Source organism: Eurosta solidaginis, chromosome 1 (assembly GCF_040869045.1).
Source record: "Eurosta solidaginis isolate ZX-2024a chromosome 1, ASM4086904v1, whole genome shotgun sequence".
Classification (NCBI taxonomy): domain Eukaryota; kingdom Metazoa; phylum Arthropoda; class Insecta; order Diptera; family Tephritidae; genus Eurosta; species Eurosta solidaginis.
The window spans coordinates 31,776,740-31,920,918 of record NC_090319.1 but is presented as its reverse complement, the minus strand read 5'-3'; the positions used below and the strand labels follow the sequence as shown (position 1 = coordinate 31,920,918).

The 144,179-nt window shown below is 39.0% G+C and overlaps 4 protein-coding genes across 9 annotated transcripts; 2 read left to right on the top strand and 2 right to left on the bottom strand.

The window, feature by feature from the left end:
• The first annotated feature begins 4,372 nt into the window (after positions 1–4,372).
• LOC137250939 (zinc finger protein 729) lies at positions 4,373–9,726 on the top strand. Its single transcript, XM_067784694.1, has one exon. It carries the CDS (start codon positions 4,471–4,473, stop codon positions 6,667–6,669), a length of 2,199 nt encoding a protein of 732 aa, XP_067640795.1. The 5' UTR covers positions 4,373–4,470; the 3' UTR covers positions 6,670–9,726.
• Positions 9,727–11,256: 1,530 nt separating this feature from the next.
• On the bottom strand, positions 11,257–13,002 carry LOC137250968 (thiamine pyrophosphokinase 1). Of its 4 annotated transcripts, none has more exons than XM_067784764.1 (4): positions 12,791–13,002; positions 12,121–12,308; positions 11,544–12,047; positions 11,257–11,476 (listed from the first exon to the last, which is right to left on the bottom strand). In XM_067784764.1, exons 1-4 carry the CDS (start codon positions 12,952–12,954, stop codon positions 11,367–11,369), a joined length of 966 nt encoding a protein of 321 aa, XP_067640865.1. In that variant the 5' UTR covers positions 12,955–13,002; the 3' UTR covers positions 11,257–11,366. The 4 variants fall into 4 exon arrangements, with proteins under 4 accessions (XP_067640865.1, XP_067640888.1, XP_067640871.1 ...); XM_067784787.1 differs by having other exon boundaries at positions 12,121–12,254; positions 12,791–12,998; XM_067784770.1 differs by having other exon boundaries at positions 12,121–12,269; positions 12,791–12,995.
• A 21,504-nt stretch (positions 13,003–34,506) lies between these two features.
• Positions 34,507–134,910, top strand: LOC137250954 (serine/threonine-protein phosphatase alpha-1 isoform). 3 transcript variants are annotated; one of them, XM_067784750.1, is made up of 7 exons: positions 34,507–35,309; positions 35,367–35,498; positions 65,439–65,655; positions 65,723–65,811; positions 65,871–66,067; positions 66,133–66,280; positions 134,685–134,910. In XM_067784750.1, the coding sequence occupies exons 1-7, from the start codon at positions 35,261–35,263 to the stop codon at positions 134,696–134,698; spliced, it is 846 nt and encodes a 281-aa protein (XP_067640851.1). In that variant the 5' UTR covers positions 34,507–35,260; the 3' UTR covers positions 134,699–134,910. The 3 variants fall into 3 exon arrangements, with proteins under 3 accessions (XP_067640851.1, XP_067640835.1, XP_067640842.1); XM_067784734.1 differs by lacking the exon at positions 134,685–134,910 and adding an exon at positions 81,047–84,781; XM_067784741.1 differs by lacking the exon at positions 134,685–134,910 and adding an exon at positions 71,097–71,182.
• Positions 99,427–100,739, bottom strand: LOC137236132 (uncharacterized). The gene is made up of 2 exons (XM_067759254.1): positions 100,563–100,739; positions 99,427–100,490 (listed from the first exon to the last, which is right to left on the bottom strand). The coding sequence occupies exon 2, from the start codon at positions 100,454–100,456 to the stop codon at positions 99,926–99,928; it is 531 nt and encodes a 176-aa protein (XP_067615355.1). The 5' UTR covers positions 100,457–100,490; positions 100,563–100,739; the 3' UTR covers positions 99,427–99,925.
• Positions 134,911–144,179: the final 9,269 nt, after the last annotated feature.

The following is a 144,179-nucleotide window of genomic DNA, read 5'->3' as shown; positions in this document are numbered from 1 at the left end:
TTTCACCCTCTGCACTAATTACATGTATTCTATGCCCGTCCACTATCCATCACATCTGATTCAGCTATATGTTATACATAGCTATATGTTATACACAGAAATCCGCTTTTCGGTACACCCTGTAGCTGTAGCTAGTTGTTTAACCACTGCCGCTAGATGGGTCTCCTAAGCATTATCTAAGCGAGGATAGGCGTTTTTTTCACACGCAAACGAAACGTATACGCGTGTAAAAAAAAACCCGGCTAATGACAATTTCACAAAAAACAAGCTACCAGATTGAAAAATGTTACGAATTTTTATAATTTTGATGGATTTCATAATAACGAATACGAATAAATTACCCTGTAGCTCTGCAGGTTAGCCACTTGTTAGGAGAGTGTTTTTGCCCGTTGTATCAGGGGTCACCTTGTGACGGCCCGCCTATACACATTCTGTGCCCTTTTAGCATTGACATAGATATGCGGAATTTCGAGGTACAATTTTTCTCAACATGCCTTGAAAAATATCCACTGTTGGGGCATGATAATTGTGTCATGCTAGAACGACACGATTTTTCGTATATTTTGTTTTCTGTCTAGGGGTCAAGCTGCCATAAAGATATGAGTCATTAACAAATGTTTGAGTCATTATCCACTATTTTTCAATAAAATTGCTTGTTTTACTGTATTCTTAATCGATATGTATGCACATAAATCGTGCTAAATCATATTATTATTGTCTCAGGTGAGCATTGCGTTTTCATCCTAAAGGAAATTTCCAACCCGAAAAACCACAATTTCGCCTTAAACAGTAACGGTATGGCAACGCTTCTGGCAAAGCAACAAACATTATGAAACTTCAAAAATCCCCAAATACGTCAAACAATTTTCAGTAAAACTACCTTCGTTTTTGTATCATGCGTTCAACAACTTTATAGGTCCGTCACATAAGCACTTTTTCATATAGATGAGTTTAACACAAGTTTATGCATTATGGTAGGGCTGGGACTACCCGTATATTCGAATATCCGGATATTCATACGGATATCCGTTGACACGGATATAATCCGGACGGACGGTTTGGATATCTGGTTAATATTCGTTTGTGAAACTATCCGGATTATGAAGATCCGGTTAATAACCATATTTTTGGATATCTAGTGAAAGCATCAAACTGATGTACCATATATGTTTATTTAACATTAATAACAATAAATTCGTGGGGCATTTAAATTAATTAACAGTGAATACAAAAAAGGCTCGTATTGAGAAATATGTAATATGATTTTAAACTATTTTCATCTTGTTCTGGTGTAAGAAAACAAGTGCCATTCCCGACTCAAACAATTTCGTGTGGGAGGAACTACATTTCCAGCACTTGAAAATACCCTTTCAGAAGCTGTTGCAGTGCCAGGTACCGCAATATATCTTTTGGCGATTTTCGACAGATTAGGATATATTTTTCCATGGTCTTGCCACCAATTTCAGCACTGAGATTGTGGTTTATTTGTTTTTCGAATAAGTAGCGCTGAAACTCGTCTTCCCCCCTTGTGTCATTGTCATTATCATTTATGGGTATATTCATGGCCGTGAGATCACTGTTTTCCGGAGCTTCTTTTTGGGCATTCATATCAGCAGTACCCATTTTATTGCCATTTTTCCACATGATTTCTTATTTTTTACGAAAAGCATCGATCTCAACATGCTTCAACTGTTTGCGTCCATACCATTCTCTTGAAAATGGAAAACCCGCTAGTGGCTCCATAGACTTGATGTCGATCCTTTGTTTTGTAGCGTTTTTCACAATATAAACAAATGGCACTGCTTTTATTTACATTTTTTTTCTCGGACGTTGTCGAAGCGCACTGCCCTCAAACAATAATTATCATTAGAAAAAAAAAATGATTGTTCTGGCCTTGAGCTCGATTCGAACCTTGAATAAAAAATTGGACTTTATCGAGATTTTTATGCTGATTCCAAAGGTAATTCTGCGTAGAACACCTTTCTGCATAGGCGGCCTTCGGCCGCGCTCATAAAAAATAACCCTGGGCTACGCCATGCCAAGTCCGGGTGTGTGGTATAACCGTGGCGGTGATGTCCTTCTGCGTAGTACACCCTTCTGCGCAGCACCCCAAATAATATTAGACTACAATTATTAAAAGTGTTTTACAAAAACAAAATACATTAATAGTGTATGTTTGTTTGCATTTATGTCGACATGCCACCTCCTTATAATGTTCTACCAAGATAAAAAGATATTGTTGCGGAGCTGGCAACACTATTCACCACCGTCATTTGTTTAATTGCAACAACGAAAAGAGCGACAATAGAACCGACGAGTTTTCCGCGAATAACTTTTAAATGAGATAAAAAATGTATTTTCTGCTTTCGGATTCTGAATTTTGACGCAAATACGCGTTTTTTGATACCGCTATCGACATGTGCGACCCGAATTTTAAGTGCAGGACTCAAGTTGAAATTTTACTAAATTTGGAAATTAAAAAGCTTATATTTCATAAACTAAGAGTTTCCTAGAGTTGCGGATGATAATTTTGTGGTTTTTAGGACCCCCTCTTCCCCTACAAATCAGCAAAAGTTTGAAAATCGTGGCACCTTATATAAAATCCAACCCGTCTGGTTAAATTTGTGAGCCAGATAATTTGTTAATTACTTCGTTTTAGGTTGGCAACGCGGCCTTTAATATACCTACTTTTTCAAAAATAGATGTCGCTGCTTAGCCTTTCGCCGTATGTGTTAAAGGAAAACAGCGGCGACATCTGCCTATCACATTTCACGTGTGCGAAAATTTCACGACATCTGCTTCTCAAGTCTCTCAATGATCCAGAGCATTCCCGTGAGAATTGAGCGTGAGGCGGAGCTGTAAAACTCACTTAAAGACGGCAAATGTGATAGTAGGCCGTTTCAATGGCCAGTGATCCAGATCCAGATGCAAATGCAACTATAAGGCAAGGTGCACACGAGGCTACGCGTCATAGACGCGTACAAGATATTTCATATAGCTACAACTTCTCTACGCCTCAAGATCTGCACACGAAGCTACTTCGAGCGTCGCTACAAAAAGCAAACAATTATTGAAAAAAATAAAAAATTTAATTTCTTCAGCTATATCCGTCCCCGAAACCAAAGGAATATAGGTATTAAACGTTGTTTGCATCCCCGTGCCTTTGTAAATTATGAAAGGCAATTTTAAACCACCGCGGACTAGAGAAAAGGTGATTTCTAGTTTCCAACACTTTTTAGCCTTTTAAACGATTCAGCAATGTCTAACCAAGCTGTTGTGGTGTTTAGTAGTCTTTTTCGCTTTGGTAATGTACCTTTCACGCACTTTTATTAACTAAAGTAACATTTTTTAACTAATTACACAAATTTGCATACAAAAAAATGTAAACAAATATCTTGTTCTTCCTTTTTTTCAAGCGTACGTACGCTCAGCGACCAACATTGCTGTACGCTTAGCTACACGAAAATTTCATGCTTTGTCGCTTTCATGCTGCTGACGCCTCGTATGCAGCTCTCCATTCAAATACATGTGTTCGGCATCAAAGCGTACAAATTTCGCCTGCAGCGTCTATGACGCGTAGCCTCGTGTGCACCTTGCCTAAATTGATCCATCTGTTGCATTTGCATGTTAAATCAAAGAGGATAAATATAATAAGAGCTGTCGCTCGTTATTTTTTTGGCATTTACTCGATGTAAACTGTGAGGTAGTCGCTACTTTTTTTTTGGGCGAGATGTTTATAAATGTCTTCTATACATTTTCATGGGGTATTTGTGTTTATTTTTCCGACTGTATTTAATTAATTTTTTAATTCTTTTTCCAAAAAACATGTTTGCATAACGTGACAACACCGCATAGATAAATGGGAGGCAATTCAAAAATGTTCCTCATAAAACAAAAGTAGCGACTACCTCACAGCTCACAGTTTACATCGAGTAAATGCCAAAAAAATAACGAGTGACGGCTCTTATTGTATTTATCCTCTTTGGTTAAATCACGAGATCCATAGTTATGGAACTAGATACTGCAATAATATAAGACTGCCTAGAGTAGGAACAGAGTTTGCAAAAGAAGACTTTAGAATACACAGTGTACAAAATGTACAATGAACTACCTACTGAGATGAAAGATTGTGAAAATATTAATAAGTTTAAAGTAAAATTATTTTTATATCGTAAAGCACTTAATATTTAATGAAACAAATGTTTACTCAACATCAACTAGGTCTTAAAGACCGTAATAAATAAATATTATAATAATAATAATAATATAAATTTCTGCCGGAATCTGGTTCAATGTCCATTGGAACGTGAGCAGTAAGTAATCGGTTAATCAGAAATTAAACATCGAACTAGATATATCGAACCCATCCCTGTTTACTGGATGGTTTGTTTTACATTGCCATTTTCGCAAAAGCATCTGGAAATATTAACTTAACAAAGTACAAAACATCAAATTTTTTTTTGGCGTAAAATGTCGAGTAGCGGGTACACCGATTTCGCCAACCCACGCTTGGAATCGCACATGACATTTGTATGTCCCGAATGCGGTGTCGAATTTGACTCTCAGCAAGATTGGAGGCGTCATTTAAACGAGGAGCACGATTATATACATAAAACACCAGCAGATTTCGATTTTAAGGTGATAAGCGAGAGCTTCCATGAATGTCAGGTTTGTCACAAATGGGTGGCCAATGCCAATCAAGCCATTGCACTACTCCAATATCATCGCTTTTTACATTTACCATTTAATCGTACATATCGTTGTCGACATTGTAAAGGTGGCTTTACACGTAAACGTGCACTTTGCGAACATCTATATCGATTCCATAGTAGACAAATTGTTATGGCAGAAAGAATGAGACAAACCGAAAATGATATTAGAAGCCCACAACAGCAATCACAACAACGTCATGCAACTGATCAGCGTTCTATTAAAGATCCGCGTTTAAATGCTGAATTTTATTTACGTTTTATTTGCCCATATTGCGGTCGAAATATTGATAAATACGAACAATGGCTGAAACATTTGGATTGTCATACGTCTACATCGACTGATTTGCGTATGCATCGTATCTCTGGTTCACGCAATCATTATTGTCTACAATGCCGCAAATTACTTTACACAAGTGAACAACAAAAATTACAACGCCACCGTTTTACACATTTACCATTCCGTTTATATTTTAAATGTGCATTTTGTATGGTAAAGAAACAGTTTAAATCGGAAATATTTCGACATTTCGTTTATGCTCATACGCGTCAATTTAATGATGCAAAAGCGTTTATAAAAAAACCAATTGAATGGGGAGCGAAAATTAATGAACGTCTTAACGTTGAACTCGATGCCATACTAAGGAGAAATAAAGTAACAGAAAGTAATAGTAACAATCCAATGGTAGATACTGCTGCAGGTCGTGGGCCACAAAAGAAACAAACATATGCCAGCGAAAAAGCGCGTCTTACTGCTGTAACTGCACAACGTCAAAGATGTGAGCAGCAGCACCAGCAAGAAAAGACGGACGCCAATATAAACCGTAAAAATAATATACGTATAATAAAGGACTATCACAAGATTGAACAAAAATCCAATGCTGCTACGCCCACCGAGTCTACAACGGAAGATGACTTTGAAGAGTTATGTGCTGATGTTTTTGAATCCATTGAAGAGGAATCACAGCAACAACAATCACCCATCATAGTACAAAAGCAAGTGGAGTATTCAATTGAAAACAATAAAAGTCATGTAAAAGTCGAAAATTTCAAACAAGAACAATATACAACGGACGAAGAAATGGTCATAAGCATTGAAATCGATGCAATCGATGACGACGACGTTAGTGGTACAAAAAGGAAGCCATATAATTTTATACGTACACCACCAATAAAACGTTTAAAATTAAGCGAACACAACAAATTTTTGTCAGATTCATCAAAACTACAACAACAACCTACAATCAAATGCGAGAAAGATGACAACAACTATAACCCGACAACTTCTAATACAACGCATGAGCCCAATAAAAAAGTATTACTGGAATCAAGTATTCATTATCTCTGTCCTGAATGTGGCAGCGAATTTAATGAGCAATCCAGTTGGCGTACGCATGTTTTCAGCCAACACAACATCGAAAATGCAATTCAGACCAATTTTCAAATGCTTGAAAATAAAGAATCTTATTTATGTCTCGATTGCATGGATGTACAACATACAACAAAGTATACAGAACTTCAACGTCATCGCTTCATGCATATGCCATTCCAGTCGTATTTGAAATGCAAACTTTGCAGTAAAACCAAATCAAGTAAACCGAAAATGTTGTTACATTTACAGGAAAGTCATAATTATAAATGCATTGATGGTGCAATAAAAAAAAGGCGCAGTAGCGACAATGTTGATAATGAGAATGAACAGCAAAAACAACACCAACAACAGAAACACTTCTATCCTTGCAAAAATTGTAATAAATATTTTATAACAAAAGAACGCTTGAAACTACATCGTACGCAGGCGTGTGAGGTACTACGAGTTAATGGTTTACATACCAATATAACCTGCAACAATAACAACAGCACTACTGATGCTTCAATTGCTAACAATATGAAATTAGTGGCACATTTAAAACAGGCGCATACGCGTATGAAACGTATGCTCACATCGGGCACTTTATAAATTTCACATTTTTCAACGAATATACAAACATACATGTGTAATAAGTGGTTGGCTACAAACAAATTTGAATGGGAGACAAAAATCCACTATTTCTTAATCCGCCAAATTTTTTTCAAAGCATTAAAATACTCGGCCTAACGCTAATGCATTTATGTATATGTATGTATTATCTATATTCTAAAACAAATGAGTTATTTAATTTAACTTCATTTCCACACTACGAATATATTAATTTTCTTTAAAAGTAAAACTAATATAGTATCTACTATACTGTTAATAGTACGAAAGCGCCGGTGAGGCGATTCTGCGCGTACTACTACAGTGTCTTACGGAAAAATAAACTACCGAAAGTTTCGCATTTACTGCAATGGACCTTAGGATTATGCTGCTGCGGCTTCACCCTCCACATGTCGATGACTCGCTTCCTCAAAAGCATATGTAGTACACTACTTGCCCAATTTAGCTTTAAAAACTATAAGATGGTCAAATATGGGTTTTTTCAAATTGGAATACAAGCACCCCCTCAAATGCGGTTTAAAAAAAATCATTTAACGCTATTCTATCCGCATAGTAGGGTTGACTTCTATTACATAGCTAAAACTCATTTGAATGGAAAGACGTTTCCCGTTCTTACGATAGTCGAGTTCACCTTGAGCCGGACCTTTGATCGGTAAAAACGAGTGTGGTTTCTGCCGGTCAAAGAAAAATTCCATTGTACAGAGGAAAATAACTGTATGCAACCTCACCTATCCGCGGCGAATCCTGTTTCACTAACAGAAGAGGCTCTGGCGACCCCAAGCTCCTCATGGAACTTGGGGGTGGAGAGGGAGGGAATGGCCTGAAGGTTTAATGTGGCCACATAAATCGTTCCCGAGATGGTCGAGCCGGCACCTTAATGGTGCTGTTGTACCGGAGCGTACCGGATCTGTATCCGGAAAAGGACCATCACATCGATAACACTCCCCAAAGCCTTCGGGAAGCAACATTATCGCTACAACAACAACAACCAAAACCCCCAGAGGGTTAGGGGGCTTAATATATACCCGCGGCCGGTATTCCTGTCGTAAGAGGCAACTAACATACCAAATTGAGTCAAGGGGTTGTGTAGCGCAACCCTTTCAAGGAGATGCCAGCTTAATTTATAGCTTCTCCAACCCAATTGTCAACCTCATCCTGTTTCTTTAGCAGCCAAGGCTCTGGCGACCCCATTTTCTCAAGGAATCTAGGGGGTGGAAGGGCGTTATGTTCTAGAAGGTTTCATGTGGTCATACTAATTCGTTCCCGAGATAGTCGGTCTAGTACCCTAATGGTGCTTATTACCGGAACGTACCGGATCTGCATCCGGCAGAGAACCATCAACATCGATAACACTCCCAAAAACCTTCGGGGAGCGTCCTTATCGCTACAACAACAACCAGAACTCATCCTTTTTATCCATTCAGAATTTTTATCCCTACAATAACATCAACTAGAACTACATGCTTATATAACTCCAAGTGGACTAAAGCAACCGAGTTCGGTGAAATTGAACCTCTAATAATATCCAATGATATCATGGAAACAGGTCTGGCGTAGTTAATTCTAGGGATCACACATCGTTCCAATACTTCGGAGGTTATGTTGTTACAATTCTGCTCAAGACCTATTCTTTTAGTTAACTTCCTCCGTACGTTAACTAGATATTTGTCCCTTGAACATTCTACGATTTTCGATAACGATTCGGATTCTAGCTACTAGTGCAGCTCTACTCTGCACGATCGCTAAATTAAGTATCAGATTCCACGTGCGCACATAGGTCAACCTTTATCCTTAAGGTAAACCAACAAATAATTAAAAAAAATTTAAGTTAAACAGTTTTATTGAAAACAATATTTACATGAAGTAATAATAACACTAAAAGATAGAAAATAATTAGGTAGGTCCTAAGTACTAGTCAACATTAATTATTTTATTTTCAAGTTTTTAGTCTTTATTTAATTGCCTATTATTTCTCATTCTATTTAGCTCATTTAGTGACTCATTATTAGACGTACTCTTTTCTGACAATTTGTTACAATCTAAGCCCTCAATACATAATCCCTCCAAAGACTTTACTCGACAAAAATACGATTTTATTGAATATCTCGATCCTTGTGCCACCTAGCGACGATTTTTTTCATAGCACGCTTTTTATTCATGTATGTATTATGTGTTCCAAATATGACCCGGAGGTGATCCACTATTTCAATTCTTGGAAGATGCAAGGAATGAAGAGGTGACATCCCGAAAAGTAGACAATATAATCACAAAAAGACAATACCTTGAAAGACCCAATTTAATTCAGAGTGCGAATATTTTAGATTTTTGGAAGGTATTTATTTTCTAAATATTGAGTAAATTTATACATAACATTTTCTTAAAACTTCAAAAGATGATTTTATACCTATGAAGACGGTTGCTTTGAAATATTTCTGTATTCCGGCAACTTCGACAGAATCAGAACGGCGAAACAGACTAAAGCCCAAAAATGTGGATAAAATAGTTTTTCTCAATAAAAACCATTGGCTTTCTTGAAATGCAAATCAAAATAATTGGGGTGTTCACAAGGTATTGTAAATTATTATATCATTGTATAGTTTAAATCCGCTTTTACCAGCATTGTTTTTTATTGTACATAACTTGGTTATCGCCGTACAGCTGGCTTTCACCGCTATTCAAATTTTTTTACAGCAAAGAACAATACTGATAAAAGCGTTTTTAAACTATACAACGATACAACACTTTACAACATATTGTGAACTTCCTAAATAGAAGTTGAGCGTTTATTTAAAAATACATACAGACATATGTATGCATGTAATGTACATATACGAAGTAAATGAAATGTAGATACATATGTATGTTGAAAACCTTTTTGAAAACCCCAATGTATATTTACCCTTCTCAAAATAGTTTTTAAAATAAAAACATACATACACTGTAATCCGCATTTATATTCATTCACTCATTCATATTTAGTCTGATTAATTGTAAAATTTGTAGACTAACAAATAAATAAATAAATAAAATTAACAATAAGTGTTTATTAGCAATATTATTTCAGAAATCAACTTTATAATTTTTGCTATATTCATACATGAACTTCGCATAGTCAACTTAAGAAAACTATCGATATTTTATTCGATTGTCAATATCAAACTATCGCAAACTATCGATAGGTCTAACTATCGATAGTTTTCCAACACTACTCGCCTAGCATAGCTTATAGCGAGCTCTATGCCGTGTGCCTAACACTAACTTATACAAATAAATTCTATACATTACTTCTCGTTTTGCACGTTGATATTTAAATCTTTCTAACCCAGCTCAATGAGTTCAAGGAATTCTTGTTCAAAGCAAGACAGCTTTGCCCCATTATACAGGCCAGGTAAGGCAGGTATAACTTACGGTGCGTTTGCTAAATAAATAGAAGGTCGCCTTGTCTGAAATCTGCTTTGGCTTCGAATTGCGTCATTCTCACGGAGTTCCTTGCGTCTTATAAAACTATTTCACAAGGTTTGGTTTAATAAAAAAAAACTTTGCAGCACGACTAGGACTAGAGAAAGGTTAAGAGATTCAAGGGTTGATTGCTGTTGTTGTAGCGATAAGGTTGCTCCCCGAAGGCTTTGGGGAGTGTTATCGATGTCATGGTCCTTTTCCGGATACAGATCCGGTGCGCTCCGGTACCACAGCACCATAACATGCTAGCCCGACCATCTCGGGAACGATTTATATGGCCACATTAAACCTTCAGGCCATCCCTCCCTCCCCACCCCAAGTTCCATGAGGAGCTTGGGGTTGATAAGAGCAATTCATAGCTTCCCCAACCCAATTGCCAAGCTCACCTATGCGAGGCGAGTCCTGTTCCAAATATACAAGTATCATAAATATATTTAACAAGCGAGGATCTGGCGAGCCCAAATTCCTAATGGAACTAGGTGGGATGGCCTAGAAGGTTCAATGTGATAATATTAAATCGTTTCCGAAATGGTTGGGCTAGTACTTAAGGTAAAGGACCATCAACATCGACAACACTCCCCAAAACCTTATCGCTACAACAACATTCTGTGTGAATTAGTATATCAAGAGACAATTTAAAAGATAGCTTTGCGCTAACAAAATTTTATTTCACATATTATACCTTGTGCCAGCAAATATAGTTACATATATAAGTACAAAATTGTTTAACTATTTTTTAATAAAATCAAGTTTTTTCTTCGCTATGACGCGAGTCACATAATAAAAAAAATTATATTTCCCATAGCACAGAAAACACCGAAAATATAAGTTTATGCTGAAATGGTCTTTTGTTGCTTTTAAGTATACTCATAGTACATAACATATGCACGTTTAATTCTGAAATCGGTTAATATTTTGCTGTTAAAACTTGAGGATGCCTTTCGTATAGAACTTCTCCCTTAATATAACTATCTTCGTTTTGATGCCGCTCTAATGATTAATTAGTCAAAAGTTACATGTATTTGCTTAGATGCAGTTATTAGCAATTTATCAAGCAAATGGTAAAAAATAGATGAGGTTGATAATGTCAATAGATGAGAGCGTACCATAAACATATATGTATTGCCCAATACCGCAATATTTATTCTAATTACATAAGAAAAAAGGAAATAAAATCAATACAAGTTTAGAATGAGTCTCATTTATATTAATATCTTTATTTATAAGCCCATAGACCAAACCAGGCAGGTGTCTGTTTCGACGGAAACTTCTTCGGACACATATGTGTTAGATGTACTAACCATAAAACCGAACTCCAGCGCTGATTTAGCTATGAAAATAAGGAAATTTTGTTTTATTACAAATACAGTTAAGAGTGCTAATATGTGTGTACTTACATAAATTCCATTTTAATCCTGTTGTTGTTACCGTATTTGCTTTACTGCCGACAGGAATTAAAGCGCACCAATGTTCGCATTCCACTAATTCGTTTGGTATTAAAATTTTATGTTTGCCACACAGAAGTAACCAACTTAAGCAGGTACTACTCAATAGATATATATTTAGCTTATCGCTTTGTACCTTATATAATGTATTTATATTTGCCATAATATGATCCAGACGTCCCGTATTCTCTAATAAAACAATAACATCACAAATATCTTGCCTTTCTAGCTGCGGCTTTAAGAAGTATAGAGCTTTTGTAAAGTCAGTTTCACTCTGGTCAGGTGTGTGCTTGTATTCAATGTCTGGTGTATTGAAATATTCACGCGTCTCCTTTGTAATGGAATCAAAATCACCTGTTATATACTGAGGTCGTGAGAGTTCATTCTTTGTGCAATATTTTTGGAGAAATTCATGCCAATGATTGGCACCACCATCAACTAGACAGTGAATTTGTGCTTTAGATATAAATGAAAACAAATGTTAATGCTTGTGTGAGCTTAAAATTAAATTAAATTGCTCTTTAGCTACCATTTCGCCATATTTGTTTCACTAATTGTGGATCCACCTGGACTGCTCTGTTTAACACAATGCACGCGTAGCCACTACCCGATGTGTGATGTGGGTTCAACAATTTCTTGGGCCGCCAAACGCGTTCGTTGTTGCTGTTGCAGTAATTGCTGGGTAATAGTCTAGTTGAGGGGTCGACTGCTAATACACTACCAAAAATATCGAGAGAGGTGTCAAACGACGCGTCTTGATATCAGTATTATTAATCCGAAGGCGGAAAATAAAAATTTTAACGCGTTCAAAAGATATTAACAAAAAACCGAAAAAAGACCCGCGGGTACCTCCGAAACCGGGGGTCGGATCCATAGAATTTTTGCGCAGAACACCTTTCTGCGTTGGCGGCCTTCGGCCGCGATTATAAAAAATAACCCTGGGCTACGCCATGCCAAGTCCGGGTGTGTGGTATAACCGTGGCTACCGCCACGGTGATGCACAAATTTTTTTGTGGGTACTAACACAACAACAACCACATGGAAATCGCCAACTTCAACTGCAAATATCTCCGGACAGAGATAAAATTTTTCTTTTCCGCCTTCGGATTATTGTTCTCGAGATTAATACGCGTCTTTTGACACCTCACTCGATATTTTTGGTAGCGTATTAGCAGTCGACCCCTCAACTAGACTATTACCAATTGCTGCTACGACTTTTGTCATTTTCTTGCATTGCAACTGGTTGCAACAATAATTTTGTATTCTGCTTACATAAAAAACCAAAACACCTTCTAAACGTATTAACAGCTGAGTTTGATTCATAGATTAGGTTTGATTTATTTAATATGAAACGTTTAACCATTGTTTACTATATAGTTTGGCAGCTTCAATAGAGGTTATGTTGCGAATAGAGTGGAAGGCAGTGGACTAGGCAGTCGAATGACATATAATGAAAGAATAGTGTTCGGAGTTTTTTCAAAGTTAAAAAAAAAATGATAAAAGCTTTAATGTAAATAAAACTATTGTTTTAATAACAACAAAAACGCCTTATATATTGTATATACATAAATTCGTAATGATTATCTCACTTTAAAATTTGAGTTAAATAATCTAAAGTTTTTTTTTGAAACTGAGTCGAGAACTGTGCGTGTGAATGTGCGAATTTTCACCGATCAGCTGTTACTTGCGCTACTTGGTAAACTTTACAATGCGTTTAACTTTGCCCATTTAATTATTGAATGAATTACTAATATCATTTTCATTGTAAACTTTACCAAGTAGCGCAACTAACAGCTGATCGCTCAAAATTAGCACACACACAAATCACTAATGGCCATATTACAGAAATCTTTAGGCAAATTCAAGTTAACTTTTTAAACAGACATAAAATGTTATAATTTTGGAATATATAGCATCTAGGACACCTTAATGGCAGCGATTTAGGGAAAATTTTAGAATAGCACCCCCCGAGTTCGGGGTAAAACTTGGTATCAAATAAAAGAGGGAGTTCTCCCGATCACAAATATATATATTTTAAAGTGCGCAAACTTATAATTTAAAAGTTATTTGTTGTTAAAGTTTGCAAATTTAGCAAATTTCTATCACTTTAAATTACAATTTACATATCTTTCAAAACCTTAATCCACATACATATCTTTATAAATTGGCAACGATAAACTTAAATTGCATTTTTGTATATTTCACATTTCATTTTTGCATTGTTTTTACTTATTATAAATGATTTTATTAAATCAATCGTGCTTTTGTCGCAACATGCACATATATATATATATATTATTGATGACATTACAAAGCTGTGCTGCCACATAAACAAAAAAAAAAACAAATATAAATATTACCTTACCACCTTTCAGTTAATAAAGAAAAAGGAAAATATATATTTTTACTACTCATTTTGAGAAGTTGAAACATACATATAAAATAACCCTGGGCGACGCCATGTCAAGTCCACACCCGGACTTGGCATGGCGTAGCCCAGGGTTATTTGTTATAAGCGCAGCCGAAGGCCCCCTATGCAGAAAGGTGTTCTACGTAGAATTACTGTGCATGGCGCAGCCGATGTTGGATTGGCTAACATAACAATAAACATAAAAGCCAAATTAAACTTCCTTAACCCTAACGCCATAGTCGTAACCATACCCATATCCATAACCATCTCAATGTGATCGATTAATGGTGCCTTAACCTAAAAATGGTGAAAATTTCATAAAAATGATGAAAACGCAAAAAATTACAAACATATTCCACAAAAAATAAGTATCTTAGTCATAACGTATCCAAAACAATGAAGAAAATCTAAAAAAAGTTATTAAATTCACCAACTCAAATATTTTTAGGTTATGGATATGGCGAGAAACCAAAAACCAATTGATTGGCTATGGCGTTAGCGTTATGGTATGGCACCATTAATCGATTACATTCCTTTTCATAAGGTAGGTTCGATCAGCTGATTTATCTGGTTATGGATTTATGGTTATAAGTCACCATTAATTCGCCCTTAAGAGATATAAGGTAATAATATCAGCTCGTTCACGAATGCAAAAAAGAGCTTTTTCAAATTTTTGGTAAATAAAGACTACAAAGGTTTAAGATATATATACATCAGACGAAAGGTATTTTTATAAGTTATTTTTCGATTCTGCACTTGTTCCGTTTTTTAGATGTGGCAGCACAGATTTATAATGTCATAAAATATATATACGTATACACATATAAAAGTTGTATAGAAATTTGCAAACTTTAACAACAAATAACTTTTAAATTATAAGTTTGCGCACTTTAAGATATATATATTTTAAAGTGCGCAAACTTATAATTTAAAAGTTATTTGTTGTTAAATTTTGCAAATTTCTATACAACTTTTATATGTGTATACGTATATATATTTTATGACATTACAAATCTGTGCTGCCACATCTAAAAAACGGAACAGGTGCAGAATCGAAAAATAACTCATAAAAATACCTTTCATCTGATGTATATATATCTTTAACTTTTCTAATCTTTATTTACCCAAAATTTGAAAAGCTCTTTTTTGCATTCGTGAACGAGCTGATATTACGTTATAACTCTTATGTTTCTTGTTATGTTAGCCGATCCAACACTGGTTGCGCCATGCACAGTAATGCGACAGTTACCCACCGACGTGTGCCGTACGTAAGGACGTTTGTCGTACGAAGCACGTTTGACCGAGCTCTCAAGCCCGTAGGAATCAATAGTTACGTTCCATTGAGACTTGAGCGAGATACGGATAGAAATTTAACATGCAAATGCAACAACAACGTTGTGATCCTGATATTTATCTGGTTCAATTTCTGATCCGTATAGCAGTTCTGTTCGTTTCGTTTTCTGTAGTAGATTTTTTGATAGCTAACCACTTTTGAGTTGGTAGCACTCTTGGCTCAACTATAGGGCCGTTCCATTGGTTTATCGAGCTCTGGCTCTGGCTCAAATCTCATTGGAACGATCTGGATCAACTTTACGAGAACTGGCAGCACTAATATAATACATCTGTTTTGTTGAAAATAAGAAGAAACGTACACAAAATTTTAAGATACTGATAGAATTATTAACATTTAAATAGTTTCGCACGTAAGCAAACTATTTATTTTCCTTACATCATCTTCAAGTTGTTTACTCTTTCAGTGTTTTTGCTTTTAAATATGGCGAATTCTTTTATGTATACACAAATGTACACATATTTAGTTCAGTGCTACAATGGCTCAACTATATGGTTGGCTCATCTTACCAGCTGATTTTATTTTTTTCATTTCACTGTAGTAGGGATTGTCAGAAGGAGATGGCAAACTTAAAATGAAACCAACGAATTTACAACATTTTCTTACTACATACAAATGCTGCTAAGTTTTATGTTTTCATTCCATTCCATTCGTCTAACAGCAACACTCTGAATTTGGCAATGTGAACAAATGTATGTTGTTGCTGTAGAGATGAACCAACCATATAAGTTACGTTCCATTGAGACTTGAGCGAGATACGGATAGAAATTTAACATGCAAATGCAACAACAACGTTGTTATACATTAATAGTGTATGTTTGTTTGCATTTATGTCGACGTGCCACCACCTTATAATGTTCTACCAAGATAAAAAGATATTGTTGCGGAGCTGGCAACACTATTCACCACCGTCATTTGTTTAATTGCAAACAACGAAAAAAACGACAATAGTACCGACGGGTTTTCCGCGAATAACTTTTAAACGAGATAAAAAATGTAGTTTCTGCTTTCGGATTCTGAATCTTGACGCAAATACGCGTCTTTTGATACTGCTATCGACATGTGCGACCCGAATTTTAAGTGCAGGACTTAAGTTGAAATTTTACTAAATTTGGAATTTAAAAAGCTTATATTTCATAAACTAAGAGTTTCCTAGAGTTGCGGATGATAATTTTGTGATTTTTAGGACCCCCTCTACCCCTACAAATCAGCAAAAGTTTGAAAATCGTGGCACCTTATATAAAATCCAACCCAAAATAACTTTTAAATTATAAGTTTGTGCAATTTAAAATATATATATTTGTGATCGGGACAATTCCCTTTTTCATTTGATACCAAGTTTTACCCCGAACTCGGGGGGTGCTATTCTAAAAATTTCCCCCTTAATTGCAGTAATTGAAAGAAAATGTTTGCTTATACTCAAGTATTTAATTATTTTTTCTAAATTTATCTTTAATATTGATACAATGATTGAGGGTATATTAATCCAATGCAACTCTGCTCTTCCTACTGTTCTTGATTCCACTCCATTCTAGTGCATTCTTTCACTGAATTCGAGTGCCTTCCACTCTATTGGCAACATAACCTCAATTTAAGCTGCCAAACTATATAGTAAGCAATGATCATTTTTATCAGAGATAATAGAGACCAAGGCGAATTCATACCAGGTAGTGGCAAAGGGAATTCAACGAATTCGCCGTGCAGAAGAATGTCAAGCCAAAAGGAAATTTTCATTGATTTCGATTAACTGACATATTGTTGTACAAGGTTTTGTATGGAAAATTATCAAGAAGAAGCAATTAGCTGTTGGGATAACACCACCTCTACTGAATTCGCCTTGATAGAGACGTAAAGCCAAGGCGAATTCAGTACAAGGTGATGTTATCCCAACAGCTGATTGCTTGACGGCAATATGTCAGTTAATCGAAATCTATGAAAGCTTTCTTTTGTTTTGACATTCTTCTGCACGGCGAATTGATTGAATTCGCTCATCCACCACCTGGTATAGATTCGCCTTGCGTAAAGCTATAGATCAAGGTGAATCCATACCAGGTAGTGGCAAAGCGAGTTGAAACAATTCGCCGTACAGAAGAATGTCAAGTAAAAAGAAAATTTTCATTGATTTCAATTAACTGACATGTTGCCAAGGCGAATTTAGTACCAGGTATTCCAACAGGTGACTGCTTATCCCAACAGCTGATTGCTTCTTCTTGATTATTTTCCATACAGCACCTTGTACTTTAATGTGTCAGTTAATCGAAATCAATTAAAATTTTCTTTTGAATTGACATTCTTCTGCACGGCGAATTGGTTGAATTCGCTTTGCCATCACCTGGTATGGATTCGCCTTGTTGTTGTACAAGGCGTTGTATGGAAAATAATCAAGAAGAAACAATCAGAACAACACGTACCAAGGCGAATTCAGTAGAGGTGGTGTTATCCCAACAGCTGATTGCTTCTTCTTGATAATTTTCCATACAACGCCTTGTACTACAACATGTCAGTTGATCGAAATCAATGAAAATTTTCTTTTGACTTAACATTCTTCTGCACGGCGAATTGGTTGAATTTGCTTTGCCACCGCTTGGTATGGATTCGCCTTGACACTTACCGAATTCGCCTTGGTTACAGGGAAAGCGTTAGAAGAAGAATTTGACATTTGTTTAAGCTATAGGTGCTTTCCGACTTTGCAAGTGTAATTACATTTCTCACTCACCCACCCATTTTTCATAATGAAAACCGGACCGAATCTAATATCTAATCTAATATCTAATATATATTATAAATGGGAAAGTTTGGATGTTAAGATGTTTGGATGTTTGGATGTTTAGATGTTTGGATGTTTGGATGTTTGGATGTTTGGATGTTTGGATGTTTGTCCAGACGTTTGTCTTTGTGACTCAATAACGCAAGAACGGCTGGACCGATTTGGATGAAATTTTGCACACATATAGCCAATAGTCTAGAAGGATCTACTAGCTATATATTTTTCAAAAGGGGCGTGGTCCCCGCCCCCTAGGAACAGTTATAATTTAATTATTATATTTTTTCGTCTTTGCGACTGAATCACGCCAGAATGGCTACACGGATTTTGATGAAATTTGGGACACAGACAGTAGTCTACTAGCGAAATTTTTTTCGAACATGGAAAGAGGGGTGGGGGTCCCACGACCCTTCGAGAAATTATTTTTCATAATTTTTACACATTATAACTTTACGTATACTGGCCTTCACCAATATCACAGACTCAAGGGGTCAAATAAGTCGAGGGCTTACAAAGTAAGCAGTGACGCCCTCCGCCCGCCCCCCTTTATCTCCCCCTCTGGTGTAAAATCCATAAATTGTTATAACTCAATCTAAATTTTCTCCTAAATCAATAGTTTTTGGTATCTGGTACATACAGAACGAGATCTAGACAATTTTGGAGGAACGATCAGTGGTCCTCTCCTCTACTCCCGCCATCCGCCCTCCATCAATTGTTTTTATTAGCACGCTTTTATTAGCTTTACCTGTATGTTTCTATCTAACTTTTTATTCGCTCCAATGCGCCTGCTGCCTTATTAACATGGTTTTATAATTAGCTTCACCTTATTTGTAATCCCGTAAGGGTCATATCGAGACCCTTCCGGGATCATTTCTGGATGGTTTTCGGGATCGGTCCGGGATTACGCCGGGGTAATTTCGGGACTTTTTCGGGACTATTTCGGGATCATTTTGGGACCCTTCCGGGATCATTTCTGTATAGTTTACGGGATCCGTCCGGGATCCCGTCGGGGTTATTTTGGAACATTTTCGGGACTATTCCGGAATCATTTCGGGACTATTACGCGATCATTTGGGGACCCTTCCGGCATCATTTCTGGATGGTTTTCGGGATCCGTGCGGGATCTCGTCGGGGTCATATGGGGACTTTTTCGGGATCATTTGAGGGCTCTTCCGGCATCATTTCTGGATGGTTTTCGGGATCCGTCCGGGATATCGTCGGGGTCATTTGGGGACTTTTTCGGGATCATTTGGGGGCTCTTCCGGCATCATTTCTGGATGGTTTTCGGGATCCGTCCGGGATCCTGTCGGGGTCATTTCGGGACTTTTTCGCGACTAATACGGGATCATTTGGGAACCCTTTCGGCATCATTTCTGGATGGTTTTCGGGATCCGTCCGGGATCCCATTAGGGTAATTTCGGGACTATTAGGGGATCATTTGGGAACCTTTCCGGCATCATTTCTGGATAATTTTCGGGATCCGTCCGGGATGCCGACGAGGTCATTTCGGGACTATTTCGGGATCATTTGGGATACCTACCGGCATCATTTCTGGATGGTTTTTGGGATTCGTCCGGGATCCCGTCGTGGTCCTTTCGGGACTTTTTTCGACTAATACGGGATCATTTGCGGACCCTTTCGGCATCATTTCTGGATAGTTGTCGGGATCCCGTCACGGTCATTTCGGGACTATTAGGGGATCATTTGAGGACCTTTCCGGCATCATTTCTGTATTGTTTTCGGAATCCTTTCGGGATCCCGTCAGGGCCATTTTGGGACTTTTTTGGGGCTAATACGGGATCATTTGGGGATCCTCTAGGGGTCGTTTCGTGACTTTTTCTGTTTTATTTCGGGATCATTTGGGGACCCTTCCGGCATAATTTCTTGATGGTTTGCCGGATCCATCAGGGTCATTTCGGGACCATTTTGGGATCATTTGGGGACCCTTCCGAGATCATTTCTGGATCCGTCCGGGATGCCGTAGGAGCCATTTCGGGATTTTTTGTTACTTTTCCGGGATAGTTTTTGGACCCTTCCGGGATCATTTCTGGATCTGTGCGGGATCCCATCTGGGTCATTTCCGGACTATTTCGGGATCATTTTGGGATCCTTCCGGAATCATTTCTGTATGGTTTTCGCGATCCGCCGTTGATTCCCTCGGAGCCATTTCGGAACCTTTTCTGGAGTATGTCGGGGTCATTTGGGGACTTTTTCGGGATCATTTGGGGCTCTTCCGGCATCATTTCTGGATGGTTTTCGGAATCCGTGCGGGATCTCGTCGGGGTCATTTGGGGACTTTTTCGGGATCATTTGGGGGCTCTTCCGGCATCATTTCTGGATGGTTTTCGGGATCCGTCCGGGATATCGTCGGGGTCATTTGGGGACTTTTTCGGGATCATTTGGGGGCTCTTCCGGCATCATTTCTGGATGGTTTTTGGGATCCGTCCGGAATCCCATCAGGGTAATTTCGGGACTATTAGGGGATCATTTGTAGATCTTTCCGGCATCATTTCTGGATAATTTTCGGTATCCGTCCGGGATGCCGACGAGGTCATTTCGGGATTATTTCGGGATCATTTGGGATACCTACCGGCATCATTTCTGGATGGTTTTTGGGATTCGTCCGGAATCCCGTCGGGGTCATTTCGGGACTTTTTCTCGACTAATACGGGATCATTTGCGGACCCTTTCGGCATAATTTCTGGATAGTTGTCGGGATCCGTTCGGGATTCCGTCACGGTCATTTCGGAACTATTAGGGGATCATTTGAGGACCTTTCCGGCATCATTTCTGGATAGTTTTTGGAATCCTTTCGGGATCCCGTCAGGGTCATTTCGGGGCTTTTTCGGGATCATTTAAGGTTGGCTTTCAGGATTCGTCCGGGAACCCGTCAGGGTAATTTCTGGACTTTTCCGAGACTATTTCGGGATCATTTTGGGACCTTCCCAAGATCATTTCTGGATGGATTTCGGGATTTGTCCGGGATGCCCTCAGGGTCATTTTGGGACTATTAGGTGAGCATTTGAGGACCGTTCCGGCATCACTTCTGGATGGTTTTCGGTATCCGTTCAGATTCCCGTCGGAATAATTGCGGGACTTTTTCGGGATCATTGGGGTCCCTTCCAAAATCATTTCTGGATGGTTTTTGGGATTCGTCCGGCATCCCGTCGGGGTCATTTCGGGACTTTTTCTCGACTAATACGGGATCATTTGCGGGCCCTTTCGGTATCATTTCTGGATAGTTGTCGGGATCTGTTCGGGATCCCGTCAGGGTCTTTTCGGAACTATTGGGAGATCATTTGAGGACCTTTCCGGCATCATTTCTGGTTAGTTTTCGGGATCCTTTCCGGGTCCCTTCAGGGTCATTTCGGGACTTTTTCGGCATCATTTAAGATTGGTTTTCAGGATTCGTCCGGTATCCGTCAGGGTAATTTCTGGACTTTTCCCAGACTATTTCGGGATAATTTTGGGACCCTCCCAAGATCATTTCTGGATGGATTTCGGGATCTGTCCGGGATGCCGTCAGGGTCATTTTGGGACTATTAGGTGATCATTTGAGGACCTTTTCGGCATCACTTCTGGATGGTTTTCGGTATCCGCTCAGGATCCCGTCGGAATTATTGCGGGACTTTTTCGGGATCATTTGGTGTCCCTTCCGGCATCATTTCTGGCTGGTTTTTGGGATTCGTCCGGCATCCCGTCGGGTTCATTTCGGGACTTTTTCTCGACTAATACGGGATCATTTGCGGGCCCTTTCGGCATCATTTCTAGATAGTTGTCGGGATCCGTTCGGGATCCCGTCAGGGTCTTTTCGGAACTATTAGGTGATCATTTGAGGACATTTCCGGCATCATTTCTGGATAGTTTTCGGGATTCTTTCGGGGTCCAGTCAGGGTCATTTCGGGACTTTTTCGGGATCATTTAGAGATGGCTTTCAGGATTCGTCCGGGAACCCGTCAGGGTAATTTCTGAACTTTTCCGAGACTATTTCGGGATAATTTTGGGACCTTCCCAAGATCATTTCTGGATGGATTTCGGGATCTGTCCGGGATCCCGTTAGGGTCATTTAGGGGTGCGTTCGAGATCCCGTCAGGGTCATTTCGGGACTTCTTCGGGAATATATCGGGATCATTTGTGGATGGTTTATGGGATCCGTCCATGACCCCTTAAGGGTCATTTCGGGACTATTAGGTGATCATTTGAGGACCTTTCCGGCGTCACTTCTGGATGATTTTCGGTATCCGTTCGGGATCCCGTCGGAATCAATGCGGGACTTTTACGGAATCATTTGGGATTCCTTCCGGCATCATTTCTGGATGGTTTTCGGGATTTGTCCGGGATCCCGTCGGGGTTATTTCGGGACCTTTTCGGGGCTAATACGGGATCATTTGGGGATCCTCTAGGGGTCGTTTCGTGACTTTTTCTGTATTATTTCTGGATCATTTTGGGACCCTTTCGGCATAATTTCTTGATGGTTTGCCGGATCCATCAGGGTCATTTCGGGACCATTTTGGGATCATTTGGGGACCCTTCCGAGATCATTTCTGGATCCGTCCGGGATGCCGTAGGAGCCATTTCGGGATTTTTTGTTACTTTTCCGGGATAGTTTTTGCACCCTTCCGGGATCATTTCTGGATCTGTGCGGGATCCCATCTGGGTCAATTCCGGACTATTTCGGGATCATTTTGTAATCCTTCCGGAATCATTTCTGTATGGTTTTCGCGATAAATCGTGGATCCCCTCGGAGCCATTTCGGAACTTTTTCTGGAGTTAGTCGGGATAATTTAGGGACCCTTCCTGGATATTTTCTGGATGGTTTCTGAGATCCGTCCGGGAGCCCGTCAGGGTAATTTCGGAACTTTTTCGGGACTATTTCGGGAACTTTTGGAAACACTTCCGGGGCGTGTTTGGTACCCTTCAGGCATCATTTCTGTGTGGTTATCTGGATAAGTCTAGAATCGTGTCGTTGTCATTTCGGGTTTTTTTGGGACTACTTCGGGAACTTTTGGAAACACTTCCGGGGCGTTTCTGGATGGTTTTCGGGATCCGTCCGCAATAGCGTCGGGGTCATTTCGTGGCTTTTTCTGGATAATTTCGTTATCATTTTGGGATCCTATCAGGTTATCAGCTCATAAAGTTCTTTTTTTTACTCAATTACAAAAATAAAATGCATTAGACAGAAAAAAAATTTTAAACAGATAAATTTATAAGCAGGCTAACGTGAATAGCCCACATATTTCATTTTCTCCTTGCGGACGGGGCCGCGGGTAAAGGCTAGTTATATTATAAATGGCAAAGTTTGGATGTTTGGATGTTTAGATGTTTGGATGTTTGGATGTTTGGATGTTTGTCCAGACGTTTGTCTTTGTGACTCAATCACGCAAGAACGGCTGGACGGTTTTGTATGAAATTTGGCATGCATATACCCAATAGTCTAGAAGGATCTACTAGCTATTTATTTTTCAAAAGGGGCGTGGTCTCCGCCCCCTAGGAACAGTTATAATTTAATTATTATATTATTTTGTCTTTGCGACTGAATCACGCCAGAACGGCTTCACGGATTTTGATGAAATTTGGGACAGAGATAATAGGCTACTGGCGAAATTTTTTTCGAACATGGAAAGGGGGAAGGGGGTCCCACGACCCCTTCGAATAATTACTTTTTAACAATTTTTACACATTATAACTTTACGTATACTGACCTTCACCAATATTACAAACTCAATGGGTGAAATAAGTCGAGGGCTTACAAAGTGAGCAGTGATACACCCCCCCCCCCCCCCCCCCCCTTTCCCCTCTCGTGCAAAATCTATAAATTGTTATAACTCAATGTAAATTTTGTCCTAAAATCAATAATTTTTGGTATCTGGCTCATACAGATCGAGATCTAAACAATTTTGGAAAAACGATCAGTGGTACTCTCCTCCTCCCGCCATCCGCCCTCCATCAATTGCTTTTATTAGCACGCTTTTATTAGCTTTACCTGTATGTTTCTTTGTAACTCTTCATTCGCTCCAACGCGCCTGTTGCCTTATTAACATGGTTTTATAATTATCTTCACCCTATTTGTAATCCCGTTTGGGTCATCTCGAGACCCTTCAGGGATCATTTCTGGATGGTTTTCGGGATCCGTCCGCGATCCCGCCGGGGTCATTTCTGGACTTTTTCGGGACTATTCCGGGATTATTTTGGGACCCTTCCGGGATCATTTGTGTATAGTTTTCGGGATCCGTCCGGGATTCCGTCGGGATTATTTTGGGACATTTTCGGGACTATTCCAGGATCATTTCGGGACTATTTCGCGATCATTTGGGGACCCTTCCGGCATCATTTCTGGACGGTTTTCGGGATCCGTCCGGGATCCCGTCGGGGTCATTTCGGAACTTTTTCTCGCCTAAGACGGGATCATTTGGGGAGCCTTTCGGCATCATTTCTGGATGGTTTTCCGTCCGGGTCCCGTCGGGGTCATTTCTGGACTTTTTCTCGACTGATACGGGATCATTTGAGGACCCTTTCGGCATCATTTCTGGATGGTTTTCGGGTTCCGTCCGGATCCCGTCAGGATCATTTCGGGGCCCTTTCTCGACTAATACGGGATCATTTGGGGACCCTTTCGGCATCATTTCTAAATGGTTTTCGGGATCCGTCCGGGATCCCGTCGGGGTCATTTCGGGACTTTTTCTCGACTAATACGGGATCATTTGGGGACCTTTTCGGCATCATTTCTGTGTGGTTTTCGGGATCCGTTCGGGATCCCTTCAGGGTCATTTTGGGACTTTCTCGACTAATACGGGTTCCTTTGAGGTACCTTGCGGCATCATTTCTAGATGGTTTTCGGGATCCATCAGGGATCCCGTCGGGGTCGTTTCTGGACTTTTTCTCGACTAATACGGGATCATTTGGGGTAGCTTCCGGCATCATTGCTAGATGGTTTTAGGGATCCGTCCGGGATCTCGTCTTGGTCATTTCGGGACTTTTTATCGACTTATTCGGGATCATTTGGGGACCCTTTCGGCATCATTTCTCGATGGTTTTCGGGATCCGTCCGGAACCCGTCGGGGTCATTTCGGGACTTTTTCTCGACTAATACGGGATCATTTGGGGACGCTTTCGGCATCATTTCTGGATGGTTTTCGGGATCCGTCCGGGATCCCGTCGGGGTCATTTCGGGACTATTTCGGGATCATTTGGGGTACCTTCCGGCATCATTTCTAGATGGTTTTCGGGATTCGTCCGGGATCCCGTCGGGGTCATTTCGGGACTTTCTCTCGACTAATACGGGATCATTTGGGGACGCCTTCGGCATCATTTCTGGATGGTTTTCTGGATCCGTCCGGGATCCCGTCTTGGTCATTTCGGGACTTTTTCTCGACTTATACGGGATCATTTGGGGACCTTTTCGGCATCATTTCTGTATGGTTTTCGGGATCCGTTCGGGGTCCCTTCAGGGTAATTTTGGGACTTTTTCTCGACTAATACGGGTTCATTTGAGGTACCTTCCGGCATCATTGCTAGATGGTTTTGGGGATCCGTCCAGGATCCAATCAGGGTCATTTCGGGACTATTTTGGGATCATTTGGGTTACCTTCCGGCACCATTTCTATATGATTTTGAGGATCCGTCCGGGATCCCGTAGGGGTTATTTCGGGACTTTTTCTCGACTAATACGGGATCATTTGGCGACCCTTTCGGCATCATATCTGGATGCTTTTCGAGATCCGTCCGGGAACCCGTTGGGGTCATTTCGGGACTTTTTCTCGACTAATACGGGATCATTTGGGGACGCTTTCGGCATCATTTCTGGATGGTTTTCGGGATCCGTCCGGGATCCCGTCTTGGTCATTTCGGGACTTTTTCTCGACTTATACGGGATCATTTGGGGACCCTTTCGGCATCATATCTGGATGCTTTTCGGGATCCGTCCGGGAACCAGTCGGGTTCATTTCGGGACTTTTTCTCGACTAATACGGGATCATTTGGGGACGCTTTCGGCATCATTTCTGTATGGTTTTCGGGATCCGTCCGGGATCCCGTCGGGGTCATTTCGGGACTATTTTGGGATCATTTGGGGTACCTTCCGGCATCATTTCTAGATGGTTTTCGGGATCCGTCCGGGATCCCGTCAGGTTCATTACGGAACTATTTCGGGATCCTTTGGGGTACCTTCCGGCATCATTTCTATATGGTTTTGAGGATCCGTCCGGGATTCCATCGGGGTCATTTCGGGAATTTTTCTCGACGAATACGGGATCATTTGGGACGCTTTCGGCATCATTTCTGGATGATTTTCGGGATCCGTCCGGTATCCCGTCGTAGTCATTTCGGGACTATTTCGGGATCATTTGGGGTCCTTCCGGCATCATTTATAGATGGTTTTCGGGATCCGTCCGGGATCCCGTCGGGGTCATTTCGGTACTATTTCGGGATCATTTGAGGTACCTTCCCGCACCATTTCTAGATGGTTTTAGGGATCTGTCCGGGATCCCGTCAGGGTCATTTCGGGACTATTAGGGGATCATTTGAGGACCTTTCCGGCATCATTTCTGGATAGTTTTCGGAATCCGTCTGGGATCCCGTTGGGGTCATTTCAGGACTTTTTCGGGACTAATACGGGATCATTTTGGGACCCTTCCGGAATCATTTCTGTATGGTTTTCGCGATCCGTCGTGGATCCCCTAAGGACCCTTCCTGGATATTTTCTGGATGGTTTTTGGGAACCGTCCGGGAGCCCGTCAGGGTCATTTCGGAACTTTTTCGGGACTATTTCGGGATCATTTTGGTACCCTTCAGGCATCATTTCTTTGTGGTTCTCTGGATAAGTCTAGAATCGTTTCGTTGTCATTTCGGGTTTTTTGGGACTATTCCGGGAACTTTTGGAGACCCTTCCGTGGCATTTCTAAATGGTTTTCGGGATCTGTCCGCGATAGCGTCGGGGTCATTTCGTGGATTTTTCTGGATAATTTGGGGATCCTGTCAGGTTATCAGCTCATTTAGTTCTTTTTTTACTCAATTACAAAAATAAAATGTATTGGACAGAAAGATCTTTTTAAACAGATAACTTGATAAGCAGGCTAACGTGAATATCCCATATATTTAATTTTCTCCTTGCGGACGGGGCCGCGGGTAAAGGCTAGTCTAATATATATTACAAATGGCAAAGTTTGGATGTTTAGATGTTTGGATGTTTGTCCAGACGTTTGTCTTTGTGACTCAATCACGCAAGAACGGCTGGACGGATTTGTATGAAATTTGGCATGCATATAGCCAATAGTCTAGAAGGATCTACTAGCTATATATTTTTCAAAAGGGGCGTGATCTCCGCCCCTAGGAACAGTTATAATTTAATTATTATATTTTTTTGTCTTTGCGACTGAATCGCGCTAGAACGGCTTCACGGATTTTGATGAAATTTGGGACAGAGGTAATAGGCTACTGGCGAAATTTTTTTCGAACATGGAAAGGGGGTCCCACGACCCCTTCGAATAATTACTTTTTAACAATTTTTACACATTATAACTTTACGTATACTGACCTTCACCAATATTACAAACTTAATGGGTGAAATAAGTCGAGGGCTTACAAAGTGAGCAGTGATACACCCCCCCCCCCCTCCTTTCCCCTCTCGTGCAAAATCTATAAATTGTTATAAATCAATGTAAATTTTGTCCTAAAATCAATAATTTTTGGTATCTGGCTCATACAGATCGAGATCTAAACAATTTTGGAAAAACGATCAGTGGTACTCTCCTCCTCCCGCCATCCGCCCTCTTTCAATTGTTTTTATTAGCACGCTTTTATTAGCTTTACCTGTATGTTTCTTTGTAACTCTTCATTCGCTCCAACACGCCTGTTGCCTTAATAACATGGGTTTATAATTATCTTCACTCTATTTGTAATCCCGTTTGGGTCATATCGAGACCCTTCCGGGATCATTTCTGGATGGTTTTCGGGATCCGTCCGCGATCCCGCCGGGGTCATTTCTGGCCTTTTTCGGAACTATTCCGGGATTATTTTGGGACCCTTCCGGGATCATTTGTGTATAGTTTTCGGGATCCGTCCGGTATTCCGTCGGGATTATTTTGGGACATTTTCGGGACTATTCCGGGATCATTTCGGGACTATTTCGCGATCATTTGGGGACCCTTCCGGCATCATTTCTGGACGGTTTTCGGGATCCGTCCGGGATCCCGTCGGGGTCATTTCGGAACTTTTTCTCGACTAAGACGGGATCATTTGGGGACCCTTTCGGCATCATTTCTGGATGGTTTTCGGGATCCGTCCGGGTCCCGTCGGGGTCATTACTGCACTTTTTCTCGACTGATACGGGATCATTTGAGGACCCTTTCGGCATCATTTCTGGATGGTTCTCTGGTTCCGTCCGGATCCCGTCAGGGTCATTTCGGGGCCCTTTCTCGACTAATACGGGATCATTTGGGGTACCTTCCGGCATAATTTCTAGATGGTTTTCGGGATCCGTCCGGGATCCCGTCGGGGTCATTTCGTGACTTTTTCTCGACTAATACGGGATCATTTGAGGACGCTTTCGGCATCATTTCTGGATGGTTTTCGGGATCCGTCCGGGATCCCGTCTTGGTCATTTCGGAACTTTTTCTCGACTTATACGGGATCATTTGGGGACCCTTTCGGCATCATATCTGGATGCTTTTCGGGATCCGTCCGGGAACCCGTCGGGGTCATTTCGGGACTTTTTCTCGACTAATACAGGATCATTTGGTGACGCTTTCGGCATCATTTCTGGATGGTTTTCGGGATCCGTCCGGGATCCCGTCGGGGTCATTTCGGGACTATTTCGGGATCATTTGGGGTAACATCCGGCATCATTTCTAGATGGTTTTCGGGATCCGTCCGGGATCCCGTCGTGGTAATTTCGGGACTTTTTCTCGACTAATACAGGATCATTTAGGGTAGCTTCCGTCATCATTGCTAGATGGTTTTCGGGATCCGTCCGGGATCCCGTCTTGGTCATTTATCGACTTTTTCTCGACTTATACGGGATCATTTGGGGACCCTTTCGGCATCATATCTGGATGCTTTTCGGGATCCGTCCGGGAACCCGTCGGGGTCATTTCGGTACTTTTCTCGACTAATACAGGATCATTTGGGGACGCTTTCGGCATCATTTCTGGATGGTTTTCGGGATCCGTCCGGGATCCCGTCGGGGTTATTTCGGGACTATTTCGCGATCATTTCTAGATGGTTTTCGGGATCCGTCCGGGATCCTGTCAGGGTCATTTCGGTACTATTTCGGGATCATTTGAGATACCTTCCGGCACCATTTCTAGATGGTTTACGGGATCCGTTCGGGATCCCGTCAGGTTCATTAGGGAACTATTTCGGGATGATTTGGGGTACCTTCCGGCATCATTTCTAGATGGTTTTCGGGATCCGTCCGGTATCCCGTCGGGGTCATTTCGGTACTATTTCGGGATCATTTGAGGTACCTTCCGGCACCATTTGTAGATGGTTTTAGGGATCCGTCCGGGATCCCGTCAGGGTCATTTCGGGACTTTTTCGGGATACCTTCCGGCATCATTTCTGGATAGTTTTCGGGATCCATCCGGGATCCCGACGGGGTCAATTCAGGACTTTTTCTCGACTAATACGGGATGATTTGGGGACCCTTTCGGCATTATTTCTGGATGCTTATCGGGATCCGTACGGGATCCTGCCAGGGTCATTTCGGGACTATTTCGGTATCATTTGGGGTACCTTCCGGCATCATATCTATATGATTTGAGGATCCGTCCGGGATCCCGTCGGGGTTATTTCGGGACTTTTTATCGACTGGTTTGGTTTTCGCGATCCGTCGTGGATCCCCTAAGGACCCTTCCTGGATATTTTCTGAATGGTTTTTGAGAACCGTCCGGGAGCCTGTCAGGGTCATTTCGGAACTTTTCGGGACTATTTCGGGATCATTTTGGTACCCTTCAGGCATCATTTCTTTGTGGTTCTCTGGATAAGTCTAGAATCGTGTCGTTGTCATTTCGGGTTTTTTGGGACTATTCCGGGAACTTTTGGAGACCCTTCCGTGGCATTTCTAGATGGTTTTCGGGATCTGCCCGCGATAGCGTCGAGGTCATTTCGTGGATTTTTCTGGATAATTTCGGGATCATTTGGGGATCCTATCAGGTTATCAGTTCATTTAGTTCTTTTTTTACTCAATTACAAAAATAAAATGTATTAGACAGAAACATCTTTTTAAACAGATAACTTGATAAGCAGGCTAACGTAAATATCCCATATATTTAATTTTCTCCTTGCGGACGGGGCCGCGGGTAAAGGCTATAGTAACATAATTAAGGAACTAATATGATACAAAATTTACGAAAACTTGGTTATCTATAGTATTTTTGCGCAGAACACCTTTCTGCGTTGACGCCTTCGGTCGCGTTTATAAATAATAGCACTGCCGGTCCACTAATGGGGTGGGATAAAAATTAAATCCGTGCAAAATTCCAGCAACATAACATTGGAGAAATAAATTTTTTTTTTTTTTTGGTAAACTATTGTTGTTGTTATATTAACGATAAAGACCCTCCCCGAAGATTTTTGGGAGTGTTATCGATGGTTATGGTTCTTTTGCCGGATATAGGTCCGGTACGTTCCGGTAAAAAAGCACCAAGTACTAGCCCGACCATTTCAGGAACGATTAATATGAGCACATTTAACCTTCTAGGCGAATTATAAGGTAACAGCCTCTGAATAATCCCGAAAAATTCCGGGATACCGCGATTGCCATTTTCAAATCCCGAAATCCCTGCATTGAAAAAGATTTTCGGGACTCGGTGTCTTAATAGCCAAATAACTATGAAACGCACTGACGCTTTTCTCGCTTTGCAACAATGGTAGCTGTTATGAAAATCCGTCTTAAAAGCAGAGTCATTGGTGCCGTTTGTCGTATCGCTGTAGTCGTATCCCTAACGTAATCAGCTGTTTATCGTTACGACGGTAAACCAAAACCCAATGGGTTGGCTACGATACGGTTACGACCTTAGCGGCACCAATAATCGATTGCATTGATTCCCATAAGGTTGGTCGAATCAGCTGATATAAGGTTACCGATACGGTTACCGATAACGCACCTACGTCTGGAGCTTAAAGCGGCAAATACACGACACGAACATTTCCGCGAACATTCCCGTTATGTCATGTTTCTGCTACCTTTTCGGTGGTGTTTGCCAGTTCGCGCAAATGTTCGCCAAAAATCAAAATATTTTAATTTTTGGCGAACATTTGCGCGAACTGTTCGTGCGTGTATGGCGAAATAGCTCTTAATCGTAGTAATTTCTGAACGGAACAGACGTGCGCGGAAAAGTAAAATGGACAATAAAAAATTTCTGAGTGAATTTATTGAAATGTATAAATCTTTGCCATCATTGTGGCAAGTAAAAAGCAAAGATTATTGTAATAGAATTAAAAAGAATAATGATTATGCGACTTTAATCGAAAAATTAAAAGAAGTAGATCCTGATGCCACAAAGGATACAGTTATGGTCAAATGTTGGTCAAATGTTGCCTTGCTCATACGAACGTAATTTTTAAAATCATTTTGTGACGTGAATTCCAGTTCTTTAATAAGTTCACTTTGTCCAAGAACTGCTCGTTTTTTAAACCATTCTTTGCACCAAATTCTTTTTTTGCGATCTTCTCTCTTTTTTTTTACGCTTAATTGCCACAGTGAGCAATATTGCTGCAGCACAATTGTTGTCCCTATTCATCGCTGTCTGAAGGAGAACTAATGTTCGGCCAGAAGTTCGTATGGTGTATGGCCAAAGCTGCGAACAAGATTGCGGAATGTTCGCGGAAATGTTCGTGTCGTGTATTTGGCGCTTAAAGCGCTTGTACCTTTCATCATGGGCCGAACTGATGTTGTTGTTGTTGTTGTTGTAGCAATGCTCGCCCCACCTAATAGCCGCGACCGATCACAAATTGTCATCAATATCCTCTAACGGGAGTCCAAGGAAACTTGCCGTTTCAACAGGGGTGGACCATAAGGAAAGGGGTGTTAGAGGCGTTGGTTCCACATTACAATTAAAGAGATGGTTGGTGTCATGTGGGGACACATTGCAAGCAGGGCATACATTTTGTATGTCGGGGTTGATTCTGGATAGGTAAGAGTTTAACCTGTTACAGTATCCAGAACGAAGTTGAGCAAGAGTGACACGCGTTTCCCTGGGGAGTATGCGTTCCTCTTCTGCGAGTTCTGGATATTTTTCTTCAAGTACTGGATTCACCGGGCAATTCCCGACATAAAGGTCCGACGCCTGTCTATGGAGTTCACCAAGGACCTGCTTGTGTTTTTCCGCTTCATACGGCTGGGTTCTCAGGTGCCGTATTTCCTCAAAATGCTTACGGAGATGACTCCTTAGGCCCCTAGGCGGTGCTGGTTCGTCAATCAGATGTCTGTTGGGATGCCCAGGTTTCTGGGTATTCAACAGAAACTGTTTGGTCAGCATCTCATTTCTCTCCCTGATGGGGAGTATTCTCGCCTCATTATGCAGATGGTGTTCTGGGGACATAAGAAGACAGTCCGTGGCGATTCTGAGAGCAGTATTTTGGCACGCCTGTAGTTTCTTCCAGTGGGTGGTTTTTAGGCTTCGCGACCATATGGGTGACGCGTAGCACGTAATCGGCTGGTTAATTGCTTTGTATGTGGTCAAGAGCGTTTCTTTATCTTTTCCCCAGGTACTGCCAGCAAGGGATTTGAGGATTTTATTACGGCTCTGAATTCTTGGAACAATTGCGGTTGCGTGCGCACCAAAATGTAGATCCTGATCAAACGTCACACCCAAGATTTTGGGTTGTAGGACAGTCGGTAGCGTAGTGCCATCGACGTGGATGTTCAATATGGTCGACATTTGGGGCGTCCATGTTGTAAATAAGGTCGCGGAAGATTTAGTCGGTGACAATGCCAGGTTTCGCGAGGCGAAAAAACTGGAGAGATCAGGGAGATAGCCGTTTATTTTATTGCATAGCTCATCGATCTTTGGGCCTGGGCCTGTGGCCATTATTGTGCAGTCATCGGCGTAGGAAACGATTGTGACTCCTTCCGGTGGTGAAGGTAGCTTAGATATGTAGAAATTAAACAAAAGCGGGGACAGGACACCACCCTGTGGCACCCCTTGTTTAATTCTCCTTTGTTTTTATGTTTCGTTTCTGAATTGCACCGATGCCTGCCGACCACCCAGATAATTTGCGGTCCACCTTTTAAGACATGGGGGAAGGGTAGACCCTTCCAGGTCTTGCAGTAACGAGCCATGGTTGACCGTATCAAAAGCTTTTGATAGGTCTAACGCTACGAGTACTGTTCTATGGTGGGGATATTGATTCAAACCGCAATTTATCTGGGTGCTAATGACATTTAGCGCGGAGGTAGTGCTATGGAGTTTTCTGAAGCCATGCTGATGAGGGGCTAGCTGCAATGTGCTTGGAAATAAGGGAGCAAAATGGCTTCAAGCGTCTTTGCCACTGGCGATAGGAGAGATATCGGACGATATGACTCACCTACGTTAGCTGGTTTCCCAGGCTTTAGTAGCGGGACCACCTTGGCCATTTTCCATTTCTCGGGTATGACAAAGGTGGAAAGAGACAGGTTGAAGACATGCGCTAAATATTTGAAACCCTCTTTCCCTATGTTTTTAAGCATCGGCATGGCTATGCCGTCTGGGCCCACTGCTTTGGATGGTTTGGTGATGGTAATTGGTGACGCGCTGAGTTTGTGTTTATGTGCGTGTCTATTGGCTCTCCGTCTATCTTTGTCGACCGTAGGATGCATTATATATTGTCGGCAGAAAGCGCTCGCGCATTTTTTCGCATCCGACAGCACCTTATCGCCAAAGGCGATGGAAACTTTGTCTTTGTGCTTAGTCGGATTCGATAGGGACTTTACGGTGGACCAAAGTTTACCTACACCGGTAGAGAGGTTACAACCTCTTAGGTGCTCTTCCCATTTCGCCCGCTTGTGTTCGTCCACAATCTGATGCGCCGGGAAGTGGGGCCGGATTTCGGGAATTCTCCCGGCGGGAATGAAATGTGCCGAGGCGGATTCAATGACCTTACGGAAGGCACGCTCCCCTTGGCGGGCATCAGTCGGGATAGGGAGGGCAGCAAAGCTGCTGTCTGTTGCAGATTTATATTCTTCCCACTTTCCTTTTTTGAAGTTTAGGAAAGTGCGTTTTTCGGTGACGATGAAGTCGGCGGTACGCTCGAACGAAATAAGTATGGGCAGGTGGTCGGATGCCAATGTTACCATCGGCTGCCAGTTGACGCAGTTTACGAGTTCTGCGCTCACGAACTGATGCTTAACACCAATGCTTGACACATGCCATCAATCATCAGTTTTTCTTTCGGTAACCGCTGTCAATTGGTGCGCACTTGTCATCGTGGTATTTAATTAATTTCTGGTGTGTACTGCTAAAATTTCCGAAAAAGGAAAACCTTGTAAAGTTTTTACAAAGCCGCACTCCATTAAAAGTGCATAGAAAACGATTTTTCACATTAATGCGCACAAAAGGCATTTTTCATTACAAATAAAAGTTTTTGTTTTAGCTTTGATGGCGATTAATCAAAAGGTGTGTATATTTCCTTCGAAAGCGACAAAATTTGAGCTAGTGTTAGTGGTATAAAGCGTTCATGAAAACAGTGCCTGCGAACCACCCACTAGACGCCCAATAATTAAAAAAAAACGATAATCGAATGAGGGGCTGACAACGACAAACTGTTGTTTTTGCCATTTCTTGCCAATTTCTGAAACAACGCATAACCATATACTCATCCCGCCGTATAGGCTTCAATTACAAAATCTGGTTATCAACTTAGCTAATCGCCACTCGGAGAGAAGGGTGTAAGAGCAATTAGTTGGTGTAATGTATATACATTTGTGGAAACCGTCCCGAGTAATGATATAAAGCACAATAATAAAACAACATCTTAATTTTCCTAAATTGGTTGTAAATAACAAGGTTAGGAAAAACGGGAAGTTCAATTGGAAGGAAACGGTACGGTGCTTTCTGACCACAACAGGCAACTGTAAAAAAGCAATTGATCATTGATTAGCAAATTCGATTGTACCAGAAAGATTATAGGTCTGGAAATTATATTGAAAACGGTGGAGAAAGCGCGTCATGTCAGACGTCATGAATATTGACAGCATTATATCAAGACTATTAGAAGGTGCATATTAAACTTATTTTATTATATTCGTATATTTAGTATTAATCTCTTACTTAGTTCGTGGAGCACGACCTGGAAAAAATGTACAACTATCTGAGAGTGAAATTCGTGGCTTATGCTTGAAATCGCGCGAAATTTTCCTTTCGCAACCAATACTCCTAGAACTAGAAGCACCACTGAAAATATGCGGTAAGTGTTATAATTTAGAACTTATACATCACAGGCAATTCGCAACGTCTTATATTCCACATATGTATGTGCTATGAGTATATGTGAATTGCCTAACTACAGTTCTTTAAAACCAATTATCCCGTCAGTAAAATTTTTTCTTAGCATGTGATTTACAGTTCATTGCAGTTTATATAACAAGATTAAATGTATATATTATAATATGTATTAAGTCTATCGATACAATCAAAATATAACAGCAACTATCTGTGTCAACTTCATACAGCACATACAGTTTTGTCTAAATCTTAGTTGTGCTTTTGGCTCATTTCATTTAAGTAGCCCAGTTTTCTTTTATCTCAAAAATTTTTCGGTATCCACTGTGAAATCCATTAGACTAAGAAGCCAGCATCAAAACAAGCAATCTCAATGGTTTTGTAAAATTTGTATGAAATTTAAGTTGCAACGGCTTTCCAGTTAGTCAAAATCATAGTAGCGCATGAAAAGGTGTAGAAAAAATTCATATTATCGCTAGTATCTTTGTGAAATATTTAAAAGGAAAGGGGAGTTTATTTAAGTAATATTCTATGTCTAAAGGCCAAATTTTTATTACTCCTTACCCAAAATCTGGGTGCCCACAATCCAACAAAAGCACCGTTATTGACTGAAACGCATGAACAAAAGATTTTACCAATTAACATTTGGGCCAAATGGCGCAACATTTTATGGTCGTACGAGCAGGCCCGTCGAGGGGGGAGAGGGGGGTGGGGTTCCCTCGGGCCCGGGATTTCTAAGGGGGCCCGCGATTTAGAGGTACTAAGACATGTTTTTTAATTCATGAGTCTTTAGTTGTTCCATGTGCAAATTTAAGCCGAATTTCAAAATCAACGAATATTGATAATGATTTTTTGCCTGGGCCTGAGGAGACAATAAAACATTTTTTAATTCAGGAGTCTTTAGTTGTTCCATGTGCAAATTTTAAGCCGAATTTCAAAAGCAACGAATATTGATAATGATTTTTTGCCTGGGCCTGAGGAGACAATAAAAAGTCGAACAAAAATGTATGTTTACATGAATCCGAAATCGTAAAGTTTTCATGGTGATACTGATGAATGTTCATCATTCATCATTTTCTACATCGTTGTTAAACAGAATCTTCCCAAGTGGAGAGAAAGTGGAGCGTCACTGGCTAGTGTGGAGTGCCAGTAGCAATGCTTTTTATTGCCTACCATGTCGTCTATTAAACACCAATACTTTAAATCGACCTAAAATTTGTTCCGCGGATATTCCAAATTCCAGGTATGAAAGAAGCTATACGATAAACTGCAATCACTCGAAAATACTCAAGATCACATTAAATGGCGATCTTTACAAAATCTAATTCAAAACTACAATTGAACACTTATCAATGAACAGCTAATCACTGAAACTCAAAAGTGGAAAGAAATTTTATATAGAATATTGGACACTATTTTATTTTTGGGTGAAAGAGGCCTAGCTTTGAAAGGCGAAAGTATATATCCTGGTGAACGAAACGATGGACATTTTTTGGGCATCTAAGATCTCATAAGCCAATATGATCCGATACATAGAGATCATTTGGACAAAGTTAGGATTTCACAACAGCAGCCCAATCGTTTACTAGTTTACTATTTTTCCCCAGACATTCAGAACGAGTTTATAGAAATTTGTGCAAGATCAAGGCAATAAAGCCAAGTATTTTGCTATTATCGTTGATGCTACGTCTGATGCTAGTCATGTTGAACAGACTACGTTCATTTTGCGGTAACTCCATTTCAATTCGAGAGCAACAAATCTTACAATTCATGAACGGTTTTCGTGAATTGTAACCAAAAAACTGGTCAGAAAATCGCTGATCTAATTTGCCATACTCTAGGTAAACATGAAATCCCATTAAAAGATTGTCGTGCACAAAGGTAAAGTAACGGCGCCAATATGAAAGGAGCTTACAACGGAGCACTACGTCGCATTCTCGACAATAACTCGAATACTGATTACTCGCCTTGTGCAACCCACAGTCTGGATTTATGTGGTGTTGATTCTGCAGAATGTTGTACGGCTGCAACTACTTTCTTCGGAGTTGTACAAAAATGTTTTACTATTTTCAGCAGCACTCCACAACGATGGGACATCCTCAAAAAAATGTACCGAGTTCTCTTCATAGTCTTTCAGCCAAAAGCCCAATTTGAATGTGCTAGTATACGGCGATGTTACCGGCATTCTCAAGTACATCAACAAGTTCGAATGTATCTTGCTGTCCTCAATTTGGTGCAAAATACTAACTAACATTAATGAAAGAAACGTGGTCCTTCAAGCTAGAGACGCCACCATAGATGTTGAGGCCCGACATCTAGATGCTTTATTAGCTGATTTGAAGTTGATCAGGAACCAATGGAAACAATTTTAAACGAATGCAAAACAGTTGCTGTTGAACATCTCGCCAACGTTTTCGGACATTCGAAAGAGAAACCCCAAAAGACGTTAATTTAAATGAGATGATTACGGATGATTCGCAGTCTGATTTTAAAAACAATATATACCTGGTGATCGTTGATTCGGTAATCACTGGCATTACTGAACGATTTGCAGCTATGAGAAATTTGAGCGAGACATTTTCCTTTTTGTGGCAATTTGAAGACATGGATGAAACTACGGTTCGGGCGAGCGCAGCAAAATTTGTCGAAAAATACAAGTCGGACATTTCTCAAAGATTAGAATGCGAAATAATTCACTTGAAACACATTTACGAAGGAATTTTTGATTAAGAACTGTCACCATTGGAATTGCTAAATGCCATCTACATATGTTCAAAATCTGTATAGGATCCTCTCCAACATTTGTGTTGCTTTACGTATCTTTTGCACTATACCTGTCCCTGTAGCTAGTGCAGAACTTTCCTTCAGCGTCCTTTCAAGAATCAAAAACTTTCATAGATCGTGTTCATCTCAAGAGCGAGTTTTAGGACTTGCCACGCTTTGTGTTGAATCTGTTTTGGCAAGACAGTTAAATTTTGATATTATTATAAAAATTTTGCAGCGAATAAAGCAACTAAATAAAGCCACTCTTTGATATCCAAACTTTCTATATTGAGTAACTAAAATTTATAATCATTATTAAATTTATCAGAAATGTATTAAAATGTTACCAAATAACTAGAAAAGATTATTTGAAACAATATGTGACTTTTAAAAGAGAATTTTATATCTACGTTACAATAAAATAGTATACATAGTAAACATTCTGTGTTAATTTTATTGTCAGCTCTTAGTCCAAAAACCATTTAGTTGATGGGGCAAACATTTTTTTTTGATGTAATCCATTAATAACACCGCGTTACACACATTCTGTCCTATGAACACAATATACTTTTTCGGAAAGGGGAGTAAAAATAAAAATATACGTGTATTGGCGATTTTCATGTACACGTCAGAACTTTTTTTTATGTATAAAGTATAAAGCTCGTAGTGTCCGTTGTCCGCCTGTGTAAAATACATTGGATCGATTTTTAACCCCATCTTCCGCGATCCAATCGAGCTGAATTTTTGCAGGCAGACTCGTGGAAATGTCTGTATCACGTCAAATAAAAAAAAAAGAATTTTTATCAATTCTCAGATTTTTCTGAATTAAAAAAAAAAATTTGTTTTCACTTTTTTCGGCATAACTTGAAGGGACTCCAAATTCTTAAACTACTAAAGCGTTCCGAAAAAAAAAATGTTGTTGGAGTAGGATGGGTACTAGAGATATACGCCGCTGATAAACGCCGCCGCCGCCGATTTTGGTCGTTTTTCGCACGCCGCCGCCGAATGTCAAAAATATCGGCGTGGCGGCGCGGCGTCCGGCGCGTTGCTATATTTTCTACTCGTTTAAGACTGTTTAGGCCATTGGTCGGATATGGTCGAAAGTGGTATCAACGGATGCGCATCACTGCCAGTTATAAGAAACTAATTGCGAAATTTAACTCTATAACTATTCAAAAGTTATTTAAAATAACAGGCGCTTTCGATGTCAGCTTAACACGGATTTTGCATCACCCAATTCAGCAAGTTATTAAAACAAAATACTAAAAGAAAAGTTATATAATAAATTTATATGCTCACTTTGAATTTTTGAAAAAATTAATAATGAACAATTAATTCAAATAAAATGACCGAAGGCGAACATGTTTTTAAATTGTCCTCAAGAATAAGCGAAATCAGTGATGCAAAATCCTTTAGTAGGTTCTAGGGGCATAAACACTCCTTTGAAATTATTCTCACCTCATACTTAAGTTGAGGATATATGTACCTCTGAGAAGGGTTTGAAAAATCACTAAGTCTTGCATTCAAACATCTGTTGTTTGTTTTCGAAACTATACAATAGCGTCTGAAATGTTAATTTTGATTTTCACACTTCATCCTTCAACAGCCAAGCCTCCCGGTTTGACATTTCCTAAAGTTGGCGGCCCTGTCCAAAACTAGTCCCTTGGAGTGAATCACATTGATTATAGCCTATCAACCAAGTTTAAATATCACCTACACGTTACGGCTCCTTTTACAATTGTGAATACGTAGGCACATATATCTACCATGTGAGGCTTTGTCCTTCGCAAGAACACTCAAAGTGGTGAAGCAAAAGTTTTCCCAAGACAGTGGAACTAATGAGCGTGTGTGATACTACCCTAACGTAGTGGACCGTCGAACTTGTCTGAAAACTGAAGCTACGCGGTCATACATAATGAGCTCCTATATCGTAAGGCCGGAAAACAGTAGTTAACAACTTTCAACTTAAAATCCGTCGACTTTCATTCTAAATTTGATTTAACGAAGACTATTGAAATCTATGTTGTGAACACAAACGTCTGCAATCTTTGGTCTACATTTCAAAATTTTATCCAGGGTCCTTGTAAAATTTTAATTATGTAGATGTGCCGAGGATTATACGATTTTCAGCCATGACGCAATGACATCCACTTAGACTGCTTATGATTTCGAGGGCGGTATCTTTGGCCGAATAGTCACTCCCTAGCGTTTCAAGGTGTAGCTCGGCAGCATAGCGCGACAAAAGCATCCGTTGGAAAGTCTTCGGAGCTACACCTAGAGCTTCTAGGAAAGTGACGTCAACGAAGGTATGAGTTCGAAGTCGCAGTCCTATAGCTTCTGTACTGGCATATGGTGTGAGGCTCAGGAGGCGTGGTAGCGACTGGTGGTAGGGATTCCTACTGTTCGCACATCGGAATTTGTAGCTCTTAAAAACAGCCGAAAAAACTGGAGGCGCCCTGTGCCACGATAGTCATGAGTATTAATAGACCATTCATAGCAACCCTAAGTCGCCTTTATGCGTGACCGCCAGGAAGCGACAAATGATTTAAAGAAATTGTGTTCGCGACGATTATTAGGAGTTAACCCTAGGTGAAACTACGCCTTGCACGAGATAAACAGGCAAAAGTGTGACTATTTTATGTATCTCTATTTCTTTTCAGCAGACGCAGCAGTACCAATTCCAAAGACAGGGGTTAGGTTCGAAGCCTCTCTGGAGCATGCGAACGAGAGACAATCCCTTCGCAAGGAGCTACTCCTGAAAATTTTTGAACGGTCTGCGAGATTTTGATGCAAAAACCCCGGATCTTTCCGAAATGGCCAACACGTTGATTTCCTTAAATACATATAAACAAACCCTTTCCTAAATATCATTTTTTTAATAATTTTTGTTGTTATATCGGCCTACTGATTTGTAAGATCGCGGGTTCGAATCGAGCTCAAGGCCTAACAATAATTATTTTATCACTATTATTGTTATGATAAATTTTTTCTTAATTGAAAAAATTATTAAATTAGAATAGAAGAAAGAAAAAAGTGGAAAAAAGGAAAGTGTCAATAAAATATATGACACTATGGCAGCATTGCCATCAAAACAAGTCCAAGTTTCACATTCATTCTGCAACAGATGTCGCAGCGTTGTGAATATCAATTGGCAAGAACCAGAATAGAAGTAGGATTAATGAAGACAAACAAAAAACCGCTGTGATGGCTGAATGGTTATAGCAGCGGCGCCTAAACGTTGCCGATGAAGGAATTTAGCAGTTCCCGAAATGGATCTATACAACGAGATTTGGCAGTTGTCTAAATTTTTTCTTTCTTCTATTCTAATTTAATAATTTTTTCAATTAAGAAAAAATTTATCATAACAATAATAATGATAAAATAATTATTGTTAGGCCTTGAGATCGATTCGAACCCGCGATATTATTTTTTTAGATAGAAAAATCAAGCTTTTAAAGTAAGAACACCGGCGTACCCCGGCGCGCCGCCTACGCCGCCGCCGCCGTTAAAGTAATCGGCGTAAACCTCTAATGGGTACTCCATATATTTGTAATTTATCAATAGTAACTTTCTAACACTAAACTGTTTATGACGGACAGACGGACACTAGGAGCTTTATACTTTATACATAAAAAAATTCTAACGTGTACATGGTAATCGCCGAAACACATGTATTTTTATTTTTTCTCCCCTTTTCGAATAAGTATATTTGGTTCATAGCACAGAACTAAAGCTTGTTGTTGTAACGCAGTGTAATGATTCATGAATGAGACGTCATTAATTCAAGTAAATGATATGTATTAGTGGATTTTTTATAGGGGGCCCGTAAATTGTTTAGCCCCGGGCCCGGATTTTCTCTACGGCCCTGCGTACGAGTACAAAATTGTCATGTATGGTGAAAAGGGATCACGCTAATATGTAAGGTGGAATGGCCGCCACAGTCACTACCATTGAAAATATGTGGGTTGATGTCATGGAGGTAGTAGCCCAACGCAAGGCAACATTGAATATATAACTATGGGATGCTGTAAAAAGCACATGAGAGTAGTGATAGAACTTTTAGAAAAAGTATCGATACGGGCACTCATATAAAATACTGGGATCAAAGTATCGATGCTAATACAGATACTCAGTAAAAGGTATCGCGTATACTCGATCCAAGTGAGTACTTCGGAATTTTTATCAAAAGTTAAGAAATTTTTTTAAAATGATATTGTATGTTTTGAATTTAATAGAAAACAAGTAAGGAATTGAGTTTGGTAGAGACCGAACATTATATACCCAATTGTGTGCTCTTACATGTATTTTAAGAATACATTTAAAGAGAAACGTCACGAACATTAAATGATTTAAAAGATTTTTGATCGACTTATGGCGTCTAAAAAAACATTCACTTAGAAACAAGTTTTTCTAAACGGGAACGCCCCTCGGCAGTGGTGTGGAAAGAACTCGAGAGTACTTCTCCCATGAAAAGCTTCCCAGTGAAGATTCATCTGACTTGCAGATGCCGTTGGGAATCGCCATAAAATATGTAGCACGACGCAAATTGGAAGGGAAGCTGGGTCTAAATCTCCTCGGGAGTAAATCGCGTCAAGTATTTTTTTATGGCATCAAACGTTTTGTGGACAGATTAACTAAATAGAACGTATGTCCTTTGGCTTTGTGGTGGACCACAGAGAAAGGGGTGTTAGAGGCGATGGTTTCATGTGGGGACATGCCGCAAGCTGGACATACATTATGTATGTCGGAGTTAATTCTGGATAGGTAAGAGTTAAACCTGTTACAGTATCCAGATCGAAGTTGAGCTAGAGTGACGCGCGTCTCCCTATGGAGATTGCTATCCTCCTTTGCGAGTTCAGGGTGTTTAACTTTAAGAACGGGGATCGCCAGGCAATTCCTTGCATATAGGTCCGTCACCTTTTCATGGATATCACTGAGGACCTTCTTGTTGCTTGCAGAGGCGACTTCTTAAGATCCTTGGACGCTGGGCCTCTTTAATAAGATTGTTGTGTTGTGATGCCCAGGTTTCTGTATATGCAACAGAAACTGTTTGTTCAGCACTTCATTTCTCTCCCTAATGCGAAGTACTCTCGCCTCACTATGTAGGTGGTGCCCTGGGTACATAAGAACACCATGTCGGTTCTGAGAGCGGTGTTTTGAGATGCCTGTATTTTCTTTCACTGAGTAAACTTAAGGCTCGGCGACCACATCGGGGACGCGTAGCATACAAGCGTACGGACAATTGCTTTATAAGTGGTAATGAGCGTTTCTTTGTCTTTACTTCAAGTGCGGCCGGCAAGAGATTTAAGAATTTTGTTACGGCTCTGGACTCTAGGTACAATTGCGGATGCATGCGAGACAAAATGTAGATCCTGATCGAACGTCACACCTCGTATTTTTGGTAGTCGGTAACGTAATGCTATCGACGTGGATGTCCAATATGATCGACATTTATGTGTATGTTGTAAATAAGGCCGCCTATGATTTGGTCGGTGACAATGTCAGGTTTCGCGAAGGGAAAAAACTGGAGAAATCCGCGTGATAGTTGTTTATTTAGTTACATAGGTCATCGATGGGTGGGCCGGGATCTGTAGCCATTATCGCGCAGTCATCGGTTTAGGAAACAACTGAGTGCTAAATTGCACAGCTTTGATCGGATCTATATTGTAACGAATTTACTGCAAATCCTCTTATTTGCAACCTTCTGCTAAATTCGAATCACTAAACTGTTGAATAAATAACTCCAATCTTCAATAATGCAAAAATGGCCTTTATTAAAGTACTTCACAATAACACTTATACTTTGCAACTAGCTTGCTTAATAACCAAACTGACTGATAGCTTAAATGAAACTCTACTATTGCCCGACAGATTGCGTGCTTAATCAAAAACTGTTTGATAGTTAAAACGAAACTAAACTCTCGCGCCGCTACTGTCACCTTTTTATACTGTCTGATTTCCTCGTTGCATACTTCTAGGCTTTTCCATTCCAGAACTTACTAATTAGTTATCAGCTACAAAATTACCAGCCACAACTATGTTTATTGCTTCTCATAATACTTGCACAAATTATTGCCCTCTCTTGTGAGCACCTTATGCGGCAGTTACCCACGAACGTACGTAGAAAAAACGTGTCAGCTGACACGACCTATCTTATGAGTGTGCAATGTAAACGAAAACTCACCGACGTGCAACGCCCGTACGTACGTAGCCCGGAACGTAGAAATCAAAACAATTTTGATTTTTTCCGTAAGAACGTGTCAGCTGATCGCTCTCTCACTAGACAGAGTTGCCTAGTAAACTTTTGTGCGCTAATTTTTGACCGTTTGCAATTTTATGCAAAAACGCCTAATTAAAGTTTGAAAAATTGTGAAAATAATTCGAAATAATTATGTAAAAGTGCTGATTATAAATATTTAATCTATTTATACTTATTTAATAGTATTCCGGCCTTTTACAATATCAAAAATTAAATTGGAAAAAGTTGATGTTTCCATAAGCATACATGCAAAATGGTCAATGGCAACAGTGCTTATCTGTAAACAATACACACACAAATATCTTATGTACATGTACACAGACACACACATTGATTCCTACGGGCTTGAGAGTTCGGTCAAACGTGCTTCGTACGACAAACGTCCTTACGTACGGCACACGTCGGTGGGTAACTGCCGCATTAGATAAGATATATGCATGTGCTTGTGCGTTGCTTCTCCGCTGCTCGTATGGACATGTGTGTAGACATAATGATTGAATTATTGATGTGCATACAAATCACTGTTTAGCATCGGCTTAGAGATGGCAATACCTTTAGTGTTGCTAATATTCGTAACAATATATAATACCAAAGACCATATTTCTGCCATATTGCAGAGTGATATCAACGGCTTTTGATTTACGCTTTGCAAAACTTTTGAATTTTCTTCTGCCTAATGTGGGCGGCACTACGCCAATTTTACAAAATTGTAATAAATTTGTATTGTACATCGTAACTTTTTTAGCCACTCATCATGTTTCGCCACTTCAGCAGTATGTACTAAAGCATTGCTCCTTTTTCCCATTTTTGAAAGCAGTCATGGATATAATCTGATTTCGATCATTTTTTTTTTATTTTTTTATTTATTTATTTGTTTATTACGGCCAGAAGCCTAATTCGTAAATTAGAATATATTACAGTTTTTTATCTTATAGCTAAGGATTTACAATAGTCATATAATTTTGTTTTAAATACTGTTATTTGGTTGCAACTTTTTATATCCATAGGCAGATCATTGTAACTTTTCAGACCCTTGTAAAAAATGTTCTGTTGATCAAAAACGGCAATTTGAAATTATGTTTGTTCCTCGTATTTATGTTGTGAGTTTGCTCAACTAATGCTATATTTTTATTTAAATACTCAGGTACATTTCCATGTTTGATATTAAATATGAATTTCATGGTCATGGAATTATCAGTGAAAAAAAATCTTTTGTTTCACACTTAACCAGTCTAAAGTCTTCAACATGTCAGCCGTTCGTGTATCTCTAGGTTTCTGAAGAATAAATCTCATGCATCTATTTTGAAGCTTTTGGAGCTTGTCTACTTCTTTATCCGATATTATGAATATAATGGACGGGCAGTACACCAAGTGCGGTTCAATGACTGATTTATATAAAATTATTTTGTACTTTTTTTGAATGAATTTAGTTGTTCTCTGCATGACTCCTATTTTTTTAGCAACTTTTTTAATTGTATAATTTATATGATCTTCAAATTTGAGTTTATTATCAATTATTATTCCTAAGTATTTTGTACTGTTAACTCTTTGTATGATTTCATCATTTATTTTTAGCTCGGCTATATCATCCTCATTGATATTCCTCCTTTTTATTATCATATATTTAGTTTTATTAATATTTAGTTTCAGTCTATTACCACACAACCATTTATACAAGTTTAATACCAATATATCGTCGACGATACTGTAAAAGCTGCTAACTCCATCCACCAAAAGTCCACAGTAGAACGAAAAAGCTCTATTGCATGACAGCTTAAAATGTATTGAAATTTTATGGAGTTAGCAGTTTTTCATTATTTTGTTGGGGCTAGTGATTCTGGACAATAACCACCATATGCAGAAATCGTGTCCCATTCAACCATTATCAAAAAATCGGTTTAAATTGAGTGCGGAGCTTTTACCACATCGTCGACGATCTCATTTTATGCTGAAGTTATGGTGTTAATAGATTGAACTTTAGCTGTGTTTTTTTTTTACACTTAAACTTTACGCCTAAGCGTCAAACTTTAAATACACCTCTGAAATTGCTGCGTATAAAATTTGTACTACTAACTTTCAATACGCATCATACTCAGATGTAACTGAAATATGTGTCTATGTTTAACCCTCTACACTAATTCTATGTTGTTGTTGTTGTAGCAATGCTCGCCCCACCTAATAGCCGCGACCGATCACAAATGTCAATATCCTCTAACGGGAGTCCAAGGAAACTTGCCGTTTCAACAGGGGTGGACCATAAGGAAAGGAGTGTTAGAGGCGTTGGTTCCACATTACAATTAAAGAGATGGTTGGTGTCATGTGGGGACACATTGCAAGCGGGGCATACATTTTGTATGTCGGGGTTGATTCTGGACAGGCAAGAGTTTAACCTGTTACAGTATCCAGAACGAAGTTGAGCAAGAGTGACACGCGTTTCCCTGGGGAGTATGCGTTCCTCTTCCGCGAGTTCTGGATATTTTTCTTCAAGTACTGGATTCACCGGGCAATTCCCGACATAAAGGTCCGACGCCTGTCTATGGAGTTCACCAAGGACCTGCTTGTGTTTTTTCGCTTCATACGGCTGGGTTCTCAGGTGCCGTATTTCCTCAAAATGCTTACGGAGATGACTCCCTAGGCCCCCAGGCGGTGCTGGTTCGTCAATCAGATGTCTGTTGGGATGCCCAGGTTTCTGGGTATTCAACAGAAACTGTTTGGTCAGCATCTCATTTCTCCCCCTGATGGGGAGTATTCTCGCCTCCTTTTGCAGATGGTGTTCTGGGGACATAAGAAGACAGCCCGTGGCGATTCTGAGAGCAGTATTTTGGCAGGCCTGTAGTTTCTTCCAGTGGGTAGTTTTTAGGCTTGGCGACCATATAAGTGACGCGTAGCACGTAATCGGCTGGCTAATTGCTTTGTATGTGGTCATGAGCGTTTCTTTTCCCCAGGTACTGCCAGCAAGGGATTTGAGGATTTTATTACGGCTCTGAATTCTCGGAACAATTGCGGTTGCATGCGCACCAAAATGTAGATCCTGATCAAACGTCACACCCAAGATTTTGGAGTGTAGGACAGTCGGTAGCGTAGTGCCATCGACGTGGATGTTCAATATGGTCGACATTTGGGGCGTCCATGTTGTAAATAAGGTCGCGGAAGATTTAGTCGGTGACAATGCCAGGTTTCGCGAGGCGAAAAAAACTGGAGAGATCAGGGAGATAGCCGTTTATTTTATTGCATAGCTCATCGATCTCTGGGCCTGGGCCTGTGGCCATTATTGTGCAGTCATCGGCGTAGGAAACGATTGTGATTCCTTCCGGTGGTGAAGGTAGCTTAGATATGTAGAAATTAAACAAAAGTGGGGATAGGACACCACCCTGTGGCACCCCTTGTTTAATTCCCCTTGGTTTTGATGTTTCGTTTCTGAATTGCACTGATGCCTGCCGACCACCCAGATAATTTGCGGTCCACCTTTTAAGACATGGGGGAAGGGTAGACCCTTCCAGGTCTTGCAGTAACGAGCCATGGTTGACCGTATCAAAGGCTTTTGATAGGTCTAGCGCTACGAGTACTGTTCTATGGTGGGGGTATTGATTCAAACCGCAATTTATCTGGGTGCCAATGACATTTAGCGCGGAGGTAGTGCTATGGAGTTTTCTGAAGCCATGCTGATGAGGGGCTAGCTGCAAATATGCTTGGAAATAAGGGAGCAAAATGGCTTCAAGCGTCTTTGCCACTGGCGATAGGAGAGATATCGGACGATATGACTCACCTATGTTAGCTGGTTTCCCAGGCTTTAGTAGCGGGACCACCTTCGCCATTTTCCATTTCTCGGGTATGACAAAGGTGGAAAGAGACAGGTTGAAGACATGCGCTAAATATTTGAAACCCTCTTTCCCTAGGTTTTTAAGCATCGGCATGGCTATGCCGTCTGGGCCCACTGCTTTGGATGGTTTAGCGCGACCAATGGCGTCCTCAACCTCTCTAGCGGTGATGGTGATTGGTGACGCGCTGAATTTGTGTTTATGTGCGTGTCTATTGGCTCTCCGTCTATCTTTGTCAACCGTAGGATGCATTATATATTGTCGGCAGAAAGCGCTCGCGCATTTTTTCGCATCCGACAGCACCTTATCGCCAAAGGCGATGGAAACTTTGTCTTTGTGCTTAGTCGGATTCGATAGGGACTTTACGGTGGACCAAAGTTTACCCACACCGGTAGAGAGGTTACAACCTCTTAGGTGCTCTTCCCATTTCGCCCGCTTGTGTTCATCCACAAGCAATCTGATGCGTTGGTTTATATCCCTTATTTGGGGGTCGCCTGGATCAAGCTGTCTTATAAGGTCGCGTTCCCTCGCTAAGCTCGCGGCCTCCGCCGGGAAGTGGGGCCGGATTTCGGGAATTCTCCCGGCGGGAATGAAATGTGCCGAGGCGGATTCAATGACCTTACGGAAGGCACGCTCCCCTTGGCGGGCATCAGTCGGGATAGGGAGGGCAGCAAAGCTGCTGTCTGTTGCAAAATTATATTCTTCCCACTTTCCTTTTTTGAAATTTATGAAAGTGCGTTTTTCGGTGACGATGAAGTCGGCGGTACGCTCGAACGAAATAAGTATGGGCAGGTGGTCGGATGCCAATGTTACCATCGGCTGCCAGTTGACGCAGTTTACGAGTTCTGCGCTCACGATTGAGATATCTGGCGAGCTATTACAGCTTCCTACCATACGTGTGGGGGCGTCTCCGTCCATTGTGCAGAACGTCGTTTCTTCTATTTGATCCGCCAACATCTCACCCCTACTGTCCGCCCGCAAGTTTGAATGCCATAGGTCGTGATGGGCATTGAAATCGCCTAAGATAATGCGATTGTTGCCAGTGAGTAAGGCCTCGATATTAGGGCGGTATCCACTGGGGCAACAGGTGACAGGAGGGATGTAGATGTTGATGATTTCTAGATTTGCATCGCCTGACCGAACAGATAGGCCTTGACGTTCTAAGACATTGTCCCTGCGGTCGATGCCAGGATCAAATATATAATATTGCACAGAGTGGTGTATAATAAACGCGAGGCCGCCTCCATTTCCGCTCTCGCGGTCTTTCCTGTGGACATTATACCCAGCGCAGGTCTGCAATGCAGATCTTGCTGTGAGTTTAGTCTCTTGAATCGCAGCAATGCGGATGTTGTGCCGCTTCATGAAATCGACTATCTCCGTAATCTTCCCAGTTAGTCCATTACAGTTTAACTGCAGAATTCTGAAGTGCATGAGGGGTGACGCCGCCACTCTAGGGGTAAGTGACGGGTGACTACGCCTAGGTTGTGGAAGGCCAGGACGCAATTGCTGTTGTGGCCTTGGGACTGGGCGCCCTTGGGCAAGCATTGGGGTACCCGGATGATTTGGGTTTGCGACCTGGCAACATGGCGCGATGAAACCCGTCGAGGGGTTGCCGTCGCGGAGACCAGAACATCTAGGAAAGTGGCACCACCCAAGGCAGGAGCTGCATTGAGCGGATGTCGCAAACCTATATATTCTGTGCTGGCAGACGGTGCAAACGGAGGTAGGGACTAAGAGTCTGTTTCCCTGACCTGCACGATTGCTGCCAGAAAAGAGGGGGGGGGGGGGGAGAAGAAGACGGGGGCAGGGGCTAATGCGCAGCATTGCTACCAGCTCTACTACGAAGGTAGTAGTTATGAGTGGTATCAGCTGTTTGAGTTGTTGGCGCTGTGGGGCGCGAGCAGCAGCGGGTACTTGTTGTGGCTTGCTGAGCAGCGAGGCTGCTGGAAGGTAGTGGGGGGGGGGGGGCGCTTAGGCGTAGACTACGGGACGCCCTTGGGCGTGAGCAGCAAGGAGCCACAAAAGATTTATAAAAGTTACGTGGACGTCGGGTTTTGGGATCAAGCCCAGAACAACCTGTCCGATGCAACCATCCCTTGCACGAGACACACTGAACAGAGTATGACCGTCCTAAAAAGATTCTTTTCTGGCAAATGCAGCAAAACCATTTCTCAGGACCGGGGTCAGGAGACGGACCCGGATTGGGTTCGATACCTTCCCGGAGTAAGAGAATATGTAGCAGTCCTGCTGCAAGGAGCTGCTGGGAGGATGACAATTTGTGGGAGGGACGAAACAAATTAAATGGGGTCACACTGAAATGACAGTCCTTGGTCGGGAAAAATCCCGAGTCGCTCCGCTACATAGAACCGACTGCATTGGGAAGCGACTAATTCTATGTAATCTATGCGTGTCCACTACCCTTCAAAAAATACGAGTACCCTGCAGAAATTGTTGGATTACGTGTTCCATTATTTTATTTTTTAGATTACTCACTCTGACAGTACTCCTTTGCAATGCGTTTGCCGACCACTATGAGCCGATCATGGCTCGTGTTTTAACAACCGTGATCACGACACGATGACGATCGAACAGAGCTGCCAAAAGTAAAATATCGCATACAAATAATTGATAATACAATTTTACTATGGCAACTCTGATAAAATGCAACCGCGCAACTGGTTTTATATATGTATTTAATTTTTTTGTTCCCAGCACAACAATTTTGACAAATTATTTAACAGTGCTAGTCATGAATAGCATGAGCTATAAAAATTGAACATTAATAATAAAAATAAATTAGATTAATCAAATTAAATTAAATATAACGGATAATAGTTAAATATTTATGTATGTAGATGTAAATCTTAAAACTAAAGAAAATTAATTAATAAATATTAAAAGACAGCAGTAGTAATGATAACCTTTGGCTGATAATAGATCGAATAGTATTTAACAAATAAAGAAGACACAGAGAAAGGAAAAGGACTTAGAAATGAACATTTTAACAACAACATTTTGAGATCCAGTTTAAGAGTCGTTTTAAAAATGATGTTAGCTCTTTTTTGAAGTGCAGAGCATTACTTAAGAGTCGAAGACTTGTAGGTAGGGAGTTCCAAAGACGTATTGCAGTAACAAAGAATTGGCGTTCAGAGGTTATCGTGCGGTATCTAAAGAAGAAGCACCGATATTGATGATTGCAGAAAAATAAGCTTACGATATAGATAGTAAGGTTCCTTCGTGTGTATCAATTTATGGAGGAAGGACAGTGTTTTGACTTTTAAAAGATTTTCGAAAGAAATGTTTAGCAACCTTTCAGCATGTTGTGATACGTGATCAAGTCTTTCAACCCATAAACATATCTAGCAATGTTGTTGTAAACAACATTTAGTTTGTTCTTGCGCAGATAGTCACAGTATGAGTAAATCACACAACCATGTAGTAGCGTAGGTATTAAGTACGCTTTAGCCAGAAGTAGTCTTATATGCAAAGGCGTGAAATACTGTGTTAACCATAGTGTACGAAGCATTCCATACACTTTTCCAACCGTTCTAAAAATATGGTCTTTCCACATTTTGACTTATTCGGGTTTATACATAAGCCATTCATATTAGCCCATAAAAATATTTGATTCAAATCGTGGTTTAAGTTACTTATGCACAAGCTAGTTTGATCACGAGGACAACACGTAAACAACTGCATATCATCAGCGTAGATATGAACATTACATTACTTAAGGGCATCGGGTAAGTCATTGATATACAGAACAAATAACAGAGGACCCAGGATAGAGCCTTGAGGGACGCCTCTTAAGACATGTAGGAAGTTAGACTTTTTACTGCTTGAGTCCTATCGCCAAGATATGATCTTATAAGGGCAATTGCATGACCAGAGAAGTTAAATAAGTTTTCCAGCTTCCTACAGAGCAGAGTGTGGTCTACAGAATCAAAAGCTTTAGAGTGGTCAAGAAGTGTTGGGAAGGCAATGCAACTTTCATCCACTCGCTGACGAATTTCTTCTGTCACAGATAATAGTGCCGTTGTACAGCTCCGCTTTGACCTGAAACCGGACGGAATGTCTGACAGGAGCTTGTATTCATGTACATATGATACGATTTGCCCATGTAGAATACGTTCAACGACCTTAGAGAGGAAAGTGAGTATGGCTATTGGTCGATACTCATTATTTTGTTTACGGATTGGAATAACTTTTGCAGCTTTCCAGTATATTGGGAAGAGACCGGTCGTCAAAATTGAGTTGACCAAGTAAGTAATGTGAGGAAGGATTTTGAGAAGAATGACTTTTAAAAACTTTGAACATATACCATCAAGCCCCATTGCGTTAGACTTCACAGAAAGTATGGCTTGGACAACATCATAATTATCGACACAACAAACTCGAAAGGGCTAGTGTCAACATTAACACGAACGGATTAGTTATCAATACACACATTGTCGGCTGAGTTTGGTAGTCTTACAAAAGTATTATTTATTTCGTTGATGTCGACATCAGGGGGATGAGACAGGACATTTTTGGGCTTACCAATTCCTATTTGTTTGATTTTGTTACACTTTTCTTTTGTATTCAAAGCAGAACTAAACTTATACTTAAAATAATTTGCCTTGGCCAGCCTTATGGCTTTGTTTGCAGTAAGCCGAGCTGTTTTAAAGCAGCTATGCGCTTCGACTGTTTTGTACCTTTTCCACCGTGAGTAGACTTGGTTACGAAGGTGGATAAGGTGTTTTAATGTAGCATTGAACCAAGGGTTATGATTGTATGTAGGTGTTTTTATTTTTGGTGGAACGTGATCATCGAATAACTTATTTATGTTATCCTGCAGAAACTTTGTCTGGTCATCATCGAATCAAACTCAACAACCATTCTACTAGTCGATTCGGTCTGTACGTACAGCCGATAAGAAGCCTACTATTATTCTCAGAAAACACATGAACAAACACATATTCCATAGGATCCCCTGGACTAGAACAACAACACAATTTACAGGACAAATTACTTTTTACATATATCGCAACACCACCACCATGACCACTTCTATCAACTCGTGAAAAGTTGGTATCCATTTATCTTCACCATATCATTTTTATGAAACGACGAAAACCATGTTTCTGAAACACATATGACATCAATATCGGAGCCTTCTGACAGAAACCTCAATTCGTCAAGCTTTTTATAAAGGCTTTGCGCATTGATATGAACAACTTTCAGCCCGTTGGATTTTTTGCTGACTATGCGCAACAAAGTAGATAGACAGTCTTTGGACCTCGGGGACTCACTATCGGAGACCAAAATTATAAAAATAATTAAGTGAATGATTTGCACTGAATTTGGCTAACAACATAATCAAAGATTTGGTGATGTTGTAGGCGGAAAAAAAGACAGAGAAGGAATAGATTAGAAGAGAGCAAAGAGAAATATTTATTAGCAGGATGCTGTTAGTTAAGTCCTTGGTGGCCCTCCAGGGCGTTGTTCGCAACCGGCTGTCGTCTTCACGAAAGGAAATATTGTTTTCCGGGTCGAGACTGTCGAGAAAACTCAGGCTGGGGACTGCTTTATATGCACCATACCCCGCATTGTGAAGGCCGATGAAACCTTTTTCCTCTTCTTTGGATGGATCGCAGCCTTGAAGATCTCATAGTTGTTTTTGGTCAGCGATGCATTAACAAAGATAGGCTCATTGGAATTTATTCCCACATGCACGAGTCGCAGCCCTTTGGTGTTGTTGTGGCGCCTGAAGCTCGCAATCGTTTTCAACAGCGTATTTCGGTCCACGGGTGAGCAAAAATTAATGATAACGGCCGGATCATCCGTACCGTAGGGTAGTTTACGTTTCGGCCAAAAAACACTTTTTAGGGGGGGGGGGGGGTGGCTGTAAGTTTAGCGTGAAGCAGAGCTGGTGGAAAATCTTTCGCAATTTTCCCCTCCCTCGAAGGGAATCCCATGAACTCGGACGTCGCATGCAGCAATTTGGAGTTCTTGCTTAGATATAAAGTTTTCCTGCTTACATGCTCTCTGTTTTAGTGGGGCTATTTCATTTTCGAGGTGCCCAATCCTCTCAAACATACCCTCCATGCGAATAATTCTACCACTTAACTCGTTTAACTCCTTCTTCAGGCCTTCAAATTTATCTTCCAGTTTTCTGCATGTAAACTCCATCTAACGCTTTTCTGCTTCCATTATTTTATTGGACAACGAGTCATTGTACTTTATCAGTCGTTGGTCGATTGTACAGATGAGGTTAGGAGATGAATCGCTTAGACGAGGAGCCTTTTTAATTATTTCAGCTTCATTGCCCAAGGTCTCGCCACGACGCTTTCCAGAATCTTGAGACATAGTGTTCCAAAAAATACTCCCAAAAATAGATGAGTTGGAACCAGGTGGAATCACAGGTGTAGATGGCATAATTTATTTTAGGCTACCAACCGATAGTTGGCGCGAATGCGAGTGTCGAATTACTGAAAGCTTTCAGCACAGGAATTGGCGGGAGATTTTCAGTTGTTGGTAGCTATATTATCAAACTTTCCTTGTTGTACCACTGTTGTTATTGTATTATGACGAATATACTTGTGATTTTCATTAAATTCACTACGAATGACGAGTTTCAGCTGTACTCCGTGCTCCACACTTTGGGAGTTGCTAGAAATTTTGATACTTTTGAAAGTTTATCTTAAATTGTCGACAGAAATGATAAAATTTTTGAATTATTTGCGCTCACTTTAAAACAATACTTCACACGAACAGAGTTGCCATACGTTGTATACATACTATAGTATAGGGAAATATTCAAAGAGGAATTGTGTCGGAAAGAATTATCGGAGTGAATTTAATTTAAAAGGCAAACTGGGCTGGAATCACAACACACTTGGAATACAACCTGGCCTATTAGAGATTCAATTGATCCTGGCGGCCATTAAATCTTGAACCCAAAAAAAAATAAAATAAAAGGCAAACAATTTTATTGGTGAAAAATAAAATAAAATAATTATAACCACATATATAAAGGTAAATTTGGAATGCAGCGCACGTCACAAAAGACCTATTCAGAAAATGGAGAGGGAAAAGTTTGCGCGTAGATTGAAAAATGGAGAAAATGCGACGAACTCCAAATTATGCCGCAGGATCAGAGGTTATGGAATTATATATTTTATATTTTATTAATTTATACTACGAATATTCGTGTGTTATTTAGTATTTGCGTGAAAAAAGAAACTAATATGATTTTTTTTATAAATTTTATGTTTTATTTTGGGTGGCTTCTTCTCTAGCGATGGTTTTAAAAGTACTCTTCCATAGCTTCTCCAAGGAGTAATGCTTTGAGAGTACTTTCTTAAGTAATCTCCTGTAGGTACTCCATTAGGTAATCCATCGAGGGTGGTTTAACGAGTACTCTTTTGCTAGTTTTCCAAGGAGTAATGTTTTGAGAGCAGTTTCGCAAGTAATCTCTTGTCGGTACTCCATGGAGTAATATTTCAGGAGCAGTGTTCCGCAGATACTCCATAGAGTAGTTTTTCCGGAGTAATTTGGCATATCCTCTGTGGATGTTCCATGGAGTACTACAGTGAAAGTACTTTGGAAAGTACTCTCACGTATGTACTCTATGGAATACCCACAAACAAAGCGAGAGTGGGATCACCTACTCCCCTCGGACATCGCAATGTTAATTGGAGCACATTTTTTGTATGAGTACAGATTAGTTTTGGAGCACTCCTATACTCATAAAGGAGGATTCCCTACAATGGAGTACTCGTGTTTTTTGATTTTGATAATCTGTAAAAACGTAGTTTCGAAGTCTGCTGATTAGGGTCTTTGTGAAAGAAACGAGCGAAATACTTTTATTGATACGAAAATTCTTTGAAATTTTAAAAATTAATAAATAATTTTTTTTTAATAACTTAGCACACCCTGGTCTTTGTACATAGGCTGCTGAATTGTATTTAAAAACAGAGGCACAACAACGAAGCACACGAATAATCCTTCTCAACTTGAAAGAACAGTGAAGCATTTTTATACTCAGCTGAGCAGAGCTCACATAGTATATTAATTTTGTTCGCATAACGGTAATCCGCAACGGCATAAACTAATCGAGATAGATATAGACTTCTATATATCAAAATGATCTGGGTGAAAAAAGAAATTAATTTAGCCATGTCCGTCCGTCTGTCCGTAAACACGATAACTTGAGTAAATTTTGAGGTATCGTAATGAAATTTGGTATGTGAGTTCCTGGACACTCATCTCAGATCGCTATTTAAAATGAACGAAATCGAACTACAACCACGGCCACTTTTTCGATATCGAATATTTCGAAAAACCGAAAAGGGGCGATAATTCATTACCAAAGACGGATAAAACGATGAAACATGGTAGGTGCGTTGACCTTATGACGCAGAATAGAAAATTAGTAAAATTTTGGATAATGGGCGTGGCACCGCCCACTTTTAAAAAAAGGTAATTTAAAAGTATTGCAAGCTTTAATTTGGCAGTCGTTGAAGATATCATGATGAAATTTGGCAGGAACGTTACTCCTATTACTATATGTGTGCTAAATAAAAAATAGGAAAATCGGATGACGAACACGCCCACTTTTTACAAAAAAAATTTTAAAAGTCAAATTACAAAAAATTGAATATCTTTACAGTATATAAGTAAATTATATTAACATTCAACTCCAGTAATGATATGGTGCAACAAAATACAAAAATAAAAGAAAGTTTCAAAGTGGGCGTGGCTCCGCCCTTTTTCATTTATTTTGTCTAGAATACTTTTAATGCTATAAGTCGAACCAAAATTTACCAATCCTTGTGAAATTTAAAGTTGCTCTTATTAAAAACTCACACTTACTGAATACAGTCTCTGGATACTGGAATAGAGTTCCATAAACGAATAGCATTGACAAAGAGTAGCCGTCCAGATGTTAAATAGTTATAAGTTGACACTATCAAATCGTTGATACGAGCAGACCTGGGGCAAAATTAGCTTATCATATAGGTAACTTGGCTCTATATACATGATGAGTCCACAAAGGAGAATGCCGTTTCTAGCTTTCAGATATTCGAAGATTTTACAGCCGAGTAGACGCGCTCTCCAGCTGGATATATGATCAAATCTAGCTAATCCGGAAACATAACGTGTTACATGGTTAAATGGTACATCAATTTTATGAGCAGACTTCGAGCTAAGTTCACGACTAGCTCAGAGTAGCATACGATCGACATAATTTATTGAACTGTAAGTTTTCTCCTAACATTGAAAGTAGTATAATTAGAAGACATTCGTAAGTTTGGGACATTTATTGGCAACGCGTAAGAGCGGAATACTTGATAAACCTACTCTGTTTTTAGATATAGGCAACACATACGGCTTCTTACTGTTCAGGCATAAACCATCTTAGCCCTTCTAAAGATGGATGATAAGTCATTATTTAACCTTGGGCATATATTATTTGAGCCCAATAATTTGTTAATTTCTTGTCTTTACTTTGGTAACGCTGCCTTTAATAAACCATCTTTTTCAAAAATGTCGCCGCCTGGGGGTCAATTCACGTTCTATGAAGTGGTGAAGTGAAAACATTTTTCACCACTTCAGCTGATACACGATTCAGTTTAAAAAAAGGTATATTTACTATCAAATTTTTTTAATTTAACGAATATTTTTCACCGTTGAATTTGCCCGTGAAAAATCTATATATATAAAAGAAAGTGGTTTTAGTTACACTATAGCTCAAGAACGGATGAACCGATTTGGCTGAAAATTTGTGCGAGAGGTAGCTTAGAACCAGGAGACGGACATAGGATACGTTTTATCCCGTCTGGATGGTTTTCGGGATCTGTCCGCGATCCCGTCGGGATTATTTTGGGGCTTTTTCGGGATCATTTGGGAACCCTTCTAGCATAATTTCTGGATGGTTTTCGGGATTCGTCCGCGATACCGTCGGGGTCATTTCGTGGCTTTTTCTGGATAATTTCCATCACTTGTGGATCCTATAAGGTTATCAGCTCATTTAGTTATTTTTTACTCTATTACATAAATTAAATATTTAGACAGACAATTTTTTTAAAACAAATAACTTGATAAGCAGAAAGAGAAAAAAAGGGGAAGGAAAACGGAAACGAAAAGAGGGGGAAGGAAAGGAGAAGAAAAATGGAACGGAAAATGTAAAGGGGAAGGAAGAGGGGAAAAAAGGGAGTGGAGAGGAAAGTCTGAGGTCGAGTGGGAGACCGAGGGGAAGGAGAATGAGAGGGAGAGAGATAAAAAGATGGAGAAGAGGAGAGCCATAATAATGAGGCTAAAGAGATGCTAAATGCTCAAAAAGAAACAAATAATTAATTACGCGCACTAGCTGCCAAAATTCCTTAAAAAGTTGTTTATTATTTACTAGGCGATCCACTGATATGGGCTATGGGCTTTCTGACTCCGGACACTCTAGCCTTCGACTTTATCCTTGACAGGACGGACTATTGTATGCCGATAACTGCTCCCTGTGCAACCTTCACCCCAGTCATTCCCCGGGAGAGGAATGGGGAAGAGGACTCATCCGGGGAAGGGGACCGGTTTACTTGTTCACGGATGGTTTGAATATGGACGGAAAGGTTAGTGGGGGTCTTTTGTCAAGAGCTAAATGTAAGCCACAAATTTAAGTTGGCTGGTCACTGCAGCATTTGACATCCTTTGCTCTGAAAGCAATGGAGAAGATTGTAGACCACGAGATTAGATCAAAGGCTCTCGATAGAATACCACTTCATAGAGATCAGCATGCATATAGGACAGGCAGGTCGACAGAAACTGCATTTTATAAGCTGTCCACAGAAATCCAAAGTGCGTTTGAATGCGGGGAGGTTGCGCTATGGGCATTATTGGTCATAGAGGGGGCATTCGACAACACGGCCCACGAGGGTGTGAATGGGGCACTCGAGAGAAGAGAGATACAAAGTCCGATCCGTATGTGGATAAACGCCCTACTGCGTTCGAGGATTTACGAAACCTCGAGTGGGCACGGTACAGTAGAGATCAAGACAACGAAGGAATGCCCACAAGGGGCGTCCTGTCACCCCTGCTCTGTAGCCTGGTAGTAGATGAACTTCTACAGAGGCTCTCAGAAAACAGAATCCGATGTCAGGGGTATGCGGATGATATTGTTATAATTGTAAGAGGCAGATTTTTCCATTGTGCTCTTCACCAGGAGAAGAAAACTAGAAGGGATGAGGCACATCGCAATGGATGGAGTACAGTTGGAGCACGCGACCGAGGTGAAATACTTGGAAGTCACGTTCGACTCTAAGCTTTTATGGAGGAAGCACGTCGACAACACCATATCAAAGGCCACAAGAGCAATAATGGTGTGCAGACGTATTGCAGGAAGATCCTGGAGATGCATCCTAAATATCCTAAGACACTACTATAGTTAGACTTATCCGTAGTGTATAGATCAGTTGCGTGGGCATCAAGGACAACCGTGGTGACCGTACAAAAGTCACTCACGAAGCTGCAACGCTTGGCATGTGTCTGCATTACGGGAGCTATGCGAACATGCCCGACGGCGGCAATAGAGGTGCTGCTTAAGTTAACGCCTCTACACATAATAATTGAGCAGTCAGCCAGGAGTACCTTAGTAAACATAGATAAAGAGGGATGCGGAAGAAGCAAAGTGATCAGTCACTGAACATGGAGAAGCTGAAGGAGCAGATTCCACTCATCCAACTGCCCAGTGATGACACGAGGACGTTAATTAAGTTTGAGAAGTGCTTCAAAATAGAGCTGGGGAACAAGTGTACATAGGACATCTCCAGCAGCGCTTCAGTAGGAACACACTATAATATGGTACACCGATGGCTCGAAGGCACCGGAGGGCATAGGAGCGGGAATCTTCGGCCCCCGAACCAAAATGTCCTTACCAATCGGAAAATATCCGAGCATCTTCCAAGCCGAAGTTTTCGCCAAGAGCCGGTGTGCAAAGATAAATTTACAGCGGGGATATACAAACGAGAGAATCGCTATACTCAGCGACAGTCAGGTTGCGCTCAAGGCACTATCTTCAGTTGAGATTAAATCATCAACACTCCTTGAGTGCGTAGAGAGGTTAAGCAGTTTAGCGGCCAATAACACCATCTGTTTAGCCTGGGTACCTGGACACAGAGGAGTGGATGGTAACGAGCTTGCCAGGTTGGCGGTGCCGGAAAAGCCAATAGGACCCGAACCCATCATACCGATAGTGTCACACACAATAAGGGAAGAGTTCAGGCAAAAAGAAGTATACCTCAGAGAACACTGACGCGAAAGTCCAGGATAGGAGGATACAGCTCAAAGCGATATAAAGGCATGATTAAGCTCCCACAAAGCAGCCTTAGAATTTTAACAGGCATACTCACAAGTCACTGCAGGATAAAGAGCCACATGGATAAACTAGGTATATCGTCTAGTAGCCTCTGTCGATTCTGTGATCGCGAAGATGAGACTGCAGAACATATTCTGATAGAATGCGATGCAGTCGCGAGAGGAAGAAGAGAATTCCAAGAAATCAGAAGGTGAATATTGGGCATTTTCTACTTTTCTTATTGAAAAGTTGAAAATATTTACTACTTTCATTAATAAATTTTTTTGACAGAAAATATCAGTTTTTTTACTCACCACAGTGCTCGTTATTAGATTTTCACAACGAGTATTGCAAAGAACACGAATCGCCTAATATGAAAAAGTGATGTGATAAAATGAAAAAATTAATTTCACAGCGAGCATGAATTTTTTTTTCACTTCATCGAACGTGAATTGACCCCCTGGCTTTTTGCCGTATGTGTTAAATGAAACCCACCAACGACATCTGCCTATTACTCATGCGTACGAAAATATCACGACCCCTGCTACTCAAGTCTTCCAATGATCCAGAGCATTACCGTGAGAATTGAGCGTGATACGAAGCTAGAAAGCTCAGTGGATGATGGCAGGCAACCGGATATCAATTCTAAACTGTTCCACTGTGCACAATATGACTTCGCAATAGGACTCTCTGCTGACATCTCTTCTTTATTTGGGTTTTCGTTCGAGCCCTCGCATAACATGTGATAGATCTGTATCTTCTAGCTGACACTTCCTTAGTTGTTCCATGTCCCATTCATCCGAACACATTATAGTCATAAGCCGAACATCTATGATGTCTTCCTTAGCCTCAGCTTTCGAACAGTGTTTGCATTTCAAATTACATGGTCTTCGTGACATTGCATCGGCATTCCCATGGGTACTACCTTTCCGATGCTCAATGGAAAAGTCATAGCTTTGTAGTCGCTCGGTCCACCGTGGCAATTGACCTTCTGGATTACGGAACGGCAGGAGCCATTTCAACGCTGCGAGATCTGTCCTGACGCGGAATCGCTGGCCGTAGAGGTATTTGTGAAAATGTTTAATGCACTCTACCACTGCCAACAGCTCTCTCCGTGTAACGCAATAGTTATTTTCTGGTTTTCCAATTGAACGGCTGTAATATGTAACTACCTTCTCTTTTCCATCGACCGGTTGTGATAAAAAGCCTCCTATAGCATATCCACTCGCATCTGTATCTAGAATAAACGTTGCTCCTGGAATCGGATATGCCAACATTGGGGCAGTGCACAAACGCTCTTTAAATGTTTGGAAAGCCACTTCTCGCTCCTTCTTCCATTCAAAAGCTTTATTTTTTCTTGTAAGCTCGTGGAGGCTATGGGCTACGCTGGCAAAGTTTGGTACAAACCGGTGGTAATATGTGCACAGCCCAAGGAAACTTCTTAATTCATGCAAGGTCTGTGGTCTTGGCCAATCCTTTACAGCTTCTATCTTTTCATTCGCAGTGCAGATGCCCTATGTCGTTACCTTGTGACCTAAATAATTTACTTCATTTTTAAACAGAGAACACTTTTTGTTTCTTAGTTTCAGACCAGCGCCAGCTATTCTCTGAAAAACTTCGTCCAAGTTCTTAAGTTGTTCATCAAAGTTCTTGCCCAGTACGATGATACACCAATCATGTTTTCCAATGTAGTCCTTTCAATACCTGATCCATGAGTCTCTCAAAAGTAGCTGGTGCATTACAAAGTCCAAAAGGCATCACTGTAAATGGCCAAAGACCATCACCGACACTGAAGGCTGTTTTCTCTTTGTCTTCCTCCTTCATCTCCACTTGCCAGTAGCCGCATTTCAAGTCCAGTGTGGAAAACCATTTCGTACCAAATAGCGAGTCCAGAGTACCATCAATTCTTGGCAATGGGTAGCTATCCTTTTTCGTAACATCGTTCAACTTGTCCACGCAAAACCTCATTTTGCCTTCTTCTTCACAAGTACCACCGGTGAGCTCCATGAACTAGCTGATGGCTCGATGACGCCGCTGTCGCTCATTTCTTGTACGAATCGACTCACAACTTCCCGCTTCGCCAGTGGAACACTACGAGGAGTTTGACGGATCGGCCTCGCATCTCCAGTGTCAATTTGATGTTTCACAACGTTGGTGTGGCCTGGTTTGGAACCATCTTGGTCAAATATGTTTGCGTATTTTAGGAACAATTGATGAGATGCGCCCGTATCTACAGTCAGTACACGCTCCTTGCTATCCACATTCCCTCTGACGGTAAGACTGCTTGATTTCCTTCCAATTTGGGACACAGATATCACAGGGCATTCGATAGCTGGGGCAAGTTTTCGATCTTTACATCTGACTCGCTCTTGCTTATCTCCTCCAGCTTTGCGTTTACGGCCACCCAAGTTGGAACTACCAGGACCGGTGCTGCAATGACGAGCAATGTGACCTGGGTTTCCGCACTTCAAACATTTGATTGCACCATAATTCTTCTGATGTGTTCCTTTTAAAGCTTCTAAAATTGCGTCTACCCACTCTGGCCTTTCTACTTCCACACGGCGTGCTTTGAAAACTGGCTTACACAGAAGCGACGCTGTTTCCTGAATCAGAGCATGTGATACCGTTCCTGCGAATGTTGGCTTTGGGTTTGCATATGTAGGTCGCTTTGTTTCGACGTCCCGTAAGCCATTTATAAAGCTCTGAATCTTTCCGCTTTCAGTGTATTCCACGGGTGCGTCCGCATTCGCTAAATGTGCCAGCTTTTCAACATCCGACGCAAACTCTTGCAATGTTTCACCAGGCCTCTGGAAGCGGTTCAGTAACTCCATTTGGTATATCTGTCTCCTATACTTCGTTCCGTATCGTCTCTCTAGAGCGCCCATCAATGCTTCATAACAGTTCCGTTCGCCCTCTGGAATGGTTTGCAAAATCTCAGCTGCAGGCCCTTTCAACGCCATGAACAGTGCAGCAACTTTATCTTCAACAATCCAGTTGTTCACTGCTGCGGTCTTCTCAAACTGTAGCTTAAAGATCTGGAAAGGAACAGATCCGTCAAAAGATGGAGTTTTTACCTTCGGATTGCTTGCTGAAACAGCTGGCGATTTAGTTGCAGTTCCTGTATACGACCTCTCAATGTTTCAATCTCGGCATCGATTTTGTCCTCGAGTTGTAAAATTTTTGTATCTTGTGCCTCCAGCTTCGATGAATTCCTTATCTCTTGGGCCTCCATCTGCGAGGATATGCGGGCCTCCTGTGCTTTCAACTGCTCAGCCAACTGAGATGTCATATATGTCTTCTGTTCTTCCAGTTGAGATGATATACGGTTCTCCTGCGATTCCAGTTAAGATGACATATTTGTGGATATTTGTGATGACATTTCTGTTATGCATGTTTTCTGGATTTCCATTTTTGCCGATATCTGTGATAACAAAGTCAAGTGCGACTGGACTCGGACTTCCGTTTTTTCTCTTCAATTTTTGTTGTTGTCTCGTCCCCATCAGGATGAAAGACATCATCGTCCACATTAATTCCTTCCGACTCCATAGCGTCTCCTAGCCGTGCTTGAAGTTCGATCTTATTGTCGGTTGTATTCAATCAACGGTTCTCCAACTCCTTTTTCAGTTGCTGGATCCTTAATACACTTAACTTTGCCATGTCCGAGTTGTATTCGAAATCTTCAGAATTTCTTCAACAATTCCTCTTCTGACACCAATTGTAACGAATTTGCTGGAATTCCCCTTATTTGCAACCTTCTGCTAACGTTCGAATCACTAAACTGTTGAATAAATAACTCCACTATTCAATAATGCAAAATGGCCTTTATTAAAGTACCTTCAAAAATAACACTTCTACTGCTCGACAGATGGAATGCTTAAATCAAACTGATTCTCGCGCCTCTACTGTTGCTGCCTTTTATAATCTGTGATTTCTCGTTCGCATAGTTCTAGGCGCTTCCAGAATTTACTTAGTTACTGCTATAAAATTATAACTACAGATGCACTCGTATAGCTTCTCATATGCTCGGGTATTTGTGAGCGACACTTCCACTATTATAATTGCCTACTTTTTGGAGCATTTCAGATAAGATATCTGCATGTGTTTGTGCGTCTCTTCTCCGCTGCGTGTACGTACATAATGATTGATTTATTGGTGTGCATACAAGTCACTGCTTGGCATCGGCTTATAGATGATAGTATTCCTTAGTGTTGCTAATATTCGTCACAATATGTATGCCATGTAATTTTTTGATAGGAAAATATTTTAATGCAGGAGCAGTTTTTAAATTCATGTATGACAGATGTTTTTCAAAGATTTTCAAGTTTAGATTTTAATTGCCAAACGTGAGTAAAATCAAAAATGTATCAAAATAGAATATTCGGATATGTTTTTACTTTATAGAACATGAGAAAATATGTGTTTAATTCAAAAATTGATTTTTTTCGTGGCTGTAGAACTTCACAAAAATTGCCACTGGGCATGTAGTCCAACTTTATAGTTTTTCAATCTAAAAAATAAAACGTCAAATAAAACTACAGTGGAGACAGTGCAGGTTAAAATACGAGATTTATTAAATCTTAACAGTTAGCGCTAGGTGGAGATATGCTATTAAATAGTTTTTAAAATTAACTGTTTCTCAATTATTTGTGATTAACCGTTATTGTTGCTTTCATATTATATTTATAAATAGTAAAAAGCTTTAAACTCTAACCTAAAATACGCTTTCGTTTTTCTATACAGGCGATATTCATGGGCAATACTACGACCTTTTGCGTCTATTCGAGTATGGCGGTTTCCCACCTGAATCAAATTATTTATTTTTGGGCGACTATGTAGATCGAGGTAAACAGTCATTGGAGACTATTTGTCTGCTTTTGGCTTACAAAATAAAGTATTCGGAAAATTTTTTTTTGCTGCGCGGCAACCACGAATGCGCCAGCATTAATAGAATTTATGGGTAAGCTACGTTTTTTTGTTCACATTCAGCTCGCTTTCTACTTGTCTTAAATATTTTCGTTTGACAGTTTTTATGATGAGTGTAAGCGTAGATATACAATTAAGCTGTGGAAAACATTTACAGATTGCTTTAATTGTTTGCCAGTGGCGGCTATTGGTAAGCTAAAAATGCATAAACACACACATACATTATATAAATTTCAACTTCTACGCCAGTTGATGAAAAAATTTTCTGTTGTCACGGCGGTCTAAGTCCCGATTTATCGTCCATGGAGCAAATACGACGCATTATGCGTCCCACGGATGTGCCTGACCAAGGTTTGTTATGTGATCTGTTATGGTCCGATCCGGACAAGGATACAATGGGTTGGGGTGAAAATGATCGTGGTGTGAGTTTTACGTTTGGAGCTGAGGTATGTTACACATTGAAAACTAAAAGTCTCCCATTTTGTACCTAATTTCTCTACTTTAAATACAGGTTGTTGGGAAATTTTTACAAAAACATGATTTTGATTTGATTTGCCGTGCACATCAAGTAGTTGAAGATGGATATGAGTTTTTTGCAAAGCGGCAATTGGTCACCCTATTTTCCGCTCCAAATTACTGCGGTGAATTTGACAATGCAGGTATGAAGCAACTCAATGTGCCTTTGATATAGAAAATTGGTATTTTTCTTTAAGATATTGGTAATTATCAGCCTAAGTCACTAATTCAGAAGTGGAATAATACTTGTGCTCATATAATTTTTTGTGCTATAAGGCTGATGATCTGACACTGCTAACATAACCTTGATTTGCCGTGCACATCAAGTAGTCGAGGGTGGTTATCAGTTTTTTGCAAAGCGGCAATTGGTCACTCTATTTTCCGCTCCAAGTTACTGCGGTGAATTTGACAATGCAGGTATGAAGCAACTTAATGTGCCTTTGATATACAAAAATAATATAATTATTTCTTTGCCTTCGATATTCATATAAAAATAGTGAAATTATTTCTTAACGAGATTGTACATTAGAGACTAACGGGCCGATTCTGAGCGTTACCGGTAAAGTAGTCCCCAGAACATTATGTAACCGAAAATCGTTACCAGTTCTTTTATTCGCGATTCTGGCCAAAGTGGTAACGCTGTCATCATCGAAAAACTCACCAATGTCTGTGGTGAAATTTAAAAGTTGGTTTTCTTCGCTTTATCCATGGCGGAACGATACAAAGTGGCAGCATGCGACAGCTGAATATAAACTTTTTTATTTGATTTGATACATCAACTTCCGGCGCAGTTCGATTTTGACATTCGTCCATCGAATTTACAATAACAAAGTACATGGAATTTTTATTTATGTTTGTAGGTATGTCACCATGCTGTCACCTTGTATGGTTCCGCCATGGCTTTACCGAAAATGTGTCACTCGTAGATACGAGGTTAACAAATAAACGAGACGATGTGTATATATGTACATACATGCATAAGATTTTACATAGTTATATTGTAATTTATTCTGTGAAAGTACGTAATGTAAACAAATATATAATATATAGCAAGAGGCAACACTTTTTACTATTATCATTACTTATTTGCGCTTACAATTCTTTATTTTTCAGTTTTGCCTTTTTCTAAACAACAGCTGTTGTTTGGTTATTTCAATGTAACCACCTACTTTTGTGGGTAAAAAATTATCCGGCTACTTTCGCGGATAGAATACCAAAAGGGTGTAAAAGTTTCCACATGATTTCGTTACCGTGGTGAAGAATGTTGTTACCACACTAGAATCGGGGCGTTAGTCAGTAGTTGTAAGTGTGTTGAACTTGTGCTGTAAGACTGGTTGTCTACATACTGTTGGTATAGGTTTAGGCCATACATCTGCTTTCACTGACAAGTTTTAATATTACTTTAAAATTTAGACAGAATACTTGCTCCTTAGACCCAGTTTCCATATAACCAGATTATCTGCATTTTCGTACTTAACTCCTAATCGTTAATTAAATAACTTGACTTCATATATACATTTTTCTCTTCGATAAGCGGTAATATAAACAAATTTAAGAGATTCCGAGTTTTTTTTTTATAGATAAAATACCACCTCTAGAGTGTAATCTCTTATTGGAAGCACAAAATATAAGAGAAATGTAAAAGTTTGACAGACAGTTGTGTTGGTGTAGTTGTCAAAGACGTCAAAATCTGACAACTGATTACTAGCAGTTGTCTCATACAATTTTGCAGCTGTTTGGCACGTTTTACAAGACGGTTTACAAGACGGTTCACCACCTAATTTTTAACAAAAATTCTCAAAGTTGGTATCAAAAGACGTTTCGACCTCCGTTTTTAGAATCCCAAAGCAAAAATTAAAAATTTAATTTCTTTCATATCATTTCGGTTCAAATTTTCATGTGGTTGTTGTATTTTACCAGATTTTTTGTACACACCAATGCAGAAAGGTGTTGGACCCACCCAGGGTTATTTTTACAAATCGCGGCCGAAGACCGCCAACGCGGAAAAGCGTTCTGTGCAAAAAAACTATGGATCGGGCCTCATATTTCGGACTCTCTCGGGGCCATTTTATGGGTTTTTGTAAATATCCTTCGATAGAAATAAAATTTTTAATTTCCGCTTTCGGATACTTAAAACGGATGTCGAAACGTGTCTTTTGATACCACCTTTGATACTTTTTGAAAAAAATTAGATGAGGCACCTTCTTGTAAAACGTTGCCCGAAAAAAATGCAAAGCGAGTAATTAAACCTTTTTTAAATTAATTTAAACAAATTTTATAATCAGCAATTTTGTACACATTTAAAGAAAAACAAGTTTTCAACCAAGGATTACATTGAACAACTTTTTGACCTTCTGGAGCGACATACCGAAGTTGGACGAGGCAGGGCGCAGTTCGGATACAGTCAAAATAGGGTAAATTATGCCAACGTGAGTCCAATCGATACTACCCACTACTCCTGGGAATCCTGTTTTAGAGTAAAATGTGGTTTTTGTAGCGTTTTGTTCTGGAGTCATATGGGTTTTAATCCACTTCGCACAAATATGCTCCTCAATATCTAAAACCTCTTTATTAACTGTAGATGTTGTCCAGTCCAACACTAAAATCATTTCCACAGCATTTTTGATAGCTGCCGTTAGCAAGGAGTGTAGTTTTAAAATAGGGGTACAGCCGTTCCTCGAGCAATATTCTTCTTACTTAACCGAAAATAACTTACAAATCTGCAAAATAACTTCATTAGAAGCGCATCATTTGTCACTTGAATGTTTTCTTACCTGGTGGTTAGTAGTTCCAAGGGATTGGAGTGATCATGCGAATTTTTTCCGTTTTCGCGACATGTCCATTTTGTCACCAAAATTTTCGTCCTTATAAAATAAATTTAATATTATGTAATTGATATCAATTCTGCTATTAATAAAAAATCACTTTTCAAATGCTTGAATTTCCGCCATAAATTGATCAGCTATTCATTTATCTATTAAATCATCACTTTTTTAGGTTGGCAACATCAATTCAACTGTAACTGAAATAAGATGTAATTGAAAATATCAAAGAGGAGTTGAGTTGCCTTAAGGTTGAGTTGTTTTAATTACAACCCAACTAAGTTGAGTTGTAGACCGTAAGAGGGGCATTACTGATTTTTACCTTCATAATCTAATTCTGTGAGTGTTTTTTCACGCTGTGTTCTGTTTTGCCACGGCAATGTTGGAACGGGCAAACCCCCGTGGTTCTCAAGACATCTTGTGAGACTATATAATATTAAATCTAGGCTATACAAACGATTTGAAATATCAGGATCATGCTCTGACTTTTCTAAATATTTATTTGCAAGATCAAACTTGTTTCGTTATTTTAACCAGTGTAAGCTCAAATTTTTTAACACTCAGAAACATACCTATAGTTTTGTCATTTCGAAGAGAAAAACTTCGGAACTTCCGTCTGCTTTTGCATATGGGTATAAGGACGCAAGTTCTGATGATAATATTGCCAACTTAGTTGCTGAATTTTTTAAGTCGATCTATTCATAGCTTAGATAGTTCTTATTTTATTCTAGATCCTGCCATAGACATAGATACTGTTCGCAAGAATCTTCCAGAGTTGAAACCGATTTTTTTCTCCGAGTCCAGACGGTGTTCCTAGTTGTGTGCTAAAGTTCTGCGCTGTTAATATATCTAAGTCGATCATAAAATAATTTACACTATCTCTGGAATCCTTTTTATTTTCTTCAATTTGGGTGCAATCATTTAGTCTTCTACAGGAGCATAGCTTAAATTTTTGGTTATTCAAAAAAATTTTGAAAAGATCACCACCTGCCAAATTCAATATCTACGTAGTTATTTACTATCACCCAGCCAGCAAGGTTTTGTGCGTAGAAGATCAACCACAACCAACTTGTTTGAGTTCATTTCTCTAGTTATGGATGGATTTTTATGCAATAAGCAAACCGATGTGATTTATACCGATTTCAGCAAAACATTTCACTTGACTTACTGAATTTTCCAAAGAACTTATTAATTTGGGTTCGCATCTATTTCGAAAAAACGTTTATCTATTATGTTATATAAACTGCTGTACCTTGATTGCATTGAAAATATTTGAAAATTTTGCACGGCTTATTTTAAGACCATAATTTGTTATCAGCGCAATTCTAAATATTCCCTCGGAATTTTGTTCTCGCGAATTTTTTTTATTCCCGCGGAAAAATTCCTCCAATGCGTTTCCCCTAGGGAGAACAATAGTTCGGGAATAGGATTTTCGAATTTTCGAAGTCAGCTGTTTTGTCAGTTGCAATTTCGTTGCGCATTTCTTACTTTGTTTAAAAAATTGAAAAGTTTAATTATTGTTGCGAATTTTTTTGAAATTAAGAAATAAAATATAAACAATGCACAGAGTTGCATTTCATGTAGTATTCACTGAAATGAATAATGGATTGGTGCCACAGCAACATCAACAGAGGATCATAAGAAGAAGAAGACGGCGGGATAACACAAATCCACCGGCGTTGCCTGCTTCCATTCAGCAAAGCAATTTTCTAGCGGCCAAGTCGCCTTTCGCCATATGCCAAAATCTATTCAAGCCTCCTTAAAAAATCCTTGCGCCATTTCTGGATGGGTGCATCAAATATATCCGTTGCTTTTCGACTAAAAAAAAAAAGAATATTGTGGTAGAATGTACATACATATTTTAGGACAAATTTGTACAAATAAGTGTTCTTTCTTAAAAGATCATTTAACTATTTTGATGCATTCCCTTTAATTTAACAAGCGAAAAAACTCCTATGAAATGGCAGAATAACAAGTTAATTTTTTTTCAATTAGCTTTCGCCAATATTACAGGCTAAACAAGCCGGCATTCTAATATTTGCTAGATATTCTTACCAACTCCTTGCCACCATTGAAGCAAAAATTTGGAGCTCCACCAATTGTAAAGTTGAGTACATGTCTTCGTTTTTTCCCATAGGTAAAAGGCGTTGGAAAGGACCAGGAAGTGGGTCTTAGCCAAACTTGTTTCAGTGAGGTGCTCAACATTTTGGAACCATTGCTTTGTTCACAATGGATAACTTGGCCGACTGATACGTTGTCATAAAAAAATTACATACTTAGCAATACAGGAATTTCACTTTTTTCCCATTCAGCTTCCGATTGTGCATTATTTATTGATTTATAATACTATAATAGATGTATGTACATATAATTATAAGAGTATCAAATTTCAAAACAAACAATTACTTACATTTTGTTTACCTCTCGTTCGCCTGTAAAATATAAATGAACAAATTTGGGTTTCCCCGCTGTTCATTTCGCCCGAACAAAGAATGGGTCAAATCTTTTTCGAACACGAAAAATTGTTTCGCCACCCTCTGCGATAGGGTGAACAAAAACTGTGAATATTTTCGGGTGAAAATAAAACTCGCGATAAGGGTGAACCGGTTTCCGCTTTTTCGAACATTGTTCGGAATAGGGGGAAGGGATACGTGAAAAAACTCACAAGGAATTTTTATTTGGAATACGAGGAATGGGAGAAGGGAAAAAACTCGAGCTGAATTTTTATTTAGAATTGCGCTGTATATTCCGCCAGGCAAATCTATTATATTAAAAAAAAAAAAAAGAATATATAATAGCCGTGTTTTTTTTTACACGCGTATACGTTTCGTTTGCGCATAAAAAAAAACGCCTATCCTAGCTTAGATAATGCTTAGGAGACCCATCTAGCGGCAGTGGTTAAATAACTAACATAACAGCACAGGGTGTACCGAAAAGCGGAGACACAACCCTCCGATGGCCATAGGGTATAACATAGGTGAATCAGTTGCGATGAATTGTGGACACTTATAGAATACATAGAATTAGTGTAGAGGGTGAAACACAAACACATATTTCAGTTACATCTGAGTATAATGCGTATTGAAATTTAGTAGGACAAATTTTATGCGCAGCAATTTCAGAGGTGTATTTAAAGTTTGCCGCTTAGCAGTCCATATAAAGTTTAAGCGTAAAGAGCGGTACGCAGATCACAAGTAATTGCTCAGGAAAAATTTAGCCTTTTTCTTGCGTGAAAAATAGTAATCCTTTTGTTTTGAGTGCTAAGTGACTTTTTCACAAGAGAAATAAATAAAACGCAAACACCTTTTTAGTCACTTATATTTTTTATATTTTATTATTCAAAATAATAAAAAATATTACAATTGTTTCGGCACTATCGTTGTGCCTTCCTCAGTCGATAGGCACAACGATAGTGCCGAAACAATTGTATTATTTTTTATTATTTTGAATAATAAAATATAAAAAATATAAGTGACTAATAAGAAAAATAGTAGTATGGAATTAATTTTGACGTTTAACCCTGCTTTCATAACGTACGTCTGCGAGGCGTATCACATTTTTTATTTTTGGTCTCCTTCTTACAATTGCTGTCTCAGGAAACTCATACTCACATTTATCTCTGTCGTTACTCACAGCTTTGCAGTGGTGGTTGATTTTGCAGAGGGAGTTTCGTATTTCATGAAATATGGATGTTACATACGCTTGAGAGACGTATCGTTATGATTTGTGTTACTTTTACGCTTTAAATTTATTTTAAAATTAAGGTACTGTAACGAGTTTGCTGCAAATCCTCTTATTTGCAATCCTCTGCTAAGTTCGAATCACTAAACTGTTGAATAAATAACTCCAATATTGAAGAATGGAAAAATGACCTTTATTAAAGTACTTCACAATAACACTTATACTTTGCTACTCGCTGGCTTAATAACACAACTGATTGATAACTCAAATTAAACTCTACTATTGGCCGCCAGATCGCGTGCTTAATCAATAACTGATTGAGTGCTCCACTCAAACTGAATTACAGCGCCTCTACATCTGTCGCCTTTTATACTCTTTGGTTTCCTCGTTCGCATTTTTCTAGAATCTACTAGCATTGTCCATGAGCTCTCAAACTTCTCAGCTATAACTAAAATTGCACAATTTTATACATCTTTTAGGCGCTTCCAGAATCTACTAGTCCAGTAGCTCTCAAACTTCTCAGATATATGCATGTGTTAGTGCATGACTCTCCACTGCTCGTATTCGTACATGGTACATATGTGTAGACGCAATTATTTATTCGTTTATGTAGATACATAATGATTAAATTATTGATGTGAATGTTTGTAGTTTACAGTCTCTCGCGCACACATAGGCGTATAAGTAAATGCATCTGTGTGTAACATCTCTCGGCTGCCTTATATATGTGTATACATGATTTGATTATTGACGTAAATATCGCTTAGCATGGCCTTAGCATCGCCCTAGTGATGGTATAGCTTAGTGATGCTAATATCCGTGACACTGCCCTCCACCTAAGTCTGATCGTCCCGATCAGACAAATCTCTAAACGCTGCTAATATCTCCAAATGAACCACTTTCATTTTGGTTCGTGGTTTGGTAGTGGTTTGTATGCGGTATACTACATCGTTGATCCGTTTTACAACTTTGTATGGGCCTTCCCAGTTACACTGCAATTTCGGGGACAAACCTTTTTTTCGTTGTGGGTTGTATAGCAGCACCAAATCTCCTTCCTGAAACCCTTCCGAATTAATTGCTTTATCGTACCTCGCTTTCATCTTGTCACTCATAATCTTTGCTCGTTGCCTTACCAGATCGTGTATCTCTCTCAGCTCTTCTTCCAAGACACCAGTGGATTTCTTGACATTCCTCTCCGCATCGGCATCTATCCCATACTTCAAATCAGCTGGCAGTCGAAGGTCATTGCCAAAAACTACCTTTGCGGAAGTTTGGCCCGTTGTGTCATGTACTGCCGATCGGTAGGCCATCAAGAATGATATGTGTGTATCCCAGTCCTTATGGTACTTGTCTACTACTTTCCTTAAATGTTCCTCCAATGTTCTATTGAAACGTTCCACCATACCATCGGACTGAGGATGCAATGCAGTTGTCCGTGTTTTTCGAATGCCCAACTTCTTGCACATTTCTTGGAACACAGCTGATTCAAAATTTCTGCCTTGGTCAGAATGTAACTCCATTGGTACACCATACTTTGCAACCCATTCGTTTTTAACCACTTCTGCTACTGTTTCTGCTTCTTGGTTCGGGATTGGGTATACCTCTGGCCATTTACTGAAATAATCCATAACCACCAGTACGTATTTGTTTCCGCGGTTGCTAGTAGGAAATGGACCTGCGACATCCATGGCGATCCTTTCAAATGGTGCACCTGAAATATACTGCTTCATCTGGCCATGACTTCGGGTTTTGGGCCCTTTCGCTCTGTTGCATACCTCGCAATTGGCAATCCACTCGGTGACCGACTGACGGCAACCAACCCAATAGAATCTCTGCTTAATTTTCTCGAGTGTCTTCGTGATTCCAAGATGACCTCCACTTGGACCATTGTGCAGCTCGCTGAGCACGTCAGGAATCCTCTTTCTGGGAACAACTATCAGTTTCTTCTTGCATTGACCATCCTCACTCTCCCTTACTCGATGCAAGCAACCGGATATCAATTCTAAACTGTTCCACTGTGCCCAATATGACTTCGCAATGGGACTCTCTGCTGACATATCCTCTCTGCTTGGTCTTTCGTTTCGTTCGAGCCCTTGCATAACATGTGACAGATCTGTATCTTCTAGCTGACACTTTCTTAGTTGTTCCTTGTCCCATTCATCCGTACACGTTATAGTCATTAGCCGGACATCTATAATGTCTTCTTTAGCCTCGGCCTTCGAACAGTGCTTGCATTCCAAACTACATGGTCTTCGTGATATTGCATCGGCATTTCCATGGGTACTGCCTTTTCGATGCTCAATGGAAAAGTTATAGCTTTGTAGTCGCTCGATCCACCGTGCCAATTGTCCTTCCGCATTACGGAACTGCAGAAGCCATTTCAACGCTGCGTGATCTGTCCTGACACGGAATCGCTGGCCGTAGAGGTATTTGTGAAAATGTTTAATGCACTCTACCAATGCCAACAGCTCTCTCCGCGTAACACGGTAGTTCCTCTCTGGTTTTCCAATCGAACGGCTGTAATATGCAACTACCTTCTCCTGTCCATCGACCAGTTGTGATAAAACGCCTCCTATAGCATATCCACTCGCATCTGTATCTAGAATAAATGTTGCTCCTGAAATCGGATATGCTAACATTGGGGCAGTGCACAAACGCTCCTTCAATGTTTGGAAAGCCACTTCTTGCTCCTTCTTCCATTCAAAAGCTTTATTTTTTCTTGTAAGCTCATGGAGGCTATGGGCTACGCTGGAAAAATTTGGTACAAATCGGCGGTAATATGTGCACAGCCCAAGGAAACTTCTTAATTCATGTAGGTTCTGTGGTCTTGGCCAATCCTTTACAGCCTCTATCTTTTCGTTCGCAGTGCAGATGCCCTCTGTCGTTACCTTGTGACCCAAATAATTTACTTCACACTTTTTGGGACTTAACTTTAGACCAGCGCCAGCTATTCTTTGGAAAACTTCCTCCAAGTTCCTAAGATGTTCATCAAAATTCTTGCCCAATACGATGATGTCGTCCAGGTACACCAAGCATGTTTTCCAATGTAGTCCTTTCAGTACCTGGTCCATGAGTCTCTCAAAAGTAGCTGGTGCATTACAAAGTCCAAAAGGCATCACTGTAAATTGCCAAAGACCATCACCGACACTGAAGGCTGTTTTCTCTTTATCTTCCTCCTTCACCTCCACTTGCCAGTAGCCGCTTTTCAAGTCCAGCGTGGAAAACCATTTCGTACCAGATAGCGAGTCCAGAGTGTCGTCAATTCTTGGCAACGGGTAGCTATCCTTTTTCGTAACGTCATTCAACTTTCGGTAGTCCACGCAAAACCTCATTTTTCCATCCTTCTTCTTTACAAGTACTACCGGTGAGCTCCATGGACTAGCTGATGGTTCGATGACGCCGCTGTCACTCATTTCTTGTATGATTTGACTCACAACTTCTCGCTTCGCCAGTGGAACACTACGTGGAGCTTGACGGATCGGTCTCGCATCTCCAGTGTCAATTTGATGTTTCACAACATTGGTGCGGCCTAGTTTGGAATCATCCTGGTCAAATATGTTCGCGTATTTTATGAGCAGGTGTTTTGCCTTACTTTGATAGGCTTCCTCTAGCCCATGCGTCCATGCCGTGATATCATTTGAAAGATCATTATTACTAGATGAAACTGGAGCTGTTCACAGTTAATAACTACTTTGGCCTCTTGGCATCTTCCCAAAATGGCTCCTTTGGTCAAATTGAATGGTGACTTGAACTCATTGAGTACTCTTACCGGAATACGTCCATCTTGTTTTGTCATAGCCAGGGTTTTTCCTACAAGTATGTTCAGTGCTGATTTATTTGCTGCTTCGACAACCCACAATTTGTTTGTCCCACAATCTGCGTCAACCTTTTCCCAGATGACTGCTTCTGATTTTGGTGGTATTTGCTGACTCTCTTCCACCAGCACTCGTTTACTGCTGTAGCCTCTCTCGTAGTCGAAATTAAGTGGCACATCCATGTTCTTATATCTCATCGTCTTGCTTTGCATATCGATCTTGATGCCTTGGTTGATTAAGAAGTCCACTCCAATTATGATTTCAGCAACAATACCTGCCACTATAAAATTGTGAAGTACCGTGACGTTCCCAATTGCTATTTCATATTCTACTTCTCCAATTACCTGGGTGTCCTCTCCCGTGGCTGTACGTAATCTTGCTCCAAGCAATGGTCTTATCTTCTTGTTGACTAAATCTGATCGAATGATGGAATGGGATGCACCCGTATCTACAGTCAGTAAACGTTCCTTTCCATCCACATGTCCTCCGACAGTAACATTGTTTGACCTTCTTCCAATTTGCGAGATAGAGATTATGGGGCATTCAATTGAGGGAGCCAGCTGTCGCCCCTTGCGGCTGACTCGCTTTAGTTTAACGATTGAGTGGATTTGGAGATTTGCTCGTCTCCTTCAGCTCTGCGTTTACGGCCACCCACATTGTTGGACTATTGGAATTGGTACTGCAATGACGTGCAATGTGACCTGGGTTACCGCACTTGAAACATTTCATAACTCCGGCATTTTTCTGTTGTGATCCCTTCAGAGCTTCCAAAATTGTATCTACCCACCCTGGCCTTTCTACTTCCACACGATGAGCTTTGTATGCTGGTTTACTCAATAATGACGCCGTTTCCTGAGTCAGTGCAGAAAATGTTTGCTTTTGGTTCGCGTATGTGGCTCGCTTCGTTTCGACGTCCCGTATGCCATTTATAAAGCTCTGAATCTTCACTCTTTCCGTGTATTCCACGGGTGCATCCGCAGTTGCCAATCTTTCAATGTCCGAAGCAAACTCCTGCAAAGTCTCGTTAGCTTTTTGGTAGCGGTTTTGCAATTCTATTTGAAATATCTGTTTCCTGTGTTCGCTTTCGTATCGCCGTTCTACAGCAGCCATCAATGCGTCATAACTGTTCCGTTCGTACTCTGGAATAGTCTGTAAGATTTCGGCAGCTGGTCCTTTCAATGCCACGAAGAGTGCGGCAACTTTATCTTCCACATTCCAGTTGTTCACTGCTGCGGTCTTCTCAAACTGTAGCTTAAAGACCTGGAAAGGAACAGAACCGTCAAAGGATAGTGTTTTTACCTTTGGATTACTCGCTGAAACTGCTGGACGATTTAATTGTAACTGCTCCATACGACCCTTCAAATCATCGACTTCTGCCTGAAATTGAGCAATTTTTGCATCCTGCGCTTCCAGCTTTGATGTTACCCTTGCTTCCTGTGCTTCTAACTGTGAAAACATTTGTGCCACCTGCAATGATAAGCGCTCCTCTTGTTCTTCCATCTTTGATGTTATGCGTGTCCAGTTGTCCTGCGATTCCAGTTGGGATGCCATATATGTCTTCTGTTCTTCGAGCTGTGTTTCCATCTTGGATGTTATCTGTATCGACTGCGATTCCAGCTGAGATGACATTTGAGATGTTATTTCTGTCTTTTGCGATTCCAGTTGGGATGCCAATTGTGACGACATGTTGGTAGATATTTGTGATGACATTTCGGACATTTGTACCGATATTGCAGCCAACATCATGTTCAGGTCTGTGTTCGCCATTGTCTGCGGTGTTTCATTTTTCTCTTCAATTTTTGCTGTTGTCTCGTCCTCATCAGGATAAAAGACATGCTCGTCCACATCAATTCCTTCTGCTTCCATTGCCTCTCGTAGCCGTGCCTGAAGTTCGAGTTTAACGCCGCTTGTATTCAATCCACGGCTCTCCAACTCCTTCTTTAGTTGCTGGATCTTCAATTCACTGAACTTTGCCATGGCCTTGTTGTCCTCTGGAATTTATTCAACAATCCCACTTCTGACACCAATTGTAACGAATTTGCTGCAAATCCTCTTATTTGCAATCCTCTGCTAAGTTCGAATCACTAAACTGTTGAATAAATAACTCCAATATTGAAGAATGGAAAAATGGCCTTTATTAAAGTACTTCACAATAACACTTATACTTTGCTACTCGCTGGCTTAATAACCAAACTGATTGATAACTCAAATTAAACTACTATTGACCGCCAGATCGCGTGCTTAATCAATAACTGGTTGAGTGCTCAACTCAAACTGAATTACAGCGCCTCTACATCTGTCGCCCTTTATACTCATTGGTTTCCTCGTTCGCATTTTTCTAGAATCTACTAGCATTGTCCATGAGCTCTCAAACTTCTCAGCTATAACTAAAATTGCACAATTTTATACATCTTTTAGGCGCTTCCAGAATCTACTAGTCCAGTAGCTCTCAAAATTCTCAGATATATGCATGTGTTAGTGCATTGACTCTCCGCTGCTCGCATTCGTACATGGTACATATGTGTAGACGCAATTATTTATTCGTTTATGTAGATACATAATGATTAAATTATTGATGTGAATGTTTGCAGTTTACAGTCTCTCGCGCACACATAGGCGTATAAGTAAATGCATCTGTGTGTGACATCTCTCGGCTGCCTTATATATGTGTATACATGATTTGATTATTGACGTAAATATCGCTTAGCATGGCCTTAGCATCGCCCTAGTGATGGTATAGCTTAGTGATGCTAATATCCGTGACAGTACCTAGGCCATCGTCGTAGAAATTTTAACTCAAAAATAGTAAGAAGTGAAGGACTAGACGACTTGCAAATCGCTAAGTATCTGCAAAACCTTTCGAACCTGCGACTATAGTTCCTCGGAAGAGGATAGTGAAGTAGAAGACGAGTTATTAGAAGATGTTGTTTGGAGTGACACAGAAGATGAAAATGTTGATGAAGAAGATAGTATCGAGAATACACAACCAGACGTGGATGAGCCACATGAAGCCTTAAATGACACACGGTCCTGCGATAAGTGCATAATTGTAGTACCTAAGCCCACAATACGAAGTAGAAGCCAATATTGCTGGACTACTTCAAAGGGAAGAAATGCTGGAAGAGAGCTGTCAATGAACATCGTTCGAACAGCCAGAGGTCCTCCTACCCGAGCATGGAAGTCTTTCTGCGAACCTATCTCGTGTTTTGATGCCTTTTTCACGGATGAAATAATATCCGAAATTACGCAGTGGACAAATGTTGAAATATCTCTAAAACGTGGAACTAACATGACAAATAAAACGTTTGGAGATACAAGTTCAATGGAAATTCGTTCCCTTTTTGGAATACCTACTCTATCTGCCTTACTAAAAGACAACCACCTGTTATCTACTGAGTATGTACATTCTGCCCATCAAAAATTCGACGTATGTCTAAAATGACTTGTACGAAATGTTCAAAGCCCGTATGCAACGAACATAAAAGTATTATTTGCAACTCATGTATAGAGAATGTTAAAATTGTACTTTTATGAATTAACATTGGTAACTTACTGAGTTATTTAAAAAATTGTTATTTTAGTTTTTAAAGAAACTTTTAGTTCCCCGCAAAGAATACTGGCTTTTTTGTTGATTTTTGGATGAAAATAAAACTAAAAAAAAAGTATTAAAATAAGCAATTGCTTTTTATAAAAATGACTTTTATTAAAAAAATAACATTGAAATATCTGAAGCATGAAGATTTTTTTTAGATGTACTCATTAATCATCAGGTGATGTCCTTAAACATTATACGCCTGGCAGGCGTATCGTTATGAATTAAGGGATACAAAATAACGTTATGAAGGCAGGGTTAAATATCCACGACGAATAGTGAAACAAGCAAGAAGAAGAGCACATAAACAAAATAAATGTAAAGAATGTCACTTCCCTTATAAGTGCCCGTTTCTTCTCCGCCGTGAAATTCACTATGCGCTTTTTGCGTTTTGGTGCTGCAGCTATTGTTAGTTCCATTTCTGAAATAAAATAATAATTATTTATTGCAGAAAAATTAAAAAACCATGTGCTTACCTAATTTTTCCAGTTTACCTTTTTTCTTCAAGAAATATATGGCACTTGACATATTTCTTGTGGAAACCGGTGTTGCCGTATGCAAATTTGATGGAAAAATAGTAGTAAAGTAGCGTACTAAACTTCTTGTAAACTGTGTACTACCTCAAGAAAATTTACCACAAGGAATTTTCTTGAGCATTTCTTGAGCGTTTTTTATATGGAATTTTTACTTTCTTGTGATCTGCGTACCGCTCTTAAACGTATATAGAAGTAAAAAAAATACAGCTATTGAACGACTTAGTGTCGGAGCTATATCAGACATGGGACTATAATTAACAATAAAACTTATTGAACCCCGGAGGGTATATTGTGTCGTCGCAACAAAAGCACAACCGTCGAAGTTCCCAAGTCAATTCGGACCACTGTCTTACAAGATAATGCACGTCCGCGATTTTTTTCAATAGACGCTTAGCTTTAACCATTTGTTTTATTTTTCTTCTTTATTTTGTTAATTTCATCCTAAAATCCTTTACTATTGCAGGTGCAATGATGTCTGTGGATGATACACTAATGTGTTCTTTCCAAATTTTGAAACCGGCTGATAAGCGTCGCTTTGTTTATCCAAATTTTGGAAGCTCAGCGCGCCCATTGACTCCGCCACGTGCTGCCAATAATAAAAATAAAAAGAAATAAAACAATTTTTAAAAGTTACTATATACAAAGGAAGTGTTAAATTAGAAAATTTAAGATTAAAAATGCAAATACAAAAAAGGTGAAAATCGAATATGCGGGATATTAGGAAAAGGCGGAAAGGAAGACAAGAGAGAAGAGGATTTATACATAAACTCGGAATGAGCATTGTTATAGTAAGAATATACAAAATTATAGGAATAAATACTGAAACAAAAGCAAAAGCGAATGGCAAAGATAACATAAAATAACATCCGAATAAAAAGGAGCAGTCACCGACACTTGCAATCAATTATCACCACACCAAAATATGTTTTAAAAGGCAAACTTATTTATATGCAATTGTTTTGCACTATGCATTATGCGCTTTGCATTGCATATATGTCGCACACTAAATGAAAAACAGTCACAACTCAAAAAATCTGAAATGTTCAGGAGAGGCAAAAAACTGCTTTTACAAACATTTTTGCGATTTAATATTCAAATTGAGTTCCTCAGTAAAGATAACCATCTTAGAAAATGATTTAGCTTAATATATTTTAGTTCTGTGCCGTTATTTATACAATAAATGGTAATTTAGACTTGTGACTCTTTAGTTGTATGTCAAATTGTGACTCTTTAAGTGAAAGAATATTTGAAGTTTCTCTCAGTCTCCTTTTTCCAGCTAAATAGAAAATAGAAACAGAAAAATTTAACAGGATTAGACCTACGGTTTACGTAATTATATTTTTAATATATTAATTAAATTTTAATTTAAAGAGTGTCATTAAACTAATCACTTATTAGGTGTTTATAACAAGCCTCATTATGATTGTTTGGTATATGATGCTTTTTAATTAATTCCTGTATGTCACGCTGCTTTATGATGGGTAGTTTTAGCCTTTCCGAATAGAGTAAACATAACCTGGAATAAGTCATTACAAAAAAAGTTAAAACCACTGTTACAAAAAAAATTTTAAAAAAGATGTTTGAAATTCTACTGTGCTTTACATATACATTTTATCTAATAGCGTTTTCTTTTGTAAAAGAAATTGTTGCGTAAGTAAATGGTAAAGCCTTAATAGAGTTACTCCTACCCCAGAAAATTTTCAACATTTATAGTGCATACAAAGAACATTTCAACTCACCATATTCACTCATATTAACAGAGTATATGTGGAACTTAAGAGCGAATTGAAAGTTTCACAGAGTTGCACTGCCACACCGCCATTTTATACAGGATAAAAGTTTAACGCTTTTGCGTTGCGAGCAGGCAACAATATTCACAAAAGAACGAAATAAAAAGGCGTTGCCTGTTTTTTAGAATAGAACAACCCTTGCGCGGCGTACAAAAAGCGTAACACTTTAGCCAGAAAAGAAAACGCTATAAAATACTTACTGGGCACAACCCAAAACTGGAAAAAGCGTAGAGCTGATTTTTGTTACACACGCTTTTTGGTAATTGGTATCTTTATATGATGTTTTATTAAAAAAACGGGTCCATGTTTTCTTGATTAACATGGAGAGATATACGCCGCCGATAAACGCCGCCGCCGGCGATTAGGGTCGTTTTTCGCCCGCCGCCGCCGAATGTCAAAAATATTGGCGTGGCGGCGTCCGGCGCGTTACTATATTTTCTACTCGTTTAAGACTGTTTAGGCAATTAATTGTTCATGTCGAAAATTGGTCGAAAGTGTTATCAACTAATGGGCATCACTGCTAGTTATAAGAAACTAATTGCGAAATTTACCCTTTCTAACTGTTCAAAAGTTATTTATAAAAACAGGCGTTTTCGATGTCAGTTTAACACGGACTTTGCATCGCCCAATTCACCAAGTTATTAAAACAAAACCTAAAAATAAATTTATATAATAAATTTATATGCTCAATTTGCATATTTTTTTTTTTCAAAAAATTAATAATGAACGATGAATTCAAAAAAAATGACCCAATGCGAACATGTTTTCAAATTGTCCTCAAGTTGTTAAAAAAAAGCAAATTACCAAAAAAAGTGCCGATTTAAAAAAAAAAATTAGATTGCGATTGGCTGAAAGAATAAGCGAAATCAGTGATCCAAACCCCTTTAGTAGGTTCTAGGGGCATAAACACTCCTTTGAAATGATTCTTACCTCATACTAAGTTGAGGATATATGTACGTATGAGAAGGTTTTGAAAAATCATTTGGGTTTACATTCAAAAATCTGTTGTTTATTTGCGAAACTATACAATAGCGTCTGAAATCTTAATTTTGATTTTCACACTTCATCCTTCAACACCCAAGTCCCCCGGTTTGACATAAAGTTGGCGGCCCTATCCAAAACTAGTCACTTGGAGTGAATGACATTGATTATAGCCTATCGACCACGTTTAAATATCCCCTACACGTTACGGTTCCTTTTACAAATGTGAATACGTAGGCAGGTGAGGCTTTGTCCTTCGCAAGAACACTCAAAGTGGTGAAGCAAAAGCTTTCCCAAGACAGTCGAACTAATGACCGTGTGTGCTACTACCCTAACGTAGTGGACAGTCGAACTAGTCATAAGGCCGGAAAACAGCAGTAAACATCTTTCAACTTAAAATCGGTCGACTTTCATTCTAAAATATCGTTTTGATTTAACGAAGACTATTGAAATCAATAATATGAACACAAACGTCTGCAAACTTTGGTCTACATTTTAAAAATTTTATCCAGGGTCCTTGCAAAATTTTAATTATGTAGATGCGCCGAGGATTATACGATTTTCACCCATTCCGCGATGACATCCACTTAGACGAGGGCAGCATCCTTGGCCGTATAGTCACTCCCTAACGTTTCAAGGTGTTTCTCTGGTGTAGCTCAGCAGCATAGCGCGACAAAATCATCCGTTCGAAAGTCTTCGGATCTTCACCTAGAGCTTATAGGAAAGTGACGTCGACGAAGGTATGATTTCCATAGCTTCTGTGCTGGCATATGGTGTGAGGGTCAGGAGGCGTGGTAGTGACTGGTGCTCGGGATTGTTACCGTTCGCACATCGGGACTTGTAGCTCTTAAAAACAGCCAAAAAAAACTGGAGGCGCCCTGTGCCACGAGAGTCATGAGTATTAATAGACCATTAATAGCAACCGTAAGTCGCCTTTGTGCGTGACCGCCAAGCAGCCACACATGATTTAAAGAAATTGTGTTCGCGACGATTATTAGGAGTTAACCCTAGGTGAAACTACGCTTTGCACGGGATATGCAGACAAAAGTGTGGCTATTTTATGAATCTCTATTTCTTTTCAGCAGATGCAGTAGTACCAATTCCAAAGACCGGGGTTAGGTTCGAAGCCTCTCTGGAGTAAGTGAACGAGGGACAATCCCTCCGCAAGGAGCTACTCCTGAACATTTTTGAACGGTCTGCGAGATCTTGAGTCAAAACCCCCATATCATTCCGATATGGCCAACACGTTGATTTCCTTAAATTCATACAAACAAAACCTTTCCTAAATACTATTTTTTTAAATAGAAAAATCAAGCTTTTTAAAGTAAGAACACCGGCGTCTGCCGGCGCGCCGCCCACGCCGCCGCCGCCGATAAAGTGATCGGCGTAAACCTCTATTAACATGCAAGACTTTAATGTCAAGTTTTCATTGTTTTGGCCCCACCTTTCTTGGAGTGACTTTAAATCGTAAAAGATGTCATAGGTTATCTCCCGAACTTTGTATGGGGGCCTGTCTTTTTCGCAGTTGCTATTAGGCTTGTGTACTGTTCTGGCAGGTATATGGGATTACGACTTAAGTGTCTTTTAATTAATCTCTTAATTTCTCTTTTGCCATTTTCGTCTGCATGAAGGAAAGACTCGCAGAGATCACATTGATCTTTCTTTGGTTTGAACAAAGAAATATTGAATTATATGAATATTATATAGTATTATATAGAACAAAGTTTTACTCCCGAAATTTAAATTTTCTGCTTCTCGAATTTTTTTATAATCTTGGTATAGATGGGCAATACTTTTACCATTTTCAGTGAAATCCCGCGATGTTTGAGCAAGCAAATAATGAGACTCAATTCTTGGAATTTTTTCAATAAATTCTTTAATGCTGTTCCTAATTTCAGGACAAACTTTAACATGATTGTCATGCTTTCCACGACGGTCAATCTCAACAAAACCTTCACCATTTTTTTGTTCAATCCCTGTCGTTTATATCTAGAGTTGTTTTAAAAAATGTCTTACATACTCTTATGAGTTTCGAATCCACATCGAAGAAAACGGCGTTGTTTAGTTTGCGTATCCCTTGCGTACAGCTGTATCTGTACTTTGGATGTATTACTTTCATGTGGCTAGCTATGAACTCTCTCTGTCTCTGCAAATTACTCAGATTCCAAAAGTTGCTAAATATTTTAAAGCGGAGTGGCATGGAAATTTTTTCATTCCATCGTAAGCGGCATTTTTCTCCGCACGATGAGCGTATTTTCCTAGCACTTACTATTTTTTTGACATAGAAAGAGATGTACATTAAGAAAGTCCAGCGTCCCTCAATGATTTTTGCTTATTTTGTATATTTACCACGTGTTCTCTTCCTGCAAAATATTTGCTCTTCTGTTTCTGACGAATATTCTTCAGATGAGCTACTTGTAATTATTTCGGACGGACAAAACTCACTATCGAAATCGCCAAATTGAGCTGCTATCAGACATAGGACTATTAGGACGAGCAGCTGTATCTGGATTAAATATTTTCACAACGCCTTAATAAAGTTCAATATTTGGGCATGACATTTTCGAAAGCTATTTAAAAACTAAAACAATAAATTTTTGCATGATATTAAATAAAAAATCGCCAATTGTCAAAATAATACATTCAAAATACTCACCTTTTCTATTAAAAAATCGCACTTCTGAATGAAACCAAAAATTTTTTCACTTTTCTGTTTTTTTCAAAAATAGCGTCACAAATCAAAATAATACTCTTTACATCTGAATGAAAACTTTTCACAATTTTTCAACAATAGCGTCACAAGTCAAAAAAATGCTGGGGTGGCTTTCCGATAGTCTACACTCGTTGATTCGATACTTCAAGTCGATAGCGAACGCTTGATGATGGCATTTTAGTTGCCGTATTTTGGTATGATCTCTTTAGTTTGCAGATTTCAAAGGGTGTTTAGAAAGCTTTTTGGAGCTACCAAAATATTTTTTTTTATAAATAGCGTTTGTTTCTTAATCTCTGAAGAGAAAATCATTCCCTAAATAATCACCAAAGCATAAAATTATAACTCTCAAAAAGGCAATTCGACACCTAATTTGTTATCGAACAATTTGTATCCAAAGTTCGATGCGACGCGTCAACAATTTGTGTTACGGAAAGCGCGAGCGATTATTTTATACCTACTCGTTCTTGATCGATATCGAAGTTGTGACTGTTTTTGATTTAGTGTGCGATATGTTGGACAAAGAAATAAGCTCCGACAGTTATACGTACTACGTGTTTGGAAAGTGCAGTACCGTATTTGCGAAGCGCATTAGTTGTATATTTTATAGATTTAATTTTAATTTTTTAAATTTACGATATTTATGCTAAAATTGTACTTTAATTTTAGACCTATTTTTTAAAAACTTGCAGTTATTGAATTTGTCGCTCACAATCATCAAACATTGGATGTAAATTTCGGCAGGAATTCCTTTAAATGCCGGAATGGTTTCCATTATTATAATGTTATAATTTTTTATTTATGTATGTGTTATGTTTAGTAAAAGTACAATGTAAATTTTAAAATATATATGTAAGCATCTTAGATGATAAGGGTAACAAAAAAATATGCTGGTTTTTGCACACTACAAAAATATTTTCGTGCGGTGTTTTCGTTAAAATATACGAATATACAATTGGTGCAACACTTAACGAAATTTGATGTTCTTACAATTGCAGTTACCATCGCACGGCGGGGTGTTTGATCAATCTAGCTGGCCAATAGTCGATTTTTGAAATTATTCCAAATTTTGTTTTGATATACTCCCTGGCGTTCCTATATGTGCACTGAATAGTATACATACCTCAAAACCCATCTGCAACGTCAACGGAGCTAACCGCGCACATCTAATCATTGTATAAAAATTGTGTGCTTTATTGTTGTTCGATGTATTTTTGGATTAAAAAGCAATATACCCTTTTAACCTAAATGCTTGTTCACTTGTTAAGCCTTAATTAAATCTAGCTACATTTTCCTTTAGGACAGGTAAATGTGTTTTTAATTCATATGTTAGATTTTGTATTCCGTATGTTTTAACTGATTTATTCTACTTGTAATACTACTACTTTTCAATATTAAATTTTTTAAAAACCTTTCAAACAAAAAGATATATCTTTTTTTCATGGCATATCAGTCAGTAATTTTTTGGCAATACATAAGCTTGTATTTGTTTCAAAGTTTAATAACAAAAACGGCTGCGCATACCCGCAATTTTTGGAGTGGTGATCAATTCTGTAATAGGCTGATACCCCTATTGGCAAAAGGTGGCATCCTTGTGAAAACATCCTCAGTGGCAACACCTAGGTGAAAAAAGTCTTAAAATGTAATACTATATCGATGTACCAAATTTTATTCAAATCGGTGAAGACATTTCAGAGATGGTAGTGGATATACAAAGAAAAATAAAAAAGGTGAGGTGGCAACCTTAAGTGGCAACCCTACTTAAAAGTATCGATAGAAATGCGGAGTAAAATACCTTTCGTTTGGTACCCATATTGACATACATATCTCATGTAATGCCAAAAATGACCCGGGTTCCTCCGAAACCGGTGGCTCGATCCATACTAATTCTGCGCGGAACATCGTGAATTTACTGTCAAATATTTCCTTTCATAACAATGAAGTAAGAAAACTACCTTTTTAACAGAAATAGCTGCTGTTTTAGTTTTGGCCAGCTAGATTTATCAAAAACCCCACCGTGCATCGCTTTCAATAGTTACGTTCCATTGAGACTTGAGCGAGATACGGATAGAAATTTAACATGCAAATGCAACAACAACGTTGTGATCCTCATATTTATCTGGTTCAATTTCTGATCCGTATAGCAGTTTTGTTCGTTTCGTTTTCTGTAATAGATTTTTTGACAGCTAACCACTTTTGAGTTGGTAGCACTCATGGCTCAACTATATGGTTGGCTCATCTCTACAGCAACAACACACCTTTGTTCACATTGCCAAAATCAGCATGTAGGTGTTAGACGAATGGAATGGAGTGAAAACATAAAACTTAGCAGCATTTGTATGTAGTAAGAAAATGTTGTAAATTCGTTGGTTTCATTTTAAGTTTGCCATCTCCTTCTGACAATCCCTACTCCAGTGAAATGAAAAAAATAAAATCAGCTGGTGAGATGAGCGAACCATATAGTTGAGCCATTGTAGCCTGAACTAAATATGTGTACAATTGTGTATACATACAAGATTTCGCCATATTTAAAAGCAAAAACAATGACAGAGTAAACAACTTGAAGATGATGTAAGGAAAATAAATAGTTTGCTTACGTGCAAAACTATTTAAATGTTAATAATTCTATCAGTATCTTAAAATTTTGTGTACGTTTCTACTTATTTTCAACAAAACAGATGTTTTTTTTATTAGTGCTGCCAGCTCTCATAAAGTTGATCCAGATCGTTCCAATGAGATTTGAGCCAGAGCCAGAGTTCGATAAGCCAATGGAACGGCCCTAATTATTTTCGTCAAATAATAGGATTTGTAAAATGCAATTTTTTTCGATTATTACGGAAAGCTTTAAACTATTTTATTACGTATCAGTTCTACTTGTACATAGTATATATCACTTAAAAAAAATTTGATAGATTTGTGCATCGTTTTGGACTCTTTTTTATTATCATTTTCAAATTTATAAGTTATTAATAAACTTAACAGTTTTAAAATGTTAACAAGCTTTTCATTAATTTCTTCAAATTCCATCCTCTTGGAAAGAACCTTTGCTGCTTGCTGCTTCTAGACCTTGTGGCTGTGCCACTGCAGGACACGAGCATAGAGCCCCGCTTCCCAAGGCGACTCGGGATTTTTCCCGACCACGGGCGCTATAATTTCAGTGTAACCCCATTTAATTTGTTGCGTCCCTACCACAAATTGTCACCCTCCCAGCAGATCCTTGCAACGGAACTGCGCCATACTCTCCTGATCCGGGAAGGTATCGAACCCAATCCGTGTCCTACACCTGACCTCGGTCCTGAGAAATGGTTTTGCTGCGTATGCCGGAAAAGAATCTTTTTAGAACGGTCACACTCTTGTCAGTGCGCCACGTGCAAGGAATGGTTGCATCGGATGGGTTTTTTTGGGCTAGACCCCAAAACCCGACGTCCTCGTAATTTTTATACATCTTTTGTGGCTCCTTGCTGTTCACGCCCAAGGGCGTCCCGCAGTCTGCGCCTTAGCGCCCCATGGCACCACCAGCTCATACGGCCGCTCCTACTCATAACTACAATCTCCGCATTAGAGTCGGTTGCACTGCGCATCAGCCCCCGTCTTCTTCCCCTCTTTCCGGCACTAGCAATCGTTTAGGTCAGGGAAACAGACTCTTAGTCCCTACCACCTTTTGCACTGTCTGTCAGCACAGAATATATATGTTTGCGATATCTGCCCAATGCAGCAGCTCCTGTCTTTCCTAGATGTTCTTGTCTCTTGTCTCAGCGACTGCAACATAGGGATTCATGCCTGGGTGCATAATAAAGACAACAAAAAAGGAAATGAAGGAAAGAGGCCTGTCCGTGCCAGGTGGAGTCATCCCTCCCCTTTCTACGCATGGTACGTAGCCTTTGGGCATCGCTATGACTCCGCATACCGAGCGAAGCCCACTTAGCCTGACACAAGTCTGTTGTCCGTTATCGTCCCATGTTCCTATCCGGTTCTTTCTGTCCTAGTCATGCCACATTCGCGCCCCCTCTAATGCACCAGTGCAACACCCACACCAATCAGTTGCTTAACTAGCCGGACATGGCTTTAATCTTTCACCCCATAAAAAAACCAAAAAGATAAATAAACAAGGCGAATAGAGAGTCTCGTTATAAAATTTCACAAGCTTAGTTTATTCAGACAATAATATTATATATAAAAAAAATGCAAAACGTGATAAAGGGAAAATAAAAAATCAAGGTCTAATCTAAATTAAACACCTAAACTTAAATATACGAATTCAAAAAGGTAATCTACCTTCAGGTAGGTATAACTTCAACAAATCTTAACGCTCTAAAATTTGATAGAATCTCTTAAATAACTAACCCAATGGGAACCAAAATAAAAGCAATTGCTTAATGATATTAAAAATTCAACAAAGGGAATTCAATGAAATCAAAAAATGACTAAAGGGAACTACGAAATTTGATTCAAAATAAAAAAAATGGAACAAAATGTAATCCGCAATAAATTAATACAAACAAATTTCAATGACGGAAGTTTATTACATGTAAGTTTACAAAGATGGGAAATAAAAAAAGAATAATAAAACGAAAAATAATAAAAATGTGCAAAGATGAAAAAAAGGAATAAAGCGCAATATAATAAAAGATCAATTTATAAAACTAAAAGCCAAAAGTAAAATTTAATCAATTAAAAATAAAAAAAAAAAAACAAAAAAATTTATAAAAAATGATGAAACCGTGGTACATCGGACGACCTTCGTGCGCCGATAGCTTCTCTACCACACTTAGCTTCCAATACTATCAATATTTATATACGTAGGCAAGTAATTCTTGTTTTGGTAAATATACCTTATCATCTAGCACTCACTGATCTTTCCTGTGACAAAGGTGCCTGCGTCGCGGAGAGAGGGTTGCTGCAAACAAAAAAACTTAACACATATACATATACATATATAAATGCTGGAAGTTGTTCCAATGCCCACTAGGAGGTAAGAGAGGTAACCAAAACTAGGTTGGAAGTTATTCGGACACGCGGCTGCCGTCCGAATCACAGGAAAATAATTTTCTCTAAATTAATAAAAAAAAAATGGCCGTCTTGCGACAAAAAAAAAGAAATATAAAGAAATCAATGGAGCAAACAAAGTGAAAACTAGTAATTTACGTTCAACAAAAATGAAATGGAAACAAAAACAAGAAAAACGCGAAATAACTTTGAATGAAGATAAACGTGGTTAACCTTTTGCTGGTGAGAAAAACAAAGGGTGTTGCAAAGGAAAAGGTGGGGGTGATCAAGGGAAAAGATGAAAGGCAAAGGGAGGTGGAAAAAGGAATACGAAAGGCTAGACAAGAATACTGCAAAAATGAAATTTAATGTTTAAAACGAAACAAACCGAATTTAGGAAAAAGAAAAAATTTCTATTAAGTAAAAAAAAAAGGAATCGGGTGCGAAATAAAGAGAAACAAAAAAATTACTTTGAGGTAAGATAAATAGACGTGTTTAAAAAATAGTCTTTCTCAATTTCATAAAAAATGTACTGAATAAAAATATTAGTTAAATGAAAATCAAGAAAACAACAAAAATAACTATGGCAAAAATCCGAACAAAAAGCAAAAGCACGAAAATCGAGTTTGGGAAAATTATAGAAAGAAAAAGGAGCTAGGCACAAAAAAACGCAAAAAAAAAAAATGGGAAAATTCCATCGAAAGGAAAGAAAGGGCAAAGATCACCAAAACCGCGATGTGGATAATAAAACAAAGGAGCAAAAAATAAAAATAATTGGAAAAATAGGAGGAATTGAAAATAACTAAAGGAAGAGGAGAAACTGATTTAATGAAAAGGGCGATGACTTAGTCTAAAATTAGTGTTAGGGCAGATCGAAATTTAAAAAGAGTAAAAAAAAAAATAACTAAATTATGAACTAAGAAAATTAAAGAGTACTACGAAGAAAAAATTCTGATTATTGAGATGCAAAAAAAAAAAAATACAAGAACCAAATAAATTAATTAAATACATATTACAAAAAAAACAAACTAGATGGTTCGTATTACAGCAATATCAATAAAAATTAAAAATAGAAGAAAAAACCAGCTTAAATAAAAAGGCCTCGAAAATATCTAAACTTAATATTAGGGTGGCTCAAAAAAAATTATACAAAGAAGGTAATATCTGGTAAGCTGAACCTTAAGAAATAATAATATTGCAACAAGAAAAAAGGCAAATACAATTTAAATATTGAAGCAACGAAAAACACTTGGCTAAAATTATTTAATTTAAATAAAAAGTAAAGATCGTAATCAGCAGCGGTGACTCCTTTCTTCTATCTTTTCTCGTTCTTCTCGGACAGTTCTGGTGACTATTTAGCTATGATATGCAGGAGCGTTCACAGGCACTCTGGCTGACTTCGGACGTGGAGTCCAGCACCGAAAATTATGTTCCCCCTTTACTCCCCGTTGGTTTGCTACCCCAAAATATTTGAGTATATGCAGTGTGCAAATTTATATAGTGGCGTTTTTAAGGCCTTTGTGGTGGTTTCCTACAGGGGTGGTAATACAAAAAGTCTTAGAGCCTAGAAACAAAAGATAGCAGACTGGAGTGCAGGTGAATGAACTTTTTAACTGAGGCATATAGAAATTGAACAAGTTTTTTTTCTTTAATTTTACTTATTAATTTATTTTATTTTAACACCAAATCAAAGAGAATTAGAATCAGATTCAGCCATGGCGCAACGATACAAGGTGGCAGCATGGCACAGCTGATTTTAAACTTTTTTATTTGATTTGATACATCAACTTCCGGCGTAGTACAATTTTAACATTTGTCCATCGAATTTACAAAAAACAAAGTACATGAAATTTTATTTATGTTTGTAGGTATGTCACCTGCTGCCACCTTGTATCGTTCCGCTATGGATTCAGCTTCCAAACCTAAATCACAGAAATCAAATTTCCTAGATCAAACCATGATATAAAAAAGAAGGTAGTTCCACTCAACATTTGTTGACGTATTTGGGGATTTTTGAAGTTTCATAATGTTTGTTGTTTTGTAAGAAGCGTTGCCTTACCGTTACTGTTTAAGGCGAAATTGTGGTTTTTCGAGATGGAAATTTCTTTTAGGATGAAAACGAAATTGTCATCTGAGACAATAATAATATGCTTTAGCACGATTTATGTGCATATATCGATTGAGAATACAGTAAAACATGCAATTTTATTGAAAAATAGTGGATAACGACTCATACATTGGTTAATGACTCATATCTTTATGGCAGCTTGATCCCTAGACAGAAAAAAAAATACACGAAAAATTCTGTTGTTCTAGCATGGCCCTATTATCATGCCCCTGCAGTGGATATTTCTCAAGGCATGTTGAGAAAAAGTGTACCTCCAAAGTCTGCGCATCTATGTCAATGTTAAAAGGGCACAGACTGTGTATAGGCGGGGCTGCCCCAAGGTGACCCCTGGTACAACGGGCAAAAACACTCATAACTAGTGATGAACCTGCAGAGCTACAGGGTAATTTTTTGCCTAAAAAATTTTTTAACAATTCCCTCCTAAAGCGCAATGCTTGAATTTACAATAAATAAAAAAATAAAAAATGAGGACTTGTAGCCAATTATCAATAAATTGCGGTGTCGGTTTACAAGGACCTCCTTTGAGCAAAAATTGACAAACGTGTATGTTTTGTCAAAATGTTCCGAGCGAACGTCCGAACACTTAAGAAGGCTATATTCTCTTGCTTTCCATACATCGATTCATGTTTCTTCCACCAAAACAATTTTCGGAAGCTCGGAGAACTTATTAAAAACCTTCTTTTCAAGGCTGATATTTCGTATTAAAATATTTCCAAGGCATGGGGCTTATTTTTTTTTCTTTTTTATTTAAAATAACTATGATATTAATTTGGTCGTATTCGTTAATATGAAATTCATCAAAATTAGAAAAATTCGTAACATTTTTTAATCTGGTAGCTTGTTTTTGGTGAAATTGTCATTGTCCCCGCAAAAGTCAAGTGGCTAACGTCACACTAACGCCCCGATTCTGAGCGTTTCCGGCAAAATAGTTCCCAGAACATTATGTAACCGAATATCGTTACCAGTTCTTTTATTCGCGATTCTGGCCCAAATGGTAACGCTGCCATCACCGAGAAACTCACCAGTGTCTGTGGAGAAATTTGAAAGGTAGTTTTCTTCGCTTTCACGGTTGCCACTTTGGTCCTTTTGGACAAAAAATGGTCCCTTCCAACCCCACTTGGTCCGCTGGTCCCTTTTCTTCAATTTTGGTCCTTTTTAGGCAGTAGCCACGATTGGTACTTTTCTTTCTTTTTCACTCAGGTAAAAATTCACAATATTGCCCAAAAATTCGCCACACTTTCGTTAGCCCACATATAATTTTGAATTTACTTCAATGGAACTCTCACCATAAAAAATTGCTCAGTCAGTAAAATGTACCAGAACAATAACATTTCATCTAGGATATAATTTATGCCCATGATTCAATTACTAGAGGTTTGTTCTTCAATGACGGCAGAGCTTTGACACTCCCAAATTGAAAAATCTGGACGGGTTGCTTTTACGAAGTAAGGAAAACGGGTAATAATTCAATCCCCTTTAGCAAAAATTGTAGTAGAAAAGTACCTTTAGTAGTATATTAGTAGTGATAATAAATTTGTAAATGGCAACAGGTTTTGGAGGAAATAATTCATTTTCTACTAAATATTTCATGAATTTATAAAGAGCTATGTTGGTTTAGAATTTTATTCAAAAATACACTATCACAATTTGTTTCAAAGCATAAGTTCAATGCATTTTGACATAAGGGGGAGTTAATGAAAATCATTCTGAGGCGTTCTTCAATCTAATTCTAATATAGGGCGTTTTTGTGACATGAAATAGGAAGTTTTTGAAAAATGTTTTGAGATAGGACTATATTGAAAAGGCAGCCGATATGGTCTGCCAAAAAAAATGTAAAAGAAAATGGCTTATTGTCTTAGAACTTTATATTCCGGTCTTGACTTTGACAGAAGAGTTCAGCGTTTATGCGGTCCTGCTACACAGGGAGTATTCACCTTTTTACTCTGAAATTTCGGAAAGCTCCTTTACGTTGAGTATTCATGGAAGTCTTCCGTTAATTTAGAATATTTGGAACACGTTCGTTTCATACTACCTCACGGGGTCCGAATATATCAAATAAGTATATACTACATAATATTCCAAATATAAACCGATTTCCCAAATTCTTAAATGGGGACGATTTTTCCGAATATACGGAATGAATAAGTTAACATGTTCAATGAGTACATTTCGTTATGGCATCTCCGATATGTGCACAATTCCTTGATGTCCATACTTTTCAAAAAATTACTTATGTTCAGCCACACTAATAGATCATGGCATAGTTAATAAATTCATCATAAAATTAAAATAAATGTTCTAAGGAATTATGCACTCCAGTACTTATCGGGGATTTGTAAACTGATTGCTTCCTATTTCTACTACTAATATTTTTCGAAAAATTGCAAAGAAACAACACAGTTAACGGATGTCAATTCGATTTGGGAGCAAAATGGCTGCAATTGTCAAAAAATTCGTTTGTCGAGCAAACCTCTTCTGATTGAATCATGATTTATGCCAGGCATTTAAAAGAAAAGTGTTGGAAAACATATTGTCGTTAATTGTTGATGAAATAACCGACTAATCAAAAAAAACTCTTGTTTTATAATAATATTAATAACGGCTAGATATTTCGATCGGTTATACAACACTATGTAAAATATAAGAAAATAAAAATTGCTTCTCGCCTAGCATAGCTTATAGCGAGCACTCTGCCGGGAGCCTAACACTTTCAAAACTTATACAAAGAAATTCTATGCATTACTTCTCGTTTGGCACTTTGATATTTAAATATTTCTCACCCAGCTCAATGAGTTCAAGGAATTCTAGGACTATTGTGGTTTTAAGCCACAAAGGGTAATTGAAAACTAAGTATCTTGGCACAAGAAATATTTTAACTCGAAGACAGAAGGAAGCAAATGCAAAAGAGATTAGATTTCGGAAGAAAGGTTTGTATAAAATTATTCCCGTAGGTGCTAGCAGAACCCCTGAGGCCTGGGATCAAAACTGACACTTACTGAATCTAGGCTCTGATATGAAGTTTAAACGTGAAGGGGAAAAATAAGCATCTATAAAAATAGCACTAACAAAATTGCCTAGTTTCATTTATGATTTACCGAGTTTTCCACATACATAGTTCGGCAACACCAGAACGCAAATTTTGGACCGTTTCTTACTAAAACCTAACTGGACTATACATTTTATTTCATTGCAATCAACAACTTAATGCTAGAACCAAGAGCTTTGTGACCAAAACTAGGTTCACAACGTTTGGTTGGTGGAAGACATAGACTTATCCTATGTCAAAATATTGTATCATTTTTGGTTGCATGCACATATATTTGTTTGTTCAGCTTGAACTAAAGGAAAGTGTTCACTATGTTTAGTAAAATTTTATATGGAAACATTGTAAAATTTTGTATTTTATACTAATAAATTAAAACAAAAATTTGGTCCTTTTTTCGATGAATTTTGGTCCCAAATGAAAACATGGTGAGACAACCGTGTTCGCTTTACCGAAAATATCTCACTCTTAACGAATACACGGGACGATGAGTATATGCATATTATGCATGATAAGTTTCTACATAGCTATATTGTAATTTATTCTGTGAAAGTACATAATGTAAACAAATATGTATAGCAAGAGGCAACACTTGTTTGCTATTATTTTATATTTGCGCTTACAATTCTTTATTTGTCAGTTTTGCCTTTTTCTAAACAACAGCTGTTGTTTGGTTATTTCGATGTAACCACCTACTTTTGTGGGTAAAAAATTATCCGGCTACTTTCGGGGTAGAATACCAAAAGGGTGTAAAAGTTGCCACATGATTTCGTTACCGCGGTGAAGAATGTTATTACCACACTAGAATCGGGGCGTAAATGGATCTACCTCCATTTTTTGTATCATGGATCAAACTAAAAAAAATCTAATTTCAAAGTAAACTTTAGAATTTCAGGGTCAACTTTCAACGGTGCTTGATCATGCGATTTTAATTTAATTTTGCACACACCGTATGCATCAATCTCTTTTTTTTCTTTATATTTTTGCCTTACTTCACTTTAACCCTTTTGCCTTAGACACTTTCACCTGCTTCCCTGGGATTTTTGGGGCCTAGAGAAATTCACCTAAAAAGCAGCAGTTCTGGGTACTATACTTTGGTTCCTTCGGGGACCGGTATTCCTTACGGACCGTTACTGCGGTTCACCAAAAAAATATATACGTATGCATATTATATGAAAACGGTTTTTGGAACTTTTCAACACTCTACACAATCGGGTAAAGGTGTCCGCACTCACTTGGCTCAACTTTTGATTTGGATCATTGCCTAGCTTCGTTTGGCGGTCGTACCCCACAAGCAAGAAAATATTCCCTTCTAGATATTCTCACTCAAAGACGACGGACTCTCATACATCTATCAGATTAGGCGGGACACGACAGATATACGCTTTCACGACACTAATTTGACCTACACCAACAGATACATATTCATCACAAATCACACACGGAAGATTGCGCATTCACGAGTTCAAAATTGCTTCGTTCTGCGCATCTACGTCACACTTGGCTGCTTGAGCGAATGAAAGAAAGAGAAAAAAACAAGAGCTAAAGGAAAATGACGTAAAAACTGCCCATAAAAAACAGCTGATCTTTTGTTTACATGCGCAATGCGTTATCTTGTGTGTGTGATTCATGGCGGAACGATACAAGGTGGCAGCATGGTGACATACCTACAAACATAAATAAAAATTCCATGTACTTTGTTGTTGTAAATTCGATGGACAATTGTCAAAATCGTACTGCGCCGGAAGTTTGTATCAAATGAAATAAAAAGTTTATAATCAGCTGTACCATGCTGCCACCTTGTATCGTTCCGCCATGGTGTGATTTGTGTCCGTTGCTGTTAACGCACAGATACAGTGGTGTTCGGACTTTTGCAATGTTGCATTGACCCACAGGCTGCCGCTACAGTCCACAGAAAGATCTTGAGAGCGGAAATGGAGGCGGTCTCGCGTTTATCATCCACCACTCAGTGCAATATAATCTATTCGATCCCGACATTGGCCGAGGGACAGTGTCCTAGAACGTCATGGCATATCAGGCGATGCAAACCTAGAAATCATCAACATCTACATCCCTCCTGCCACCTGTTGCCCCAGTGCATACCGCCCTAATATCAGATCACTATTCACTGACGATAATCGCATTATCTAATTGAAACGTCAATAAATTTAACGGAATAGTTAAGCACGGCTTTACTCATAGACATAGTTTACTATTCAATAAGCGAGGATAAGCTTCTTTTTACGTGCAAACGTAAACGGATATGCGTGTAAAAAACAACAGGGCTATTGTGGCGAATATCAGCATATCTAACATCACTATGCTGTTAGTAAATAAACACAACGACAGTAAGCCATTTACGCACCAACATAGAAGGCAACGAAGAATATTTCACACACATAACCAGCAGCTTAAAGCGAGGAGATTATTTCACATACACATATGTAGTCAGCAGATAAGAGCGAAGAAGAAAGAGAAACAATCACACATCACTTTATCATCAGCTAAGAGCAGAAGCTGTTACTCATACATACACTCGCATATAGCTAGAAGAAAAACACAAAACTATAGATAAACATGTATTTATATAGCAAGTATGAGATATAACTGTTTCAGAAGGCATGTTCGTGAAAAGTCTAGACCTTAGGAGAAATAGGTGAACGAGGCTAACTGAGAGTATAAAAGCAGCGCGGTGCAAGCGATAATTAATCAGTTTGATTTTAACACGCTTTAGTGAAGTACGCGATAATTGAAATTGTGATGTGCTACTCCCAAAGTAGCCTAAATAAGGAACGTTTTGTTATACTGAATATTTTAGTTATTTATTCGTTCAGAGATTCGAACATTAACAGAAGCTGCAAGTCAGGAAGCAGCAATAATTCGTTACAATATTATCTCTGTAATTAAATCCAGCAAGGGCCCATCGATGTTCACTTAATATTTTATGTGAAAACAGTGCTAAAAGCTGCATATTTCACTCCTGAAAAATGAAAAAACAATATTTTTTTTGGAGACATTGGTGAAAAATTTCCAGATAGCCGTAGGACAGAACAGAGAAAAATTTAGAGCAAGCCAATTGATGGCTTACTTCACCTCGTTATTCTACCACGGTCCCTATTCATCCGAAAATTCAGTACAAAAATGTCTGCAACATTTTTTCATGTTTTTTATTTTTTTTTTTTATTTATTGTTTCTGCTATTTTTCTGCAATTTACATACTTCATTCTGAAGGATAAACCATTGTGTACAAAACAAGTGTGATATCTTATCCGTCAACTGCCTGGCAGGATGGTCAAAATGAATACTTTTTAGGCAGCATTTTGACAGGATGTTCAATATGGTGATCCCCACGGTGGGCTATCTTCAGCGGATGATAGAAAGAGATACAGGATGAGATCACGGTAGTCTCTTTAAAAGTCAGGTTACCCATTCTATTGGTACTTTTGACGTCTATGTAGAAGATATCACACTTTTCTTATACACATTGGGATAAACAAAAAGTTTTTTTTTCAGGACAAATAGGCACTTCTTTTTTAAATTTTTTGAGATAAAGCGTTTCCAAAGTGGTCCACGTGAGAGAGTGATATTTCACTTAGCAGTCGATCAATAGCCATATCTACCGGAACAGTCAGATTTCGAAGGTCCAATCTACTTAAATGAGAGAAAATTGGAATTCAAATTGTTTTATATAATTTACAATTATCCTATGCAGTAGTTTTTGCCATATTAGCCGCTTGCTCTTCGAAGTTTGTATTTATTGCACTTAAAGCAGCTTTGAATTGTCGCGCAAAACCGATGTCTTCCCCAGCCCAAATGCGCCCATTTGTGGCAAGCAAAACAGCCATTGCCTCCCATTCGTCCATGTGTCGTATTGAAGATGGCTCCTTACTCATGTTGGTATATCGATTTCCATTCTCACGTATTACCTGTATCAGCGCACTTTCTTTAGAGCCAGTCTCAATTTGTTGTACGAATTCTGTCGTAACAACAGGTGTATTCATACCCGACTCCTGTTTATCTGTTTCACCTCCTCCTATTGCTCCGGCACATCTATTGCACACACAATTGTAGTCTTCATTATTGCTTGACGGCCTGCCTTTGTCACAGTCCATTAGTTCTTTCTGCAGCATGACCTCGGCTGGTTGTTGTGATGTTAGTTGTTCACAACATCTTCTCTCCATTGCACATATCGGTACTCGATCTCTTAACGCATGCTTACATCGCTTGGAACACATTCTCGAAGGATAAAAAATTTTGAAGTTGTATGCCCTTAAATATTTGTTATTAGCATTTGGCTTGGGAAAATAACAAATAGGATATTATTAGGCTGCATGGACTTACCAACAAAGTAATTTTAATAAGTAGTGCTTTGAATTATCCTAGATTTTGTACATTACACCAAAGTGAAGACTGTTCGAACCACGAGGAGGATTATTAATTGCAAAACTTCAAACATTAATTTCTCAAAAATTTTTAAATTTTATTGATTGAATTGTAATGAAAGCTAAGTAGTGTCGGAATTATTAGATACGAAGCTTCGTCATCATTAATTACTCAAACCTCCTAGATGATTTTGGCCTCTGATTAGCAAGGGGTACCAGTCATGGCAGAGGATGTAACCCCATATAATCTTTTGTGTATAACTCAAAAATTGTCAGCCTCGGAGTAGCTTCTTGCAGCTCTTTTGATACGAGTATCGAAGCTAACCACGGTCTAGAAGTTTGGTTCAGCTGCATCTACCGGGAAAACCTAAGACGGTCATACTCCTACCAGTTTGGCTGATGCAAAGGATGGTAACACCAGGAAGGGTGTTTCGGGCTGGCTTCAAATGATCATTAAACCCACAAATTATGTTAAACTTGTACGGCTCCTTGCTGGTCTCGCAGAAAGGCGTACATCCGCAACAATCAGCATCTATTAATAGTTGTGATCTGCTACTTTGTATGAGAGCTATGTAGAGGCGTGACTCGTGTCTTTTACCGACGAAGAGCTTTTATTCATTTATTCATTCGCGCTTTGGGCTCGCTGCGGGAGACTTCACCTATTTGGAAACCAGCACTAAAAGCGGAAACAAAGTCAACTTCGCCCAAGAAATCAGGCGGATAATTACTCTTGCCAACAGAGAGATGAGATGCCTCTTGGAGGAAGAAAAGTTCTCTGGAAGATTTATGATCCCGTCCGTGATGCCAACGACGAGTATTGAAGTAGGTATAATGACGAGCTGTATGAGCTTTGCGCAGATATAAAGATAGTGCAGGGAATAAAAACCCAAAGGCTTTGCTGGGTATGTAACTTCACAATTTAAGCGCGGTATCCACATCATAAGAAAACACGCAAGAAAATGTTTGAATTTTCTTTTTTTTTGCATGAACTAGTTTTGCCCAAGAAAATTTGGCACTTCTTTTATCTCTCTGTTCTCTTTAAAGCAGTGTCCCTTCGTTGCAAGACTCAAATATCAGACTTCAATTCATCAAATCATGGAAACTTTCACTATTATGCCTGGTATTTACTTACTCGGCTAAGAGGAGAGTTAAAAAAAATTTATAAATGGAAGGCGCGAAAAGATTTTAGGCCGAGGTATTTTCCAATTTGCGTCGTGCTTCTTTTAGTTTTTCCTACACATTGGCGGGACGGACCTATATGTTTTATGCCGACGACGAACGGCATTTGCAAGGCAAACTCTTTTTAATACTAATGAGCTTTTCGTGGCATAAATACACTCGAAGTGTTTGCGAAATTACTGCAGAGGCGGCCCCGCTTAGAAAATTTTTTCGAATTGAAAGCACGTTTTTCCTAATTTTCGATGTTGTTTTGCCCGGGGTTTGAAACCAGGATCCCCTGGTCACTATTTCCAAAAAATCATTAGAAAAAGCTAGCAGAAAGCTTATGAGTTTAATAGAGAGGTTTTTATACTCAGCTGAGCAAAGGTCACAGAGTATATTATTGTTGATACAACGGTACCTTGTAACGGCATGAACTAATCGGGATATATGTATATAGACTTCCCAGCACAACAATTTGACACAATTATTTTAAAGTGCTAGTCAAAACAACATAAGATCAACAAAAAAAAATAGTAACAAAAACAAAAAATGTAATATTTAAAAATATGACAATAAATTAACTAATTAATTAACAATAGATAATAGACAATTGATAAGACAGTTTCATTAAAATATATTTAATAGAGCTTAGCCTAGGGATGAAGAACAGAAAAATCAGATAATCACGCCAATTTTTTGTATGTATGTACAATTGTGGAAAATACAAAAACGTGATTATTTTGTAAAGAATAGAGCTCCAATAACCAAGTTTCTTGCGTGGGTTGAAATACCAACTCCTAATTTAAATTTTCTAAAGCTTTCGAAAATGAGGCATGACACCGTCCCCTTTTTGACAAAATCAAGTTTTCTAATACCTCGTGTTCCAATGGTACATGAACCAGATACGGATAGAGATTTAACATGCAAATGCAACAACATTGTGATCTATCCTCGTGTTCCAATGACACATGAACCAGATACGGATAGAGATTTAATATTGTTGTTGCATTTGCATGTTAAATCTCTATCTGTATCTGGTTCATGTGTCATTGGAACACGAGGAATATGGTTCACATTGTTGTTGTTGCATTTGCATGTTAAATCTATATCCGTATCTGGAACACGAGGAATAGCTGACAGGCAGAATGGCTGTCGCGAATGGCCAGAAAATGGAAGGTTTGTTTTTTGCCCGCCGTCATTAAATTGAAGTGCTATGATTCGCCCATTTGTGTTTCAAATCAGCTCTTCTTTTATTTGTGTATGCAGAAAATCAGACCACATACCGATTTTAATTTCTAAAATCTAGTTAATAGATAAAATATGATGAAGTGAAAAAAAAAATATTCATGCTCGCCATGGTTCAATTATGTACAGGTTGGCTCATCTCATCAGCTGATTTTATTTATGTCATTGCATGGTCGAAGGGATTGTCAAAAGGAGATGGCAAACTCAAAATGAAACCAACACATTGCAATACTCGTTGTGAAAATCTAATAACGAGCACTGTGGTGAGTAAAAAAAAAGATATTTTCTGTCAAAAAAAAAAATTTAATTAATGAAAGTAGTAAATATTTGCAACTTTTCAATACGAAAAGAAGAAAATGCTCAATATTCGCCTTTTGCTTTCTTTGAATTCTCGTCTCCCTCTCGCGACTGCATCGCATTCCATCAGGATGTGTCCTGCAGTCTCATCTTCGCGATCACCGAATCGACAGAGGCTACTAGACGATATACCTAGTTTATCCATGTGACTCTTTAGCCTGCAGTGACCTGTGAGTATGCCTGTTAAAATTCTAAGGCTGCTTTTTGCGAGCTTAATCATGGCTTCATATCGCTTATCCTCCTATCCTGGACTTTCGCGCCAGTGTTGTTCTCTGAGGCACGCTTCTTTTTGCCTGAGCTCTTTCCTTATTGTGTGTGACACTATCGGTATGATGGGCTCGGGTCGTATTGGCTGTTCCGCCGCCGCCAACCTGGCAAGCTCGTTACCATCCACTCCTCTGTGTCCAGTTACCTAGGCTAAACGATGGTGTTATTGGCCCCTAGACTGCTTAACCTCTCTACGCACTCAAGGACTGTTGATGATTAATCTCAAATGAAGATAGTGCCTTGAGCGCAACCTGACTGTCGCTGAGTATACCGATTCCATCGTTTGTATATCCCCGCTGTAAATTTATCTCTGCACACCGGCTCATGGCGAAAACTTCGGCTTGGAAGATGCTCGGACATTTTCCGATTGTTAGGGACATTTTGGTTCGGGGCCGAAGATCTCCGCTCCTATGTCCTCCGGTGTCTTCGAGCCATCGGTGTACCATATTATAGTGTGTTCCTGGTGAAGTGCTTCAATTCTGGAGGTGTCCTATATACACTTGTTCCCAGATCTGTTTTAAAGCGCTTCTCAAGCTTCCTCGTCTCATCACTGGGAAGTTGGATGAGTGGAATATGCTCCTTCAGCTTCTCCATGTTCCGTGACTGTATCACTTTGCCTCTTCCGCATTCCTCTTTAGATATGCTTACTAAAGTACTCGTAGTTGACTGCTCAATTATTATGTGTAGAGGCGTTAACTTAAGCAGCACCTCTATTGCACCCGTCGGCCATGTTCGCATAGCTCCCGTAATGCAGACACATGCCAAGCGTTGAAGCTTCGTGAGTGACTTTTGTACGGTCACCATGGTTGTCCTTGATGCCCACGCAACTGCTTCATGCACTATGATAAGTCTCACTATAGTAGTGTACATCCATCTTAGGATCTTTGGGCTGCATCCCCAGGATCTTCCTGCAATACATCTGCAGACCAATGGCTGTCTTGTTAGGGTTGATACTTAGCTCCACCTCAGTACACCATTCTTTCGTTACCCTCAATGTCCTTTGAATTATGTCGCAAAGGGTGCTTTCAAATCTGCCTCTTACAATTATAACAATATCATCCACGTAACCCTGATATCGGATTCCGTCGTCTGAGAGCCTCTGTTGAAGTTCATCTACTACGAGGCTCCACAGCAAGGATGACAGGGGCCCTCTTGTGGACATCCTTTCGTTGTCTTGATCTCTACTGTACCGTCCCCACTCGAGGGTTCGGCAATCCTCGTATGCAGTACTTTACAGTGCTTTCAGAGCAAAGGATGTCAGATGCTGTAGTGACCAGCCATTTACATGGCATTTAGCTCTTGACAAAAGGCCTGGTGTGTCCAAAGTCAGAAAGCCCATAGCCCATATCAGTGGATCCCCTAGTAAATAATAAACAACTTTTAAAGAATTTTGGATTTTGCATCTCTTTAGCCTCATTCTTATGGCTCTTCCTCTTCTCCATCCTTTTATATCCCTGCCTCTCATTCTCCTTCCCCTCGGTCCGCCCCTCTCCCACGCCTTTCCTCTCCACCCCTTTATTTTCACTCTTCCTTCGCCTTCTCCTTTTCCATTCCGTTTTCTTGTCCCTTCTTTCGTTTCCTTTTTCCCCGAAATGACAACTACGCGATTCTATATTGATCCATAGAACCACACAGAACTGATGCATGTAGGGTACCCAAATGATCCCGAAATAGTCTCGAGAAAGTTCCGAAATGACCCTGACGGGCTGCCGGATGGACGCCAAGCACCATCCGGGAAAGGTCCCTAAATTATCCCGAAATGTCCCGAAATTACCACGACGTGATCCCGGATGGATCCTGGAAACCATCAAGAAATGACCACGACAGGATCCCAGAAGGGTCCCAAAATGATCCCGAAAAAGTTCGGAAATGACCCTGACCAGATCCCGAAAACCATCCAGAAATGATGCCAGAAGGGTCCCAAATTATCCCGAATTAGCCCAAAAATTTTCAGAAATTACCCTGAGGGGATCCCGGACAGATCCTGAAAACTATACAGAAATGATACCTGAAGGATACCGAGAATGTCCCGAAATAACCCCGACGTGATCCCGAAAACTATCCAGAAATGATGCCTGAAGGATACCGAGAATGTTACGAAATAACCCCGACGGCATCCCAGATGGATCCCCAAAACCATCCAAAAATGATCCCGGAGGAATCCCCAAATAACCTTGAAATGGTCCCGAAAAGGTCCCAAAATAACCCCGACGGTGTCCCGGACGGATCTGGAAAACCATCCAGACGGGATATCCTATGTCCGTCTCCTGGTCCTAAGCTACCTCTCGCACCAATTTTCAGCCAAATCGGTTTATCCGTTCTTGAGTTATAGTGTAACTAACACCACTTTCATTTATATATATAGATTTTTCACGGGCAAATTCAACGGTGAAAAATATTCGTTAAATGAAAAAAAAATTGACAATAAATATCACTTTTTTTTTCAAAGTGAATTGCATATCAAATGAAGTGGTGAAAAATGCTATCACAACTTCATAGAACGTGAATTGACCCCCAGTTTTGCAAAAATTTTAAAATATGTAAAAAATGCAATATACCAGTCGTCAGAGCTGTAAAAAGATTGAATCAATTGAGTGTGCATTCTCTCAGCATTCTTTTAAAAATTTGTGATTTTTTGGTTGCATATTATAAATCTCCATTCCTGAATGGCTTAAAATACTTTAACTCAAAGCTAAAGTGTGTGTGTTATTGAATGGTAAAATATAATTCAATATAGAGTGTGAATGTAGGAACCATTCCCAATCATTAATGAATGTAAACTTGATATGAATGCACACTTTTTTTTCCATTCGGTACTAAATACTTTTTCCCCAAGGTAATTTTTTGTATCTCTTTCATTGCCATCAGATATGTTAAATCAATTTATGAGTTGTTGCAAAAAAGGCGTAAAATTGGTCAATAGCAAGTAGTTTAATATTTAGGAATTCATGAGCTTAACCACCGGCTTATAATTATTGAATATGAATTATTATGTTTGTTTAAGAGCAACTGAAAAGAAAGAAGCATTTACTGGTATATTGCGACGGTACCATTTCGAAAACAAACAAACAAGTAGTTAATTATAAACCAGGAAAGTCTTAAATCATCTTCATGGTTTCCGAACATAAGACATACAAGAAATAGTACTTCATAGCAGATTTTGTATACTTTGTAATTGGGTTGATTTTTTTTTAATTAATCGTGTGAGATCAAAATATGTTAGGCTCTTGTGAGTTGATTGGTTTCCTTTTTAGTTAAATCTCGCGGATAACTCGCTTACATAAAACCATAGGGCAATTTTGCTTCCTTGCTATATGTCAAAATGTTACTACTTGCTATTGTTGTAACATGGATTTTGTAAATGAACACATTGTGCATTGACCAAATAGAGTAAATTGTGGATATTTTTTTGTCGATAATATAAGAAAAACAGATACTTGAGTTTAATTCATTTAAATATATCAAAGTGCATAGGTCCATCGGCGATTTCGTTGAAGCATCCTAATTCCGAGAATTTCGATAAACATATGTCTATTTCCATGGCATCGTCCTACGGTGATTCAGGCTTTTTCTATTCACCTGATTCACCTTCCCCGTTTTCCTTCCTCTGTGCCACAAAAAAAAATGTTGCATTGGGAGAAACTCTTCAGAGGTTATTAATTTCCCTCCCCACAAAGAGATTGACTGGCTCCATCGGACTACAGTTTTTTTATAGCACGGCATTGGTAAAAGAAAGATTGGAGAATTGTTTTGGTTGAATTCTATCTTACTTGAGCAGATTTGTATTCAAAGTTAATTTCCTTGCTATCAAAAAGGCTACAACTACCTATAGAGCCTACTTTAAATGGCTGTAATTACAAACTATTGTGTTTAGAAGAATATTTTTTTTTAGAAAATAGGATATTTCTATTGCAATTTGCAAACTCACAAACCAGTATAGATACAGTATTTGACCATATACCGTTAGGAAGAATATATGGAGGAACTTAAGAGCTTTTATAATGTATTGCCTTTTCTTCAATTGTTTAATCACCAATTGAGGACGTGCAAATGTAGGCTAGTACTTTTTAATGCAAGCCTTTGATATGGCACATTGGAAATACTCATTTAGAACGATGACAATTTTCGGAACAGAGATGTTGAAATATTTGTAATTTGCTTTTTTATTATTAAATTTTTAGGAAAATTTCAATATGAATACTTTTCCAGTTAACTTCTTCGTACTTTATTGTCATTTAAATATGGAAAAAACTGGCCATCACGGACAATAATTAAATTTTTCTGTTGATATTTTAAAGTGGCTTTAATTAAATGCGACCATGTGATATTTGAGCGGGTTTTGTGCAAGTACGACATTTTTCATAATTGATTGGTACTAGAAAAGTGTGTGCACACTCAGCAAAGGCTGCATTCATTTGAATGCTTATTCTGTGTTGAAAAATGTTTGTGTTTCATTCAATTACTTCATTATTTCTTCGAAGAGTTAAGAAGTGCATTCTTTTTTTCCACTACTGAATGAAGAATGGGTTGACTTTTAAGCCACATTCCTTAGCAAGGAATGAATGAATGAAGAGAAAGCATTATTAAATCAATGATTTAAAATTTCAAATGATTGTACAGTTTTACAGCTCTGCCAGTCGTTTACAAAAATGTTTCAAAAACACTATTGGTAAATGATTTAAATAGTCGAAAAGCGATTGAACAGGTGATTGAGGCTGTTTATTAAAGTTACAGTTGACGGATCACATATCACACTTGTTTTATCCACAATGACTGTTATATTGTGTTGCTTACATATGTAAAATAATTGTTTGCTTAGTGGGCTGCTCGTATTTTCTCTATTGACTAGATTTTAAAAATGAATATTAGCTGTGTTTTTTTTACATCTACAGACGTTTACGCTTAAACTTTAAATGGACTGCCAAGCTTCAAACTTTAAATACTCCTCTGAAATTGCTGCGCATAAAATTAGTACTCTTAGGCAAGGTGCCCACGAGGCTACGGTCATAGACCCGTACAAGATATTTCATGCAGCTACAATTCCTCTACGCTTTAAGATGTGCAGACGTAGCTACTTCCAAGCGTCGCTACAAAAAGAAAAATATTACTAAAAAAATTGAACAAATTAATTTATGCTGTATAATTGCCATTATACAAAAGTTGATTGTGGACATTTCCCCTTCTCCTCTACTCGTGGGATGTAATTTAGTATGGCGGAAATATATAAAAATAATAAGGAGTGCGGCACTCCTAATAAGAAGCCGACAGGAGCTTTCTCCGCAAAGGCTACGGCTCAGCCGGGCCTCAAGTTAGCTGAGAGAACTCCGCAGAGGTTCGCTGCTGCAGCGGCAGACAGACAAAAAAGGGCCGAGAGATTATCCGGTTCGAGTAGTCCGAGGGCCAGTACCTCTCATGGAGGGGGTACTGACCGGGAGGCCATCAGTGCTACTACCGCTCCAGCCCTGGTATTCCGAAGCCCGGTACCTCTCGGGGAGGGGCCACCGACCGTGAGGCCTTTGGGGCGGCCACCAGCACGGCTGCCACTCGGCGTCAAGCGTCTGGCGGTTTGGCTGCTGGCAGCTCCAGGGATGTGGGGTGGCCGGTTCTAGGGTCAAGGGAGTAAAAAAGCCCAGTCACCAGGACAAGCCAAGGGCCAAGACGCATGAAGGCTGGACGCGGTCTTTCGCCGAAATAGCCAAGGATCAGCAGATCATTGGTGTTATGGACGAGAGCAGCGAAGATGGCAGGATCCCGAAACAGCAGTAGAAGTGGATTGAGGCAGCGCTCGCTACTGTGGCCGTTAAGGTCAAAAAAGAGAACCCTGGTCCGCTGCCTTCTTATACCGATGCGGGGTGGTTCCAGGGCAATGTTAAACTGATTGCATGTGACGAGGCCAGGTCGCCGAAGCTTTACAAAGCCGCCGTCTCGCTGATAGGTGAGGTGTATCCGGGCGCGCGCCTCAAGGTAGTGGAGGCGTGTGATATCCCCTCACGACCAAGGTCGAGAGCCTGGGTTCCAGTGACGCCAACGGACCCAGCTGATATCCTAGAGCTGCTCCAGGAGTACAACCCGGGTTTACCGACCCAAAACTGGAAGGTGGTTAACGTGGAGAAGACTGAACGGGCCACGATGTAGATAGTCCTGCTGATCGACAGCGCAAGCGTCGAAGCGTTGAAAAGGCAGGATTTCAGGGTAAGCTACGGCTTCAAGGATATAAGCCTTTAGGTTTATAAGGCTGACGTTGAAGCCTTGGTAAACCTTGCGTCTTGTATGGAGGTGGTTGAACGGTTAGCGTCGAGGTGCTAGGGAGGAGCTTTAAACTTGCTTCCTTCTACCTAGTGCACGATCACCAAGGCTCATTACCACCGGATATTTTCAGGGAGTTCGTGAGAGCGGTAAATCCACGAAACGATGTCATCTTACTCGGAGGCGACGCTAATGCTCATCACCCCCAGTGGGGCAGCAGTAATACTGCCTAGAAGTATTAACTTGAGATTTACACAGGCAACCAATCTTAGACCAAGTCTAAAGACCCGGGTCTATTTGGCGTCATTTGTAATTAAAAATAAAAATATTCAGTCATTTAATTTCTTTTATACACTTCATGAAATATTTATATGAACGGAGACTTTTACAATTGTCACCGGGCTTTGCATGCGTTTCGTTTATGGGCTCATAAAATTGCCATATTTCACTTCTTTTTTACTATAATTTGCTCTCATATTTCACTCGGTACTAAAACAGATCTTTAATAAATTAATACAACCAAATTTTCGCAGCCAACCAGATCAAAACGTCGTTTATAAAAATATCAATTCAAAATAACGTTGCCTGAAAGAGCAAACTAGCTAAAGGCCAAATTAAATTTCCTTAACCCTAACGAAATAGTTGTAATCATACCCATATCCATAACCATCTCCAATGTGATCGACTAATGGTGCCTTAACCTAAAAATCGTGAAAATTTCATTAAAATAAAAATTGCAAACATATTTCACAAAAAATAAGTCTCTTAGTCATAACCAGAGCTGTAAAACTGTGCAATCATTTGAAATTTTAAAATTGATTTAAGAATGCTTTCTCTTCATTCATTCATTCCTTGCTAAGGAATGTGGCTTAAAAGTCAACCCATTCTTCATTCAGTAGTGGAAAAAACAAGAATGCACTCCTTAACTCATTCGAAGAAAGAATGAAGTAATTGAATGAAACACAAACATTTTTCAACACAGAATAAGCATTCAAATGAATGCAGCCTTTTCTGAGTGTGCACACAATTTTCTAGTACCAATCAATTATGAAAAATGTCGTACATGCACAAAACCCGCTCAGATATCACATGGTTGCATTTAATTAAAGCCACTTCAAAATATCAACACAAAAATTTAATTATTGTCCGTGATGACAAGTTTTTCCATATTTAAATGACAATAAAGTACGAAGAAGTTAATTGGAAAAGTATTCATATCGAAATTTTCCTAAAAATTTAATAATAAAAAAAGCAAATTGTTAGGGTCTGCTGCTACGGTCTACGGTTACGGTCCACTTGGGAGCGTGTTCGCGCGAGCACACCTAGTGATGGGGCGAAAGTTGCGATAAAAAGTATCGAAAAACAAGGAAAAAAACAGACCGGCCATCACCAGCGAAAATTGCCATGAGTTTCCGGCAAGAAAAAAAGGAGGAAGGTTGGTAAATTGCTTGAGCAAAATTTTTGGCGGCCCTGCAATTATATATAAGGGATCATATAACACCTAGGGACACAACTTCAACAGCAAAGGCGTCAAGCTCAGTTAATATATTGCTTCAGTAACTTTATTGCTCACTTCAACTGCGCCTCCCCAACGATATCCAACTAATCACAAAACACCCTCGCCGGCTGTGCGCGTAAACAGGTAAATGCCCAGAAACTAGGAAGGAGTCGATAGCGCAAAGTACCGAAACCGTTCATTCCGACAAATCTCGTTTCTACGCGTCTATTTTTGGGTGGTAATAAACCTTACACCGGTTGTGTTGTGTTGACACAAGATCCAGTTGAATGTAGGTCGGTGTTCACAGTCACACCTAGTGAGATAAACCCCTTCCTCTACGTTTACGAAGAACACTACCACCTGCGGAAAATCGTCCGACACCACCTCCGCCTCCAGGGCCAGCAGTACGCAGCCGCGTAACACAACTAACGTCAAAATGGCCAAGTCATCCGGCTCGTAAAGGCCAGCACGAAGCTTTATCGCCACCCGGGTCATTCGGTTACCTCGGACCAAAGCGCCAACCACCACCAACGGCGCCTACTATTACCACGGGCATCACCATCGGTAGTACCTCCCCCAACTCCTTCATTAGCGCCAGCCACGGGCGCAACAACCACCAGACGTACCGCCACCACCAGTTGCAACGCACGTAGCGGGGCCGCGACCATAGGCCTGCGGCTACTAATGTTAACACCAACAGCAGGCGGTACCATCGACAACAATACTAGCCGCAACCTTATCAGCTACGACCATACCGGCTACAACAATACTAGCCGCAACCTTATCAGCCACGACCATTCAGGCTACAACGATACCAGCGTAACAATACCAGCTACAACAACAACCGCAGGGCAGCGAACCTAGGCCTGCGGCCATCCCGATTACGACAACGGATATCAGCGGTTAAAGCGGTGAGTTCGTTCCGATACGGACCAAGTAAACGTATTTGTAGCCTCAACCTTGTTTTTTCATTTTCTTTTGACACTGCAACAACATATAGTATTAATATACGAACATATTCAAATTTAAGGTTATAACCCTAGTATAGAATCTGAACATGTAATACATACATACATGCATATACCCAAGTTAAAGAGAGCAAGCAGCATCCACTTGTAGTAAAGTTAAAAAAGTAGACGTAACGTAAAGTTAAGTTAAAGAGGTTTAATTAACTTAGAAGCAAGAAAAAAAAAAAACAAAACAATACCAGCACTGACTGGTAAATGCAAAACATTTTACGTTTTACTTGAACATGTAAAACGATTTCGTTAATTTTACTATAAATTTAAAAGTTCACGTTTTACCTGAGCATGTAAAACGATTCCGTTAATTTTACTATAAGTTTAAAAGTTTACGTTTTACTCTAATATGTAAAACGATTTCGTTGACGAGTATGATTTACTATGAATTTAAAAGTTTACGTTTTACTTGAATATGTGAAACGATTTCTTCGAGGAGTATGATTTACCCCAAATTTAATCTTAATTGCTTTTATAACAAATTTTCTTAGTACATATTACGTATTAGTGTCATTATACTATGCGTTATACCAATTTGCTATTTTGTTAAACTCAAAATAAGTTCTACTACAATAACATAATAATTTTGTAAGGGTGCCCCAATTATCGGAATTTGTATCCAAACTTTATAGCCCTAAAATATGTTTTGTCAATAACAAAAAAAAAAAAGGGCATTAAACCAAATTTTTACTTTGTATGTAGTATATTTACTATCCATAAGCACATTTAATTACATTTTTTTTTCCTCACACCAAGCGTTTATAACCCTTATCAAAAACAAGTAAGGAAGGTTAAGTTCGGGTGTAACCGAACATTACATACTCAGTTGAGAGGTATGGTGACAACATAAGGGAAAATAACCATGTAGGAAAATGAACCGAGGGAAACCCTGGAATATGTTTGTATGACATGTGTATCAAATGAAAGGCATTAAAGAGTATTTTATGAGGGAGTGGGCCATAGTTCTATAGGTGGACGCCATTTAGGGATATAGCCATAAAGGTTGATCAGGGTTGACTCTAGAATGCGTTTATACGATATGGGTATCAAATGAAAGGTATTAATGAGTATTTTAAAAGGGCGTGAACCTAAGTTCTATAGATGGACGCCTTTTCGAGATATCGCCGTAAAGATGGACCAGGGGTGACTCTAGAATGCGTTTGTACGATATGGGTATCAAATGAAAGGTGTTAATGAGCATTTTAAAAGGGAGTAATCCTTAGTTCCATAGGTGGACGCCGTTTCGAGATATCGCCATAAAGGTGGGCCAGGGGTGACTCTAGAATTTGTTTGCACAATATGGGTATCAAACGAAAGGAGTTAATGAGTATTTTAAGAGGGAGTGGGCCTTAGTTCTATAGGTGGACGCATTTTCGAGGTATCGCAATAAAGGTGGACCAGGGGTGACTCTAGACTTTGTTTGTACGATATGGGTATCAAATGAAAGGTGTTAATGAGTATTTTTAAAAGGGAGTGGGCCTTCGTTTTATAGGTGTTCGCCTTTTCGAGATATCGCCATAAAGGTGGACCAGGGGTGACTTTAGAATTTGTTTGTATGATATGGATATCAAATGAAAGGTGTTAATGATTATTTTAAAAGGGCGTGGGGCTTAGTTCTATAGGTGGACCCCTTTTCCAGATATCGCTATAAAGGTGGACCAGGGGTGACTCTAGAATTCGTTTGTACGATATGGGTATCAAATGAAAGGTGTTAATGATTATTTTAAAAGGGCGTGGGGCTTAGTTCTATAGGTGGACCCCTTTTCGAGATATCGCCATAAAGGTGGACCAGGGGTGACTCTAGAATTCGTTTGTACGATATGGGTATCAAACGAAAGGAGTTAATGAGTATTTTAAGAGGGAGTGGGCCTTAGTTCTATAGGTGGACGCCTTTTCGAGATATCGCCATAAAGATGGACCAGGTGTGACTCTAGAATGCGTTTGTACGATATGGGTATCAAATGAAAGGTGTTAATGAGTATTTTAAAAGGGAGTAATCCTTAGTTCCATAGGTGGACGCCGTTTCGAGATATCGCCATAAAGGTGGGCCAGGGGTGACTCTAGAATTCGTTTGTGCAATATGGGTATCAAACGAAAGGAGTTAATGAGTATTTTAAGAGGGAGTGGGCCTTTCTGGACCAGGGGTGACTCTAGACTTTGTTTGTACGATATGGGTATCAAATGAAAGGAGTTAATGAGTATTTTTAAAAGGGAGTGGGCCTTCGTTCTATAGGTGTTCGCCTTTTCGAAATATCGTCATAAAGGTGGACCAGGGGTGACTCTAGAATGAGTTTGTACGATATGGGTATCAAATTAAAGGTATTAATGAGAGTTTTAAAAGGGAGTGGTGGTAGTTCTATATGTGAAGGCGTTTTCCAGATATCGACCAAAATGTGGACCAGGGTGACCCAGAACATCATCTGTTGGATACCGCTAATTTATTTATATATGTAATACCTGCCAAGATTTTAAGGGTTTTTTATTTCGCCCTGCAGAACTTTTTCATTTTCTTCTACTTACTATGGTAGGTGTCACAACCATTTTATAAAGTTTTTTCTAAAGTTATATTTCGCGTCAATAAAACAATCCTTACCTTGCCATGTTTCATCCCTTTTTTCGTATTTGGTATAGAATTATGGCATTTTTTTCATTTTTCGCAATTTTCGATATCGAAAAAGTGGGCGTGGTTATAGTCGGATTTCGTTCGTTTTTCATACTAAGATAAAGTGGGTTCAGATAAGTACGTGAACTGAGTTTAGTAAAGATATATCGATTTTTGCTCAAGTTATCGTGTTAACGGCCATGCGGAAGGACAGACGGACGACTGTGTATAAAAACTGGGCGTGGCATCAACCGATTTCGCCCATTTACACAGAAAACAGTTAACGCCATAAAATCTATGCCCCTACCAAATTTCAAAAGGATTGGTTAATTTTTGTTCGACTTATGGCGTTAAAAATATCCTAGACAAATTAAATGAAAAAGGGCGGAGCCACGCCCATTTTTAAATTTTCTTTTATTTTTGTATTTTGTTGCACCATATCATTACTGGAGTTGAATCTTGACATAATTTACTTATATACTGTAAAGATATTAAATTTTTTGTTAAAATTTTAATTTAAAAAAATTTTTTTTTTAAAGTGGGCGTGGTCCTTCTCCGATTTTGCTAATTTTTATTAAGCGTACATATAGTAATAAGAGTAACGTTCCTGCTAAATTTCATCATGATATCTTCAACGACTGCCAAATTAGAGCTTGCAAAAGTTTTAAATTACCTGCTTTTAAAAGTGGGCGGTGCCACGCCCATTGTCCAAAATTTTACTAATTTTCTATTTTGCGTCATAAGCTCAACTCATCTACCAAGTTTCGTCGCTTTATCGGTCTTTTGTAATGAATTATCGCACTTTTTCGGTTTTTCGAAATTTTCGATATCGAAAAAGTGGGCGTGGTTATAGTCCGATATTGTTCATTTTAAATAGCGATCTGAGATGAGTGCTCAGGAACCTACATACCAAATTTCATCAAGATACCTCAGAATTTACTCAAGTTATCGTGTTAACGGACGGACGGACGGACGGACGGACATGGCTCAATCAAATTTTTTTTCGATCCTGATTATTTTGATGTATGGAAGTCTATATCTATCTCGATTCCTTTATATATGTACAACCAACCGTTATCCAATCAAACTTAATATACTCTGTGAGCTCTGCTCAACTGAGTATAAAAAAAGGGGGTGACATAAATATAGGTATAGCTTGAAATATTACGAGCAAAAGTAAGAGAAAAGAAAGGAACCCCCAACAGGACAAACTTAGCCAGACTTAAATATTCATATGAGATTTCGTTTTCAATTTCGGCCCAATAAAGTGGGAGACTGTTGGATCATTTTTTTTTTGTCTCTCCCTTTATATGCTACACGCACTTACATACATTTTCATAGCGTAAATAGCTGCTCGTAGTTCAACATTTTTTTTCTCGTTCTGAAGTTGTCTTGGGACGATGCTATAAGCAGCCTTGTTTTGGCTTTGGAGCCTAGGCGGTAGCCCTGGTTAAGAAACCTGTACTACCGTAAAATTTTTTTTGTAGCATACATACGTTAATAATAATGAAATTTGAATAAACTTTGTAATTAAAATGGGAATGCTTGTGTTCTGGCTCATTTAGAAGGCACGTAGGGTTACCAGGTAAGGAGCCACCGGAATTTTAGGTGCGACGGTGGCCATGGATTTTGAGGGTGGGATAATGCACCGGGCGTCGCAACACCACCCGCGGCGCCCCCTATATATATTCGGCCCTTTTCTTTTTTTCATTTTAATTTTCAGCTTTTTTTTTGCAATTTTATTTTTCAGCAGTTTTTTTTTTTAGTTTTGACTTTAGAATTAGTAACCGGTCATGTGCGGTTCGGTAAATTTTGTTGCGTTAGATTTTTTTTTGAATTTTGAATTTTAAATTTTTGAATATGTCAACGGTCTGTCCGTGGCATCCGGTTCGACCGGATGTCGTTTTAATTTGTATTGATAAGCGTTTTGAGTCCGCCTCTGCGCTTCTGTCAGTTTATTTTAAATTTGACAGCTGAGTCTTGAATAGGCATGATAGGAACTTTTTTCTGATTATGGCGCAGGAACAGTAAGGTTGGCAAGGACCCGCCCAGCCGACAATGACTAGCCACTGTGCATCACCACATCATGCCGACCGCCTTCCTTACTGCTTCCACCGAAAATGCGATTCCATAACAGATGGCGCCCAACGGGATTTGGTGCCCGAGGCGCTGTCGCGCTGGTCATTTTGGTCAACTTGTGAAGTTGACCATCCCATCAGTCCGAGGTGTGCAGCCGCAGGAGCAGCCACCTGCGTTGCGGTGGGATGGTTGGACGGATCAAGTTGTCCAGAATGATCACCGTTGACAGTTGCTGAGGGCGCCATAACAGATGGCGCCCAACGTGGCAACCGAGGCGCTGGCCGCGAGGGTCAGTCGGGTCAACCTGTGAAGTTGACCATCCCACCAGTCCGAGTGAATATATAAATACCTGCTTATCACACTGCATGGGTTTATTAACATCAGAACAAGACAGGATAGTGAGGTTGAGAAATAAGTGGTACGATCATGAACTGACCGAAATTAACAAATTAAAAATCCAATTGAACTCACAAGCCAGAAGATCTGGTGAATTTTCGGAATATAATACGGTTGCGAAGTATTATAAGAAACTAATCAAAATTAAAAAGATTAAGTATATGGAGAAAAATATTGCCTTAAATTCTTCTGATAGGAAATTAATGTGGAAACACCTCAAGCAAGCAGTAAACTTAACTGAGGTGCGTGACAATATTCTGACAGTCATTGTAAATGGTATAAGATATGAAAGACCCGAGGAAATAGCTCAAGCATTGAATTCCTTCTTTGTTGGTAGTATTGGTGACATAAATCGAGAAATCGAAACTTTGGATAGTGTGCAATACACGGTTAGCACATGTCTGAAATTCCAAGAAGTTATGGTTGATGATGTCATGTTGGTAGCTAAAAGGTTAAAAAATAAAATCGGAGGAACAAATTTACTATCAGAAGGAGTAATTAAGGATTTGGTGTCATACATGGGACATTTCTATGCGGATATCATAAATAAATCATTAGTAGAGAGAATAGTGCCCGACGCATGGAAAATATCAACAATAGTGCCAATAAAGAAGGTAAAAAATTCATTAAAGGCAGAAGATCTGAGACCGATCAACACGTTGCCGAATATCGAAAAAATTCTAGAAACAGTAGTAAAAGATCAGCTCATAAGTTACTTGGAAATAAATAAAATACTAATTAAAGAACAATCCGGTTTCAGAGATGGCCACTCTTGTGAAACGGCTTTAAATTATGTAATATCGAGTTGGAAAGAAGAACTGAATCAAAAGAAAAGTATACTTGCGGTTTTTATCGACTTAAAGAGAGCATTTGAAACTATAGACAGAAATATAATGATTAAAAAATTAGAAAAAATTGGAATTAGGGGCAACGAGCTGCAGTGGTTTCAGAGCTTTTTAGGTAACCGAAGACCAAAAACAGCCATTGAGTCGGTTGTCTCGGAAGAGGTATTGACAGGAATTGGATTGCCACAAGGATCGGTTTTGGCACCGGTCCTATTTAACATATATATAAATGATATATCTTCGGCGCTAAAACATAGTAAAATAAGGCTGTTTGCGGATGACGCACTGCTCGAAGTAAGTGAACTTGATATCATGTTAGCTAGGAGCAAAATGTAGGAAGACTTGATCACCCTATACAGGTGGCTTTGTAACAATAAGCTTAAACTTAATGTTAATAAAACCCATTTTATGGTCATATCTAGAGCGATTAATAAGGAATCTTGTAATATCGAGCTAAAAATAATGAACTCAAACATTAACGAAGTTAAAACTTTCAAGTACTTAGGGGTTCAGATTGATAATAAATTAAAATTTAATGATCATATTGATTATATAGTTGCCAAAATAGGCAAAAAAATTGGTTTTTGGAAAAGGTCATGCAAATTTATCAGTAGAAAATACAAACTGAAAGTGTATAAATCCATCATAGAGCCGCATTTCATATATTGTCCCACAATATTCTTTATGGCCAATGTAACTCAGGTAGATAAGCTACAAGTTATGCAAAATAAAGCTATGAGATTTATATTAAACATGAGGTATGATACTCCCATTAATAACATGATAGAAGCACTAAACTGGTTGAGTATAAAACAGCTCATATTCTACCACAGTATGAAATTTGTATTTAATATTATAAAAAAAAAAAAATAATAATATTAAGCACGGTAAATTACCAACATACCTCAGCGAAAAGCTTAGATATGTAAATGATGCACATTCATACGTAATCAGAGAAAACAATAATTTTAGATTACCTCTTTTCAAAACAGAAGTGGACAAGCAAAATATATTTTATAAGGGCCTGAAATATTTCAATGAGCTTCCTAATCACATAAAAAGTAGTAATAACTTCAATACCTTTAAAAAAAGTTTATTGGAGCATTGTAAAACCCTTCCAATAAGATAACGTTTTTTTTTTCTTTTATTTTTTACATGACATACCGATACTGGAGCGCGAAAAGGGAATGGTAATACTGGTAGCAGCAAAATACAATGCACCCGGCCCTAAGGAAAAGAAAATCAGTCGCCACCTGTAACTCCAGACAGTTCCAACAACAAATTTCGCTGGAATTCGGTATTTTCAGCCTATATTTACTGTTGCTGATCGGGATCACTCGCATTCCGACAGCATTAATATAACAATAAAATTATATGATGTGTAACCAAAATAAGGTCAAACAAAAGTTGGAGCAGGGGGGATTGGAAACACGTCCTTTTCAACCTCCCAATATATTTTGAGATGTGCTGATCGGAATCTTCATGCGTTCCGACAGCGTCTTTACTAAACAAAGTTGAGGGGTGATTGGGTACACTTCAATTTCCAACATCCAAAGACATGTTTAGCTGTGTTGATCGGAGACCAATACATTCCGACAGCTTAAAATACAAATATAATTGAAAAATATAAGTTCCAAATTTTGTTGCCTTAAGCTGGGAGCCCTGGGGGATTGGAAACGCGTCCTTTCCAACCTTCCTTAAATGACTGGCTCCCAGACTCGTCCGTTTGTTACGCCAGTAAATGTGCTGATCGGAATCACATGGCATTCCAACAGCATATTCAATAGAAATAAATGATATAATAATGAATTGTACTTAGTAGTTTAAGTTTTAGGCCTAAACAGCCGTAATAATAAATAAATAAAATAAAATTAAAATAAGTGATCACTAGATAACTAGTGACTTACGTATCTAAAATTAAATGAAGGTGTGAAATCTTTTGTTAATGTTTAATATATACATAGGTATATAACCTTTAGTGTTTTTAGTTAATTCGTTACTACCTGGTAGTATCAGTCTTGTATCGAGATAATTTTTGGAAACCCTTTCTTATTTAGGGGGTTTTTTTTTTTTTTTTCGATGTATAATGCTTATATATCTATATGACAATTTGGTAATTTCATAGCGCGCAGTCCAGTTTAGCTTTGTGCAGGAATTGAATTAGTTCATTGTAAGATTTTATGTCTTTTGAGTTTATGAGTTCTTTAATGTCTTTAAATTTGGAAAAAATGCTATAGTAGTTTCTCAATGACCTATGTTTTGTGCAATCAAAAATGAGATGTTTCGGTGTTTCTGTGACATTGCAGGTATTGCATATATCAGTGACATTATTGTGAAAACGTCCAAAGTAGGTTTTGTTGTATGTGCGTCCGACGATGATTCTGTTCAGTAGTTTAATGTCGTACGGTTCCATGTTTATTTTTTTGCATTTGAACCAGGGTTTCTTTATCTTGGTGGCTATGCAATCAATGGTACTGTCATCCCAATTAGTGCATTTTGTTTTTATTTCCTGTTTGGTTGCCGTCCAAAGCTCCTTCTCAATCTTCATAAGAGCTTCATCAGGCGTGAGTGCGATTGCTAAGTTTTTGCCTATAGTTGTTGCGGTTTTTGCTGCTATATCTGCTTTTTCATTAAATTTAATTCCAACATGACTTGGAACCCAGGTAATTGTAAGCTTTTGAATGTTAGAGTGTGCTACCAGATTGTGAATATTGGCGATAATGTAATTTTGTGTTGTGGCTGTTTTGAGTAATTTGATGGCAGCGAGGCTGTCCGTGAAGATTGCTGTTTTTGTCCAGTTGTTCTTATGGGCTAATTCGACTGCTTGTAGTATTGCTATTAGTTCGCCTGTAGTTGATGAAAGTTTGTCGTTGATGTTGAATAGAAAAGAGACATTTCTGGCTATATCATATACGGCGCAGCCTGTATTGGTATCACTGACTGATGCGTCCGTTGAAATAGTTATGTAATCCTCGCTGTGTAGTTTTGTTAATTTTTCATAGTATATACCTTTGAGTTGTTCATTTGTTATGTTGTTTTTGGATCCTCCAAGTTCCGATTCCGTAAGCGTTAATTTGTTGTGTATGGTAAATGACACATTGGTGTTGATTCTGTTGATTATGTGTTTAAATTGGTTGTATGTATGACTGTAACTGGAGTTGATGGGGGTTCCATTTTCCAGATCATTTTTGAGTTCCGAGTTGATGAACCATTGTTTTATTAATTCTTTTGAAGTTAGCCAAGTGGCCCTGTAGATGGGGGTAATTCGCATGCTAAGGCATATCTAGCTAGTGTGGGTGTGTTGGGAGGGACCCCTAGACATCGTCTTAGGGATTCATTTGCAATTGTTTGTCGAAGCTTTTTGGTGCATTCGCATAGCTGGTACTGGCATATTCCATTTTGGATCTGATAAAGGTTTTGTAGATATTTAGTCCAACTGCAGGTGCTAGACCGGCTTTTATTGTTGTGAGTCTGTTGAGTAAATTCTTTGCGGATTTGGTGTTGTTTTTTATGTTTTTTACGTGATCTTTGATTGATAAGCTTGCATTAATAGTTCGTCCGAGCCATTTAATTTTTTGCGTCTGTTGAATGTTTTCTCCGTTGATTTGGACGTTGTGATTTCTGTTGTTCCCTGTGGCCATGTACATGACTTGCGTTTTGCTGAAGTTAAATTTTAGGTTGAGTGAGTTGCATATTGCTTGAATTTCGTTGACTTTTGTTTCAAGCTTAAGTTTCGCCGTGTTAATGTTGTTGTCGTACACAACTATGGCAATGTCGTCTGCGAACTGGAAAACTTGTGTGCTTCGGTCCTTAATGCTGTGTAGCTTGGACGTATAAATGTTAAAGAGTGTGGGCGACAAACAACTTCCTTGAGGGAGTCCGTTATTTACTTCCACGACCTGTTTACCCAGGGTAGTCTTCGTTTGGAGAAAAAATTGTGTATCCAATTTGCTATTTTTGTGTTGATGTTAAACTCAATTAGTATATTGTGTAGGATGTCGATATTTACGCAATTATACGCATCGGTTATGTCGAGTGCGCAGAGAAAGACTTTGTATTTGTTTTTCTTTTTGGTGGCTATTAGGTGTAGCATCTCATTCAAGCACATTGTGGCCGATCTGTGTTTCCTATATGCAAAGCTTTTTGGAAGGATTATGTTGGTTTCTTCAGTGACTTTATTTAACGCGTCTTTAACCATCATATTTAAACTTTTGGCGAGAACTGAAATTAGGGGGATTGGGCGAAAGTTTTTAATATCGTTGAGATCCTTGTTTGCTTTTGGTATGGGAACTATTTGTATGTTCCTCCACGAGTCAGGAACTTCGTTGTTGTTGAACTGTGTACTGAGGGCTTTCAAAAGGGCCTCTTTTGATTCGAACGACAAGTGTTTGATCATGTTGAAGGTTATTTTGTCACATCCACCGGCTGTAGATTTTTTATTGTTCAGAGTTTTGATGAATTGGTCTATTTGAAACTCGCAGTTGTCGTTGTTATTGTAGGTGTAATTAACCCTTATGGGAGCAGTTGTTGTGCTTATTTGATTTTTGAGTGTTTCTAAATATGTTTGAATATCTTCTTCTGCCCAGTCATTTGTGCTCTTTTGTTTGCCTTTTACATTGTTAATGAAGTTCCAGGCATCTCTGGTGTTGGAACATTTGTTTATTTCCTCTATTTTGTTGGTGTAGCTTTCCTTTTTCGCCTCTTTCACAGCCTTGACCCATTCTTTTTTGGCTTCTATAGCTTCGTTCATATCAACAATTAAGTTTGTCTTATTTGCTTTTTTCCTTTTGGCAATATGTAGTCTGTATAGTTTGTTGAGTGATTCATTCCACCATGCTTTAGGTTCTCGTTTAGTTTTGTTGAGATCAATGCTGATTGTATTTTTGATTGCTTGTATGTCTTTTTGTAGGTTGTTGAAGTCACTGAAAGTAATCGAGTTTATTTTATTTAGTAACATGCTGTTTGGTATGAAGATATTTGGACTTTTCTGGATGTTGCTTATGCTGATTTTGATAGGATAGTGTATGCTGCCTCCTATGCCTACTTGAATGCATTCCCATTTAATGTTATCCTGTGGTAGACTAGTAAACGTTAGATCCAGTACTGAACCATTGTTGCTTCCGATACTGTGAGTTTTTGTCCCGTCGTTTAGACATTTTAAGTTTGTGTGTTCGATTTCCTTCTCCTCCTTCTTCCTGTGTTTCCTTTGGGTGTGTTGGTACTGTCGCCCCAATTGCAGTTGCGTGCATTGAAGTCGCCTAATAAAATTACATTGTTGTGATTGCTGAGAAAATTCAAAGCTTTATTGATTTCAGTTTCAAATGTTCTGTTGTTCATGCTTGGTGGAAAATAAGCATTGCAAATTATTGTGTTGTTGCTAAGGTTGGTGGTTTTTGCTATAATGATATCTTGATTTGTAGTATATTTAATTTTGGTAAATTTTATGCCTTTCCTGAAGCCAATGGCTACGCCTCCGTAGGCGTCGTTTCTGGTTTTTTTTTTAAAGATTGAAATTAATCAGTTTTTGATTATTTGTTTGCCCGTCGTGGGAAAAAATTTTCTGCAAGCAAACAATATCAATGTTGTTTAAATTGTTAAATTGATCAATATATGATTTGTTAGCTTTAAGACTTTGTATATTATATTGTAGTATTTGCATCATCATGATTGTGGATATTGTTATCGATTCTGTCCTTTAGATTTTTTTTGCACATGTTCCTTATTAGCCTGACTAGGGGTTCATCAGTATCTATTTCGAATTTTTTTACTAGTAGCGTGACTAGTTTTTCTATTTCTGAGACCTTGTCCCAGTTGGGGTTGAGGAAGACCGGTTGTGGCTTAGCGAGCGGAGTTTTTGGTTTCGGTTCATTTGTGGTGGTTTGTGTGGGTTGTTGTGCCACCCGACTATATTTGATTGTTGTCAATTTCCTGTTGACAATATTATCATTGTTTATTGTCGGTGTTGTTTTTCGGCTTATCGGCGGAAAACTTTCTCCATAATTGTCTAAGATCGGAAACCGGTTGTTGCTGTCGTTCGATATATTATAAATGTCATGCGCTTCTTTTTTTGAAATTTTTTTAATTGCAATTATTTCGATGATCTTTTCCTCCTTTTGCCATACGTTGCATTTGTTTTTGTTCAATGAGTTGTGCCCTTCTTCTCCACATAGAATGCAGTTGTTTGTCGTGTTGCATTGGCTGCTGCAGCCTTCCTCCTTCCCGCACATTATGCATCTGTTTTTCCCTTTGCATCCTGCCCTGGTATGCCCTAGTCTACCACAGTTAAAACATTGCCGCACTTTGGGTATGAAGTGAGTTATTTTCAGGTTCACATAAAAAAGCTCAATAGATTCTGGTAGATCGCTACCTTCGAATCCCAGTTTCACAGTAAAGGTTGGTAAAAACTTTGTCCTGTCGTCGGGGTCCCTCCTCATTAGCCTACACACTGATTTTACCGGAATGCTAGATATAATATTCTTTAAAATTTCGTCCTCTGAGAACTCAAGAGGAACTTGTCTAATAACCCCCATTGTTTCCACTAAGTTCCGTGGTATAAAGGCTTTCATGTTATTTTTGTCTAAGTTGGAATTTTCTAGACATTGGTTTGCTTGTTCGAAGGTGTGAAAGTATATTTTGTAAAGGAATCTTCCTATTGCATTTATTTTTTTAATGCCGTTTATTTCAAAGTTTTGGATTTTGTGCCATAGAAATAGGCCATTTTTCATTCGTTCATTGTTACACAGCGAGCTTTTTGATGTGTCTATTAGGACACAGAAGTCACCTCTGTGCAGTTCTGTATACTTCGCATTATATTCTTCTATTTTTTGACTGGAAGGTAGATTACCGTTTTCTGTGTTGTTAGCCGTCTTAGTATTGCTAGTCACTACATTGCCGTTTGCTTCTACTTCCATGTTTTTTTCATATTCCGCACTTTTTTGTTTGTGTCTGTGTTTGACTTTTCCAATGTCTTTGCATTTGCCGCCAAAACTTGAGCGTTTGCCGCCAATTTGGCAAAAGTACCTTTCGGCACTAGCATGCCTTGTAATGGTATTTGTATATTCTTAGTGTCGTCCGTTTTTGTTCTTTTCGGGTCGTCATCTGTACCTACTTTGGTGCGTCTGTAATATTCATTGCTCTCACTTTTGGTTTTTAGTTGTCTTTTCCTCTGGTTTTCCAACTTTTTCTGACTTCGGCCTTCTTCAAACCAATTTGCGTCAGGCTTTTCATCAGCGTTGGATTCGCCAGGTCCTTTAGACGCCGTGGCGTCGGCCATTATGTTTGTGAAACGCCTAATGTGTAAAATTTGCACTCACGTATGTCATAAACTGAGAAACTTACCAGTTAAAATTTATTTTCCCTTCACGCTGGACTGCGCACTTCACATAAGTGGTTTTCTGTTTTTTTTTTTTTTTTTTTTTCATATACTTATATTTATATTTGGTCTTTTTAATTTTTTTTTTTAAACACACTTAAAATGATTTTATTTAGTTGCACTTGGTTTGCTTTATATGTAGGAGCAACCTCCACCCTCGGTTTGATACGATGAACTTTTTTCTTAAGGCCACTACCATGAATTCGCCAACTGGAAGTTATATATGTAGCATTCCATGGAGAATGGTAAATTTTAGCAGACTTTCGCATTGCGGTCATATTAATATTCAATCCCTAGAAGGTAATGTAGTCATATCAATAGGTCCGGAAATGGTCGGGTTAGTACCTCAATGGTGCTTGTTACCGGAACGTAGATAGATAATTTATTGAGGATTGCACAGTGACTTGCACATCTCCTTCACAGCACCTCATCGTAGCCGACTTCTTTGATGAACCCTAGCAGAGTTCTTGGCCTGAGGAATTAAATGTGGGAATGCACTGGCCATGGTGAGCCCATAAACTTAGCACTACGTTTTGAGGTTGCTTCGTATTCTTGGAGTATATGGTCCGCCGTCTGCTGATTGATCACAAATCGGCATGTGTTATTCGATAGTATGCCCACTTTCTGCATACGGCTGCTCAGTCTATAATGCCCTGTAAGAAAAGCTCTTGGGATTCTTCGGTTATCTTTCGATAGGTCTATTATTGCCCTGTAGCGACTTGTGCTATAACTTCCTAACAGTAACTTAGATTGTCTCAAACCTGGCGTATTGGGCCAGTGTTCTTCTCTCTTTTCCCTCCCTTCTACTAATAAATGCCCCTGTGAGCCAACTGGCAGGAACGGCTCGGGATCGATGAGTGATGCAGTTGCTGCATCTGTTGTTGTTGTTGTAGCAGTGCTTCGCCCCACCTAATAGTTGCGACCAATCACAAATTGTCATCCTCCAACGGGATTCCAAGGAAACTTGCTGTTTCAACAGGGGTGGACCATAATGAAAGGGGTGTTAGAGGCGTTGGTTCCACATTACAATTAAAGTGATGGTTGGTGTCATGTGGGGACACATTGCAAGCGGGGCATATATTTGTATGTCGGGGTTGATTCTGGATAGGTAAGAATTTAACCTGTTACAGTATCCAGATCACAGTTGAGCTAGAGTGGCTCCCGTTTCCTTAGGGAGAGTGCGTTCCTACTCTGTTAGTTTTTTTCTTTGAGTACAGGATTCACCGGGCAATTCCTGGCATAGAGGTCCGACGCCTGTTTGCGGAGTTCACTCAGGACCTGCTTGTGTTTTTCAGCTTCATACGGCTGTGTTCTCAGTATTTCTCATAATGTAATGAGGGCGTGAACAACAAGAAGCCACAAAAGATTTGTAAAAGTTACGAGGACGTCGGGTTTTGGGATCAAGCCCAGAGCAACCTATCCGATGCAACCATCCCTTGCACGTGACACACTGACAAGAGTATGACCGTCCTAAAAAGATTCTTTTCCGGCAAACGCAGCAAAACCATTTCTAATGACCGGGGTCAGGAGAAGGACACGGATTGGGTTCGATAGCTTCCCGGAGGAGGAGAGTATGGCGCAGACCCGCTGCATGGATCTGCTGGGAGGATGATAATTTATGGGAGGGACGCAACAAACTAAACACTAGAGTCCGCCTGCTCATTACCCTGTACTCCCCTGTGGCCTGGGACCCAGTGCAACAGTACTACGTTGTGCACCCAAGGACCAGTGCTGACTTTATTTCGAACACCACAATTGCCTTTAGTGGGGCCTGACTGTCTGACTGAGTATGGCAATTGTTTCATTGGAGTATCAGCGCTGAAGGTTCAGCTTAGCGCACCAACATATGGCGAATACTTCCGCTTGTAAGCTGCTCGTATGTGCTTTTAGAGGTACTGATATTTTGGCTCTGGGTGCGGAGACTCTGGCTTCAATCCCCTCTGGCGTCTTCGAACCAGGGCCGTAGAGAGAAAATCCGGGCCCGGGACTAAAAAAATTTACGGGCCCCCTATAAAAAATCCACTAATACATTATTGATGGATTACATCAAAAAAAAATGTTTGCCACATCAACTAAATGATTTTTGGCTAAGAGCTGACAATAAAATTAACACAGAATATTTACTATTTGTTTTATTTTATAGTAACGTAGAAATAAAATTCTCTTTTAACCCATTAAGTCCTGAGCATAGAAGTGCTGGAGCGATTTCAACGAAATTTTCTGTGGCCATATAAATTAGTCCAATTAAGAATAAAAAACCAAAAAAAATTTGCGGTCCCAACCTATTGCGGTGGTAAGGCACGTTGCGTACACGCAACGTTAGGCCTTAATGATATACAAATTTTTTATTTTAAGTTCATTTTATTTTTAAAAGAAAATTCAAAAGCAGTGAATAAAATATATTTATGTTGAAAGTAAATAAAATATGTTTTAATAATTTGGTAAAAATTTAAAGAACGTGACATCAGGAGGAAAAAGCTTTGAAGAGATTTACAAGGTATAATCGAAACAGCTGTCGCCTTGTCCGTCCTGATGTCACGTTGTTTAAATTTTTCCCAAATTATTAAATAAAAATTATAAATTAAAAATTGCTTCAATTAAAAGTTTTCATACATTTAAAAGCAATGAGACCAGTCCCCGCTTAATTCACAAAAATATGTTTTTATTGTGATATTTCTCAAAACATTTTGGATGTAGCCCGATTTCACATGTATTGCATACATATTTGGTTTGATTTGTGCAAGATCGATAGCGTAAACGCTTTTCTGTAAAAACAGGTAGGTGAACCAAGCGAGGCTTTTTTGGAGCAGTGCTGTCAGCTTGTTTGCGTTTAAGCTTCCTTACAGGAGCTTGAAACAAATTTTCCACAACAAAAACTCGAAACTCTAGCTGTCCCATACTAGGCGCGTTTTCCAGTTTTTCCAACAGACAGTGTATTGTCCTGGCATTCACCATTGCTGAATCTAGTGCATTTGTTATAAGTGTCCAATACCGTTTTTTCCACGAATGCGAATTCTGTAATTGCTCATTGCGTTGTCAAAAAGGTCCACATCACCCGTGTTTCTATTACACTCATGTATAGGAAATGGGATCGATATTCCGTGTTTTTTCACCTTTCTATCATATGGATTTACTTTATTAGTAGCGCTTTTCTCCAAATGATTGTAAAGAATAGTCACCACAGAATTATCGTTCCACCATACTGCATTAATTTTATTATTTTTATCGAATTCATGGACACTGGATCCACGAGGAGTTTTCTTGAACTTTTTAATATCTGTAAGTTCTGCACCACCAGCTCGATTTTCACGCACAGTAACCCATTGTAGTTAGTTGAGATATAAACTTATAAGATATGAAAAAGTTGTCAAACAAAATTCGGTGTTGGTTTCGCTTACACGTGTCAATATTTTCAAGAAGTTGTAACACAATAGACTGGCCAAGTCCTAAGTTTGTACCTCTGATAAATGAAGCCCCGGAATAGGATATAAAAGCAAGCAGGTATCCCTCTGCGGGACATAGACAAAAGTATTCGTATCCAAATCGAATCGGTTTGGATTTGTAAATTTTTTTACATGAATTCCTGCCGAATTATGCTATCATTTGTTCATCTAATCCCGCAAGGGTTTAGTGTTTCTAAAATTCAGACGGTTACATATTGCACCACCACCGTCGTGGTGTGATGGTAGCGTGCTTCGCATAAGATCCCGGGTTCACACCCCTGGCAAAGCAACATCAAAATTTTACGAACAAGTTATTTCAATTAGAAGAAAAGTTTTCTAAGCGAAGTCGCCCCTCGGCAGTGTTTGGCAAGAACTCCGAGTGTATTTCTGTCATGAAAAGCTCGCAGTGAAAACTCATCTGCCTTGCAGATGCCGTTCGGAGTCGGCATAAAACAGGTAGATCCCGGCCTGCTTGCTGGAAAAAATCCTCGTCCACATCTTCTGTGTCACTAACTGCATCTACAGTCTCAGGCGGCAGCAATATCATATCAACTGAATCCGCGTTTTTTATATTATTTTCGACTTCATCCTCCTCGTCCGATTCATTAACTATATTTTCTATTTCTCTTTTAGATAAATATTTTTTAGAAAACATTTTGCAAAGAAAGAACGTCACACTCTTTCATAACAGAAAAGGTAAATAAAGAGTATCAGCTGCTCACAGGGCTGAGTGCTACCGATGGAAAAAATGCATAGCGTTAAGTCCTAACGTTGCATTTGCGCAACGTAAACTTTTAATTTAATATATTTGCTATATGTTGCAATATAAACTTTGCCAAAATTTATTTTCAGGTAATTTGCTAAGACAAAACACTGTTAACAAGGAGATTTTTTTTTACTTTTAAATCGAAAGTATTTTTTAATAATTTAAGAAAAAACACCAAAAAAATTGCGGGAATTCAAACGAATATAAATGTGTATAAATCTTTACTAGATTCAAATATAAGTATAACACATTTTAAATAAGTTCACTTTTATTAAATTTTAGTTGTTTTTTCGTAAAATTTTCTTAAAATCTTTGTAATATATGAGAAGTCGCAAACGTTGCGCAAACGCAACGTGCCGGGCTTAATGGGTTAACAGTCACATATTATTTCAAATAATCCTTTCTAGTTATTTGGTAACATTTTCATACATTTCTGATAAATTTAATGATGATTATAAATTTTAATTATTCAATATAGAATGTTCGGATATCAAAGAGTGGCTTTACTTGCTTTTTTCGCTGCAAAATTTTTTATAATAATATCAAAATTTAACTGTCTTGCCAAAACGGATGCAACACAAAGCGTGGCAAGTCCTAAAACTCGCTCTTTAGATGAACACGATCTATGAAAGTCTTTCATTCTTGAAAGGACGCTGAAGGAACGTCCTGCACTAGATACAGTGACAGGTAAAGTGCAAAAGGTACGTAAACCAATACAAAAGTTGGGGAAAATTGTATACATATTTTGAAAATAGACGGCATTTAGCAATTCCAATGGTGACAGACCTTTATCAAAATTTGCTTCGTAAATGTGTTTCAAGTGAACTATTTCACATTCTAAGCTTTGAGAAATATCCAACTTGTATTTTTCGACAAATTTTGCTGCGCTCGCCCGAACCGTAGTTTCATCCATGTCTTAAATTGCCACAAAAAGGAAAACTTTTCGTTCAAATTTCTCATAGCTGCAAATCGTTCAGTAATGCAAGTGATTACCGAATCAACGATCACCAAGAATATATTGTTTTTGAAATCAGACTCTGAATCATCCGTAATCATTTCATTTAAATTATCTTCAGAACGCCTTTTGGGTTTTCTCTATCGAATGTCCGGAAACTTTGGCGAGATGTCCAATTGAATAGCAACTGTTTTGCATTCGTTTAAAATTGTTTCCCATTGGTTCCTGATCAACTTCAAATCAGCTAATAAGGCATCTAGATGTCGGACCTCAACATCTGTGGTGGCGTCTCTCGCTTGGAGGACCACGCTTCTTTGATTAATGGTAGGGTTTTGAACCAAATTGAGGACAGCAAGATACATTCGAACTTGTTGATGTACTTGAGAATGCCAGTAACATCGCCGTATGCTTGCGCAGCCAAATTTGGCTTTTGGCTGAAAGACTATGAAGAGAGCTAAGTACATTTTTTTGAGGATGTCACATCGTTGTGAAGTGCTGCCGAAGAAAATAATTGCAGCCGTACAACATTCTGCAGCATCAACACCACATAAATTGATAGCGTTTTCTTTTCTGAAATAAATTGTTGCCTAAGTAAATGGTAATACTCTACCCCATCGGGTTAGGGGGTCAGAATATACCCGTGGTAGGTATGCCTGTCGTATGCGTAAGAGGGGACTAAAATATCAGATTCCAGGGGCTGTGTAGCGCAACCCTGCAGGTTGCCAGCGCAATATATAGCTTCCCCAAACCTAATTGTCAACCTCACCTATCCGCGGCGAATCCTGTTTCACTAACAGACGCGGCTCTGGCGACCCCAAGCTCCTCATGGAACTTGGGATGGGGAGGGAAGGGATGGCCTGAATGTTTAATGTGGTCACATAAATCGTTCCCGAGATGGTCGGGCTAGCACCTTAATGGTGCTGTGGTACCGGAGCGTACCGGATCTGTATCCGGAAAAGGGCCATCACATCGATAATACTCCTCAAAGCCTTCGGGGAGCAACCTTATCGCTACAACAACAACAACAACAACAATAGAGTTACTCCTACCCCAGAAAATGGTCAACATTTATAGTGCATACAAAGAACATTTCAACTCACCAAATTCACTCATATTAACAGAGTATATGTGGAACTTAAGAGCGAATTGAGAGTTTCACAAAGTTGCACTGCCACACCGCCATTTTATACAGGGTAAAAGTGTAACGCTTTTGCGTTGCGAGCAGGCAAGAATTTTCACAAAAGAACGAAATACCCCGTAAAGGCGTTGCCTGTTTTTTAGAATAGAACAACAACGCTTGCGTAACACTTTATCCAGAAAAGAAAACGCTATCATAGCTGCGGATTGCACAAGGCGAGTAATCAGCATTCGAGTTTTTGTCGAGAATGTGACGTAGTGCTCCGTTGTAAGCTCCTTTCATATTGGCGCCGTTATCCTACCCTTGTGCACGACAATCTTCAATCATGTATGGCAAATTAGATCAGCGATTTTCTGAGCAGTTTTTTGGTTACAATTCACGAAAGCCAAAATCTATTCTGGAATTGTAAATTTGTTGCTTTCGAATTGAAATGGAGTGAGCGAAAAATGAACGTAATCAACGTGACTAGCATCAACGATAATAGCAAAATACTTAGCTTTCTTGCCTTTGATCTAATATAGTTTCCCTCACATGCTTTGCACAAATTTCTATAAACTCGTTCTGAATGTCTGGGGAAAGATAGTGAACTTGTAAACGTTTGTGCTGCTATTGTGAAATCCTAACTTTCTCCAAATGATCTCTAAGTATCGGATCATAATGGCTTATGAGATCTTAGATGCCCAAAAAATGTCAATCCTTTCGCTTATTGAAAAAAAAATAGTGTCCAAAATTCTATATAAAATTTCTTTCCACTTTTGAGTTTCAGTGATTAGCTGTTCATTGATAAGTGTATGAATTGTAGCCTCCTTTAGAATTAGGTTTTGTAAAGATCGCCATTGAATATAACATTTAAAGTGATCTTCAGTATTTTCGTGTGATGGCAGTTTAGCGTATAGCTTATTCCATACCTGGAATTTCGAATATTCGCCAGGACAACAAATTTTAGGTCGATTTAAAGTATTGGTGCTTAACAGACGACATGGTAGGCAATAAAAAGCACTGCTACTGGCACTCCACACCAACCAGTGACGCTCCGCTTTCTCTCCATTTGGCAAGATTCTGTTTAACAACGAGGTAGGAAATGCCTCGTCATGACAATCACGTGGAAAAATAACAGGGCACTTTTGATGACCTCGACGAATTATTTCGTTGACTTCTTCAGATCGCAAAAACTCATTATTCACGGTACCGATATCGAAGTCTTTTAAATAATCTAGACTTTGATACAGAGTTGGTGGTATTGTTGGAAGGCTTTTTGAAGATGAACCTTCATCAGTGTTACCACGAAAACTTATACATATATTTTTGTTTGATGTTTTTATTGTCTCCTCACTGTTCGAGGGACCAGGTAAAAAATCATTATCAATATTCGTTGCTTTTGAAATTCGGCTTAAAATTTCCACAATGAACAACTAAAGACTCTCCTGAATTAAAAAGAATGTCTTAGTACCTCTAAATCGCGGGCCCCTGAGAAATATCGTGCCCTGCGCTTTCCAGGCTAAGGCTCCAGTTATTAGGAGTGATAAAGCTGTCAGATCTAGAAGCAGCAAGTGGCTTAAGTCCTAGGAAGCTTCTAGTATTTGTCAAGAGGACGGAGTTTTTTATAACATAGGTCCTGGTTCTTGATAGGGTTTTCAGCTTGGTCGTTAAAACAAACTTCTGGTAACACTACGGACTCATTCAGTCTATGTGAGATCCTCATGAACCGGCCACTTCAACCTAACCTATATTTTGTGTTTTGGTTTTTACTTTAGAATCTACCGGTTAAGTAAGCGATGTCAGCTAACTAAGCGCCTTCAAATGTAGATCCATAAGGAACATGAGATCGCCAGAGCCTCGGCTGTTAAAGAAACAGGATTCGCCATGGGTAGGTGACGTTGACAATTGGGTTGGAGAGGCTATATATTGCGCTGGCAACCCATTGAAAGGATTGCGCTACATAACCCCTTGAATCAATTTGGTATTTTAGTTGCCTCTTACGACAGGCATAGCTACCACGGGTATACTCTAAGCCCACTAACCCACTGGAGCCATGAGAAGCGTGAGTGCACTTTGGGTGTCGCAAGGCAAGTTCCGTCGTGCCTGGTGTTGTTGGGTGAGCGGCCAGGCAAGGCAGCAGGGTACACATGCACCATTCAGGAGGATACCCTCGCTGAGCCCAGAAAATCTGGGAAAATTAGATGTACTGCTCTGATCCAGCAAACGAGTATGTTCTGTACTGGCATATGATAAACTTGCAGACAACCAAACGTTTACTTTCCTGTCCAAAAGGGAATTGGTGCTCGGCACTGCTGCTAAAGAAGAATAGACGTAGTCATATCAATTCGTTCCCGGGTTACTCGGGGAAAGCAGTTTTAGCAGTACTTTGCCCGTTTCAATTTGCACATCCATTCAAAGAACTTCGCATAATGGATTAAACAGTCATCTGCATTTATTCGTTTTTGTTTTTGTAGCACGCCTAATTTACTATCTATTACCCCAACATCTATCAATTATCCCTTGTTATAATCTTCGGGTACCCCCGCTACCGGAAGGTGCCTTGGCATGGTGGAGGTTCACTTGAATTTACTTTACAGGTCCTGATTCTGGTTATCTGAAATCCCCTTGAGTATCTTGTATTTATTAAGCACTTCCGGTTATATTAAAAACTTATTATCTATCCTTACTGATATTCGTTTCTTTTTCATTCTAGGTAATTCGATTTGACGATGTGGGCATAGCAATATTCCAGCTGTGGCTGTAAGAAGAACGTACATTTGCTCAAACTACAACAAAACTGCGACAACTGTCCCTCGGCCATTTTAGTATCACATATAAGGCCCTATCACGCATATTATGGGAAAGGGTAAAGTTCAAAGGCTCAACATCACCTGCAAATCGACTTTGATAGCACGAAATGGGACTGCATATATTACGGTATTATATCTACAACACTCATATCTATGCAAACTGATACCAAATGTACAGGTTTACAAGTATGATATGTATGAGAGGGAAACAATTTCTTTCCCTTTCTAAAAGCCTTCCGCGATTTACGACCAGATTGACTGAATTTTGGTATGTATGCGTGTCGGGTATTTGACGCTTGCCCCGCGACTATCAAATAAAAAGCCATCAATCAACATTTGCATTGAGAAACCGTAGCGTTCGGACGTGAATATGTCGTCATCGGATGATGACTTTTTTTTACTTGCAACTACAGCAGTTTTATTAAATAATAAAAAAATTTATAAACATTTTATTAAATAATAATAAAAGCTTTACATTCCATAAAGCTGGTAAACATTGATAATTTTCAATAAATTTTAATATGAATTGCAGTTCTTCCGCGCACTTGTTCATTTTGAATGTCGACACAAACTAAATACAACACTGCGTTTTGTCAATCACACCCCGCGACTATCAAATAAGCTAGCGTCAAATGAAAAAATCAAAAATTTTTGATTTTCATCAACGTGTAGCCGACAACAAATACGTGTGTCACGAAGCCACCCGACTGCACTAACACACACAAAATTCAGTCAATCAGGTTGTAAATCGCGGAAGGCTTTAACACACGGCAGTTTGACATTTCGGTCAGTGTCAAACTAGCGTGGAACATGAGTTTTGACACTGAACGAAGTGTCAAAATTACCGGGGTTGCTTCGTCGAAAGCGACACAGGGAAGCAAAAAAGGGATTGAAATATCAGATATGGGTTGCTGTGATGGTAAATTTGTTTGAACGAATTTAGTAGGAAATTTTAAGTGCACCCATATAGGTCCTTCAGAAAATTATAAAAAAGTCTTCAATTGGGGTATCTGAGGACGAGTAGTTATTCCAGTATTAAGAATACAAACACGGGAGTTAAGTTTTTCTACCCGTTCAAAAGTTCTCCGCGAAAAACAGTTTGAAACAGAGGTCGACTGCGATAACCCGTCCAAAAAAGCGGAAAGAAAAATGAAAAGACGCGTTTTGTCCTGTTATCAATAGTCCAAAGGCGGAAAAGTATTCGAATTATTGGAAGCGAGGCAAAACGCGTCATTAATACCTCCCCCGACGGTTTTGGTCGTGTTTTGGCAATCGTCCCCAGTAATAAAGTTTCACAATTTGTTAATTATAATTGTCCAAAACATATGGATTTTAAAGAGAGATGTAATTAAGTGCTCCTTTGAAAATAAATAAGGATATTTCTTTGTAATTTTGCAATAAAAATTTTACACAGTTTTCGTTAGCAGCAGCTACACTTTTCTTGTACCCAAGAAGTACAACAGTGCCAAATAGCATCCACACAAAAAACGAACAAGAACAAGCATTTTATCAGGTGAGCGTGGCTGTGTATGTTCGCGCTGCTACATATCCTACTTGTAGACCTGTACTATGCTGATACTAACAACATCACCCGCGCAGGAAAAATTGAGCACCTTCAGTGTGAGCTTCGAAACCATTGTAAACTTTACCAAGTAGCGCAACTAACAGCTGATCGCTCAAAATTTGCACACACAGACAAACATCACTAATGGCCATATTACGGAAATCTTAAGGAAATTCACGTTAAATTTTTAAACAGACATAAAATGTTATAATTTTGGAATATATAGCATATAGGACACCTTAGTTGCAGTAATTGAAATAAAATGTTTGCTTATACTCAAGTATTCAATTATTTCTTCTAAATTTATTTTTAATATTGATGCAATGATTGATCCAATGCAACTCTGGTCTTCCTACTGTTCTTCATTCCACTCCATTCGAGTGCCTATTTTCACGGCCTGCGAGTGCCTTCCACCCTATTTGCAACATAACCTCGAATTAAGCTGTCAAACTATATAGTAAACAATGTTCGAAACTCAAAATGGTTTCAGAAAGGGCACGACTACGAATGAGTTTATGTCTTTACATATATAGTTTGTACATATAAATATGCACATATGTAAGGTTTACTAGGAAATTATTTGTAAAAACCATTGTATACATAATTTATTCATAATTAAATATTATTTAAACAAAAGGGACGCGTTTCATTCATATAAAAAGCGAATTGACAGAAGGTAACCGGTACGGGTAACCGGTACGGGTAACCGATAGGTCAGTTACCCGTGTTGTTGTTGTTGCATATGTTTTGGTTAGCGATAACGAAAACATACCTAATGAAGTAACTTAAAAATGTAAATAACATCGAGCGAGAAGGAATGTCGAAAACACAATAGGTAAGAGCGAGAAAGCGAGTCACACGTACACTATTTTGAGAGAGCGCATGCGTTACCTTTTTCACGACAGCAATGTAAAAGTCATTAAGACGATAATTGGTAACCAAGTTATTGGTAACGATTAAGTAATCGATTAGGTAACGGGTACCTGTCTTGAGAATTTCATGCTGAAGGAAAATCGCCAATCACTGATATATTTGGATAGCAATCACAATTCACACACATAAACATTGTGAATTCATACAAGTGGCGAATGTCTGATAAAAACGTTCACAATAGCAAACAGCCTCGATCACATGTTCAATTGCTGTTCGATTACTAAAATCATTTTTTCAAACATTTTTGTAGACGACTGGTATATTGCATTATTTGCATATTTTAAAATGTTTGCTTAACGGGCTGCTCAAATTTAATATATTAACTGGATTTTAGAAATGAATATTAATATGTAGACTGATTTTCTGTATACACATTTTAAAGAAAAGCTGATTTGAAACACATATGAGCAATTCATGGCATGTAATTGCGAGCTAAAAACAAACCTTTCTACCATTCTCTGGCCATACGCGACATCCGTTCTCCCTGTCAGCAATTATTTGACAGGTAGGTATGGCAATGGAGGAAAAAAAGATTCTTCACTAGTATGAATTCACAATGCACATAAGATTGTGCATTCACGAGTTCAAAATTGCTTCGTTCTGCGCATCTACGTCACACTTGACTTCTTCAGCGAATGAAAGAGAGAAAAAGACAAGAGCTAAAGGAAAAGGACGTAAAAATTGCCTTTAAAATAATGTTTACATGCGCAATGCGCCAACTTTTATAATTCCATCATGGGATGCAATAGCTATCGCTATTAGTGATTTTTCATTCACGGCGATGCAATCACCAATAGCGAAATATTGTTCCATCACTATATTAAAGGACTGCTCGGCCATACAAATTGAAAACAAAAAATTACCATCAGCAACGCAGTGATCATTGTTTACTATATAGTTTGGCAGCTTAATTCGAGGTTATGTTCCGAATAGAGTGGAAAGCACTCGCAGGCCGTGAAAATAGGCACTCGAATGGAGTGGAATTAAGAACAGTAGGAAGACCAGAGTTGCATTGGATCAATATTAAAGATAAATTTAGAAGAAATAATTAAATACTTGAGTATAAGCAAACATTTTATTTCAATTACTGCAACTAAGGTGTCCTAGATGCTATATATTCCAAAATTATAACATTTTATGTCTGTTTAAAAATTTAACTTGAATTTCCTTAATATTTCCGTAATATGGCCATTAGTGATGTTTGTCTGTGTGTGCAAATTTGGAGCGATCAGCTGTTAGTTGCGCTACTTGGTAAAGTTTATAATGGCAGTGATGATCCGTACATACAACACTTTCTAGAAGAGAAAATATTTTGAAACTATGCCCTATAAAGTCTGCGTTTATAAAAATTGCGAAAATTACATTTATAATGGTGTACCAAGTGACAATAAACAATTTACAATTTTTAAATTTCCAAAGGATCCTATTCGATGCAAGGAATGGATGGAACGGGGTGAAGTGCTAGATGGATTACCCGAAGCACAACTGCTTATGTGTTCCGAGCATTTTGATAAAAAATATTTAATTAGAAATAGTCGCCGAACAACTCTCACAAGTACGGCAGTGCCCAGGTCTTATTGTGAAAAAAATATGACCGTTTTTCAAGTGGAAGATAATACCTTAAATATTAACAAGAATATATATACAGAGCGCTTTCATAAAGAAGCTGATAGCTTAGACGCGGAAATGGTGTTTTCAATTCAGGGTGATTTAAATGATGGCTCAGCATCTATAGAGCTTAAAGATAGTATAGGCCATGTTGCTGATGATGAAAATGATTGTATATTCGAATATTTTAAAGAAAATGACATTAGCAATGTCGAATATTGCGTAGAGTCTACCATGACCCCATTAAAAGAAGCCAAGCAAGACTTTGAAGAAATGGAGGAGGTATATTCAGAAATGAGTGATTATGAAGATGAATTGATAACAGGTAAAGTATAACAATAAATGAAAATCGACGCCCTAAACAGCTGGGTAATAGTCTAGTTGAGGGGTCGACTGCTAATACGCTGCCAATATCGAGAGAGGTGTCAAACGACGCGTCTTGACATCAGTATTAATAATCCGAAGGCGGAAAATAAAAATTTTAATGCGTTCAAAAGATATTACCGAAAAACCGAAAAAAGACCCGCGGGTACCTCCGAAACAGGGGTCGGATCCATAGTATTTTTGCACAGAACACCTTTCTGCGTTGGCGGCCTTCGGCTACCGCCATGGTGATGCACAACTGCAAATATCTCCGGACAGAGATTTTTCTTTTCCGCCATCGGATTATTGTTCTCGAAATTAATACGCGTCTTTTGACACCTCTCCCGATATTTTTGGTAGCGTATTAGCAGTCGACCCCTCAACTAGACTATTACCCAGAGCTGTAAAAAGAGCTAGATTATCATATCGCTCATTTGCTGCAACGTCATTACTAAAAAAAAACACTTTTTCAGGAGAGCCGTTCAAAGATTTTAACTGCCATATGTTGCGCATATAAAGGCATATTTTCATTTTTATAACACGTGCTAAATTTTTAACTGATCACGAAGATTTTTTTATACAGATCATGATATTGGGTACGTTTATATGTTATTAACTCAAAAGTCGTGTTTTTTGAGTTATGACGACGTTGCAGCAAATGAGCGATTGTGTTTGCATTTTAATGATTGTAAAAATTACAACCTACAATCACATTCGGGTATGTGATTGCAAACCCTTTTTCTACAATCTATGATTGCAAGAATGTCTTGGTTGTATAATCGCAATCAATTCCAAAAAATAAGTTTTGTACAATTTTTTTTATAAACACGGTAGCATGTTGTTGTTGTTGTAGCGATAAGGTTCCTACCCGAAGGCTTTGGGGAGTGTTATCGATGTGATGTCCTTTGCCGGATACAAATCCGGTACGCTCCGGTACCGTAGCACCATTAAGGTGCTAGCCCGACCATCTCGGGAACGATTTATGTGGCCACGTTAAACCTTCAGGCCATTCCCTCCCTCCCTACCCCCAAGTTCCATAAGGAGCTTGGGGTCGCCAGAGCCTCGTCTGTTAGTGAAACAGGATTCGCCGCGGATAGGTGAGGTTGACAATTGGGTTTGGAGAAGCTATATATTGCGCTGGCAACCTGAAAGGTTGCGCTACACAGTCCCTTGAATCTGGTATTTTAGTCGCCTCTTACGACAGGCATACCTACCGCGGGTATATTCTGATCCCCTAACCCGCTGGGGTAACACGGTAGCATAATAGCGGTTAGCTCACAATGCTGTCGGGATATAATGAATCAAACAGTTTGTTTGGCTTTGGCAATGGACTAGCATTCCCAGCGAAAATCTTGCTGGTCCTTCCTTCTCCGACCATGCGTATATCAGCTTCAGGGTTCGCCATAAAGAGCGTAGAGAAGATATGAACATTTAGAAACAAAACATCAACGAACTGTACAAAATTTCGGAAATATGTAGAAACAAAACTGGAAAGAGGTTGCCAATGTGGAGGAACTTGAGGAGTCCAATGATTCTTAACAAAGACGCTTAAGAATGCATATAACATAGGTTGCTCTCTCTGACAGCCAAGCTGCCATAAAATCCCTGCAATGCAGTAACACCTCGTCACTAGTGGCATTGAAGTGCAGATAAACCCTCAACAAACTAGCTGAAAATTGCAACCTAAGCATAATATGAGTTCCTGGCCAGTGACATCTCAGGAAACTGCGCCGCGGATGAGCTAGCTAGGGAAGGCACCAACCTGCAAACAATAACCTCCGCTGGTTGGGCCAGACCTCCTCTAAACACTTGCAAACACTGCCTACGATCTCTTTTCACGGATCAAGCAAACGCCAGATGGGCCAAGGAACCTACATGTAGTAGGTTAGATATGATAGGATATTTCATCATTTAAAATATCAGTGCCAGACGCTTATTTTGATAGAGTTCTTGAACATACATTCTGGCCGAAACATTCAGTTGTGCATTTGTTTACAAAAAAAACCTAACGCCGCAGGAACTTCAAAAAACTCAAAAATCCCTGCGGAAACAGTGAAAAAATAACCATCACGTACCAAAATGTCTAAGATCGAAATTAAGTGCCTTTTATCTGAATAGTTTTATTTTTACTTCTCAAGTTATAGCTTTTACTGAAACCTGGTTAAAAGCGGTAATTTTAACTCTGAACTCTTTTCAGGTAAATATGTAGTTTATCGGCGTGATCGTGAATCTAGAGCAGGTGGTGTCCTTATTGCTGTTGACTCGACGCTTCCATCTGAGTTGCTGCTATTGGAAACCACAAATTACATTGAATTTATAGCAGTAAAGCTTGCCTTGCACAATTTTAGTTTGTTTATCTGCTGCTCGTATATATATATATCTTGGTGATTTCAATTTATCATCAGTAAATTGGATCAATACCATCGACTCAAATTTTATGACTCCCACTACTCAGCACGAGTTTTTAAATAGCCTGCTAGATACATCTCTTCTCCAAATTAATATTTTAAATTCCAAAAGGAAAATCTTAGACTTAGTTTTTACAGATGACTCTGCGGGTATTACTCTAACCCGAACTCCCCCATTATCCCTTCCTGAAGACCCTCTTCATCCTACGCTTGAGATAGTACTGGATGTTGTTCAACCTGTGATGGTCGATGTTTCTAAGCCCAATTCCCGACCCCGGTCGAGATGTTTTTCAAAGACGAATTTTAGTGAGCTCAATAATTTGATTTCTGCCCATGACTGGTCGTCTTTATGCGTGTACAGACGTTGAAACAGCGACTTCCTTGTTTTATAGTTCTCTTGATGCTTTCTTTGAAAGCTGTGTCCCTCTTCGTTATTCCAGTACCACCACGGGTAAACCACCTTGGTTCTCAAAGCAACTATTAAGACTTGATAATATTAAATCTAGACTCTATAAGCGTTTCAAAAGATCTGGTAAAGCTATTGATTTATCTAAATATTTAGTGGCGCGCTCCAATTTTCATCGTCTTAACCAGCAGTGTTATAAAGGTTACTTATCATGTTGCAAATTCCAATTTACTAATAATCCGAAACGTTTCTACAGATTTGTTAATTCTAAAAGGAAAACTTCTGGTTTCCCATCTACTTTTATTTATGGGTGCAAAAACGCAAATTCTGATCACGAAATCGCAGATTTATTTGCTGAATTCTTTAAATCAACCTATTCATCCCAATGTGTCCAGTCTAATCTTTAGCCATATTGCTTGAAAAGTTATAATATTTTAAACCCATTTATTGATAAAGATACTGTTCTTAATAATCTTCTTGCATTGAAACCGATATCTTCACCGGGTCCAGATGGTGTTCCTAGTTGTGTACTTAAGTACTGTGCTGTCGGCTTATCAGAGCCTATCTTTAAATTATTTAAACTGTCTCTGGAATCCGCATCATTCCCATCTATTTGGAAACAATCGTTTATTATACCTTTGCATAAGAAAGGTAGTAGGTCTAATATTGAAAACTACAGAGACATAGCTAAGCTCTCAGCTATCCCTAAAACTTTTGAGCAGATAATTACATACCAGCTTCAATACTTGTGTAGCTCTTTAATATCACCTTGTCAACATGGGTTTGTGCATCGGAGATCAACTACTACCAACTTGCTTGAATTTACGTCTTTTGTTATGAATGGTTTTTTAGATTGCAAACAAACAGATGTAATTTACACCGACTTTAGTAAAGCATTTGACTCTGTTAATCACGAGCTCTTAGTTAACAAACTTGATCTTCTGGGTTTTCCAGCGCCTTTATTAAGTTGGATTTCAAGTTATCTTGAAAATAGGACTCAGCGAGTCTTCTTTAACAACAATCTTTCAAAGTCGTTTGATGTAACTTCTGGCGTGCCCCAGGGTAGCCATTTGGGTCCATTACTCTTTAACCTGTTCATTAACGACTTACCAAAGGTTATATTACATTCTAGAGTTTTTAAGTATGCAGATGATGTAAAACTTTGTTACACATATCTGCCTTCGAACTTGTTCTGTTTTAATCAGCTTCAGGCCGATCTTGACTCATTTCAAAGCTGGTGTACTGCAAATTTACCTTTTTTGAATTACTCTAAATGTAAGCAAATGACTTTTCACCGTGTGAAGCCGGTCCTATCATCTTATACACTTAACGGCAACCCTTTGGAGCGGATATCTATTGTAACTGATCTAGGAGTTAATTTTGATCCGAAATTAAGTTTTACCACACATATTTCAACCGCTATAAACAAAGCAACTGGTGTATTAGGTTTTATCAAACGTTGGGCTAAAGAGTTTGATGACCCTTATTTCACAAAGATCCTTTATACCTCGCTGGTACGTCCTATTCCCGAGTACTGTTCTTGTGTCTGGTCTCCGATCTATCAAATCCATGTTTATCGGATTGAGACGGTTTTTAATTTTTGTATTATGAGGTCTCAACTGGGAATCAAGTACTCATCTTCCACCATACAGGAATAGACTTCAAATTAATTTGCCATCTCTAGAGAATCTTAGAGTATTAATTGGCGTTATGTTCATTCACAAGCTCATCATTGGCGTGATTGACTCCCCTGACCTAATCAGTCAACTAAATTTTGCGGTTCCTGCTAGGGCGTCCAGACATTTTGTGCCTTTTCATTTACCTCTATGCCGGCAAAATTTTGCTAGAAACAGTCCCCTGCGTCATTGGTGCTCGCGGTACAATGATTTGTATAACTGCATTGGCTTTGAATGTTCGTTTGCTGCTTTACATACTGCTATACTCTTATGTTTAGCCTGATATTTTAATTTTATTTTTTCTTATACAATGCAATGTCAAATGTTTATAACATACAAATTTTCTATGTACCTTTTTTGAATTTTTTAATTTTAAGAATGGCTCTGTATTTTACATATGTATATATCTGTCTATTACAATAATTAGTCGACCGCTTTGT

Bases quoted from the DNA above. Each gene is read 5' to 3' on its own strand.
- LOC137250939 (XM_067784694.1), top strand. From the start codon at position 4,471: ATGTCGAGTAGCGGGTACACCGATTTCGCCAACCCACGCTTGGAATCG.
- LOC137236132 (XM_067759254.1), bottom strand. From the start codon at position 100,456: ATGTGTTCCAAGCGATGTAAGCATGCGTTAAGAGATCGAGTACCGATA.
- LOC137250954 (XM_067784734.1), top strand. From the start codon at position 35,261: ATGTCAGACGTCATGAATATTGACAGCATTATATCAAGACTATTAGAA. The intron at 65,656-65,722 runs GTAAGCTACGTT...TTCGTTTGACAG, and splicing joins AGCATTAATAGAATTTATGG to TTTTTATGATGAGTGTAAGC. The intron at 66,281-81,046 runs GTATGAAGCAAC...TTACTATTGCAG, and splicing joins CGGTGAATTTGACAATGCAG to GTGCAATGATGTCTGTGGAT.
- LOC137250968 (XM_067784764.1), bottom strand. From the start codon at position 12,954: ATGGTTAAACGTTTCATATTAAATAAATCAAACCTAATCTATGAATCA. The intron at 12,048-12,120 runs GTAGCTAAAGAG...TTATATCTAAAG, and splicing joins GAAACAAATATGGCGAAATG to CACAAATTCACTGTCTAGTT. The intron at 11,477-11,543 runs GTAAGTACACAC...TTATTTTCATAG, and splicing joins AGGATTAAAATGGAATTTAT to CTAAATCAGCGCTGGAGTTC.